Raw genomic sequence first — 143405 nt, 5'->3', positions numbered from 1 at the left:
CCTCCCCAGCCCCCCGGTCCCGCGCGCCTCCCCACACCCCCGGTCCCGCGTGCGCCTCCCCAGCCCCCGGGCCCCGCGCGCGCCCCCCGCCGTCCCGCCCGGAGGGGCGCACACCGAGCCCCCGCAACCCGAGGGCCGCCCAGGCAGTGCTCCCGCCGCCGAAACGCCGCCGGGACGCGGCGCAAAAGTTCACCGCGAGGCCAGGCCCCAGCGCCGCCCCAGGTCCCGGGCCCCGCGCCCCCGCCGCGCCCCCGCCGCGCCCCCGCCGCGCCCCCGCCGCCCAGCGGAGCGACCCCGCCCGCGCCCAGCGCCAAGTTCAAGTCCGGGGGCCGCGGGCTGGGGCGGGGAGCCCCCGACGGGAGCGCGAGCGTCCCCGCGCGCTTACCTGCGCGGCTCACCCGACGGGCGTCGCGGGGCGCCCTGGCCGCGAGGTGGCGGCGGCGCCAGCGCCAGCGGCGGGCGGGGAGGGTGTGCGGCGCGGCGCCTTCCCACGTTCCCACCCCCGCCCTCCCGGGAGAGCCCACGGGCCCGGCCGCGAGCGCGTCAGTGCGCACGCGCCTCGCTGCCTTCCACCGCGGGAGGCGGCGGCGCGGCGGGCGGGGGCCGGGCGGGGCGCACGGAGGTGCCCGCAGGCGGCCCCGCTCTCGGCGCCCTGGGGAGGGACCTCGGGCGCCCCCTGGGCCGGGCGCGGGGCCCCCACGGGAGGCCTTTCGCAGGCGCCAGAGCCCCGCTCCTTCCTGCAGGGCCCCGTGGCTCTGGTGACCTCAGGCCGGGAGCCCAGACACCTGCCCCAAGCGCGCGCGGTCCCAGGCTCTGGGGGCCCGCAGCCGTCGGTGTAGACTCGTGCACTCTCCCAAGCAGAGGATGGCGCGGTCCCCCTGGGCCTTTTTGGTGATGCTGATGAGGGGACAGCTTCCGGGGAGTCTGGGTGCTGGCCATCTAGTGGGAAGCGCTCAACTGCCCGTCGGGTCATAATGACCTGGGGCGAGGAGGCGAGGACTCTCCCACAAGACAGCAGGGCTGGGGTCTTCCCCCTAAAGCCACTGTTCAGGGGATGAGACACCTGGTCCGCAGCTCACTGCTGCGTTCTGGGCAACGTCAGCCTGGGAGAGGATAAGGCCAAGCGGCCGGGACCACCCCTCTCCTGTCTTTGCTGTCACCCAGGAAATGACCACATGTGGGACCTTCACCATTAACATGTGGGGCTGCTGCCCAAGGCAAGGACGGGGTCCCGGGCTGCATGCGCACCGCTGACCTGCTGGCTGGCCCTGTCGGCAGAAGCTGTTACCCAGGGCGGCTGGCTGCAGGTCCTGTCCCCACCCAGTGACTGCTCCTCCTTCCCGCGTCCCGTCCCTTTGCGGAGAACCTAGTACTATCTCCTACTAATTCTTCTCAACCTGCTTCCTCCAGACGGGAGTGCAGGGCGGATACTGGGATAAAGACAACTTTTCATGTAGCCAAGGTTTGTCGTCAAAACAGAAAGCACCAGTGCGTCGGGATTCCACGCTCACCATCAGCCATGTATTGCTTCCTCTCGTCTGTTTCTTGCTCCTAGATTTGTTTTGTGCTCTTTATTTCAACCTTTTGTAGTGAAAGTTGAATGTGCTGAATCATGAAATCTTACTGGAAGGGAAAAGTTATTTTTGGCCATTTATTTAGTAAAAAGCACTCTAGAGAATGCAACCCAGAAATGTACTTTATTATGATAGCTTAATGTAAGAAAAGAACTAAATAAGGAATATTTCCCCTTTGTCATCTTCACTTGGGAATCATTTTTAATGTGAGCCAGCATGAAACCATTTAAGCAATATGCAATATTTTAAGATATAAAATTACCCATGTTTTTAATAGCAGCTCACGTGTATTGAATGTTTGTGCTGGGCACCCAAGACAAGCACAAGCTCAGGAAAGTTAAGGGACATGTCTTGGTCACACTGCCAGGAAGTCGGGACTCCGACCCCAGTGCTGGACTCCAGAACTCTGGCCCTTATGTGGTCCAGCCATATGTGGCTTCAGAGGCAAAGGATGAGGAGCTCTGATGTCTTACAGTCACTTTGCATGCATGGAGCCCTGGGATGGCAGATGACAAGAAAGGCTGAGAGGATGGGTCGGATCCCTCTAACGTGGGGTTGGTGACCCTTCCTTCTCCAGCCCTCCTCCTCTGCAATCTTCCCTGCCCTTTGAAGGTGCCATCCTCAACCCCCTTCCTCCAAATGTACCTGGGGAATGGAGGCCCAGCCTTCCTCTTGGTAGGTCCTTGAGGTTTTATATATATATATAGGCCTCCATATTTTCATTTCTCATCCTATTTACGTAAAACCTTGAAAGTCAACTCTTTTAAACCTATGACATATATATATATATATGACATATATATATGACTGAGAAACGAATGGAGAACATTTAGCCATGTGGGTAATTGTTCCTGATCAGAGACCTGGAAGAGGAGCGACAGCGGTCCCGCAGGTTCATGAAGGAGATGACATAATCAGATGGGACAGTTGGAGGAAATCCATCACTTTCATGGGAAAGAGCTTGACCGTGGACAGGATACCCGTGGCCTCATCTCCATATATAGATAACAGCGCTGAGGTCCCCTTAAGACGGAATGATCGCTGACTCTCCGTGCGTCCCTTACAGGATCCAGTGGTTGCCTGCGCCGCCCTCCTTTGTGGCACAGATATTCACTGGGCTGGACAGGCTGTGCTTGACCTTCAGCCGTGGAGTGGGAGGACTCAGCTCTGTGACGTCGGCAGCGGGAAAGGCCGAATTTGGTTCATGTAACAGGCACTTAAAAGTCAACGTCCATCCCAACCTCTGTCCGCCTGTGTATGCTCTGTCACTGGCCACTGTACCCAGAAACAAATTCACAAACGTCAATATTCAGACCTGTTTCAATATTTACTTTTATCTCTTTGTCCATAAAAAGCAATATGCCTTGTGGTCCCTACTAACCAGCCAACAGTTGGGGTGTGAGACAAGCTGGGGCTTTTACCAGTGTCGAATTAGCACTAGTCCAGGGGTGCGGGGGATCGTGGGGCCCCATCGCAGACGCTCGGCAGAAGCAAAACTCGGCCACCGGACCCAGAAGCCAGACCTAATCCTAGGCATTTTCAGAGCACAGACGATTTCAGCAATTGTTTGCTTTATTTGCTGACCCGTCAGTCTGGTATGAAACACCTCCATACGTGGACTCGCCCTGTGGGAAACTCCTGAACTTGGGATCCACCTGTTCTCCTCATCTGGTTGATGAGTTCTTTGCACGGAGCTGGACGCTGCATGTGGGATCCGCAAACAACTGTTGAATTAATACAGAGGTGATCGGACATTCGAGACTGCACTGTAGATGGTTTCAAACACACACAGGTTGATAGGACAGGAAGACTAAATTGGCTCTTCTGCTCAGGACTCTGTGGTCTGTCCACATCTCTTCCTGCCTATGAGGAAGAAAACATTTTAATTAAAATGGCAGTGGAGGGCAGCCCGGGTGGCTCAGCGGTTTAGCAAGGCTTCGGCCCAGGGCGTGATCCTGGAGACCCGGGATCAAGTCCCACATCGGGCTCCCTGCATGGAGCCTGCTTCTCCCTCTGCCTGTGTCTCTGCCTCTCTCTGTGTGTCTCTCATGAATAAGTAAATAAAATCTTTAAAATAAAATAAAATAAAATAAAATAAAATAAAATAAAATAAAATAAAATAAAATAAAATAAAATGGCAGTGGATTTGGTCAAATATGCTGTGACCTGCTTTGTGGCATTTTTGCCCTTGCATCTCAGAGGAGTAACGTGGGTGAGAGTAGCAAAGAAGACCACCCACCATCCACAGAACATAGCCAGGGAAAGGCCACTTGTGGGAGTCAGGGTGGGAAGTGAGGCCCACCCACCCGCGTGATGAGAAGCCAGACCAGGGGTGATAGGCACCGCTTCCTGGGGCCCTTTCTGTTGTAGGGCCCGGGGACGTTGGTTTCAGGAGGACACCCACTCCTCCAATTTATGGAGACACCTTTCATGTTCAGGGCAGACTGCTTTCCAGAAACTAGATTCAAGACTATTTTCAAGGTGTGAAGGGAGGCACTCAGGGTGACCCCGCAAGACCCCCTGGCCCTCCACGGCCCCCATTGCTGGCGTTCAAGGGAATATGATGGCGGTGCCATTCTACAATCATTCATGAAGGGAAATCCTAGGGTTGGAAGCCCTCGCTGTGTTCTTGGCTCATGAAACATAAAATTTGAGAAAGACTGAGATGCATATGTTGATGGCGAAAAATCCTGTGACCACTGAGGCCTGTTTTCACCCTAACATACGTATATCCAACTCCTTATTTTTTCAGGATAGGCCTCCATATTTTCATTTCTCATCCTATTTACCTAAAACCTTGAAAGTCAACTCTTTTAAACCTATGACATGTGAATTACACATCAATTGAGAAGAACCCTTTAATCTAAATACAACAGTCAGTGCATGAAACCATTGCCTGAGGCAGGGACTGGCATGCAGGTGGTTTGTGGAAGTAGTTGGCCCAGGAAGACTGGGAAGGGAGTGGGGAGGCAGGGAGGCTGTGGAGGCTAAGTTAGGATCCCACAGAGGATGGCCTGACTTTGTGACCCTCCAGACCTTCCCATTACAAGGTGGAGCCAATCCCCTCAACCACCCCTTGCTTTTGAGTTGGGCTGTATGACTTGCCTTGGCCTCTGGATGTTAGCCATCACGTGGGACGTCACCACTTCTGCTTTTTGTGCCTCTGACTTCACTCCAGGAACAGACCGAACCAGCGACTGATATGGAATAGACACATGGCACGGAGCCCAATGGCCCCACCAAGGTTGTCCTGAATCAGCTGACCCAGAAGGGAGAGAGCCCACAAGGGTCAGCAGAGCCTTCCAGCCAAACTACAGCAGGTGGCAGTTATGTGAGAGGCCAACGCCCACCAGAGTCAACTCTTGGCTGCGGTTTGGGGTGGTTTGCTATGCAGCATTACCTGGTCCCTTCAGCCTGGTCCCTTGAGACAGAGTATAAGTTAGCCTCTCAGGTCTCCTGCCCAAGGTGAGGGAGCTGGGCTTTCAGATTCCTGCGGCTAGTGGTCGCCGGCTACAGGGCTCCTGGGTAGATATGACAGCCCTGGCACTTCATGCCGTGCGACCTGTAGCAAAATATTCTTTTACAATTTGGAGTCCATTGCCAAATCTACTTGGTAAAGAAGTTCAGATGCTCAACACCTGGGAAATGAACAAGATTTCTAATATCCAGTGATCATGCAAAGATTGGCGAGGCAGAGGCAAGCAGGGCCTAGCCTTCTCCTCCCATGCCCGTTGAGAAGAGAGAACAAGCCATGCACCCATGACTCAAACAACGTGACATCAGGTGCTCTGGACAGGGACCAGTCAACCCCACCTGGGTGTCTGACCTACAGAACTATGAGCTAGTAGGTGGGTGTTGATTTAAGCCACTAAATTCATGGCAATTTATTACAACAACAGTAGGCAAGGAATGCACCCACCTTTGCCGAGGTCGATGGTCCCCACTCACACTGTGGACCGGTCAGTTTGGCCATGGTGATGCTGCTAACCATCCCCAGTGCAGCAACGTAAACAGCAGCCATGCTTCCTTCCCCGTGCACCTGCCGGTCGGCTGGGACACCCGCTGATCTGGTCCCCCTGGTTGCGTTAGGCTAGGTGTGGCTTCAGACCGCAAGTTCTGTTCAGGTCAGCTCTGCACGTCTCTCTGGGACCAGCCACCCCTGGGAATGTGCTTCCCATGGCGATGGCAAGAGCTCAGGGGGACAAACTCAACTGGACAAGCACATTCAAGACTCTGTGTCCCATGGACCCAAACAAGCCATGTGGTCCAGCTAAAATCCCATGACAGTGGGTGTAGATATGGGAGGGGAGGAATTGGGACAGGAACAGGGAGAAGAACCCTGAGAAGCTTGTGTGGACCCCAAGTCCTTTGGCACCGGAGCCCTGAGAAGGGCAAGCACCTTCTCCTGGGTCCTGGGCTCCTTTGTCCCTCATCCCATACCCTCCAGAAGATATAAAAAGCCAGCTTTGGCCTTCAGAGGGGCCAACCCTCCAAATGTGGTTTGATCTCCAGAGGCGGAGGCCCATGGCTCTGTCCTGTCTGGTCTTCTACTTCCTCTTGCTGCCTGTGACTTCACCCCAGTCTTGATCCCTACACCTTGCCTGGAGAAGTCCCCTTGTGGCTGATAGCCATGCCCCTCGAAAGAGAGAAGGACAAACAAGTGGGCTCGGAACCAAGGCAGTATGCCCCGCAAGGATGGGCACCAGAGTAAGCCTGTAGAGGAAAGAATTTGGTCTCCAAAGGAAGGTCTGGACTTTGTCTTGGTGATGGGACAAAGTGATAGAAGTGTCTTTATTATTCCTGAGCCCCCGGAACCATATCTGAGCATTTATGCTAATGGGATGACTAAGGTAGGGGTTGGCTGTGCCAGAAACAGTAGCCATGTGATTTCAGGGTGCGGGGGGCTATGGGCCACAGGGTATCAGCCCCACCTCTTGGGGCAGGGGAGCTGTAGCTGCAGTTCAATCACATGGGCAAATCAATCAATGGGGCATATCTGGGTATTGAAGCCTCAGTAACAGCTCTGGACCCTGAACTCAATGGACTTCTCCAGTTGGCAATATTCAGCACTTATTGTCACCCATTGTGACCAGCGGGCCAGCACTGTCCAGGCCTCCTGGAGAGAGGAAGATTGAAGCCCTGTGTTTGGATGCCTCCTCGATTCCACTGTGTGCATCTCCCCCTTTGGCTGGTTCCCCTTTGATGCTTCACCTGTAATACCTGTGGGTATTATTGAGGTTACCATGAGGTGAGCAGTATCTCCAACCGTAAGGGGCACCCCTCTCCTGTTCATGATCCAGGTAGGAGCCGTAGACTGTCTCAGCAGAACTGTAGATGGGCCAGATTGTCTTCTGGGGGCTCCGAGGCTCCAGGGTGTCCACAGGCTACAGGAGACCCAGTGGTCTGGAGGTCTGTAGGCCAGTGGGCACTTCTAGGACCTGGGCAAAAGGCGACCCAGCTGAGCCTTGGAGTGGGGAGGAGATGCACATTAGTTCTCTCAGGATGGTATGAAGGATGAAGAGTTTGCAAAGGTCAAGAGGAGAGAGCCCCTGGCACTCACCCTCATCTGTCCCTCCTGCTGGATGGAGAACAGCTCCAGACAGGCCCTGTGTATCCTGTGTTTACTGCCTTCAGCCCCCAGCACCTAGCACAGGGCTGACTGCCTCCAATTCATATGCTTTCAATTTAGCACCTCCTGGCTACCTTAAAAATCCCAAGAAGAGCTCAGATTGTTCTGGGTTGGCCCACATGACCAGTCACGAACTAAGTGTGGTGATGCCAGGAGGATGGGGTCCTTTGCTAGGTCAGTGGACCCAAAGGAAAGGATGCAGGGCAACAAGATGAGTCCACCACAGAAACTCGCAGGCCTTGCCCCCTGATGAGCCTTGAGGTATCTTTCAATAGAGTTCTGTTATTCAGTTCTGGCCGCAGCAGCTGCTGGGGGGCATCTTTAGTCGTATTTCTAGGAGAGACTCTCCCCTTGCATCGTGGTGTGGCCCTGTCTCTCCATGGAGTGTGAGTAGAAGTGATATGTGTGTCCTCTGGATTGAGCTTTTGAGATGACATATGCCTTCTCCTGTCTCTTTGACCTTCCCCTGCCTGGAGTCCAAGGTCTCCATGGCTCAGGGGACAGCAGAGCCACAAGCCAGAAAGATCCTGGGCCCTTGGGTCACCACATGGAGGAAGTTTCCCCACCAAGCAAACTTTCACTGAACTGTCACATGTGTGAGCAGCACGTTGTTTTCAGCTGCCGAAACTTAGGAGCTTATTCACCTACAGCAACTAACTCATGCAGTGTTTGTGGTGCTCAGCTTTAAATGGCCTAGTGGAAAAGGTGCTACCCTGGGCCAGAAAATCATGCTCTGCGAATCATAATGGCTCTCTGTACAATGGGAGTGATCCCGTATGTAACATTACCATGGCCCCAGTCCACAGGACATAAGGAAAGACTCCTTGAGGAATGTGTGACTCAGTGTCCACTGCAGGTGGTAGTGCAAAGCACAGCAACTTATTTTTCAAAGTGGAAAGTTTTATTGTTTACTTAAAATTTCAGATGGTACCTGCTTACAATAAATAATATGGGAATTACAGAAAAGTAGGGAGATTTTAAAAAAATGAGTCACGGGTTAACTTTGGAATGCCTCCATCCTGTCTTTTCAAAAAGATAGTTGGAGATGCACCCTCTTCCTTGACTGGGTGGGCATTTTGTGCACCTAAATTTTTTCTTCTTTTTTTTCTTTTTTTTTTTTAATTTTTTCTTTAAAAGTTGTAACAATAAGAGATTTCTGCTTCTGGGAAGATGGAGTAGATGAACTTTTCTCTTTTCCTTCTGGTGGGTATAACCAAAAATCCTGGACCCAGATCTTATATGTAAAACATACATAAGAACTGCAAATTGTCACAGAGAAGAAAGATCAGCTTGGGAGCTTGAGACCCAGAAAACTACGTAGTGGTGATTTTCCTGGATTTTCTTTTTACCTCATATATCCCAGATTTGGAACTGATGATGTTGGCAGTCCAGAGTGTCAGTGGTAAAGATTTTGAGAAAAAAAAATCCCTGCTCTCTCTAGCCAAAGGACTAGGAAAGGAGCATTCTACTAAAACAGAGAACTTTTAGATTATAATTGCTCTATTCCAACCAAACAGCACAGAAAACATGTGACCCAACCCCACTTGTGCTAGCAAAGATGAAGTGGGGAGCCTAGACCCCTATCCTCAAGAGGCTGTAAGGAGGTGCCACAGGTGATGTCAGAGAAGGTCAAGTGGGGATTAGAGCTCTCACTACCACCCAAGAGTAACGAGGGTATGGCCTGTACCCCATGGTGTCAGTAGAGGCCATGTGGGGAGCAGAATGAAGCACTCCCACTCAGCCAGGGAGGTAGTAGTGGAGGTTTCATGGGCAGCCAGGGCTCCCACCCCAATCCAGCAGTAATGAGGAGTTCCCCCAATAACTGCAAATAGAAACTGAGTGGGAAACAAGGACTTCTACCCCATACCTGGTGGCAATGAGGTGATACCTCCCCTTCCTGCCAGACCAATGCCAGAGAAAGCCAACTAGAACAGAAAGTTTAAATAAGATTCTTAAAACAATAACCAAATATCCACATTTCAACTGAAAGTCATTTGTTATACCAAGAGCCAGGAATTTCTCAAATTGAATGAAAAAAAGACCACCAATAGATCCCAATACTGAGATACAGACATGTTAGAATTATCTGACAGATATTTTAAAGCAGCCATCATATGAATGCTTCAATAAGCAATTACAAATATGCTTTAAACAAATGAAAAGATGGAAAATATCAGGAAATAAAATAGAAGATTTCAGCAAAAAATGAGGCAATATAAAGAAGAGCCAAATGAAAATTTTAAAAGTGAACATATAACAGATATAAAACACTCAATGGATGGGCTCTACTGCAGCGTGGAGGAGTCAGAGGAAGTAATCTAGGGACTTGAAGACAGAACAATAAAAACTACTCAATCTAAACAGAGAAAAAAATTTTAAATGAATAGAGCTTTGGGGACATGTGGAATTATAACAAAATATCTAACATTCATGTTATTGGAGTCCCAAGAGGAAGAGAATGAAGACATGGCTGAAAAAGCACTCAAAAAAATAATGGCTGAAAGCTCCCCAAATTTGGCAAAAGACATAAACCTATATTCAACAAACATAGTGAATCTCAAACAGGATAAACCCAAAGAAATCCACACAAAGGCTCAACACAGTCAAGCCTCTGAAAATTAAAGGATATATATATCCTTTATATATATATATATATCCCTATATATATATATTCTTTAATTATATATATAATATAATATAATTATACATTATTACATATTTAATTATATTATTATTATATATGCATATATATAATACAGTTTTTTTTTAAATTTTTTTTTAATTTATTTATGATAGTCACAGAGAGAAAGAGAGGCAGAGACATAGGCAGAGGGTGAAGCAGGCTCCATGCACCGGGAGCCTGATGTGGGATTCGATCCCGGGTCTCCAGGATCGCGCCCTGGGCCAAAGGCAGGCGCCAAACCGCTGCGCCACCCAGGGATCCCAATACAGTTTAATTATATATATACCTATAGGGGAAAAGTAATTTTAAAGACAGTGGATTTCTCATCAGAAACCACAGAAGTCAGAAGAAAGTGGCAAAAATTACTTCAAGTGCTGAAAGAAAAGAATTGTCAACCCAGAATCCTTCATTCAGTAAAAATGTTCTTCAGGAATAAAAGGAAAATAGAGACATTCCTAGAGGAAAACCAACTAAGAGAATTTGTCACTTGTACACCTACTCCAAAAGTCTATATGGCTAAAAGAAGTTCTCTAAAAGGGACGCCTGGGTGGCTCAGTGGTTGAGCATCTGCCTTTGGCTCAGGTCGTGGTCCTGGGGTCATTGGATCAAGTCCCACATTGCACTCCCCACCGGGAGCCTGCTTTTCCCTCTGCCTGTGTCTCTGCCTGTTTCTGTGTCTCTCATGAATAAACAAAATCTTTTTTTAAAGTTCTCTAAACAAGAAAGAAACAATAAAAGAAGGAAATTTAGAAGGTACAAGGATAAACGTCTAAACACAACAGTTAACTCAAAATGGAATTCTAAAATGTGTTCCAGTAACCCATAGGAAGACAGTGATATAAAAAAGGGAAGTAAAAATCAGAGGGAATAAATTGAAAACAAAACATAAAATGACAGACTCACACCCTAACATATAAAAAAACTACATTAAATGTAAATGCCCTACATACACCAATAAAAAGATACATATTATCAAGGTGGATTAAAAATCATGACTCAATAATACATAGCCTACAAGAAACTCCTTTCAAATGAGTAATGATACAGGCCGGTTGAAAGTAAAAGGATAGAAAAAGTTATATCATGTAGACATGAATCTTAAAAAGCACAATTGCTTTCACTAAAGTCAGATAAAGTAGACCCCAAAGCAAAGAAAATTACCACAGATAGAGGGACATTAGAAAATGATAAAAGAAGACATAGCGATGCCAAATGTGCTTGCACCAAAAACAGCTACAAAAATCAGTGAAGCCAGGAGTGATAGAACTGAGAGGGAAGATAGAAAAAAACCCTACAATTATAGTTAGACTTTCTCAGCAATTGTTGGAACTCTTAGAAAATCAGCAAAAATCCAGAATAACTCAATTACATCATCAACTAACAATCCAATCCGATTAGGATCTTACTGATATTTATTGAACATTCCACACAACAATTATACACACTCTTTCCAAATATCCATGAAATATATGTCAACGTAGACCATATAATCCAGGACATAAAACAGATTTCCACAAATTTAGAAGAATCAAAATCATACAGAGTGTGTTGTCCGACCACAATGGAATCAATCTAATATCCGGTAACAGAAAAATCTTCAAACACTTGGAAATTAAATAAGGCACTTCTAAATAATCCCATGAGTTGAAGAAGTCTTGAGTGAAATAAAAAAAGAAGAAATGAACTGAATGAAGACAAAAAGCCAGCCTATCCAAATCCGGGGATATAGCTAATGCAGTGCTGAGAGGAAAAGGCATAGCATGTAAATGTACAGAGAATAACAGTTTTTCACGGGCAAACAAGTCTCACACCTTATCCAAAAATCAATTCAAAATGGATCATGGACTTCATATAAAATGTAAAACTCCAAAACTTTAAGAGAAAAAAAGGAGAAAATCTCAGGGCTCTATGGCTACTCAAAGAATTCTTAGACTTGACACAAAAGCACAATCCATAAAAGGAAACTTGGATAAATTGGGCTTAATCAAAATATGCTGGGAAAGGCAGTCTCCCACTTGTAGTCTTTTGATCCCTACACTCCGTGGCATACACAGGGGCACTGGGCCCGGAACATTTCCTTGTCATGAGATAAAGAGCCCGTGCTGACTGTACTGGACTCGTCACCTTGTGTGGGGCAGCTTTTTATTTCAGATTCGATGTGTCCTCCTCTGTTCTGCTTAGATGTGTGCACCATACAGCACCCAGCCAACCCTACTGCTGTATCGGTCCCCTGTAGGGAGGGGCCAGAGTCCATCTGATACAGCGCAAAAGGGGTGCACACTCAGGCCGATGGCCCTGCACCAACTGCCACGAGGCACCTGCTGGCCATGAGGGACAGGAGTGATCCTACCACTGAAGCAGATTTTTCTAAGTCTCCAGACTTCCCTTCCTGGTAGTAGGCAGCAGACGTCACCAGCTTGACAAAAAAACAAAAAACACTGTCTAAGCACCTACCTGTTGAAGAACATCTGGGCTGTTTTCTGTTTGGGACCATTATATGAATAAATAGTTGCTACAAACAGTCCTGGGCAGGTTTTTGAATGAACATGAGTTTTTGCTTTGCAAAAGATGCTGGTAAGAAGATGCAAAGATAAGCTACAAGACGAGGAGGAAATGTTTGTAAATTGCATATCTGACAGAGGACTAGTATCCAGACTACATAAAGAACACTCAAAAAAAAAAAAAAAAAAGAGAACTCTCAGAATTCAATAGTAAGAACACAATCTTTTTTTTAAAGATTTTTATTTATTTATTTTTATTCATGAGAGACACGGAGAGAGAGGCAGAGACACAGGCAGAGGGAGGACCAGGTTCCATGCAGGGAGCCCGACTCGGGACTCGATACTGGGACTCCAGGATCACGCCCTGAGCCAAAGGCAAATGCTGAGCCACCCAGGCATCCCAAGAATGCAAATAATATAATTGGGAGATGAACTGATGACATGAAGAAACACCTCAGTAGAGCGTATACAGATGGCAATTAAACACATAAAAGATTAATAAAAAAAAAGCATACTCGTTAAAGACATGCAGATTAAAGTCACCGTGAGATCCCACTACATTCCTATCAAAATGGCTAAAATAAAAAATAGTGCCACCACCAAATGCTGCTGCAGACATGGGGAAACTGGATCCTTGGTGTCCCGCTGGTGGGAATACAAAATGGTGCAACCAACTGAATATGCACCCACCATACATCTGGGCAATTGCACCCCTGGGCATTATCCCAGAGGAACAGAACCTTATATTCATACACAAAAATCTGTCCATAAATGTTTGTAGCAGCTTTATAATAATAGCCCAAAATGGGAAACAAGCCCAGATGTCCCTCAACAGGCAGGTGCTCAGACCAGCTGTAGCCCATCCACACATAGTCGCTGCTTAGCCATGGAAAGGAAGGAACTGTCCATACACGCAACAACCCAGATGGGTCTCCAGAGCATTCTAAGTGAGAACAATCCCCCGGTTGACACACCAGATGATTCCAATTATTCGGCATCGTCGAAAGGACAGAGCTATAGAGAGAGGTACCACGTGAGGGGTCCCCGGGGTGGGGGCGGAGGCGGGAGAGCAGGGTGGCTGTCCAAGGTGACAGGAGGGAGGCTTTTGGTGGTGGAAGTGCTCTGTGCCCAAGCTCCGTCACCGGGGAGCCCCCGACAATGACGCTTGTGTGAGATGCTACCGTTGGGGGAAACTGAGTAAAGGGAGCGTGGGCCCCTCTGTGTTAACTCTTACACCTGCCCGTGCATCTTCGGTAACCTCAGCGTTAGAAATCACGTTGGAAAGCCACAACGATCACGATGGCATGCGCCAGGCATCCCCTTCGAGGTCCCGCCAGAGCCCCGAGGGTGGGCGCCAGTGTCATCCCATTTCACAGATGAGGAAGTGGAGCTCAGCAGGACAACAGACAGCTCCCCCAGGGCGGCCAGCCAGCGGGGTGGGAGCTGGGATTCAGACACGGGACGCCAGCCTGCCTCGCTGCCCCCATCTCCGCAGCCCCTGCCCCTCACCTCCACCTGGCCTTCCCTCCGGGCCCCATGTGGGGGGCGCCCCCTCCCTGGCCCTGCTCCTGGGCCCCCCACAGGATCCCGCTCTCTCTGGGCTCAGTGACCCGCGCCTTCCTCTCACTGAGTCGGGTCAGAGGCTCAGGCCAGGGGCTGAGCTGGCGGAGGAGCTGCTGCGGGTGTGAACGAAAAGCCTCGGACCCCAGCGCCGTCGGCCTGTCCTGCCTGCGGCCCGGGAGCCGTCTGTCCCGGCAGGAGGGATGAGAGCGCCCGGGTCTCTGCCCGCTGGGCCTGAGCGGCGCCCTGCGGCCCGGCCCTGGGGTGCGGGTCAGGGACCTGCGCGGGCCCCGGCCCCTCGCCAGGGTGCAAGCCACGGCTCTGATGGGAGGCCCGGGTGGCCTCGACAGCGGCTGCCCACGGGGTGGGCCTTGGCCCTTCACCCTCTCTGCAAGCCGCTGTCCCCCTCGCCCTCATGCCCGGTGTCCGGGAACCCCGAGGCCACGTTCCTGAGGCCCAAGGCTTGTCCCAAGCCTCTGGGGGGGCTATTGGGATCGGGGTTTGGAAATAGAGTCTGCGTAACAGAAAGTTAACCATTTTAGCCTTTTAAAGCATACGATTCAGTAGCATCTAGTAGAGTCAGTGCGCCCGCTCCCTCTGTCGCTATGGTCACCCCAGAGGGAAACCCTGTGCCCACGGGCAACTGCCCCCCTGTGCCCAGTACAGCAACGGAACAGGAGGGCCGTTAGGCTGGGGTGGCCGATACGCCCCTGCTACCCACACCTGCCAGATTCACGCAGGAACCTGAGAAGACGAGCAATGAAGACCACCAGTCCCAAGAGCCAACGAGGCCTCCTCCCAGAAGGCCGCTGCCGCACCTGCGGCCACCCCGCGAGTCCTTGCTTGCCTTCCCCCCTTCTCTGCCGAAACCCCTTCCCTAGCTCCTGTCCCCCGAGCTCACGACCACTTCCTGGTCGGCGCTACCACATTCAAATTGGTTCCTCGATCTACCCCTTGAGAGACTGTAATGTGCCTCAGTGTACCTTCCCCGCCCCTCCTGGCCGCCCCTCATCACAGCCCACGTGCCTCCCACCTCTGTCCATTCGCCTGTTCCGGAGGTTTCAAACACACGAGATCCTACACTAGGTACCAGTGCCGTCTGGCTTCTTCCCCGGCGTGTCCTCAAAGCTCATCCGCACTGCGGTGTGGGTCGGCGTGGACCTGCGTGGGGCGCGGTGTCATAGCTCAGGTGGCTGCGGAGCGTTCCAGGGCTTAGGCTGCGGCCGTGAGGGCCCACCCCCCTCCCGGGAGACAAGACGCTCAGCTCAGGCCCTGAGCCTGCAGGGAAGGTGCTGCCACCAATGTGACTCCCAGAGGCCCGCGCCCCGGGGAGGGTGCAGGACAAGCTGCTTTCATTGAAACAGAAGCAGCTGACCAATGCTCACGAACACGTGGCCAGCAGGGCACTGCCCCGGCCTATGCAGGAGGGAACGTTACGGCCACTGTCACAGAGACTACAAGCCCAGGGGTTTGTCCCTGGCCTGGGGCTGGCCGCCTCCTGCCATGAGCCCTGCCAGCCTCTCCCTGTGACCCTGATCAGGGACACCGCCTTCACCTGGTTACAGGTGGGGAGAGGACCAGCTTCCCTGCCAGGAGGCGGTGGCCACATGTGTGAGCTGGGATGCCCGGGTCATCGGCCTGTCCAGAAGCTCCATGGATGGCTGAGAGGTGGGCATGTCTGGCCTCTGTGGAGGAGAGGCTGGTATAGGAAGGAGGCCAGCTGCACAGGCTGTCCTGCCGGGCATGCCAGACGCTGCCAGCACCTGGCTCAGACTCTCAGGCCCAGGCTGGGTTCTGAGGCTGGGCTGGCCTCCAGACACCTGTGGTGGGCAGCGCCGAGCCAGTCAGCTTAGCTGCCTGCAGAGACAAGGCCAGGGCATGGCCCTCCACGGAAGTGTGTGGGAATGTCGGCCAGGCGGGCTCGTACCACAAGGCGAGGTGTCCAGCCCACCCCCAGATCCTGGGGTTGACTGGACCTTGCGACATGCTCCTGCAAACATGATCCTGACTTCACGGCTGTACGTGTGATGTCGTGAGCTTGACTTCATGGTCTGAGCTCCTCCTTCATTAATCAACCATAGCTGGCTGGCATGCCTTTAGAACTAGGGTGCCAGACTGCTGACTCCCATTCTGTGGGTGACTGCACTAGGGTGCCAATGGGAGGTGAGGGGTGGCATGAAAGGGGGGGGTCCCTATATAGAAAGGCTCCACATAGATACAAAAAAAAAAAAAAAAAAGAAACAAACAAAAAAAAAAACGAAGCAAGCAAATAGAAAAAACAGTTTCTTTGAACTTTACAACTCTCCTTTTACCACAACAGTACCCCCTTCACACTTCTCCTGAGAACTGACAGCTTATCAGCCACTCACACCTTAGTATGAACTTGTCTACCCTATACACAGCTCCTCTCACAGCATGGCAGTCATAGCAACCTGCACTCATGCTCCAGACCCACTCAACCCTGTTGGTCCTATGAGATCCTGATTCCTCCACCCAAAAAGGAGACTCAATACCAGCCTTGTGGAATTCTAAGATATCAAGGATTAAAGAGAGATCTCTAGAGCATTTAGAGAAGGAAAAGACAAGTTAACCATAGAGAAATGAGGATACGGTTGACAACAAGCTCACCAGTCACAATGAACACCAGAAAACAATGGAGTTTTAGAGTCATGAAGAGAGTATTTGAATTCAGAATCTATGGCCAGACAAGCCAGCAACTATATTTGGGAGTGAGTTTCCAGATATGCACGTTTTGGGGAAATTTACCTCTTGTGTCACCTTTTGTGCTCTTTCTGAGAAAAATTGCTTGAGGATGTACTCCCATATAGCCAACAACAACAATAAAAGAACTTTAAGAAAAAGAAAAACCTAGGATCTGAGAAACAGTTGCATTAACCCAAGAGTTCAGTATGAAAAGAAATTCTAGTCTGAGAGCTTAAAAAGCAGCTGGTACAAATTAACCATTCAGAATAGTGCAATGAAGGAGCTGGATGATCTTCCTAATGCAGTGAGGAAAGTATACTTATACCATCAGTAAGAAAACATAAAGGCAATTAGCAATCCCAGGATAAACAAAGAGTTGTAGAAGAGTGTCGTGGGCCCAGGTAAAACATCACGACATTATTTGAGCAACTGATAGAATGTAAAAAAAAAACATATGCATTTTAACGCTGGTCCTCACCCCTGCTGGCAGCTATACCTAGCAGTATAAAATTTCATTTCCTTCCTGAGTACAGAAAGGAATAATATTTACGAAGTCATACTATATGTTTACTAGCTTTAGAATTATAGACTAAACATATTGGCATTTACAGAGCAGACATGGTTACAGATTTAGAGGAGAGAATAATGTTATAAATTCTTCCCTGGCCATTTATTGAATGCGACTCCTCATCTCCCTTTCCTTTTTACTCATAGCTCTCACCATCTGACACATTGTAGATTTTATTTATTGCCTTTGTTCACTGTCTGTCTCTCCAATAGAAAGTGAGCCCTGTAAGTCCAGGGATTGTCGGTGTTGTGTGCTGCCTACAACGGTGCCTGCCTTTTAGCAGGTGCTCACCTCACTCTGTGGAGAAACAACATCTGAACAATCTAAGTGGAAGAGAATTGTCGACACAGATTGGTGTGAAGGAAATGACCTAGAGCAGAGGAGCCCTCACCTCATCACCCGACATAGAAGGGGGTGGTGAGACCATGTTCAAGGCTGCTCTCAGAAATAGAGGCCTGTGTGCGTGATTCTAAGCCATTAACGGAAAAATGGGAGAGCGAAAAATAATGTAATAAAATTAAAGGGAGGATATAGAAAGTGGAAATGACTTAAACTTCTCTATCATACTGAAAAGTCAAATAGAAATTGTTTAAAATTGACAAATGCAGAAACAGAAGCAGAGGCATTTTATTTAAAATTATGGTGGTAACAACAAGATCTGAAAACATAAACTGTTAAAATGGTTCTCTCCTGAGAGTGGTAATGGTGTGAGAAACTTTTCCTTTTTATTTAATATCAGTCTACACTGCTTTAATATTTTTGGTTTTTGTCTATTACTTTTATAATTTAAAAAAATGTGGGGAAAAAAGCCATGTACACAGACTTCAATGTCCTTGTTTCCTGTAAAAATGTCTTCACTTATTTACGACTTAGTCTCATGCCACTGGACTTTGTAGAGGGTCAACATAAAAAAATGGCCATCTGAAGAGTGTATCTATATTGTTTGAAAACTGCAATAAAAGATATTATGTCTATTATGTCACCTAATGTTCCCAATACAAGGATTCATGCCACAAACTTTTCTCGGAATTTCACACCTGAAAAAAGTTTGTCTCAACCAGGGAAAAGTAGCTACAAAAGATATGAAGGACAAAAGGATTGACATTCTTTATATAGAGAAACTTCTTCAAATTAATTAAAAAAAAAAAAAAAAAGGACACCTGGGTGGCTCAGCAGTTGAGCCTCTACCTTTGGCTCAGGGCATAATCCCAGGATCTGGGATCGAGTCCCACGTGGGGCTCCCTGTGAGGAGCCTGCTTCTCTCTCTGCCTGTGTCTCTGCCTCTCTCTCTCTCTCATGAATGAATAAAATCTTTAAAAAAAAACATATTAAACCAAAAAAACTTCCTAAATACCTCAATAGGGAAAAATGGATAAAGGATACAAAGTATCTTCCCAAAGAAGAATTTAAAATAGTCAAATAAAACAGTGAGTTAATACTTTTACCTCTTAGGCTTGAGAAATTGAAGGAGAAAGAAGAGGAGGAGGAGGAGGAGGAGAAGCAGGAGAGGGGGTAAGAGGAGCAGGAGGAAGGGGAGGAAGGGGAAGGAGAAGGAAGAGGAAGGGAAACAGAAGGGGGGGAAAGGGGAGGGGGAGTAGAGGAACAGGGGCGGAGGAAGGGGAGAAGAGCCACTAATAATGATGCGGGGGGCCATGCACAGGGAGCCTGACCCCCTAGACTCTGCAGGTGGAGGCACAACTTCCTGTGGGCCTGGGTAGCGTGATCAGAAGTCTGGTTGCTTCACTCCTGGAATTTAGGCTAAGGACATAGCTGGGTGGGCCTGCGAAGCTGTATTTTGGACCAACGAGGAGGAGGAGGAGGAGGAGGAGGAGGAGGAGGAGGAGGAGGAGGAGGAGGAGGAGGAGGAGGAGGAGGAGGAGGAGGAGGAGGAGGAGGAGGAGGAGGAGGAGGAGGAGGAGGAGGAGGAGGAGGAGGAGGAGGAGGAGGAGGAGGAGGAGGAGGAGGAGGAGGAGGAGGAGGAGGAGGAGGAGGAGGAGGAGGAGGAGGAGGAGGAGGAGGAGGAGGAGGAGGAGGAGGAGGAGGAGGAGGAGGAGGAGGAGGAGGAGGAGGAGGAGGAGGAGGAGGAGGAGGAGGAGGAGGAGGAGGAGGAGGAGGAGGAGGAGGAGGAGGAGGAGGAGGAGGAGGAGGAGGAGGAGGAGGAGGAGGAGGAGGAGGAGGAGGAGGAGGAGGAGGAGGAGGAGGAGGAGGAGGAGGAGGAGGAGGAGGAGGAGGAGGAGGAGGAGGAGGAGGAGGAGGAGGAGGAGGAGGAGGAGGAGGAGGAGGAGGAGGAGGAGGAGGAGGAGGAGGAGGAGGAGGAGGAGGAGGAGGAGGAGGAGGAGGAGGAGGAGGAGGAGGAGGAGGAGGAGGAGGAGGAGGAGGAGGAGGAGGAGGAGGAGGAGGAGGAGGAGGAGGAGGAGGAGGAGGAGGAGGAGGAGGAGGAGGAGGAGGAGGAGGAGGAGGAGGAGGAGGAGGAGGAGGAGGAGGAGGAGGAGGAGGAGGAGGAGGAGGAGGAGGAGGAGGAGGAGGAGGAGGAGGAGGAGGAGGAGGAGGAGGAGGAGGAGGAGGAGGAGGAGGAGGAGGAGGAGGAGGAGGAGGAGGAGGAGGAGGAGGAGGAGGAGGAGGAGGAGGAGGAGGAGGAGGAGGAGGAGGAGGAGGAGGAGGAGGAGGAGGAGGAGGAGGAGGAGGAGGAGGAGGAGGAGGAGGAGGAGGAGGAGGAGGAGGAGGAGGAGGAGGAGGAGGAGGAGGAGGAGGAGGAGGAGGAGGAGGAGGAGGAGGAGGAGGAGGAGGAGGAGGAGGAGGAGGAGGAGCGTGAGTTACTTTAAGCCACTACGATCTGGGTGGGAGTTGTTATACGTGGCTCAGCCTAACAGGCAACGGGGACGGTTGAGGAGCATCTCAGTCAAGAGGACAGCCCCGTGCATAAGGGGCCCGGTGCACCACACAGGGCAGCGGGCAGGTGACACGGTCAGGAGTGCCACCACCGAGGTGACGGGCAGCGGGCCCTTCAGAGCTGCTGCTTAGTGCCCGGTGCCACGTGGGCAGGCGCCTAGCCCTGGAGCTCTTCCAGAGAAGCCAGGCTGCGGATCCGACGTGCTTGCTGAGCACGGTGCATGCAGAACGACACACGGTGGTGGGCCAGATGTGGCCCAGAGGCCACCAGCTGGAATCTGAGTGCTACGGAAAAGAAGGTGCATGCGTGGGGGGGGGGGTGCTTCGGGGCCAGGAGAGGAACAGGCTTCACCTGCGTGTGCCAGTGCAGCACAATATCCGCAAGTGGCAGGAACGTAGGATCCCATTTAAATAAAGCCTATGCACAGGGGCGCCTGGGGGGCTCCGTCGGAGGAGGAGGAGGAGGAGGAGGAGGAGGAGGAGGAGGAGGAGGAGGAGGAGGAGGAGGAGGAGGAGGAGGAGGAGGAGGAGGAGGAGGAGGAGGAGGAGGAGGAGGAGGAGGAGGAGGAGGAGGAGGAGGAGGAGGAGGAGGAGGAGGAGGAGGAGGAGGAGGAGGAGGAGGAGGAGGAGGAGGAGGAGGAGGAGGAGGAGGAGGAGGAGGAGGAGGAGGAGGAGGAGGAGGAGGAGGAGGAGGAGGAGGAGGAGGAGGAGGAGGAGGAGGAGGAGGAGGAGGAGGAGGAGGAGGAGGAGGAGGAGGAGGAGGAGGAGGAGGAGGAGGAGGAGGAGGAGGAGGAGGAGGAGGAGGAGGAGGAGGAGGAGGAGGAGGAGGAGGAGGAGGAGGAGGAGGAGGAGGAGGAGGAGGAGGAGGAGGAGGAGGAGGAGGAGGAGGAGGAGGAGGAGGAGGAGGAGGAGGAGGAGGAGGAGGAGGAGGAGGAGGAGGAGGAGGAGGCGCTTTCGCTGGTGGCTCGTGCTCCGGCGCGGACCGAGGTGGGAGGAAGAGGGGGAAGGGGGAGTGTTTGCTTTGAACCTGGGACTCTGTTTTATTTCTGTGTTTGCGTGAGTTTCTGCGATAAGCAGTTGTTACTTAGGAGGCTGACGAGGAGGAGGAGGCAGGAGACGCGAAGGACAGGGACGCGGCCCACGTCCGCTAGCCCAGGGCCTGCGGGTCCCGACGCCGTCGCTGCCGTTTAGAGAACTTTGCTGCCGCCGGGAACAACCTCCGTGCCCCACGCCTGGCTGGCCGAGGGCGGGCTGGGAACCACGGCAAACACCGAACACGCCGGGCACGACCGGAAAACACGCGCGCTCTCCTAGGTCGGCAGGGCGGGCTGGTCACCCGCCGGCCCCGGATCGATGCTGTCACTCCGCTGTCACTCCCGCGACCGGCTGGTCGTCCGCCGCGTCCGCCCACAGGATAAGTGAAAGGCGGGTTAGGCGGGGAGGAGCGGCGCTTGCCCCTGCCGCGGAGAACCAGAGGCGGCCCCGACAGCACGACCCGGCCCGTGGATCTTGGCCGCGGCCTTAGCGGGACCAACGTGGCTGGCACGGACGTGAGCAGCACTTCACGTGGATTCGGAGTTGTCCACTTTTGACAAAACAGACTTTTACTTCCAAAGCTGGGCCTGCGTCCCGAGTGGGTGTTGGGTCCTTAGAAGTGAGACCTCGAGGGGCCCCTGGGTGGCTCTGAGCCTTCAGCTTGGGTTGTGATCCCAGGGTCCTGGATGGAGCCCCGCATCGGGCTCCCTGCTTCTCCCTCTCCCCCTGCCTGCAGCTCTACCTACTTGTGCTCTCTCTCTCTCTCTCTGTCAAATACATAAATAAAATATATATTTTTTTAAAGTGAGACTTCAAGGAAAGCATGACAGGTGCCAGCTGGATGGGCCCCGTGGAGTAAGAGCAGGACCCCTGGGATTGGGATGGCCCCACATCCTGTGCGTCCCGCCGCCGGAGGCTGACCAGAGCCGCACAGACGTGCTTGCAGCAGCCCTGGGATCTGGGCCCCCGTCCTGCTTTGTTCTTGCTCCTCCTGTTTTGGAAGAAAACAGCTGGCTGGCGTGTTCAGCCCTAAAGTGCAGCCCAGAGCAGAGGCAGGACAGGTTCAGGAGATCCCTTGCTCCGCAAAGGCTATTAAGAGGCTTTCAGGGTGGCCACGGGGACCCGGAGGGCAGGGCCAGGCCTGGAGGTGCAGGACGGTGCTCGAACCCGTGACATCGCTTTTGGGCAGGGGCTGCTCCTTTCTAGGACCCTGCGCCTGGTCCTCACCATGAGTTGAGGACCATGGGGACCCTCTTGGGACTATGGGGACCGTTACGCTGCTCCAGTGCAAATGCCTTGTCATTGGCCATTTTCCGTGTCTGTCCCCCCAACCGGCCACAGTGAGTGGGATGGCATCCACTGGATAGAATTCCCGGGACATGTAGGCATCTTGACAGGGCTCTTTCGTTGCCAAAAAACAAAAAAACAAAAAAAAACAAAAAACAAACCCTGGAGCACCTGGGTGGCTCGGTTGGTTGAACATCCGACTCTTGATTTTGATTCAGGTCATGATCCCAGGGTCGGGGGATTGAGCCCTGCATCAGGCTCCACACTCAGCGGGGAGCCTGCTTGAGATTCTCTCTCTCTCCCTCTCTGCCCCTCCCTCCACTTGCTCTCCAAATAAATAAATAAAATCTTAAAAAAGATGAATTTACTCAAACTCAAGCGCTAAAGGGATGGTGGTTATCGTACTGCTCCGGGTGGGCTTTGGTCACAAGACACAGATCAGGGCAGGCCATTCGTGGGCAGGATGTCAGGAGCTCACAGGATTGAGGGGCGGGGCAGATCTCACAGATGCTCCAGACATCGGGGGACTGGAGGCAGGTGAGCGTGTGCCGGGGGGACGCTGAGAGCTCACTCGCCCATCGTGCAGGAGACCCGAGACGTGACAGAGAATGGTGGCTTCGGGGACAGAGAGTGGCCCAAACCACACCTCCACCTGGGCCAGGTGCAGCCCGAGGGGGCCGGCTCTGCTGGTGTGCGTGGACACCGGGGAGTGGTGACGCTGGGTCCCACCGAGGGTGTGCGCCAGTTGCTGCCCTGTGGGGACGGAAGGCACGGCGGCCGCGTGAGTACCCCAGGCAGGAGGCATCGAGAAGTGGAGGGGGCAGTGGTGGCACCTTCCTGGCATGACCAGCGCCGCCTAGCAGGCCCCAGGTTCAGGAATGGGGTCTCCCAGCGCAGTGTGGGACGTGGAGTGAGGAGTGATGTCCCCGGGACTTCCTGCCCCAGTTTGGAGGCTCGGCCTTATGTGGGCCGAACGATGACGGCTGTGGTGGCTGAGCAGAAGCCAGCCAGATGACACTGTCCAATCCCACCTCACTCGAGGGGTGGGCAACAGGCCCCCAAAAGTGTGTCCACACCCTAACCTCCAGATGCTCAAGTGTGACCTTACATGGCAAACACACGACTGTTACCTTTACGGCAAAAGGTCATAACTGACCCTAAGTCAAGGCTCTTGAGGCGAGTTTGTCCTGGATTCCCCAGGTGGGCCCTGAACACCACCAGGTGTCCTCGTGGAGGGGCACAAATGCCACAGGAGGCAGCAATTGGAGTGACGTGGCCACAAGCCGTGGAGCCCCGAGGATGGCCAGCAGCCCCTCCAGAGGCTCCAAGAGGCAGGACAGACCCTACCCCAGAGCCCGCAAGGAACACGCCCCGGACACCTCGATGTCACACTTCTGGCCTCCAGAACCGTGAGGGGCAAAGTCTCTGTTGATGTAAAACAGAGGTAAGTGAAGTCAGTTCGCAGAGACTGGTGACGGCAGCCGGGGAAGCGGTGCAGGTGGGCCACCGGGCCCACCGCCGTGAGGACGCCCCGCCCACGCACGCCCATCACCTTGCTGAGGCCGCAGAGCCGGGCGTGTACAACTGGGTCGCTGCCGTCACACCTGGTGGTGGCTTCTGCTCCGTCCTTCCCTCCTGGGAGTCCCCGAACTGTGCTGGTGCAGCAGGGCCAGCGGAGGTCGGGGAGGGGTTGGGGGCGCGGCCTTGGAGCAAGGCAGCCCTAGAGAGCAACCAAGGTTCTCCTGGTTATTTTGTGTTGACCTACTTTTGGTTGGTCTTCTTGAGGTTTCCCTGGGGCGTGTCCTCCGCGAAACCCAGGGCTCTGCAGGTGCCACCACTGCAGCGGTGACCTCGGTCGTGTTTAGTACGTGAAGGGGGCGATGGCGCGTCCAGGGCGAGTGCTGGCAGCGGGGCCTGGGGCAGGGGCTGGCAGGACAGGGCCGCAGGATCGGAGGGGCCGCTGGGCCGGGGGCACTGGCGTGTCTCTGCCCCTGCTGCCAGCTGCCACGTGCTCCGAGCCCTACGAGGAGCAGGGACTCTGGCCCCATCTCCAAGGGACACCACCACCGAGGGGCACCTCCCGCGGCCCGCGGCTAGACCGCACACTGGCACACACACGGCCCAGGGCGGCACTCCCGGGGCCCACGCGCTCAGCCGCATCCTGAGCTGTTGCCCCGAGAATTATTTTCTACCTCCCAGGGAAGGGCTCCCTCCCACGGCCTCTATTGTGTACCCCGTTTCACGTTCCTCCTGTGATGTGCTGTGTCCTCAGGTGTGAACGGGGCGTTGCTTCGGCACGCACGGCACAAGGAAACCTCCGCTTCCTCCGCGAGGGCGTTCGTCGTGCCCAGCCGCCGAATCCGGCGCATGGTCGTGGGTGGGCCCGAGACCAGGGGGCTGCAGGCCAGGTGGTGGGACGCTGTGCCCTGGGGGCTGCTGCTGCCACCCCTCCCTCCGGGCGCTGCCCCCACCTGTGTCCCTCTGCTGTCTTGGGTCACATCACCCCAACATTTCAGAGGCCGGGGAAAACCTGGCCGTGGGCACGGCCACCCCTGTGTGACACTGTGGTGACAACTGGGGGCGGGGGCTGAAGGGGCCGCGGCCTGCAATGCATCCGAGGCTCGCAGGGGCGGACACCGGCGAGGAGCCCAGCCCCAGGCCCCCGGGGCAGCATCATACCCAGGACCGGGGTCGGGGGCGACGTGGCTGGTGGCAGGGCCACCTGGGCTGGGGAGGCGCCCGTTTGAAACCACGTCCCTCCACTCATCTCCCACCTCTTCCGAGGGCGTTCAGGCTGGAACCACGCTGGCGTCTCCGGGACTCGTCCGCGGCTTTCCCGGGGCGCTGCTGAAAACGCGGAACAGGAGAGAATTTAGGAACCAGACAGTTCTCATAAAACAAAATAATGAATTCATCCCAAGTATGAGCTATTGATTTAGCTTCACCTAAGAAGTCATCCTGACGCTCCATGAAGAATATGTTTCTAGTTCTAAAATCTTCTAATGGATATGTCGATTTTAACTGATTTTTTCCCCCGTTAGGTCTAAATCTTTCCTTTGGATCGTGCCATGCGCCTGTCAGGAGGGCCATGCGCCTGTCAGGAGGGCTGCTAGCCTGACGATGGCGGTCGGGACGCACATTTCCATCGTCCAGATGAACCTATCAGCTGAGGCGGCACCTGGCCTGCCTCTTTGTCGGCAGGTGAGTGCGAAGGTGTGGGCGGCGAGCGGAGGGGGCCCCCACTGCAGAAGCCCAGTGTCCCCGGGGGCCAGGTGTCGGCCCCACGACCCAGCATCCTATTTACCTTGTTTATGAGGCTGCTGCTCCTACTGTTGCTGTTAGTCATCGTGCAGATGAGGAATCTGAAGCCAGAGAGAGGAAGTGCGAAGCCGGCAGTGACTTCTCCTGCGGCAGCAACAAGTGCCTCCCTCATGCTTCCTCTATGCCCGGTGCCGTGGGACCACCCGTGGGACCACCCGTGGGACCCTGCACAGGCCTCTGACACATGCCCCAACTGAGGCACAGGGAGGGGCTGGAGAGACTGGCCCGAGGCGCCAGCCTCCAGTGTCCAGAAGTGCAGGCCAGACACCTTCCCGGCAGAGGGCTGTCGGCGGACCCTGCCCTCCACGGGGTTCCCACCCCAACCCTCTGCCTGCCACCCAGGTGGCCGCTCAGCTGGCGAGGCTCCTTCCAGCCTTGCATGGGCCACGCCGAGGCCAGCAGCCACCTCCCCGGGAAGGCGGGGCCCATCCTGCTGCCCAGCTGGGCCCAGGCTGGTTTTGGTCTCCACGGGCACTGGGTAGGGAGCAGCGGCCCCCTGGGAAGGGGCCTGGGGGGCTCAGGGGGCAGGTCTGTGCGCCCCCCACCCCCGAGGAGACTCGGCAACAGCAGGGGAACACTCTTCGTGTTTTCATCACATGTGTCACATGTGGGGGACGCTCACTGGTTTTGTTGACTTGCTCTGGGAGAACTTCACCGTAATGTTTTCTAGTCAGCCCGACGTCTCCCCTAAGAGGCATTAATATTTGAATAAATGATTCTTAAGGTGCATCTACTTATAGAAGAAACCACGACAAGCCACCACCGTGTTCCAGGGAGCACAGTCGACACCATAACACACAGGGGGCCGTTGGAGAGCCCAACTTTGTTTTAACTTCCTGAATCGGTCGGCAAGGGATGGATGCCTTTCTAGAACGATCTGTTGGAGAGGAAAACTCACCCCATGCTTCACCCGAATGAGGTGGCGTGTCGGTGGGAGGGAGGTGGCTTGCCGGTGCTTCGGGGAGCGGCTGGGACAGCACAAGAAGCCAGGGTGCACAGGATGGGGGGCGTCTCCTTCGAGATCTTCATTTCCCCTTGGGCCCATCTGGAGATTTCAGTGCCTAAACCCCAGAACCACTGCTTGAGGAGGACTTCAGCGCATTTGAAGCTTCTCCTTTAATGGTAGGTGTCAAATGCATCGCCGTATCTAAATATTCAATTCATTAAGTATTAAACATCTGTTCTAAATAGCGCTGTGAAATGCAAATGAAAGCAGCTGTGTTATATCTTAATACAAAATTCATTAAATGCATAGCCCCAAACTTTCCAACCTCATTATAAAGCTGTGTGCTCAACCCTCGCTACCAAAGCCGAGTCGTAGCTCTCCGCAGCCCCTTCTTGAAGCTGCAACGTGCAGGCTGTGGGCACGCGCGAGATGCCGGGGGACGGGAGGATTTGCCACGGCCAACCAGGGGGAGGGGGAAATAAAGCTCTGCCGGTGCTGTGCGTCCCCAGGAGAAGCCGTGTGTTCGGTTCAAAGAACGTCGAGGCTTGAGGACCAAAGTTAAGCCGGCTGTGTCCGTGCCTGAGATGACGGTGGCTCCCACAGCCCGCGGCAGGGCACCCGGGGCACCGCTGGCCCAGACCTGTGAGCCTCCCAAGGGGTCAACTCGCCATGTGCGGGGAAAGCCTGCAGGCAGCAGGGGCCCCCCTGCCAGGGCGCGGGGAGATGAGCCCCAGGGTCGTGCGGGGACAAAGGAGAGAGGACCGGGGGCTGGTCAGCCTCACAGCCATCCCTACCGCTGCAGAGGTACCCGAACCCTTGCCATGACCCTCCGCTACTCAGGGGGAGGCGCAGCGGGGCAGGGAGGGGGCGGGCGGGGCACCGGGGCCTCTGAGAGCTCCTGGCGGCTGTCGGGTGGCTGGGTGGTCAGCTGGTCCTAGTACGTCCCCCCCCCCCACCCCGGGCACAGCATTGCTTCCACCCCAGTATCTCTCTGGAAATGACCTCCACTCACTGGTGCCTTCAGCCCTGCGACGCTCTCGATCTCGTTAGTCCATGCCTGGGAGAACCTTCCAGAAACGGCTGCTTCCCTCCCCCATGCCCAGTGCTGCCCTCTTGTCTGGTGCCAGCCCTGCAGGTGGAGATGCTCCGTGGATACCTCCCACCTGCTGAGAGAACAGGTGCGTGGAAGGCGTGCTTCTCGGGCATCGCTTGAGCACGCGGCGCCCGCCTTCCGTCCAGCCACGGTCAGGACGACGTGGGACACAGACGGCCAAGGAGGTGCCGCCGTGAAGTCCACGTGCCCCCCCCCCCACAAGGCTCTGCCCGGCCCGGGCTCGGCACCCCGGGGGCTACCGTCAGCCTGCGCAGCCCCCTGGGTAGCGTGGGCCTGGCTGACCTTGGGGGACGGTGCGTGGGACTCGGCCTCCAGCCCGCGGAGGTCTGGAGCCCCACGTGCGGGAGGGAGCCTGGGGTTCCCCACGGGGAGCGGTCCACAGTTTGGTGCTTCCCGACGCTTTTCACCACGACCCACTACGGGAAAGGCACCGTGCGGCGCACCACCCCTCGCAGACGTGCACGTCGCTCGTGCGTCCTAACACGCACGCTTTCACCTTCCAGCGTCTCTGAAAGTGTTGCCTTGCGGTCAGGGGCTCCCTGAGCCCTCTGTACCTCCTCAGGATCGTCCGCCTTGTAGGGCCCACGTGGGTGGGACTTCACCTTTGTCAGACTGTCTTGCCCGGGAGTCGCCGTGACTCTGCGTCGAAATGAAAGGAGTCTGAGTGTGCAGAGCAATACCAGAGCCGGGCAGCTAACGCGCACCAGGTACCAAAACCCAGATCCAGGATCAGGGGAGCAAAGCCTCGTCACTGGGAGATTGGCCTTGGAGCCACGTGTCGGTTTCTTCCAAAACAAGCAGCACCTGCTTTAGGAGCCTTCCGAAGGGGAGTGTCCCCCAAGGACGGAGGCGCCGCAGCCAGCCACGCAAAGGCAGGAGAACCGGCCACGTCTATCGGGACGGGTGAGGAACTCCAAGTGCCAGGAAGCTGCTGCGGCACACGCGGGGCTTTCCAAGGGCTGCCGGTGAACACCGTGCCTCGTGGCGGGACAGGCTGTGTGTTTTCTTTCTCAATCTCAAGAATCAAAGTACCTCTTACGGATGACGGCCCTTACTAATGAACTAGAGGACGCACGACTGGAACACGCTTTGCAAACCAGTACTCATCTGTGGGTGTGCAAGTCACTGTGAACATTTCCTGTTTTGTGTTCTATTTAATTTTTAAAAACTCTGGCCATGACCTACACCATTGATTTCCCAGCCCATTGAACGGACCGTGACCTGCAGTTTGAGGGGATGAGGCTGGCGGCCGTCTCGCCTGCCACGTGCAGGAAGCCCTCCGGGGAGGCGGAGGGGAGGCCTGACGTCGTGCGCTCGCTACCTCGGCGCCATCGGCCGGGGACAGGGCAGGAGCCGTGCACGCAGCCGACCATCTTCCGGTGGCCACATGCGACGTGCGAGAAGCAGAAGGCAAAATCAATTTTAATGGTTCGTTTTATTTAGTGCAACGTATTAAAAGAAGATCATCTTAAGCCACCAAGACGCAGAAGTCCTTAATGGGCCACTTTACATCCTTCTCTTCACACTAGCCTTGAAATCGTGCAGCGCTTACACAGGCCCATCCTAGTTGGCACCGGACAACGCTTCTCGGGTCTAAAGGACCGGAGCCGCCTGTGGCCGGCGGCCACCACGCTGAGCAGCACAGCTCCAGAGCCCAGGCCAGCAAACCTCTCGTGCAAAGGCCCAGACCATAACCACTGCAGACTCTGCCAGCGCTGGTCTTTGGCGCTCCTCCTCCACTCGGCCCTCGGCGCGCAGGCACAGGTTACGCTTCAACAAATGGCCGCGGTCACGTTTGAATAAAAGTATATTTCCAAGAACACGCAGCAGAACAGATCTGGCCGCGGGCTGGCGTTTGCCGCCCTCCGATGTGGGTCATTCTGTGCTCGGAGCCATCAGTGCCTCTGGACCCTCTGGTTCAAGCCAATAAACCCTCTTCTTCCATTCGCTTCTGATGACTCGGTGAAGACGGCTGCCGTCGGAGGCCCTGCCCCACCGAGGGGTGCGGGGCGGCTCTCAGGGGTCCTGAGTCCCCGTCCACCCAGCTCCCTGTTCGTTCCTCGGGAGCGCGTCTCAGCCTGCGCTGTGCATCCTCTTCTTCCTGAGAGCCTGGTGCCTCCACTCATTCCCCTTTCTCTTCTCTGAGGCGCCGGCTGGGGCCTCCTGCATTTGAAAAGCATGTAGGGGGCAGCCCGGGGGGCTCAGCGGTTTAGCGCCGCCTTCAGCCCAGGGCGTGATCCTGGAGACCCCGGATCGAGTCCCACATCGGGCTCCCTGCGTGGAGCCTGCTTCTCCCTCTGCCTGGGTCTCTGCCTCTCTCTCTCCCTCTCTCTCTGTGGGTCTCTCATGAATAAATAAAATCTTTTTTAAAAAATGAAAAGCATGTAGGGATGGGAGGTTGACCTCCGTGAAAAGCGGGCATCGTTCCTCATGGACTTGGAACCCCCCAATCCAGGGAGTAGGGACAATTGTCAGGCAGGTTCAGAGCAAGCTGGCCGGATAGGCAGAAGGGCCCTCCACGTACATGGGCTTCCAGGGCCTACAGACAAGCTTCCCCTCCCTGCCTCCCCGGTCACCACCTCCTCGGGGAGCCTGGGGCCGTAGCATCTCACCGACTCAGCACGGTGTCAGCCAAATGGCCCCAGCATCCGACTGCGGCTCCAGGCGAGGCACTGGCCCAGCCCTGCACAGGGAACCATTTCCAAATGACAAGCATTAGCCCAGTGGTTTCCAAACGCCATTCTCGGAGCCAAGCAACTGTCATGTAATCAAGGCACGTAGCAGACCTCCGAGGCTGTGCCTGCCCATCCTGCCGTTTCCCCCGGGTGACTCCCTGTCCCTGGTTGGCCTCCAATGACTGGGGGACACCAGACCACTGAGTCATTGCCCTGAGGACCCTGGACTTGGAGAAGGCCAGTCTGCAGTGAGAGTGAAGGAAGCCAGTGGCAGAAATGCCAAGTGAAGCTGGTGGGGACATAGCCAGGGGACCCGTGGGCATGCGCATCCCTGGATCTCACATCCAGATCTGGCCCACTCTTGGTTTTCTAGTGGCTCAGTGGCTCGTGGGGACACGTCCAAGTGTCTCTGGAAGCCCCTTTCTGCTTAAGCAGTGCCCAGTGTGTGCAAGCCATGCAAGCAAATGAGTCCTGCTGAGTCCTACTCGGTAAGCCGGGTCCAACGAGAGGGCTCAGGAGCCACCGTGAATGCACTGACGTGAGAAAGGCCAGGGACGCCGGCGGGCTCAGCCTACCTGAGCCCAGAGGCCTGGCGCTCCCTCATCACCCACGGTCCCATTGTCTGGGGCTTAGTGAAGCCGCAGGGCAGCACCTCCTCGCCCAGGGGAGAAAGCACCTGCTCACCTTGCTGGGTAGGCTGCTCTGCTGGTCCCCTCGGGGGCGCCCGAGGGGGGCTGCCAGCTGCGGGGAGCAGGAGGCTTGCTGACTCACAGGCAGAGAGCGCCTGGGAATCTGAGGGCTGGGTCAGCTGGAACTCTGCCCAGCGAGACGGGCGACCTGGAGAGAAATCCCTTCGCCAGCACCTTCCTCCACAAAACACTTGTGACTCTGAATATCACGTGTGGCTTCGGGCGTTCCAGGCACGACGTGCAGCATGAACGACGAAGTCACAACACTCCGGGACCAGCTTCCTGGAAAGGGTCGAGCAGTCCACCCAGAAGCTTGCGCTGTGATGCTACTTGGACACGCATCTTCGCAGGTGTGTTTAGTTACGATGAGTGATGCCGGAGTGAGTGTGGGCCCCACATCTAGTGACTGGCGTCCCTACAAGGAGAGGACAGGACACAGGGACGAAGGTTGAGGCGCAGGTCAGGGGTGTGCAGCCACAAGCCAGGGAACACCAGCAAACACCATAAACCAGGGAAAGGCTGGGACCCCCCTCCACGGGGCCTGTGGAGCAAGTGCCCTGCCGACACCTTGACCTCCAACTTTCGGCCTCCGATACAGAAAATGTCTGTTGCTTTAAGCCACCCAAATTTGTGCTGATTTGTCACGGCAGCCCCAAGAAAAGGATGCAGAGGGCCACCCAGGGGAAAGAAAGCCCTGAGTTGGGTGGTCATCCTCTGCGGGCTGCAGCGCCCACCTGCACGTTGGCCTGCTCCTTCCTGGGGGCCAGCTGCTCCGTCCCCTCCACCTCATGCTTCAGGGCCCCTCACCCGCCTGCAGACGCCCTCCCATCCCGGGGGACCACAGGCCCGGGGCGCTCCTTCCCGGGGTCCCCTGTCCTTGCAGAAGGCCTCTGCCACAAGGAGCTCAGGGGACGCTGGTGCCTGTGTCTGCCCCCAGCTCCGCTCCCACGGCGAGCTCCTGGTGGCCACCCGGGGCCCTGCTAGCCCCACGCCAGCCCAAGCGGGAATGTTGCAAATGGGTTCCCAGGTACGATCACTTGGTTGAGACCAGCCTTGAACGTGCACGAAGCAGCAACAGCTGGGGCTTGGCAGAGCAGGGACTCGAGAAAGCATCGTTGCTGTTGACCCAGGCTTGACGGTTACCAGTTCCGGCTCCTGCCACCCGGATACTCACGACACCTCGGATACGCTCCAGTCCCGTCGGATGGGTGTGTCCAGGGGCAGCCGCACCCCCGTCCGACCTGCCTCTCCAGGTGCACCCCTGCCCTCCGGGCCGTCTCCCTGGCACACGTGGGACGAGGCCAAGGGGGATTCTCCTCTCTGAAGCACAGCCCCCCCCCCCTCACCGTGGCAGTGGGCAGCGGGCAGCGGCCACTCCCATCCATGATTTCGGGCGTTCTGATGTAAACTCAACTTCCCTAAAGCCGGACAATCAGATACCATATTTCTGGAGTATGCTTAGCTCACAAGAGGACCAAATGGTCGCTTAGGACACTCTAGCTCCTGGTGATGGAGGACACGTGGAAGAGGTGGCTGCAAGTTCACGGACTTTTAGATCCATGTGTAAGGGTTGCCTGCTGTCTTCCACGGGCCAGGGACAAATGCATACTGAGACGCGGGGTGTCCACAGAAGGCATCCAGACACCTCATGCCCCCATCATCGTCACTTAAAGCCACCTCCGGGGCCATGAGAACGTCTCTGATGTCCATCTCCTGCTGACAGGCCAGGGTGGCCTTCAGCCCATCGTCTCCAGCCTGACGCACGCTGGCCGGTGGCCGGGCAAACAGCCTCACCCCCTGGAGCCCCAGCTCCCCACTCTGAAGATCAGAGCACAAGGTGCCCTGAGGATCAGAGATGGGTGAGGAGGGCCTGGCGGTGGGCCGGTGCACAGGCGGCCCTGCGAACAGAGTCCACTCCCTGTTTCAGTCTTGCCTCTCTTCCGGGAACCTGTGAGCAAACCAACGCAAGAAACCGTAACCGTGATTCCAACCAGCGGGAGGAGCGCGTTACGGGTGGACACGCGGTCCCCTTGGATTTCACAGGGTGAAGCCCGCGGCCTCCCGGGGCTGTCTCTGGAGATGGGTGACCAAGGCTGCAGGAGGTCGGCAGGGCGGGCCCCGCTCCCACGGGACAGGAGTCCTCACGGGAGAGACACCAGGGACGCGTGTGCACAGGCCGCGGGAGGACCCGGCAAGCAGACGGCCGCTGCAATACGGAGAGAGGACTCAGAGAGGCGACCCCGCGATCTGGGCGTCTAGCCCCAGCGCCGGGACGAGTGGAAGGGAAGACCCGCGGGGTGCGGGACTCCGGTCCACCGCCCTAGCAGACAAACGCGGCAAGCAGCCCTGGTCTTACTGTCTTCAAAATTCCGTTTCTAAATTCGACTCCCGGACTGGTGCCCTGCCATGTTCCAAGACGGACGCAAGGGTTTCGGAGTCTGTGTCTCCAGGTCAGCGGTCCCCGCCGTGGTCCTGTGAGGACGGGCCTTCACATCACGGTACGTGGCTCTGCAGGCTCCGGGTCCACGGGGCCTGGGACTTGGCGTCGGTCTGCAGCGCCGCTGATGGGGGCCGCTGGGAAGCTGCGGCGACGCTTCGGCGGGTGAACACCAGGCTGTGTCCAGAGCCCCGTCGGGGCTTCCTCGCTTCATGCTGCTTGGATGATGCTACGTAGAGGAAGCCAACACCCGAGCTCCTCCAACCCTTCTCCCAAAGCATCTGGGACTTGTCCACACGCCTCAGCACAGTAGTCTCCACTGGGCAGTTCCAAGGGAGATTCTTTTCCTGACTTTCAAAACGTACCTAGGAATGGCTGTGTTGGTTACCTGGGGATTCCGACTGCTCCCAATTACTGGAATGTTCTCCCTAATTTGAAATGTTTTCCTCTCACGGCTCCCAAAAATTTGCACAAACGATCCCACTGTTCAGGTTTGGACCAGAGCTCCAGCACTGGCGGCTGCAACAAGAGGTGGAGCAGGCAATTTAGACGCCCCATTAAGGTGATAAAAACCTCTCTGCATACTGAAATACACCAAAGGGGGGAGGGCACCGCAGTCAGCGGCCTGACGCACCTGCTCGTGGGACATCGATGGGAGATAGGCCGCTGGCCCGATGGGTGCACCAAAGGGGCCTGGGCGGGTGACCCCAGGGAGCCCGGACCGGGTGTATGATCCTCTGGGGCTCCCACCTCTCAGCCCAACCTCCTGGGTGCTGAGAGCAGTGCCTGGGGCCGTCCACAATTCGGGTGATTGTTAGTCATAAAGCAGGTCCTACGACTCCTGAGACCACTGAGTAGGAACAGGTGCCTGGGGCCAGAAACCCAAGCCCAAGGTGCCCCAGGGAGCAGGGCCCTGTGCAAGCAGCCACCTGGGGGTGTGACATCCACCAACATAGCTCTGCAGACTCGGCCTTAGAGCAGCAGAGGAAATGAGTGGACATTCAGTCATGGCTCACAAGCCCCGAGGGTCCTGAGTCAGGGCACCCCCAAACGGCCCTCCCAGCAGGGTCCTGGTCCCCGAAGGTCCAGAGTCCTGAGAACAACTGATGATGTGGACGATGACAGCTGTCTCCTCCCAGAGCCAGACACTTGAGGCCCTCTGTGTTGCTCACGTGACATCATCTGCCTTCACAAGAAACCGAAACAATGACCCCAGACAGAAGACAGGGACTCCACCTCCCAGCTGACAAGCCAGGGCCAGGCCCCCCGAGCCCCGCCGGGTGCTGAGGCCTCCGCTGCCTGTGCTGTGCGTGTGGCCGCTGCCTGGGGCAGCCGGCTGGTCACCAGCCCAGGGACAGCGCCATAGCCCGCTGGCATCACCCTCTGTCCCTCCCAGACACACGGCCTGGCGGGTGTGAGAGGTGGGTTCTGGGCAAGTCCTTGAAGGCAGAGATGGTCTCTCGGGACCGGTAGGCCCTACCTGGCCCGGGGGAACCAGAGGTGAGGACGCTCCCTGCGGACGGGCGAACCCGGCGTGTGGACCACATGCGTGGGCCCAGAGTCCATGTGACATGTCCTGAGACCTGGGGGACTGCAGGCCGCTGCCGAGCCCCCATAATCACGATATTCCTCACAGCAGGTGCGATGCCCCAGGCAGAGCAGATCTCACCCAGCGGGGGACCGAGGCGGAAGGCAGGCCAGCTCCCACTCGTGCCGCAGCGGTCCCACCGGGGCAGATGGAGTCCGGAGGAGCACAAGGAGGAAATAAGTCTGATTCCTGGTGCCCGGCTCCGCCAGCTGCTCCTTTTGCCAGGGCTCCCTGGAGTCTCTGAGCACCTGCTTCCAGTTTTAATAGGTCAAAGGACCCACACTCTGGGTGTGTTAGTGACCTGGAGCTGCCACAACAAACTACCACCAACTGGGTGACTTAAAACAGCAGAATTGGGTCTGCTTACAGCTCTTGAGGTCAGAAGTCCAAAACCAAGGTGTCGGCAGGGGCGGTTCCTCTGGAGGCTCCGGGGGAGAGTCCACCTTACAACCCCTTCCAGCTCCTGGCGGCTGCCCACAATCCTTGGCGTCCTATATTTACAGATTCTTCCCTCCATTCTCTGCCTCTGTCTTCAGGTGGTCTTCTCTGCCTGAGTCCCTCCTCAGGTCTTGTAACAACCCTCTCACTGGACTCTGAGCCTCCCTTGGTCCAGCAGGATCTCACCTTGATCCTCGAGCACATTGGCAAAGACCTTATTTCCAAATCAGGCTGAATTCTGAGGTCCTGAGTGCAAGTGAATTTTTAGGGGCACACTACTCACCCCCCTGGGGGCAGTATGGGGATTGCTTGTCCAGTCTGCTGTAGCAGTATGGACACTGTGTCCACACCCACCCAGGGCTGGGGAAGGGGGCCCACGAGGACACTGATCCAGCTCTCCTCCAACACAGACTTCCCCTTTGTTTTAGAACCTCCTCAATTTTCATTATAATTAAGTCCAATTATTGCAACAACCCTAGACCGAAATCAAGGATTTCATTAGTTTTCTGTTGCCATTGTAGTAAATGACCACACACCTTGTGGCTTAAAACCACCCAAACTGTTCTATAGTTCTGTAAGTCAGAAGGCCAGTGAGGGTCTCAGTGGACCACAGTGAAAGGGTGTCTGCAGGGCGGGCTCCTTTCAGGAGGCTCTAGGGGAGGATCCCCGTATGTGTCTCCTCTGGCTTCTCCAGGTGGCCCATGATCCTTGGCTGTGGCTCCTTCCTCCTTCCTCAAGGTCAGCAATGGCAGATTGAGTCCTCCTCACATCACACCCCTCTGACTTCCTCTCTGGCCTCCCTTTTCCACTCCACAGGACCTTGATGGGGATGTCAGGCCCGCTCAGACAGTCCAGGATTATCTCCCCATCCTATGGTCAGCAGGTAGCAACCTAATTCCAAATGGAATTTGAATTTCTCTTTTCACATAACCAAACATAATCATGGGTTCTGGGCATTGGGACCTGGACACCTTGGGGTGGTGGGTTTTTAGTCATTCTGTCTACCACTGGGTTTTCCTGCTCTTGACACATAATCTTATTCCATACTTGTCAGTGTCCACCTGTGTTAATTCCTTAAATTTAGTAAAACTTGTTATGTGGCCCAGTGAGCGGTCATCTGTCTTGCAGAACAGACCATGTATTCTGAAGCTGCCCGTATGGTAGAAATATCAGTTAGGTCAAGGTAGTTGGTAATGTTTTTGTATCACCCATTTTACTTTATGAGAGACACAGAGAGAGAGACACAGACACAGGCAGAGGGAGAAGGAGACTCCATGCAGGAAGCTCTATGCGGGACTTGATCCCAGGACCCCAGGATCACGCCCTGAGCTGAAGGCAGACAACCACTGAGTCACTCAGTCGTCCCTCATATCACCCATTTTAACTGAATTTTTTCTCTATTTCTATCAAGTGCTGAGAAATGGTTGTTAAAGTCTCCATGATTAGGGGATCCCTGGATGGCTCAGCCGTTTAGCGCCTGCCTTTGGCCCAGGGCACGATCCTGGGGTCCCAGGATCGAGTCCTGCATTGGGCTCCCGGCATGGAGCCTGCTTCTCCCTCCTCCTGTGTCTCTGCCTCTCTCTCTCTAGGTCTATCATAAATAAATAAATAAATAAATAAATAAATAAATAAATAAATAAATAAATCTTTTAAAAAAAAGTCTCCATGATTATAGAATATCCACTTACCTTACTAGGTGCTTATAGATTTACAATTATTATGTTTTCCTGATGAATCGACCCTTTTATCACTATGAAATATTCCTCTTTATCTCTTTTAATGCTCTCTGTCTGGAGGTCTATTTTGTCTGATGCTAGTGTAGCTATTCCAGAGTTCTTATGCCCTACTGGTTGCATGATATACCTTTTTCCATGTATTTATGCTCATCCTATCTGGGTTTTCATGTTTAAAGTAACTGTTTTAAAGTAATATATTTAAAATAACTACTGCAGTTGGGTCTTGCTATTTTTAATTTTTAATTGTGGTAAAATACACATAACATAAAATTTACCATCTTAAACGTACCATTACTATCTTTAAATGTAATTTGCCATTTTTAAGTGTACAGTTCAGTAGTGCTAAATGCATCCACGTTGTTGTACAACCAATCTCCAGAATGTTTTCATCTTGCAAGAATGAAATTCTATACCCACAATACAACTCTTATTTTTCCACCCCCACCACCACTTCCAGCCCCTTGAAACTAGTATTTTACTTTCATCTCTAGGAGCCTGACTACTCTAGGTACCTCACATAAGTGGAATCATCCAGTATTTTTGTCTTTTTGCAGCTGGATGGTTGATTTTACTCAGCATAATATCTTCGAGGTTTATACATATGGTAGCCTGCTTCAGAATTTCCTTCCTTTTAAGGCTAATATTCCATTGTATGTATTTGCTACATTTCCTTTAACCGTTCATCCACGATGGACATCTGGGCTGCTGCCATCCTTTCACTGCTGTGAACAGTGCTTTAATGAACAGATATGTGTACAATGTCTGTTCATGTCTGTGCTTTCTTTTTGCTTGCTTTTTCTTCTGGGTATGTACTCAAATGGAATTGCTGGATAATATGGTAATTTTATTTTTTAATTTTTGAAGAATTGCCATACGTTTACATTACCAGCTATACCATTTTACATTCCCACTAATAGTGTGCAAAGGGTTCCAATTTCTCCACACCTTTGCCAACACATATTATTTTTTGTTTGTTTGTTTGTTTGTTTTTCTTAATGGTAGCCTCCTAATGAGTATAAGGTGCAGGTCTTGCTTTTCAAGATCCATTCTGACAACCTGTGCCTTGTAAGTGGTATATATAGTTCACCAACATTTAATGTAATTTGTGATATGGTTGGATTTAGGTATGCTAATCTCTTATTTGTTTTCTGTTTCCTCCTTCTGCTTCGTGTTCCTCATTTTCTTCCTTCTTCTGGATTATTTGAATATTGTTTAAAATTCCATTTTAATTAATCTATTGTGTTTTAGCTATATCTCTTTACATGGCACTATTAGTGGTTGCTTAGGGATTAAAATGTCCATGACATACAAATTCAGCATTTCAGTCTACTTAGAGTTGATACTGTTCCATCAGAGTATGTAAAGTGTAGAAAACTTACAACTGTATAGGTCCATATGGTTGTTTGTTTTGGTCCCCAGTCTTTTATGCTATAGTTGTAATGGGTATTATATCTATATACATAATAAATCCTAGAAGACAATGTTATGATTTTTGTTTTAAACAGTTTACGTATTTTAAAGAAATTAAGAGTTTAAAGTCTTTTATATTCACCCACATATTTCCCAGTTTTGATACTCTTCCTTAGTTCTCCAAAATCTGAATTTTCAACTGTCATCACTTCCCTTTGATAACTTCTTTTAGAATTTCTTATGAATAGCAACACATTTTCTATGTGTTCTTTAATCTGACAAATATGTTCCTTTTTGAAGGATACTGTTCCCGATTAAAGAATCCTAGGTAGACAGCACTTTGAAGATGTCATTCCACTGCCTTCTGGCGTCCATAGTTTTGGAAGATAAGTCTGCAGTATTTCCAAATCATCTTCCTCCAGATACATGTATAGTTTGTTTCTGACTACTTAGTTTTTCTCTTTCTTTTGACTTTCAGCAGTTTGATTATGAGGCTTAGATGTGGTTTTACATATATTTATCCTGTTAAGGGTTTGCTGAGCTTTTTGAAACTCAAGTCTACGTGTCACCAAATTTAGAAAATTTCTTGGCCTGTAGATCTTTACATAATTTTAGATACTTTTTCTACCACATTCTCTGTTGCTTCTCTTGGGACTCAAACTGCACATATATTAGACCTTCTGATGTTGTTCCCAACATTTTGTTCATTATTTCTAATCTAGTTTCTCTCTTCTTCAGATTGGACATCATTGATACTTATTTATATTCAAGTCTATGCACTTTTTCATCTATGATCTCCATTTTAGTAATAAGACAATCCACTGAATTTTTAGTTTTAGATATTGTATTGTTTTCAGCTCTAGAATTTACATTTGATTCTTTTTTATAACTTCTAGTTCTTAGCTGAGATTTCTTATCTCTTCTTTCATTGCCAGCATATTTTATCTAATACAATCATAATAACTTCTTTAAAATCCTTGTCTTCTAATTCCAACATCTTAAGATCATCTAGCATTGTTCTCAGTCAATTTACTTTTTTCTTGAGGCTGGATCACATTTTCAAGCAAGTTTGATTGTATCCTGGAATGTCATGTATTGGGAATGTTATGTCATAGAGATTCTGGGCTGTTTTAATCCTCCAGAGAAAGTTGATTTTTTTGTTTGTTTGTTTTTGTTTTTGTGTTGGCTGAACTTAAACCACAAACTTGGTCTCTTTCATGTCAGGTCAAATCATAGTTCAGAACTGCTTTATTTCAGCTGCTCTGAGTTTGCCTAAAAGCATGTGTAGTTCAGGAGTTGACCAGAGACTTGGGTATAGTTGTTTTTTGTTTGGTTGTTTGTTTTGGTCCAAAGTTTGTAGTTTTTATTTACAAGAGGGCTAGGTCCATAGGAGTTCACTTGGCCAAACGCTTATGCTTTTTTCTAACACATCAGTGTTTTGCCCATCTGTCACAAAGCTAGGAGTCCCCTGGGCAGGAACAAAAGGCCAGCTCTCTCCAGGCTGAGGGCAGAGGCAGCTGTGAGCAATCCTGCCTTCATTAGTTTGCTCAGGCTACCATAACAAAATACCACATACTATGTGGCTTAAACAACAGGAATCTATTTTCTCACAGTTCTGGAAGGTAGAAGTCCAAAATCAAGGTGTCAACGTGTTTGGTTTCTTCTGAGGCCCCTCTCCTTGGTATATAGATGGCTATTGTTTCCCTGTGTCTTCACAGTTTTCCCTGTGTCTGTGTCCTGATTTCCTATTCTTATAAGAACAATAGTCATATTGGATTAGGACCACCCTATGATCTCATTTAATCTTAATTACCTTTAAAGACTCTATCTCCAAATACAATCATATTCAGAGGCACTAGAAGTTAGGACTCTTAACATATGAATTGGGATGAAAACCATTAATCCTGTAACACTGCCTGTAAAGGCCAAGGACCACCCTCTCACCATGATTAATTCAGCTGACCTGCCCCCCAATGGCACCCATGTCACTACCATATTCTGATGAGAAACCTGAGGCTCAGGAAGATACATGGAGCCAGTGAGCTGCATGTCTGACACCAACCTTGTACATCAGGCCTGTCTGACCAGGAACCAATTTGGGTATTGGACTCTAGTCTTCCAAGATCAATAGGTCATGGGTACCACTCAGGCTCCAGGACCACCTGTCACAGGACCATAAGCACCAGTAAGAGCAGTTTCCATGTTGGATGCAGGGCACCAGATTGTCTTTGTGGGTCTGATCTGTGGCTCAGTATCAGCTCCTGGCAGCCAAAAGAGCCTGGCCCTGAGGTCAGCAGGCTTGTCTCCAGGCCCCCAACACTTTATCCAGCACTTCACCTGAGGTGTGGCCCCTTGCTCATCATCAGCCTCCTCATGGCTGTGTTACTGCAAATACGCTATATTTCAATGGTCTTTGATTCAACAATCAAAGGGAGAAGCAGATATGGCTTTGTAATTGGTGTTAACCACTATGGAAAGTGTTCTGAGGTCCCGAAGTACAACCTGGATGCACACAGGTATGCAGCTTACCTAAGTGTGTGCTTCCCTGAGTAGCCCTTCTCTACATGGACCTGGACAGGGTTACCAGAGGATGGTGCGCAGCAGAGTCTACAGTCCTGTCCTAGAGCATCCAGCTTCCCACACTTGCCTTTCCCCACTGGGGACTGCCCCAGAAATGAAAACTTCTTCAGAGATGTGTCCCATATGAAAGGTGTGGGCTCTTCTGAGGCACAGCCAGAGGGAGAAAGCAGCACCTGGGATGAGCAGAATTGAACTCTTCTGGAACACTTGGCCTCAATGTCATTTTGAAGTGTGAGATGATATCAGAGCATGGCATGGACCCACCCTGGGGCCACCAGAAAGTCTGGGTGGGAAGGAAGGGGGCAGGTCAGGGTAATGCCCTCTGCACCACGGGAAAGGATGGGTAGTCATAAATGCTGCTGGCTGTTACAATTCTCCACAGCTCTCTGGCTGGTTCAGTGGCATTTTACATGTCAAAGATTTTTCATGTAATTATATTCATGCAGTAGATTCATGTACTTTGCCTCAATTATACCGTCTGGGGAACCATGTGACAACCCATTAATCCCCTGGCAAAGTATTCAACTGGCAAACAAATTCAGAGAAGAAAATCCCGAAAAACTGACAATCCCAAAGGTATCAGAGGGCTCCCCCCCTCCCCCAGGGAGAAGCAGGTGGCTCAGTGGCTCTGTCCTGGGTTCCAAGAGCTCGCCCTTGCCATTGTCCAGGTACTGTGAGTTCATTCCCCCACTCAGGGAGATGCCACCTCACAGTGGGCAAACCCCAGGAAAAAGGGAGCGACATGCATGCAACATGCCACCCAGTGTAGGGTCACAACAGGAAGATGTGCAATTACACAGACAAAAATACCCCGAGGAAATCAACACGGGACTTATTAATATCAGATCCATAGGTGACAACTGTCAGACAATCAGTCAACAAGGCCTCGTGTCTGTGTGATCCCGGCTAACCCGTTACGATCTTTATGAAGTGTCCTTCTGGGGGGTCCGGATCTTCAGATATGAGGGGAAGCCCCTGCCCTTTTATTAGCAGCTAAGCTCTTTATACTCTGACCATATTGCAGCAGGTTAGAAGTCTAAGCTTTATTGTCTTATGTTATTGAAAATCCAGATTCCGGCAGGCTTCTCCCTCAGGTCACGCTTTGTCTGCGAATACATTCTCATTTCTCCATGTACAGAGACCGTCTGGAGAGAGGCAGAAAAAGATTATGACTGTAATATACTTAAATCCAATTTATTTGCCTGGCCAGAAACTTCCACCCTCCACAATAGCTTCCTACCCGAGATGTTGTCTTTAATTCTTTGGTGACAGGGAGAAACGTGCGGCACTGGCTTCCAGCAGGTGCGGGCACGGAGGGACGGCATGGGTCCCCAGATGCCCGGGCCGGTGGGCGGCGGGAGCGCCCCAGGTGGAGGCTCAGCACTGACTCGGGTTTCTAGCTCAGAACTTCTCATTCGTTTATTGGGAATAAATCCTCAGTTGCGTGTTGTCGCAGAAAGAGAAACATGTTCACTGGAGAATAAGGTTAAGAAAGATGCCTGGCCCCCCGACTTTTGCTACAGCCCCCACTTCGGTCCTAAGTCACCCAGGAGCATCCGTGCTGGCTGCCGGCCCCTGCCCAGGCTTCTGCCCCAGCAGGGTGGTCCTTATAATCACAGCCAAGGTCTTCATTAGCCTGCATTCACATTTCCTCCAGACTCTGGTCTCTGGATGCAGGCATGTAGCCTGGCAGGAAAATGATTTTTTTGGGGGGGGGGCGGCGGGGATTCTTTCCTTAATTAGTATTTGTTCGGTTTAAATGATGGGATGCAAAGACCAGCCAGGGCAGAGGAGAGCGTTGGGCAGGGTCCACTGCCCAGAGGGTGACCAGCCATAGCCCCAGCCCCTCCCCGCCCTGCCCTGGCCTCGGGCTGCCCAGTTCATGAGGGTGGCCCTGGGCTGTGTCCTGATTATCATCTGCAGGCCCTGGCTGCCGCCCTTTCAGTGCTTGTCGGGACACAACCATGGAGCATCGACCTTGACAAGGGGGGAGGCGGGTGTGCCAACCCAGGTAGAAGGCGTGAACTATGGGGTGCGGGCTTGGGGCTGGAGAGCAGGGACTGCAGACAGGGTCCTGGCTGGCAGGGGGGTGCCCGGGAGAAGCCTGGGAGAGGCTGCACAGTGAGCAACTGCTGCTAGTTTGCCTGGAATGTCCCATGTGAGCGCTGGAAATCACCTGTCCTGGAAAACCCTTAAATCGGGAGAGCTGGTCACCTAGCAGCCAGGAATGGACGGTGACAGTGCCTAACCCCTGCTGCTCTGTCCCTTCTGGGTGACCCCTCAAGTCAGCTTCCAACGTGGGCCTGTTTGCTCACTCGTAAACCACAGACGACGGGAGGCCTTTTTACCCCTAGGAAACCTCATGGCCTCTCATCCCTCTTTTGTTTGGGTCCAGGCACTCTAGATGACCTGACTTCGCTGTCCCCAGAGATGATCCACGGAGAGACGTGGCATTGACGGCACAGGGCGTGGGATAAGAAACCGGCCCGCCTGGGGAAGGGGCCCCAGAGTCGGCGGTAGGCTGTGAGGGTGCACTCCAGGAGGGAACCTCCATCCTCTGCTCGGTCTCTTCTCCCGGGATGATGAGAGTGGATGTCTCGGTGGGGACACCAGGGGCTGCTGTTGGAGAGTCTGAGCCTGGGTGCCACCAGGAAATGTGGCTGCCAGCAGCACCAGCAGGCCCCAGGCTGGGAGCCCCAGACCCCACCCTGACCCGGCTAAGGGTGCCCCGTGCCAGCCAACGGGTTGCCAGGCCGCCCAGGACAAGCTCCCATAACTGTGTCATAACACCTGCTCGTCTCTGCCGTGCAAGACCAAAACGATTGTAACTCCATTTACAGCTACTGAGAGTGAGTGACTGCCTTTTCCAGCTCTTCCCCAGCACTAAGTATTACACTTTCTAAAACTTCTTGCCAATGTGAGAGTAACTATGTAAATTAGATATGCATATTCTAACATATGAATTTCATTTTTATTTTTAAATATTTTATTTATTTATTCATGAGAGACCCAGAGAGAGAGGCAGAGACACAGGCAGAGGGAGAAGCAGGCTCCATGCAGGGAGCCCGATGCGGGACTCGATCCCCAGACTTGGATCATGCCCTGGGCTGAAGGCAGACACCCAACCGTGAGCCACCAAGGGCCCCTAACATATGAATTGTAGTGTTTTTGTTGTAGGAAAAATTCAAGAGCAACCCAAGTGTCTATCGATAGTATCCTGGCTATGAGAATCATTGATTGTCCTAAAATGATGAGCCAGAGCTATGCTGGTGAGTTGTGTTCACAGGGAAGGCCTCCAGGACAGGGTGAGCGAGGTGAAAGCTCAAGCCTTTGTGTGTAATTTTAACAGGCTTTCCACACACATTCCCATGCATACAGGTGCACGTGTATACCTAAGTGCACACACGTGCACACACCCCCACCAGGCAGGGTGCTGTGGGCATCCGGGAGGGGGCTAAAGGTGGGGAGGAAGACAGGAGAGAAAGCACTGGGTTTCAGGGTCCGACCAGGGTTTGTGCTAAATCAGACACGGCGTAGTCGCCAGGTCAATGGAAAGATCATTCTGCAAGTGTTAGCCCCTCAGGAAGCCTGGACAGAACTACATTAACTGACCAAGGAAATAAATTAGGAAACAAAAACTCTGCTGCTTGAATTGAATTTACATTCTCAGAAGAGTTCGCAAATGGGTAAGTGGGATCTTTAGCTCATTTTTCCAGAAGCAACACTGTGATCCATTTTTAAAAAAGATTTTATTTATTTATTCATGAGACACAGAGAGAGAGAGGCAGAGAGACAGGCAGGGGGAGAAGCAGGCTCCCATGCAGGGAGCCTGATGTGGGACTAGATCCCAGGACCCCGGGATCACGCCCTGGGCCCGAAGGCAGGCGCTCAACCGCTGAGTCACCCAGGTGCCCCCCCCACTGATCCATTTTACTCTCCGTTTTCCACAACAGTCTTGGCCCTGCGTGTCTCAGGGCTGGTGTGTTTCAGGCCGAAGCCACCATAACCCGCCCCTCCATGTGGAGCCTCCGACGCCGGCCCCTCCACTCGCCACCTCGCCCCGAATGCCTGAGATCCACTCCTTGGTCTGTGTCTACTCCTGCCTCCTCATGCCCATAACTACGGGGGGCACAGGCCGGCTCCCAACCAAAGGTAGAAAGCCTACGTCTAGCTGGTGGGACAGGCAGGAAACCAGCAATGGAAGGAGTGGAAGAGGGTCCAGGCAGGAAGGCGGGCGGACCTCGGGCCTGGAGGAAGAGTGAGCCTGAAGGGGCGTCAGATGATATTAGGGAGTCACTGTTTTGTGAGACGTGGGGACGGTAAAAGTGATGCCAAGTCACCCTCACCTGCTAAAGACACACGCTGGACTCTTTAGGATGACATAAAACAGCGCCCTGGTGTTGCTTCCTACATCCCAGGACAGAAGTCCCCCGAGGGGGAAGCAGCAAGACAGGCAGAGTCAGGGCTTGATGCAGTGGCACCACGTACTGGAAGCCTGATCTCCTGCTCTACCTGTGAGCACATCTGAATTTCCCCCACACACAGTTTTTGAGAGCACCTACCAACAGTAAAATATGAATGAATGAATGAATGAATGAATGAACAAATAAATAAGAGAGTCGAAGGGCCAATATACTCAAAACAAAATCAGTTATCATTATAAACTTGCTGGTATTAGAAAATTCAGGAGAATTAATTTGTTAAAATACTAAAAACTAATAAGAAGGCTTATCAGCCGGCCAGATCACACACTCTGTAAAGATCTACAACTCCTCCCAAATGCCAGCCACGGGAAATACCACCGGAAGACAGATTTTTAACAAGATGCCATTTATAATAAGTGCTGGGTCTCGTGTGCATGTGGGAGAAAGCCCCCCCCCACCCGTGTCGCCGACCTCCGCCTTCCAGGTCCCTGAGCAGCTGAGACACGGCTCCCCTGCCGCCCCAGCCCACTCAGTGCTCGTGACCTTCCAGAAGACACCGCACCCCCTTGCCTCTGAACTAGAGGATGCTCGAGCCCTGCGGCTGCATAACCAGGGCATCTGTCTTTTCAGATTTTGCCTCCTTCCTGCAGGGAGGACCTGCTTGCAGCTTGTAGAGGGTGAGCAATTTGTTAGTTTACCCAGGATGGATCTGAAACTCCGAGGGTCGGGCTCGTGGGCACCTGGACCCGTGGGCCCTCACGGTCCCTAGCACCCGACGGCACATCAGCCACATGAGGCGTGGAGCTCCTGGGCCTCCCGTGACCAGCGCCTCTCAGCCTGCAGACCCCAGGCACCCGGCTCTTACCTGCGACGCCCTCCCCTCCGGAGCCTGCAGGAGACATCACACCCGCTGTGATGACGGCTTCCACAGAGCCACGACCAGGGTCCCACGGCGCTGCACCTGTTACCGGCTGCCGCACCTCCGCGAACAGGAAGGGGAATCACCACGCGCCCACTGTTGGCAGTCTGGACCTAGCAGGTAATCAGAGAGGTACGGGCCCCACCTGCGTGCCTCCGACCCAGCCTCGGGGGTCTGCAGACACGTCTGGGCCCAGCACCCTCGCACGTGTGTTTGCCTCGAAGCCACGGCACAGCGGCACGGGCAGCTCTGTTCAGACCTCTGGTCTGGGAATTGTCATCTGGAGCAGAGTTTTCAAAAAATGAATGCAGACGAGAAATTGTGGATTGGCAGCCACGGCATGTCCAGCCACACCCCACATAGCGGAGAGGCAGGGGTGACTCAGAAGGTGGCGCGTGTCCACCAGCCGCCAGGTTCGGGCCACCCCTCGGCCTCTCCAATGTGCTCTCCTACAGTCCAGGCGGGCTGACAAAGCAGCCTGACAAATAAGTTGCAGATTCGACTCTGCAAAGCACATATTCCTGGGCAATCCAACGGCGCCTACTTGGGCTTCTGGGGCGCTATCCGTCACTCGGCGACGTTACTCGAAACATGTGTCGGCTGCTCGAGCAGGAGAAGCAGGTGAGGTCCCGGTGGCCGAGGCGGGCGAGACGAGACTGCAGGGGGCCACAGGGGGAAGGGCCGGGGGGCACCCGCGGGTCCCGTCCTGGCCCGGCAGCCGCACCTGTCCCCTCCGCCCAGGACCTGCTCCAGGAGCGCCAGGCCGCAGTCCACACAGCCGAAGGAGGCGTTTGGTGGTTCTCGCTGCAATTCATTTTAATTATGTGTGTCATAAAGAGACCACCTACGGATGAGACAATGCTGCGGTAGGAGTCTCAAGGTTACTGTGGGGAATACTTCATAACCGAAGTGTGTTTTCCCCGAGGAGTTCTACTACCATTTGATTTAATTTTTAATTTTTACATTTTAATCAAAAATAGATCAAATGGTGGTGGTCTCTCCGGGGAAACATCCTTCAGATAGGAAGCCGGCCACGCTCCTTTTAAATATGTAAAGCTGCCATCTCCGTGCGAGCCACGGGCGGTGCCCACTGCCGGCCGCCCCTGCCGTGGGCCGGGCGTGTTTCCGGGGAGCGAGGCCGCGGGCAGCCCCACCTGCTCCAGCCCCGCTCGGAGCTTCACAGTGGACTCCAGGCGCGTTTGATCGGTGCGCCTCCGCCCCGCGTGGGGCCTCACGTCTCCCTGAGAGGCAGTGACATCTCCCAGGGGGCATCCCCTTCCCTCTGCGGGGGGCGGCGTGGGGGACGCCGCTCAGGTGTTTGTCTGCTTCTTGATTGCAAGGAGAGGCACGCGCGTCCGTCTCCGGGGATGGCCACCTGGCTGGGTGCCACACGACCCTGCAGCGCCCAGAAGTCTGCGGACACCCGGGGGGGCTCTGGGAGCAGCCACTGCGTGACCCCAGGGGGTGCACTGTGTGCGTGCCGCAGCTTCTCTGCCTTGGCGTTCTCCTCTGTAAAGTGGGGACAAGGCCGGGATGTGGCCGCGGTGTCGTCGTGGGGGCCGGGAGCCCATCAGAGCAACGTGCCAGAGAAGGACTGGCTGCGCACAAGTGCTCACGACTGTTACCTTGTGAATCTCATCCCTGTTGTATATGGAATAAAGGCAACCTGCTTCCTCTCATCCGAGTGTCAACTCAGGATGTCTGCGCGTCTGTCAAGGCACGGAGGTCCTGGGTGCTTGATGGGGAAGCAGCCTGGGGCCTCCAGAACCCCGGCCTTCCAGAGGCTGCCTTGATGCCTCGACAGTGCCCACAGCTCCGCAGCCCACAGTCTGAAGAACCTTGATCTCCCTCAGTGAGCAACCCAGGCGTCCAGGCCCTCCCACTGCAAAGCCAGCTCAGACCCCCACAGAGCTGGGGGAAGGGCCGGGGGGAGGGAGAGGGAGGGAGAGGACCACACACTTCCTCTAACTCCTGTCCCTGCCTCCGCTGAGATGGCTGACGCTATGGCCACGTCACCCCGGCCCCAAGACATGCCTTCACGCACCCATATTACAACGCTGTGGCCTTGGCCTCCACCCCCAAGTCAGGGATCTCCCCACCTCGAGGTCATGTACATAGAGACCCACTGGAAGTATTTTTTCTGATTTAGCTCCAGGGGAAAAGGCAGTTTCTCCTAAAGAACAAGCGTGCTTCCTTTCCCCCGGCCGCCGGGACATGCATCAGACTGTCCTTCGGAGGCCAGAGAAGGTCGTACTTGAGTCTGGTGGCCGGCTCTCTGGCCCCGCTGACTCCTCTCCAGGCCAACATAGTTTGTGTCAATGCTGGAGGACAGCGGGGTAGGTACGGGCTGCGATGGCCGTGTCCCTCCCAGGCCCCACCAGCCCTCGGCCAGTGGCGGCAGGAGGCCCAGGGCAGGAGCCCCCTTCTCCCTGCTGTGCTCTGTCTTTGCTGCTTGCTTCATTCCCATGCACGGAGTGTGCTGTCCAGGCCAGTGGTGACTCCCTAAGGGTGGTGGGCGACACAGCAGGCAGGTCCAGGTCTGCCCGCATTGGGCCAGGGGGGCCTGCCCAGGGATCTGCTATTCCCCAGCCGCTGGAAGGAAGGTGCCCAGGGAGCCTGCAGTCGCTGCAGAGGCATCTGGCTCTCATGGTGGCCAAAGACCAACTGACCATCCTTTCCTTCCTTCCTTCCTTCCTTCCTTCCTTCCTTCCTTCCTTCCTTCCACCTTCCCCCTCCCTCCCTCCCTCCCTTAATATGTATCCATTCATTTGAGAGAGACAGAGAGGGAATGAGCACGGGAGGGGCAGAGGGAGCGAGAGGGAGAGGATCTCAGGCAGACTCCCAGCCAAGCGCGAAGCCAATGCCAGGTCCGATTCCATGGCCCCAAGATTGTGAGCGCCCAAAACCCAAACCAAGAGTCGGATGCCCAACGAGCTGAGCCCCCCTGGCACCCCAGAGACAGCTGCTGACTCAGCAGACATCGTTGGGGGGGGGGGGCGGGATTTGGGTTTTCTGCTGCTGGAGTGACGAGTCTTCAGGCGACACACAGTAAGCACCACTTGCAATTCTGGGAGTGAGAGCATTCCTCTGGCTGAGCCGAGTCTGGGATTTTTGAACTTGAGGGCATCTCTAAAATAACATTTAGAGAATCTGGGACACCTGGGTGGCTCAGTGGTTGGCTGTCTGCCTTCGGCTCAGGGTGTGATCCCACGATCTGGGATTGAGTCCCACATCGGGCTCCCTGCATGGAGCCTGCTTCTCCCTCTGCCTGGGTCTCTGCCTCTCTCTCTCTCTCTCTCTGTCTCTCATGAATAAATAAATAAAATCCTTAAAAAAAAAAACCCGAACACTTAGAGAATCTGAAAGTCATAAGAAATGCTTAAAATTTTAAATGAAAAATTCAGGCATTCAATTGTTTACTGCTCAGGGTCAAAGCTGAGAAAGAGGGAAACAGCAACACTTAGAAAGGGATGATCGATGAGTTCCAATCTTGTGGCAGGTGTTCTGTGCTCTTCTCAGCCTGCATGTATGGCTTTCACCCAGGAGAGGGTCATCTAGACACAGGAGACACAGCTCAGGGCGGAGTTCGGGACCAGGGGGCAGGTGGTGAACCCTGACCTGGAAAGACGCCTCCCGGGAAGCTGTGGGCACAGGGCCAAGGAGCAGGAAGGGGACCCTCGGGGCCCCCATCCCCTCAGGATGCTCACGCGCCTCACAGGGCCAAGGAGCAGGAAGGGGACCCTCGGGGGCCCCCACCCTCTCAGACGCTCACACGCCTCACAGGGCCCGGCTGCCCAAGCACACTGCAGGCTTCATGGCAGCAGGAGCTCTCAAAACTCTCAAAGGTCATTAAAATCAGTTCAAACTGACCCTGCAGATGGGCACCAAACCCGTCTGGGTGCCAAAATGCTCCACCCAGCACTGGGTACCACCGAGCAAAGCACCATCCCCGCCGTCCACTCAAGCCCAGTGCAAACCTCGCTCAGCGACACCATTCAGTTTTACGTTCGGCATTTTCTTGCCTCCAAAATGGGTAACAGTACCTGCCTCGGGGCCATGAGGGGTCACGGAGCCACCAGCCTCCCCCAGGGTGTCTGGGAGGAGCACCTGCGTGGACGGGCGTGGGGCAGTGCTAGGCTGAAGACTGAGCCAGTGTGACTGGATACGGCGACAACGGCACGGTGACCTTGACATCATCGTTGAAATACAAAAGTCACTTCAGCCACCAAATAAAGGCAAAATATGGAAAAGAAAAAGGCAACCGTAGTAGTAAAGCTTTACAATGTGTTTTAAAGAAACTTGCAAATCAACACGTGACATTTTCTACCTCAAATAACATAGGGGACATCTGAATTCAGTCCACATAAGCTACCAAAGAAACAGGAGTTAGCACTCAGATTCCCTTTTAATAATTATTCTCAGAGAGTGTCTTCAACATAGGGAGCGTGCGGCAACCACGACGGTGTGAAGGCAGGCGGGAGCTGTGCAGCCCCTCGGCCAGGGGCAAGCCCTGCTCCAGCACCGACCTGCGCCCCGGCCCCAGCCAGGCACCCGCCTCCTTGTCTCCAGAGTGGGTGACCCTACCTGCCTCGGGGGACCATGAGGGGACTCCCCCAGCTGCTGTGTGGAGGCGTCCAGGACGTGCATGGACAGAGCCAGCATGGCCGTAATTACAGACCCTGGGTTGTACTACTAAGCCAGCGTGCTCCTTGTTCTAAGTTAATTTTGAAAGAACATCTTAAGAAATACCTAAAAGCAAAAGAAAAATACAGAGAATCACACCACGCACGTTCTCACCAGAATTAAGTGTTAACGCCGGGTTATATTTGTGTTAGATTTTTAAATTAGTTAATCATGACAGCAGCAGCTGAGGTTCCTTTAATCACGGGAACTCATCCTCTGCTGTCCACCCTCTCTCTGCCTGGCCACCAGCATCCTCCTCACCCTACAGAACTTGCTTTGTCCTGACGTCTGCCAGGTCCAGGGGGAGAGAGACCGAGGTAAGGGCACCTGTGCCAGGGAGAGCGGCCCGGCCCCTTGGGAGGAACCGGTGGGAATAGGGGTCGGGCGGGACGGGAGAAGCTGGTCCCAGGCAGCAGCAGGAGCTGTCGGGGCCGATCCCACAGGGAGCTGGGCGTGCAGCCCTGCAGTCTGAGCACCTACAGGTGAGGGGCAGCAGGAGCCGTAGGGGCCCATCCCACAGGGAGCTGGGCGTGCAGCTCTGGCATCTGAGCACCTGCAGGTGAGGGGCAGCAGGAGCCGTCAGGGCCCAATCCCACGGGGAGCTGGGTGTGCAGCTCTGCAGTCTGAGCACCTGCAGGTGAGGGGCAGCAGGAGCCGTCGGGGCCCATCCCACAGGGAGCTGGGCGTGCAGCTCTGGCATCTGAGCACCAGCAGGTGAGGCACCGGGGCTCTGTGTACCGCACACAGGCCAGTTGGCTCAAGCTCTGGGGGGGGGGAGGCAGGATACCAGCCACAGCCCCCCAACATTCAGGGCTTCCCCAGGACAGGTAGTGGAAGGACATAATGCCCCAGAGGAAGCGACCAGGGGCCGGAGCCCCAGGCCTGGCCTGGCCGCAGGGAAGCCAACAGTGAGTGGCCTCAGGCCTGCAGGGTCTCATCAGGTGCAGGTAAATCCAGACACCACCCGTATTCTCCTATTATGAGCATTCTTATGAGAATACAGGATTAAAGGAGGAGTTCAGACCAGGACGCTGGAGGATCAGAGGAGCCCCAATTGCCTCATGGAGAAATTCAGTATCAGTGGAGTATTTCAAAATTTTTGCAGTAACTTTGAGGAAAAAAATACATATCCTCAGAAGGTTTTCCAATCATGTCTTTTAACACCAGTGGGATGTTGGTGGACATCCTGTGTGTGATAAACAATTACCATCATATCTGAAAACCACATCTGGGGGCAAATTGTGCGAACTTATCATCTATACGAATTGTCCCAAAATGTCACTTTGACCCAGAGGTTCTCAGACTAGTGTGGAGTATGACTGCATGAAACACTGCTCAGCTGCCGCGGGACTTCTGGAGGCTGTGAAGGCCGTGGAGGCCACAGCTGCTGTTCTTGGGGCTTCTGGGGTCACTGAGTCAGATCTTCTGGGTCTGGCCTCCATGTCCAGGATGGTGTTTTCCAGAAGACGACTCAGAACGCATGGGGGCTGCATGGGGGCCACATGGGAGCATTTCCACTTGTGTCAGGACTTCGCTGTGGAACGTGAGACTCAAGGGGACACGGGACGGAGCCAGCCGTGGGGATCTGCGGTCTGCACGGGACAGCAGCCAACGTGGGCTTCTCTGGAGCCTGGACTCTGGGACCACAGGTCTCGAGCGCATCTATCAATTAGCTGGGATGCCAGTGAAACCGCGCTGTAAGTGGAACCATCTGGGGAGACAAAGGGTCCTTGTGAGAAGCCTCCCCCTGCTCTGCTGTCAGGGTGCTGCCCTAACCTCAAGGAGCTGCTGCCCCGGGAGCAGCAGAAAACCCTCCAGCGACCCTCCTAGCGGGGCAGCACTATCTGGACCCAAAGGGAGAAGGAGCAGAGCGGTGCTGTAGCGACAGGTCAACTTTTGGGTTTTTTTTTTGTTTTGTTTTGTTTTCTGTAAATTTTAGTGTGATAAGAACACCTAACATGAGCTCTAGCCTCTCTGAGGCTCAAGTGTGCAATACAGTGTTGTTGGCCGTTGTGCAGCGTGTCGGTTTTGTGCAGCTGGAGCCATACACCGAGCAACAACTCCTCGCATCCGGCCACTTCATCCTTTGCTTCTAGGAGTCTAGTTTAGACCCCTCCCTCAGGCAGAATCGTGCACTACTTGTCCTCTGCGACTGGCTTAGTTCACCCAGCATAGTGTCTTCCAGGGCCTTCCATGCTGTCTGATAACGCAGGGATTCCTTCTTACAGCCGAATAATATTACACTGTGGGTACAGACCACGCTTTCCTTATCCGTGTATCCGTGTGGACATTAAGACCCTTGGACTAATACCGCTATCAACGTGGGAGTGCTAACATCCTTCACAGATCCTGACTTCAAATACCCAGGAGTAGAGTTGCCAAATCACATGGTAACTATATTTCTCATTTTTGGAGAAACCTCCGTACTGTTTTCCACGGCAGCCACACGAGTTCGTGTCCCGGCCAACGGCACAGAGGGGCTGCAAGTGTTCCACGGAACCGCCAACACTCAGTGTCTTGGTTTCTTACTAACGGCCATCCCACAGGTGTGGGGAGATCTCACCGTGGTTTGGGTTTGCACCTCCCTGATGGCGAGTGATCCTGAGCATCTTCTCCTGAGCCTGTTGAAGGCATCACGGTTCTCGACTTCAAACGTACGTGCTGGCACACAGACCAGTGGGACAGGATAGAGAGCCAGACACAGACACATCCGCCATCAAGGGGCGTCGACAGGGGCGCCAAGAGCCCACAACGGGAAAGTCTCTTCACCAAGGGGCGCTGGGAAGACTGGAGCTGCGTGCGGAACAATGAAACGGCTCCCCGTCTCAGCACACACAGCAATCGACCTACAGGTAAGACCTGAAACCCAAACTTCCAGAAGAGAACATGGAGGAAAAGCGTCATGACACCGGTTCCGGCAGTGACGTAGGTCACGGGGGCAGGACACCAAAAGCACAGTGTGGGCACAGGGGGAAGGGACCCTGTGGGACGGCGGAAAAGATGTGTTTCTAATTCAAATTGACCATTAAGAGGCTTGTCAAGAATTTTTTTTTTTTAAGGTTTTATTTGTTCATGAGAGACACAGAGAGAGGCAGAGACACAGGCAGAGGGAGAAGCAGGCTCCACGCAGGGAGCCCGACGCGGGACTCGATCCCGGGCCCCAGGATCATGCCCTGGGCCAAAGGCAGTCGCTCAACCGCTGAGCCCCTCAGACATCCCAAGAATGTTTAAAAAAGAGACTTAGATCATCACTGAACTGGCTTTCCTGCAACACGAGTAAGTGGGTCTCACCAGAACACCAGAAAGACCCCTCTAATTGATGTGTACGATTGCGGTTGATGGTTCCAACTTTTCTTGTCATTTCATTCTTTTTTATGAAGGTCTTGATTAAATGTGATTTAAGTTTGTATTTGTGTAACTATTTTCACGTAAGTAAATTCAGATGCCAGTAAACAAATCTGGTCTGTCCTGAATCTCGGCTAAGGAGTCACCGTGTATTTGCAGATGCACAATTAACCTTCCTGACCCGGGCAAGGCGCGCCGAGCGCCGGGGCTCCTGCTCCGGGAGGCAGGCGCTCCCCACGCCTCCAGAGCCGCCGACTCTCCTGTCTCCCGGGAGGCTGGGAGCGTGGGCGCCGTCCTCGGAGGACGGGGGCGTCTGGAGGCCCACACGGGCTCGGCTCGAAGCCGCAGTGACCCCGCGGCCAGCAGGGACCCCGGGCACGCGGGGCAGCCACCGGAGGCGAAGCACAGCTGTGCCCGTGACTCTGGAGGGAGATGGAGCCCAAATCCACTGGAGGAAAGCGACGGTCAGCCAGAAGGCCCGCTGGGTCCGGGAGCGGCGGGAGGCACAAGCTCACCCTCTGCGTCCCGTCCCCCCGGCCCGTCGGTGGGCCCCGCTACCTGCGGCCTCCACCCAGCAGCCCGTGCCCGGCTGCCCAGAGCGGCTCCGTGAGTCAAGCCTACCTGCCACGGCTGCGCCTGACGCCTCGCTGTCCGTCCACGGGGCTGGGCACTGAGGGGCTCGGCTGGGGACCGGATGCGGCCTCCCCCTTCCCAGGGCTCGGGAGAGGCCATGACCGCTGAGGTCTGGACACAGATGGGCCCCTCTGTGGGACCGAAGCTGCGGGCTCCGAGGGGCCTGAGCTGAAGGAAGTCCGGTGTCTGAGGAAGACTCCCAGCGGAGACGCAGCGTGGGGCCCAGAGCTCCAGACTGGACTCCCTGTCCTCCTTCGTTTGTCAGCTGGGCTGTCCCTGCGGTGATGGACAGACGGGCGACAGAGCCACACACGCTGCTGCTGCTCCCTGAGACCTGCCCCCGCCACACGATTCATTAAATGCAGGTGTCCTGGCCGACACCGGGTCACTGCCCAGCGCTCTGCCGTCCAGCGTCCCCTGAGCTGGCCTGTAACTCGGCGGGAGGCCCGGGAGGGCCACCCCCTGCAGGACGGCTCCGCGTGGCCGGGAGTGGAGCCTGTGCGAACGCCTGCCGGCGCTGTGTGCCCCCAAACGTGGGGATCGAAGACTCATCCCCAGCTCTCTGCGGCCACCTGCCCATGGAACCTAGGGCGGGGGGCGGGTGTCTGAGTCCCCAGATTATCCCCGGGTTTCCAGTGGCTGGAGGAAGAGAAGTGGAGAATGAGTGATGAGCATGTGGACCAGCCCCCGCCGATGATCCTGGGAGGCGAGGGGAAGAACCGCCTCCACTTCGCACAAAGTCCTGGTAAGCCTTGACTGGATGGGTTTCTCACTGTGGCAAAATACACATGACCTAAACCGTGCTCTTTTTAAGCATCCACGTCGGTGGCATTAAGCATGCTCACGCTGTCGCGCAACTCTCACCGCCACACTCCCCAGAGCTGTTTTATCTTCTCAGGCTCTGGAAGTCTGTCCCCATGGAGCCCCCCGCCCCGGTGCCCTGCTGAGCCCCGCCAAGTCTGCGCGCACAGCCCTGCCCTCTGGCCAGGCTGCAGAGCCACGAGCTCACGTGTGCGCGCTGGCTGGAAATCCTCACCAAATTGGCATAAGGATTTGTAAAGAGCCAGGCCACAAGTTTCTAAAGGTGCTTTAAAATGTGTACAGAAATCCCAAGTGCCAGTCCTGCGCAGAGGGCAGCTGGCCCAGGGTGAGGTCTGGCTGGTGCCCTGCACGTGGCCTGCCCTGCTGGGGAGGGGGCCCAGCTGTTAGGCCCCGTCACTGATGTCCTGGGACTCAGGGCAGTGGGCTCTGAGGCCCCGAGCACAGTCGTGCAGTCACGGTCACTACCGCCGGGCCGTCAGAGCATCTCACGTGCATCACTCCACCACTCACTGCTCACAGTGGGTCCTGAAGCATTTTCCAGAAGAGGAAACCGAGGCCCAGGGTCAGTGCTGGGAGAAGCAGAGGAGTCCCAGGCGGGCACCTGCCCCCCACCCTGCAATCCTCCAGATACCACCACCCCCGGTAGTGGGTTTGAGGGCTGCCTCATCTGGCAAAGTTAACTATTCAAATTCTTCCAGAAAACTGGAGATACTTTCCACGTAGAAGCGGGGAGCTTGTCTGCGCCTCCACAGAGGCCCCATGTGCTCACACTCTCAGGGACTCAGCGACGCCCAGGTTCTCAGAACGTGGTGGCCGCATCTCGTGGGAGCTCATGGAAAGGCAGAACTCAAGGACCCGCCCAGAACTAGTGTTTGCATCTTTTTTTTTTTTTTTTTTTATTTATTTATTATAGTCACAGAGAGAGAGAGAGAGAGGCAGAGACATAGGCAGAGGGAGAGAAGCAGGCTCCATGCACCGGGAGCCTGACGTGGGATTCGATCCCGGGTCTCCAGGATCGCGCCCTGAGCCAAAGGCAGGCGCCAAACCGCTGCGCCACCCAGGGATCCCCTAGTGTTTGCGTCTTAATGAGACCCTCCCACCCCCGGGACCCACCTGTGGTTGGAGGAGCACGTTCCCCAGGGGCAGGTGCTGGGGTACGAGAAGTCCGGTTTGCACAAGCCACTGTCTCCATCAGAAGGGTGAGGATAATCATTCCCTCAAAGGGTTTTAAATTGTTAAAAATGATCATTCGGTACACTTATGTAAGACGTCGCTAAGTACAAAGAAGCTTCCTTCTCATGGCATTTGGGGGGAAAAATGCACTATTCAGTTTTAAACAGCAAGATTCCAGGAAATGATCTGGAATCACTTATTTTTTTATTTTTTTATTTTTTTGGAATCACTTATAATCAGAAAATGTAACGGAAAAAAGATAATCTAGGATTGAGCTGCGAGTACTAACAAAACAAAACAAAACAAAAAACAGAAAGAAAAGGAAGCCCTTTTATATATAAGAAGTGTTTATCGTAGCAAAATACTCCGTGTCTCTGAGTGGTTAAGTCTCAGTGCTGGAAAGCTACTGCTTATCCTGCAATTAAACAGTAAATTCAGCAGAAATCCAATTTATATCTCACGTGGCTTTTATTTTTGAAATCTGATAAAATGATTCTGACGTTGGTTTGGATGAATAAGCCTGTGAGAAAAGCCAGGAGCATTCTGACAAACAACCAGGGACGATGGAGAAGTAGCCCGTCCACACGAGAACATGCACTGGGCCTAGACCCCAACTTTCCACTTTTCTGCATGTGTTATATTTTAATAAAAAAGCCACACACATGCATGCATCCCCCACACATACACGTGTGCACACACACACAGGCACACGCAGTGCTACAGCCACCAGATGAGAAAGATCAAAGAACAGAAGAGAAAGCACAGAAGCAATCCCATATATGGTAGACGTGGAATTTACAATCAATCAGTGGAGAAAAATGTGGTTAGAATAACTGGCTAATACTGGTGAAGAAATCAAGCTGAATGTATCATCCTTTGCCCCCCAAAATTTTTAGCTAGAGCAGTTTTTAATTTTTAATTTTTAAGATTTTATTTATTTATTCATGAGAGACACGGAGAAAGAGGCAGAGACCCAGGCAGAGAGAGAAGCAGGGTCCCTGCAGGGAGCCCCACCTGAAACTCAATCCCAGGACCCTGGGATCAGGACCTGACCTGAAGGCAGACGTTCAACCACTGAGCTACCCAGGCGCCCCTAGCTAGAGCAGTTTTAAATGTTAAGAATGAAATAAAAATCTTGCAAAGTTGTAGATGCATAGCGACATATCAATTCAAATAATGTACAGAATTTGGGGGAAAGAGGGCCTTTCTTGAGTGACTCTCAGGCTAGAAACCAGAGAAAAAGAGGCTGACAGACATGACAGGTAATCCTCCATGTGGCTACGGGTACCACAAGCATCGCTGATGGTAAATAAAAATTATAAAGTGGGAAAAATATTTGTAACATATGAGAGAAAAACAGACTTACTAGCCTTCATATATAAAGAAGTCTTATAAATAAATAACAAAAAGATGCAGGCCCCAATAGAAAAGTGGGAAGACGGGAAGTACACAAAAGATATGCACCCAGCCAGTAAATGTATCAGAAATGGGCTGCAGGACACCCAGATTAAAAGAATGAAGTCAGCGGCAAAGATCAGAAAGCCAAGGATCCAAAAAGAACTTTTCCCCAAAAAACAAAATCGAATCTGATCAAGCTTTCAGATCAACTACCAACTTACAGGATATACAGCGGTCAGAAGAGTAGGTAAAACATGAGACACGATCAGCACAGTCTTGACACAAACTCTACCCACAAACCAGTTTCCTGAAAGTACAATCAAGGGGGGGAAACAGAAGGGAGATGCTTGATCAGAAGACACCGAACTCATCAACTCGCCGGATAGGTGGACCTTATTTGATCCCAATTTGTACAAGTCGTAAAAAACCAAACTGAACCAAAACAAACCAATCATTTACGACACTGCGAAAGCATGCAGAGCTTTACCCAGAGCCTAGAGACTAGAGCACACGGAAATAAGCACGGTGACCCGACATTACGTGTGGGACCTGCTCCCGGGGCGTGGAGGGGGTGGGCGGCCGAGCCGGCCCTGGGCTGAGCGCTGCCGGAGACGAGCGATTGGAGTCCCCTGCACTGTTTCTTCTGCTTTCAGACGTGTTCATAATGCTCCAAGTTCAAAAAATGAACAGAGTAGACTCTTCCTAGTGTTAGTGAAAGAGAAGGGACGTGGGCTCTTGGGACCGATGTCCTGGAGGGCAGACAACCAGAATGTACCACTGAAAGTTCTCTTATGGAAATAATTGGAAAACTTTCTGGAAACATGTAAGAATGATTATCCAGCAAGTTTTGTAAAAAGCAAGTAGATAGATGAGCAATAAACGGATGGAGGAATGAGGAGCAGCGACACACGTTCCGTGGGGACCGGACGGGGCGCTGGGGCATTTCTGCTCAAGGGGATGATCTGCAGCCGTTGAAGGAGGGGACCTCGTACACATTCACACCAAGAAAACATGCACATGACGTTCACACCAAAAGTACACGTCTATGGACGTACACGTTTACGGAGCCAGTGTTACAGGGACGGACATGGAACTGCCACCGTCAGTGGCGGGACTGGGATGACAGGGTTCTGGAGATTTCCACATTTGCATTTCATTTTCAGTGATGGATAATTTTTCCTGTACTAAGCATGGATCTGAGGCATAACTTGAAATGTTTCAGAAAGAAATTTGTAAATATATCTTTAAAGGAGGCAAAGCATTTCAAATAATGTTACCATCTCTTCCTTAACCACTTAACCATGCTTTTGAGTTTTCTGATGTGGGCGTTTTAGAATTTCTCGGGGTCGAAGCCACCATAAACCCATTTTGTGAAAGGATAAGAGAGGGACATGCTCATGTTTTGTCCCTGCACCAAATACAAACAACGGCGGATTGTGGGTTAAAGGACAAACCGAAAGGCTGTGTAACGGCAGCACAAACAGGAGCCCGCTTCCTCGGGGTGCGAGGGCAGGTCTTTCCCTCCTCTTTTGACAAGTAAACACTGATGAAGCCCTTTAAAGGGATGAGCACATTTCGTGGGCAGCCTCGAGCCTGCCACGCTGGGTGTCCTGGCCTGGCCTTCACCTTGAAGACGGAAAAGATGTCCCCACACTTACCTACAGACTTTATAAACCACCTTTTCTGGCAAAATGGTAAGACGTGGTGTCGCAGCTGTCAAAACAATGGGCCTGGGCTCCAGGGCGACTACCTGCCACTACCCCACGCGACGTTCTCCTGCAACGAGCGGAGGCCCCTACTGTCACACCGCAGTGGGCCACGCAGGCCCACAGTCGCCACCTGCTTCCCTGTCTCCACTTCCCACGTCTTCTAGAGCGAACAAGCATCATTCATATAGTCATGAAACGGCCAAACAAACAAACAAGAAGTTTTACCTGGACGTTGATTTCCCTCATAGGCTCCAAGCTGCAGGGCCCAGGAGGTGGACTGGGCAGGTGGGAGAGCTGAGGGTGAGGCCAAAGGCTGCCTTGGGGACGCAAGGCAGGGGAGGCCAGGCTAGGATGGGCCCTGGGACGGGGACCCCGTGGTGGCCTAGTCTGTGACCCGGCCTGAGCAGACTCAACATGCTGAGCTAACCCCGGAGCCACACCTTGTGGGCACCCCGCCGACTCGCTCTTCCGTGAGCGCTCCCTCCCAGTCTGGGAACTGGAGGGATTCATGGGAAAGCTGCCGGTCCAGCATCACCCCACCATTGTCATTGTCCCTGCTGCTCTAAGCTTTCGTGTCCTCTGGCTTCCCAGAGGGGTGTCCGCTTTGGGGTTTGAGGGGTCACGCACTGGGACACAGGGGCGACCACTGAGGGTCACCCAGGCCATGTGTGCATGCCTCTCTCTGCTCCCAGCAAACCCTGTGGGCCATCACCCCCTCCCACAGACACCCTGGGGGACATGAGCCTTGCACCCCATCTGGCTGGCTCTGCACGGGGTGCTTCCCACCAGGCAGGAAGGGGCAGGGGGCTTACTCTCCACGGAACAAGCTTTCTTCACCAAGTAGCCATGGCAATGTGTGCGCTTGTTCCCCAGCACAACTAAGTAAACGTGCGGCCTCCTCCTCTCCCCGTGAATCTGGGCGAAACGGACGGGCTCACGCACAAAAAGGAATGCTGTGAATCTAAGAAGCTCTGCGCCCCCATGGTTTCTCTAAGAATTACGACGCGTCTCCTTTAGCAGAGAGGAGCACAAGAAAGCTCCCCGATGGCACCTGTTTCACGGCCACAGACCTCAGGCTCGCCGCTCCGGGCCTGGGCATCCTGGTGAGGACGGCTGGCTCATCCCCGGCAGTTGGTGACCTGACTCTGGGCCACAGGACTTGTGACCTTCCCGGATGCCGGGGGCAGTCTCCTCTTTCCTGCGACACAGCAGTGCCCTGTGATCCCGGATAATCCACAGCACAGCTGGTGTCGTACGGGTTTCCTCCCAACACCCGGTCTGCCCTTCTGCACCACGTGAAGTCCCTCCACGACCACACGCCGTGACCGCTGGCAGGCTGGCCCTGCGGATGTCGGTACTGAGGGGCGGCCGCTGGCAGGGAACAGGCCATGGGCATGAGACGACCAGGCGGGGAGTGCAGGGCCTCTGCCCACCCCCCAGCCTTGGAAGGGTAAAAAGCCTGAGAGCAGAGCTGGAACCCAGTGATTTTGTGAGGACCGTGTCTGGTAAGTACTAAGACATCTCAGGAAGCCTTCAGATCCAGGGAAAGTGACACCCGTCTCCACAGTCAGATGATGCATTGAAAATCCAAGAAAAGTGAGAAATTTCCACTTTAATATAAAAGAGGCCCTGTGCCCGATAACTTCATTTGGGGAATTACACAGAACGGATTGGACACCAGCATTTAGTAAAATTCAGTTTAAGATTATAGAGTATTTTAAATATAAAAATAAATCTTTTAATTAAAAATGAGCATATAAGGAGCCCTGGGTACATCCACAAAACTACTGGAGTCTGAAAGCAGAGCTACATCTGGATATGGTTCCATGAGCCACAGGGTTCTCTAACTTCATAGGAAATTTGACACTGAAATGTTCTTTAACTTTTACATGATGCAAATGATTTCCTTGTCAAGAAAGATACATCTGAAGGGTGCAGCAGGTGCCAACAGTCCGAAGGCTCCTCTGAGGTGATGGGGGTCCTCCTGGCTCTAGCGCAGTAGGCGATGGGATCTCCTGAACCGGCGATTCCAACAGGTGGGTGCCCAGGTCCATCTGTGAGATTGACACTTGTTGGCACATGGACGTCTTGAGACCCAAACTGGAACCTTCCAGCTTGCTCCTTAATGGTTCTCGGTGTGGTTAAGATGTCCCTATGATGACACAAAAATACATCGTGGGAATTAATTTATCGTGGCTGGCTGTTCACCCACATGAATGAAGTACTGCATTTAAGATGACAGGGCTACCACTTGTAAAGGATGTTTTATTTATGAAGTAAATACACATTTACAGACTATATATTAGCATGTAATAAAAGATATTTAAAGCACTTCCTACAGTGCCTGTTACATAGAACGTTCTCAATAAACATCATTTTTCTTCTCCCCTACAGTGCTATGAGAAAAAAAAAGAGTGAAAATATAATTTATATATTCATAAAACAATTAAAAAAGAACACTGTTGTCTAAATATTGAACAGGGATCCATCACAAAGGAGCTGTAGTGGCCCCTCTCAGGGGGACCAGGCTCTGGAAGTGACCCAGGTTTGTAACCGTCCAGGACTGCTGCCCACCTCACCTCATGCCTCCTCACCTTCACCCGCAGAAATAACTGGGAGGACCAGATGGCTAGGGGCGGACAGGTGGCCAGACGCTGTGCCACTGTGAAACGAGGTCTTGTCCAGCATGTAGAAACTGTTGTCCCACTTGGCCACAATCCCGGCAAAGAGCGGTGTGGATCTGTGGCCCAGTGGCAGGAGCCGGCAGGGGAGCCCTGCTCTCCAAGACCACATCATGATGCCAGCGGGTTGGTCCACGATGGTGTCCGTTTCCTAGAAGGCAGTGCTGCCCTGAGCCATGGGGACCCAGCCTGAGAGACCTGGGACTGGTGAGCAGGCGGGAAGGGGGCACCCAGGCTTGTGATCCATCATGCAGGTGGATTGGAAGGGGATGGTCTGGAGGCCGCTGATTCTCCCTGCTGAGGGGTCTGGAAGGCTTCACATAGGAGAGGACCAAGAAGGCAGAACAGAATCTTTCAGGGTTGGGGAGGGCCTCCCAGGTAATAGGAACGGCAGGTCAGAATGTTCCAGAACTAGAGAAGTCATCTGGGATGAGGGAAGCCAGGGTTCACAGCACACACAGGCAGGGATAGGAGATCTGTCTGGAAGCTCAGGCCGTACCCTGATTGTGAATACAGGCAAGTATTCAACAGGCCTGTGTTTCCCAAAACAGTCCCAGAGATGCATGTGTAACAGGCACCTTTACAAAAGGACGTTTTGCAAACACTGGATTGAACAAAATCAAACGAGTGTCTTTACCATGATTCTTGTTCTTTGATCATCTATGCATCAAATCTCCAAAAAGTGGGGAGGGGATGTAGCTTTTCCCAAACGTCTCTGGCCAGGAAGCTCCTGCTGTGAGACTCTAGGCAGAGGCACCCGGTGAGACGCTCTGCTCCAGGCACAGGAAGTAGCAGATGTGAGGTTAGAGCTGGCAAAGCTCCCTGTGAGGTGCTGTGGGACAGGGAATGCAGCAGATGGGCTCAGGGGGCCAGACTCCAGAGGACGGGGCCTCTTTCTGGGGGACAGTGGATGGCCTGGTGGGAAGGGGACCAGACAATGCTCTTCATCGTGTCTTCTCCTCCTCCTCCTCCTTCATCATCATCATCATCATCACTGTTGCCAACAGCACCACCACCATGTGGCTCAAAAACTAAATTTTCTTTTTAAAAAGGTCTTTACTGGGGATCCCTGGGTGGCTCAGCAGTTTAGTGCCTGCCTTTGGCCCAGCGTGCCATCCTGGAGTCCCGGGATCGAGTCCTGCATTGGGCTCCCGGCATGGAGCCTGCTTCTCCCTCTGCCTATGTCTCTGCCTCTCTCTCTCTCGATCTATGTCTATCATGAATAAATAAATAAATAAATTTTTAAAAAATAAAATAAAAAGGTCTTTACTGGGGTGCCTGGGTGGCTCAGCAGTTGAAAGTCTTCCTTTGGCTCAGAGCAGGATCCCAGGGTCCTGGGATTGAGTCCTGCATGGGGCTCTCCGCAGGGAGCCTGCTTCTCTCTCTGGCTGTGTCTCTGCCTCTGTGTCTCTCATGAATAAATAAGTAAAATCTTTAAAAAATGATAAATAAAAAGGTTTTCACTGAGAGGTCTCCGTCTGGCCCCACCCGCCCTCCTGTGGCGCAATGGGGTTATGTGAAGACATGCTGGAGGCAGAACAGACCAGACTGGAAACAGTGAGACAGACAGAGCCACATCACTATGAAAACCCAGACCCAGGATCTTAAGCACAAAAGAACCTGCAGAACCTGCTCCTTTAAGCCTCTCAGCCAGTGGCGGGTCAGGTTCCCACATCGTCCCATTCACTCTTCTTGACGCGTTCTAATTATCAATGTCCCTCTTGCAGCACAGAGCCACGGTGACACCCGAAGAGGGGCCTGTCCTGTCCCTGATCTAGAGGGAGGGTGTGGGGTCCAAGGACTCTGCAGTGTGACAGGCGGGGTCTGGGTGCTGACCGCGTCTCTGACTCAACAGGAGCCTTCCCCCAAGTCTCATGCTCACTGACGATGCCCTATTGCCCCATCAGGCTTGAAAGTCATCTTGTAAGAAACAGTGGGAACACATGGCTTTTGATAAAATACAACTCTGACATTTTTCTACGATGAGAAAGACGTTTGTTAAAGACAGCTTTTCTTCGTTTCTAATACTGTGATACAAGGGCCTCGGGCCCAGGCGGTCCACACAGCAGAATGACAGTGTCAAAGCAGGAATCCTCTCGCCCGCAGAGACAGAAGCATCGTGTCGTATTCGAGGGATCCTGCAGATTACCGGCTGCCTTCCCGTCAAACACAGAAGTCAGAAGGCAGTGAGAGGGCTATTCAAAGTGCTGACCGACAATCCCTGGAGAGTTCTAGATCCAACCAAACTAGCCCCCAGAAACCAAGGCGCTCCTGAAACAGCCCGGGTACACAGACAGGCTGTCAGTAGCGGACCCAGCTTGTGACAAATACCGAAGAGAATCCTGCAGGCTGATCTGAAAGGATACTGGACAGACCTCAGGAAGCCTAAGTCACATTTTTCTGAAAGTGCTAACTTGCCTTGTAATACAGTTCACCCTCTCCTTGGGATGGAACAGATTTTACTCTTCGCGAAGCTTCTGTTCTGTTCTTCTAGTCAGTCGAAGATGCGCTGCTCCTCTCATCCGGAAGAAATAATGTGAATGTGGTTTGTTTCCTAATTATTACCAGTGAGTAAGAGTTCATCTTTCTCTCCCTCCATCCAAGCTACCTTACCAGTGAGCCCACCGCCTGGGGCCTCCTGCATCAGAGGGCCCCCTCTGGCTGCGCCTCTCCATGGGGTAAAGAATCCACAGGGCCAGTGGGATGTTCTGACCCTAAGCCCCTGTCCCCCTTCCAGAGCCTACTTCCTGGGCCCGGGCCAGCCTTTCTCCAGGTACATTCTCCTGAGGACAGACCACCTCACTGCTGCCCTACTCCAAGGGGTAGCTGCTTGTTGGGAGAGGGTTATGTGAGGTGGGAGTGGGGATGACAAGGAGCCCGGACTGTCCTTTTAATGTGCTCAGGGCCCCATGTCATGCAGGACAGAGTTTGGGCTGTGCCCAGGAGCCAGCTTTCCCTCATCCCAGCAGATCCCAGCATGGAACTCCAAGAAATCCAAGAAGTCTGTATTTGAACTGGCCTTCCACCTTGCTATGAAGGCTTACTTGTCAGCCTGAGTCTGAAGGAGCTGTGGGGAGCAGGGCCCATATCAAGGGAAAGGGCACTGCACTGTAAAGATCACTCTTTTTGCCTCTGTTTCAGATTGTCCCATAGCTCGAAGGCTCTGGAACTTGCCCTAGTCTAACCGCCGTAAGACCCTTCCAGGGGGTGGGAGTGGACAACAGGAACAAAGCTCAGTACTGAGCAGTACTCAGCAATAGCTTGGAACGAGGAACTTGGAACAATAATGAGCAAACACTTTATAATGTCTCCCACTGATTATCCTCGAAGGGATCAAGTTTGAGGAACACTCTGTTCAGACTGGGGGGAAAGGCTAAGTGGCTGGGACTGCAGTCAGGGGAGGTGGAGTCAGGCCAGGTGGCATCCCATAACCTTCCCCACTTCTGAGGCTGAGTGGTGCTCGTGCTGGGAAGATCTAGGGCTGCACCAGGCTCGGGCCTGTGCTGGGAGCAGCTCCACCTGCCCCGAGCAGGCCAACCGACAGCGCTCACGCCCCAGATGCACGAGGATCACAGAGGAATACTGTTGAGCTTAAGACGACAAACAGGACATTTTGAAAATAGGGGATACGGAGGAATGTGCGTTCTAGGAAAAGCCTCGAGTTCAAAACTAAAAAACAAACTGCACGCAGAGCTTTCCCGGACTTTAAAAGCAGGCATGGAGGACAGATCCGAAATCCGGTTACCAGGTTGTTCTCTTACATTGCAATATCTCAAACTCCGGATGTGGGCTCTAGTGGAGGGGCACTGGCACTAGGAGCGGATGCTGGGGTCTCACACAGGCTTCCCCGTGAGGAGCCTGAGGACTTTAAAGAACCCACTTACTGGGTGCTGCTGCTGTCTTTTTAAATTTTTGTTTTAGTTTTTTCATTTTATACCTTTTGACCCCTTTCACCCATTTCTCCAATCCTCATTCCCTGCCTTTGGCATCCACCAATCTGCTCTCAGTATCTATGAGCTGCTTTTTCTTTTTTTAAATAAAAGAATTCCACATGTAAGTGGGATCGTATGAGAAGAATCTTTTTCTGAGCGTAATGCCCTCGAGCTTCATCCTTGTTGTTGCAGGATTTCATTCTCTTTATGGCCAAATAACATTCCACTATGTATATATACGACAGTTTCTTTTATCCATCCATCCATCCTATGTTTGCGTGTTCATCTCCTAGCCAGCAAGCGTGGCGAATAGTAGTTCTAGCACTATCTGTAGCTTTTCTTGGATTTTCTATGTAGATAATTATATCATCTGGAAATAAGTTTACTTCTTTCCTTTCCAATTTTTACACCATCGCTTCTTTTTCTTAACATGTCAAAGGTCAGAGCATTATCCCTCCCTGGAGAGTCAGGAACCCAGCACACCCGCACACTCATGCACTAAACAGAGTGGCGACAGCAAGCACACTTGTGTTTCCCTCTTCATCAACAGAAATGCTTCCACTAAATATGACAAACCCTACGCCTCCCCAGGATAAACACTTCTATTTCTGGTTTGCGTAGTTTTCATTGTGAGTGGGATTTGGAGTAACTGGATGTTGTTTCTGCATCTATTTAGACAATCATTTGGTTTTTTCTCCTTTTACCAATGTAGTAGTTTTTCTAATGTTAACTCATCCAGCTTTTTGATAACTTTCCCGATTCATCTGTTACTGGTCTGAGTCCACCTTGGTGGACATCCACATTTCCCGCGGGGGAGGGGGGAGGGCTCCCACTGCACCGGCCATCCTACCCTATGCTTACCACAGCCAGCCCACGTGTTCACACAGGCACTGTCCCCAACCCCCCGACCACATCAAAGATGTCCTGCCACGGTCTTCTGGTGTCTGTTTTCACCAAGAGGTCTGTGGTGAAAGCATCATCCCCCCCCCCCCCAGAACAATCCATTATGTCTCCCCAGCAGCCCCGCAGGACATCCCCTGTATTGTCTTTCCACATCCATGACAGCTGTGCGGAGACATCATGCCCAAGACCCGCCCACCATGATTCCAGGGGTACAAAAAAGCACAAAAATGTACCACACCCTCATGAAGCACCGCATCGCTTGGGAGGGAGAACAGAAGAGACACACCCTGCAGATCCTGAGCCCTCACGCCCTAAGGAGAAATAATCTCATCGTCCTGAACTTGAGGTCTCTCATTCTCAGGAACATTTCTGACTCTTTCAGTTAATACTAATGTTTTCCATGTCTAAAATTGCATCTAAATGGTACCATTCTATACACAGCCTCCTGTCATCTCCTTAATTCATCCATTCTTATTGTGTATATTTTGTTGAATTAATATACCCAAATCCACTTGTCCATTGTCCTACGGGACAGGTGAGTTGTTCTGGCTTTTTGCTAAGCAAGCAATGCTACTATAATTTTTTGTAGACATTTCTTCAGGCATCTGCTAGGGTTCCTTCCCAGGAAGGAATCTTCTGGGTCCCAGGGAGTGCCCGTCACCACCCTTAGCTGGTATCTGATCTCCCAGTCACCATCCCAAGGTACACGGCTTCCAAGGTGGTGGGCAGATCCTTTCGCTCCGCATTCCTGCCCACATTTTCATCATCAGCTTCTAATGAGCGACTCAGCACACTGTTCACCATCAGTCTCCTACCGATCATCTTTAAAGAGTTCAAGTTTGGGAAGCAAGGCTTCAGATGCGGGGAAAGGAGAAGCGGGCAGGACTGAAGCCAGGGGAGGTGGACTAGACAATAGAGGATGTCTCATATCCTCCTCCACACTTCAGAGCTCCGTGACTATTTTTTCTGCTAATTTGATGATTTAAGTTGATACCCTTAATCATTAGCAAGGCTTAATGTCCGTTATGTTTACTGGCTGATTTGGTTTCCTCTTCTCTGAAATGCCAATTCATGGACTTTGTCCATGAACCTGCTGGGTCCATTTGGTATGTCACAAGTGTCTTCCTGCTTTACGGCATCTTCTTGAACAGTGGTAAGGAATTTGGGTATGAAATGTGTCTTATGTACAGTCAAGTGTATCAATCTTTTCTCTGTGGCTTTATGAGATTTTATAATTCTCCGTTTATTTACTTTGCACATTTAGGGTCTTTAACCTTCTCTCCAGCTCTCAGGATTGATCTGTGTGTAGGGCAGAGATCTAATCTGATTTTTCCTCATACAGATGGCCACACGTCTTAGCAGTTAGAGGACCTGGTGGCTCCCACCTGAGTTGCCTTCTCTGCAATGCACTAAGCTGCGTTATACCCAAGTTTAAAGCCCTCAAACTTATTTCACTGGTCTATTTCCCTATCCCTCGGCCAACAGCACATTGTCTGAATTCTTACAAGTTGGTAATGCATCTTGACATCTGACAGGTGGGTGATCTTTGTCACCTTGTTCTTCCACTTCAAAATCATCTGGCTACACATTGTCTTTCCTCAATTCTGGGAAATTCTCAGCCACTGTTTTTTCAAAAGCCACGAGTCTTTTCAAGTCAGGCCTTTTCATTATCTCTTCCTCTCCTGTTCTCTAAATTTGTTCTTCTGGATTTCCTGACAGACCTTCCATTCTTTCCTCTCTCAATCACACTTTCATACTTTCCATCTCTTTATGTCCCAAGCTGTTTGGGATGACTTCCCCAGAAAAACTAGTTCACTAATTCTGTCTTTAACTATGTCTTACTTCAATGATTGTATCACTCACTTTTAGGGTTTGGTTTTTTTTTTTTTCCCGGCCTTCCAATTCTTTTTCCACACTGTGCTCTCCTTTCACTATGCCTCTGTCTTCTTAAGATTTAGTTTTATTTTTAGAGAGAGTCCCTGAGTGGGAGGAGGGGCAGAGGGTGAGTAAGAACTTCAAGAAGACTCCCTGTTGAGTGCAGAGCCCGACACGGGGCTCAATCTCAGGACTCTGAGCCAAAACTGAGAGTCAGTCTTAACTGACTGTACCACCGGGGTACCCCTGGCTGTTTCTTCTTAATCAGTTTTTTTGAAATTTCAAACAATTATCTTTATAGTGAACTTCACATAGTGAGATTCTTTTATATTTCAGAATCTTGGAGGTTTGTATTCTCATTATAATTCCTGAGGTGCTCCCCCACGCTCCACAGTGGTAGACCTGTTTATGTTGTTTATACTCTGAGGCGACATCCTCCACGCACACGGTCTCAGCTCTGAATGCTGTGTGCCTCGGATGGTGGAGGTGCACTCGCAGGATGATTCTGCATTTGCCACTGTCCAAGGCTTAAAGGACTTCAAGAGTCTGTATCTATTTTATGTCCGTGCTTTCCTTTTGGTTCATGTACCAATGGGACAGAACAGATTTGGAGCCCGCACCCATGTATGGCCTGCTATTTTAATGTCTAATCCCCTTAAGGTACAGAGAGATGATCTGGGCTCAAGACTTTATGCAAGGCTCCAAGTCTGGCTCCCATGCCTCCACTGGTCAAAGTCACATCTGCCGCTGGGCATTAGAATTCCAGCCCCCAGCCTCCCTCCCCCCCGCCCATTCCAGGACCAACCCCAAAAAAGGAGGACCTCATAACAGCCACCAGGGATGGGTCCATATGTGATGCTCTTGTCTTCTCTCTGCACTCACCAAAGTGACCATGTACCTGACGCTCTCACCTGGAGCAGAAGGCAGCACACAAGCATCAGCACAGCCTGGTAGGCTCCTAGACCGTCTAAATTACCTTTTCCTTAAAGCACTTTTAATCCATGTCACCATCTCCTCATACTTCCACTTAATTTATAGAGAAAGAAGTGTTCGTTTTGTTTCTCTGGTCATCTAAAAGCTCTGGGATCCTTCAGAGTCTGGAAACATAGTTTAAAAAAAAGAAAACAAAACTATTTTCTTGGTTCCCATACTCTAGAGAAAACATTTATTGCCAGAAGCTAAATCTGAAGATTTTGTAAGCAAGTCTATTCAAGCCCCTCTATTTTGGGATTCACACTTGGCTGTACTGACACAGCCAAACTCTTCTCCTGGCCAGGCCACTCTTCCAGATAATAATAATTCAGTGCCGTGCCTTCGCCAAAGAGCTCTCCTTGCGTCTGGGCATGATGTCTGCGAAGAGCCGGGCCCTCACGGCATGCCTCCCAGTGGGTTAGAGCTGCTCGCTGCACCCAGTGTGGGGCAGGGAGCCTGGCAGTCAACACATGCCCGGGCCAAGAGGAGCAGAGATGGGCAGAGAGGGGCGGGCAGCAAAGGGAGCTGGAGCCCCAGCCTACCCTTCGACCATGGAGAACCCGATTCTCCTTATCTGTAAATGGACGGGGTTCAATGAATCTAGGGTCCCTGACAAACCCGGGGAAAATGGACAAGCATAATTTGATTCTCACAGAATAATCAATGAAATTCCCTTGATCCACCTGATTGTGTTTTCTCCTCTCAGGACATAAGAATAAAAGACTGACAAGAACTAGCTATTGCTGAAACAGGACACAAAGACCAGACCACTGCACATCGATCTTCCTTCATCTGTGTCAGGACATTACATTTTCATCTCAGTCTCATCCGCGGCTTGACACCTGGGCCACTGAGCTTGGCCACAGCCATCGCCCTGCTGCGACGCAGGCACAGGAGAAAGGCAGACGCTCGTGCACACAGGTTCTGGGGCTGTTCCTGTTTTAGTGCTTTGTTTAGAGATGCTACAGACGTAGGGAGAATTATCAATAAGACAGGTAAGTAAAATAAAACAAATATTTTAAAGGTCGACCATTTGGAGATAAAAAAGTACAAAGAAATTGAGTGTATCCACTTAGAATCAAAATAATCACACGTGGGCTGCCCCGCCATCCCTGCAGGGGTGGCAGGCAACAGGCATAGACCAAGGCCCTGATGCCAGCCCCTCGATTTCTGCTCCCGCCCCCTAGTCCCCGCAGTCAGACAGGGCATCTCAGTGTCAAAAAGTGAGTAGAACAGCAGCTCACTGAGACCACTCGCATAGTATTTGCCCTCAACACCAATTAACGGGCTGTAATCCAAAATCAACTTGTTGGGTTGTGTGGGGGGAAGGGTCCCTAAAACAAAAATGTCATGTTTTGCACTTTGGCCTTTATATGACAATTCTCTACAAGTCTGGGTGATAAAATACAGTTAACCCCAGATAACAGAACACACACACACAAGCGAGCAACATTAAGGACCTGACTCTTTCTCAATCTAATGCCCAGGAGCACCATACCACCAGATGACCCCGAGGCGGAGCAGGTTCTGGCCACGCTCCCCAACACAGAGCTTGCTGGGCTAGACCCAGGGACCGGAGAGAGGGCAACAAAGAACCAGAGGCCCATGTTTAAAACAGCAAACCCAAGAGGACTTGTCCACTCATTAGGTAATTAACCCAGGAAGGGTCCAGTCAGAAAGGAACCCAGGTATTCCATGTGGGGAATTTAATGTGGCTTCAAGCACACAAATGGTGGAAGAGCAGAAGAGCCACATGGGGAAGGGCAAGGCCACCAACTATTCCCCAGGTGGGGAGGGCGGAGGGAGGCAGTGGCATGACCAGAGCCCAGTAGCCCATGCCACCCAGCAGGAGCTGGGACCAAGGGGGACACCTTTGCAGGAGCTGGTACCTGGGAAGGAAGGGGCAGAGGGAGAGGTGCTCTGGCTTCCATCTCGCTCTCCTCCCCACTCCAGCGTCCAGGGTCAGAAACCAGAAGCCAAGGAGTCCCCCCAACACCCAGCAGAGCAGAGCAAAGGTGGGGAACAGAGCTGAGAAAAGACAGGCAGGTGACCATCATGCCAACCCGGTAAGATCTGAGGGTGGCCTGCCCCTGAAGGGCTCCTGCGCTGGGGTGCGGTGTCAAGACACCGGACATGGGACACCTTCCCATGTCTCAGCAGTGGCTCAGCGGTGGCTCAGCGGTGGCTCAGCGGTGGAGCGTCTGTCTTCGGCTCAGGGCGTGACCCCGGGGTCCTGGAATCAAGTCCCGCATCAGGCTCCCTGCAGGGAGCTTGCTTCTGTCTCTGCCTCTCTCAGGAATAAACAAATAAAATCTTAAAAAAAAAAAAAAAAAATTTAAAGAGACCAGACATGACTGGGAAAACATGGTGGCGGGAACACAGCATCTCCACTTAGCAAATCTGTTCACTTAGGGAACTCTGTTCTGGCTCTAGTTTTCGGCCGTCTACCGCACCGGCCCCACCGCGTAGCTTCACTGGATTGCCGCAGAGCGCCCGCGAAGCCCCGGCAGGTCTCCCATTAAATGAATCTGCAGAAGACGACGTGGCGTCCGCCTGGCCCTGGGCTACCGTGGCCCCGGGGCCAGCAGGCTGAGTGACCCGGGGACGCAGCGAGCGCCCTGGCGGGCCGGGCCCCGCTGAGCGGCCCCCTGTGAAGGAAGGAGGGTCCCACGGGTGGCCACCGGCCATCAGCACTGCTCTGGGCGGCAGCAGAGAAGGGCAGCCTGGCCCCGGGGACACCGGGAGGATGGAGCGCCACATCCCGCAGCAAGGACGGGGACAGTCTCCCTGCGGTCGTCAGTAACCCGAGCGGGGTGAAGCAGGGCTAAGAGGAGGCGCCCCTACGAGCGGCGAGCGCCACGGCGGGGTCCTCCTGCCAGGCGGAGCAGCGGTCCCTGCGAAGGCAGTCAGCACAGAGGGGACCACACGCCAACCTGGAAACAAGGTGGACGAATTCAACTGAAAAAGTCCCCATGCACCTGAGAAGCCAAGACCCTGCACTGGTGACAAACGATTAATCCATGTTAAAGACGAGGAAACGCTCCGGAGGAGAAAGACAGCAGGTGCCCAGGCATGAGCTGAGACAGCCGTGCGGGGACTCAGAGCAGGACTGGCCAGTCAGCCCAGGTCCTGGCAAGTCAGCAGCACACCGGAAAACCAAGTGCAAGGGAGGTTCTGGGGGAAGCAAGCAGCCAGGGAGTTTCCAGGGGGAGCACCAAGGGAGATTCTGGAGGAAGTACCCAGGGAGGTTCTGGGGGGAGTACCCAGGGAGGTTCTGGGGGAAGCATCCAGAGAGGTTCCTGGGGAAGCAAGCACCCAGGAAGTTTCCGGGGGGAGCACTCAGGGCGGTTATGGGGGGACCTCCCAGGGAGGTTATCGGAGGGAGGACCAAAGAAGGTGAGACTCATACCCAAGTTTCCTTTTAGGGCTCTACAGACCCCTCGATGCAACCTTTGCTTCTCTGACCCCAGGTCTCCACCCTGGGTCCACTCAGGACCAATGGTACAGGACAGGGCACACTCATGCACACAGGTGCATATCTGTGAATGGACCTATGTGTCTAATAAAGTCTTCTGAAATTTGGAATTGCTGCCCATCAGTGATTTACTGTTAAGCACTTCTCCCTGGGATCTTGCATTTCTAAAAATACTGTTTGCTTTTTATTTAACACTGAACCTCCTGATGTTCCAGAATACAAAAATAGTGTCTTATTATTTTAAAAGCTTAGGAGAGAAACTAGCCATATTATTAGAAAAAGAAGATATACGCAGCTATAGTCTGTTCAAATATCAAGAGGTGTGACTTTTCAAATTCACATTTCAATCTTTATTTACATAGGACTTTTAGAAACAGTAGGTGTAAATATTAAATCACCCAAGCCTGGGTGAAATTTTATTGAGAATAACTACAGATAAAGGGAAACTGATTTTTTAAAGTCAGTTTCTGAAATTTAGATAAAAAGAATATCGAGCACTAAGGAAAAAATGATGTATTTACATATCAATATAGGTTCTCTGCTCACAGATTCATTTCCTACGAAACAGAACAGAGGCAAGCTTGGGGAGTTACAAAGGAAGGAAAAATCCTAATCAAATAGAAACTGTTGTTCAAACAGAATATTAGCTAAAATGATCCAATCAGTTGCTTGAGCCAAATTTTTTTTTCTTTAAGCCATTCATGCCAGAACACAACGTCTCAGAGCATTAAGAATCCATATTACGTTCCAAGTGTTTGCCCAACAGATGGGGGGATTTGAAAGATACATTCCATGGAAATGGGATGAGAACCAGGAAGGTTACCAGTTAGTAACCAGCATTAACACAATTTACTCATAATGAGGCCATATTTCTCAAGGTAAACATTATGGATTTGTATTCCAGGGCATGTCTGGCTGTTAAAGGAATCAATCTAAAATACAGTAAGTTCAAATTGCCAATCTTTGACTTCACCATTGTTTAGGGTTGCACCATGGAATGCAGCATAACATGCAGAAATTCTCCAGAAGATAAGCGTAAGAAAAGCATGCCTTCATTGAAGGAGTCAGACACTAAGCTCTGTTTTCATATTTTTCCAGTGACTTCAGATGATCAGAGGTTCACATGGGCAATAACTGGCACAGTGTTAGGTCTTCATTTGAAACAAAATCATTGCCTCTCATTGTAAAACACAGTAGCTTGCAATATGCCCATTCAAAATCTTAGAACTGACCAACTCAACCTTTTGCTCATCAAAAACAGAGCGATACGTTTTTCTAAAATTCTTTAGGGGGAATCTAAGAAATGATCACATACACAGATACACACACACACACACAGACCCACATTCTCCTGGTTTCTATGTAACAGTTAAACGTAATTCTATTTTATTGCAATATTAAGAAACTAAATTTAAAATTAAAGAAACAAACAAGAATTACAGAGGTTATCAAAGACATTAACTTGTTCTTAGAATAAGTCCAAAATTAGTAACACAGGTATTACTTATTAGTATTAATAAATATTAATTACAGGTATTAGTAACTCGTGTATACTTTACAATATCCTGCCCAATATGGAAACTGAGAATCTAACTCTGGCCATGTTAGACCTCCTTTACTTTGAATTAATGGTGTGAACACTGCATTTCTCCTTCTGAAATCTGAGGTTTCTGTGAAGTTTACGGGACACGAAAACTAGCTCAAACAGGGAAATAAGAAAACAATGTCCATCCCTATTCGGATAATTAACTGAGGTCAAGGCTTCTCTCCAAGATGTCCTCAAATGACCTCTATTAACTGTATCCGGTGGCCTGTTCCCTTCCCTGAACCCTGTGTTAAGAAAAAAATTTAAGTGCATTTTCTTTCTTTTTTTTTTTTTTTCCAATCTCAAGCTGGAAACAAATCAGTTTGCACCCCAGCAGAACACCAAGAAAAGCTTAAATCAATCTGCACCTTTTTATTTACATCCCTCAGTCCTTAGAAATGTAATTGCCGTTTTTATTAACTTTGTTTTATGGATCTAATATTTAAGAACAAGTCTGTCTTTTATGTCACAGCAAGAAGGTTAATGCACTTACAGACTCCCCCGCCATACATCTCGGGCAAGGCTGGGCCCAGCTCCTTCCGCCGTTCTGAGGAATCTATTTAACAAATCACAGCCGCAGATGCATCAGAACAGTGATTATTTACACTTTGTATTAAAATATTTAAATGGGTCATAGCTGGCCTGGTGGGAACAGGAACCTACCCCCACACGTGGCAGCCCCTCGCCGCTGCAGGACACTGGGGCACTGAGCTTCACAGGGGCTCGGCCCCACTCTGGCCCGGCTGCTTCTCCTCTCCTGCATGCCCGTTTCTGAAAGACACCAAACATCACTTGAGGAGGCTCCTGGAGCACTCGGCACTAATTGGATTTGCCTTCTGCAAACTTCAGCTGCAAACACAGACCCCTGTGGAGCTGGATGAGTTTATAGGACGTTTGAGGGGTGACTTTAAACATCGTCTTTCAGGAACACGTTCCATCAGTTACATTTAACCTCATTATTTCTAGCAATGTTTGGGGTTTACCTCACTTTATAGATTTAATATAGACATTTTAAACAATTTTGGTCAAAACTCTTAAAATAAACTATTGTGATATTGGAAATATACAAAACCTATCAATTTTGTTCAAGAAACTAGCTCTATGCTTCAACACATTTTGCCTAGTTTCGAGTTACATGCTTTCTTAATACAATATAAACAATTCACATGTAAGTAATTCTTTGTCTTACTGACACTGAAGAGCAAATTAATTTTACTTATTTTCAGGTTGCACACATGCTCCATAACTAATAACCTTTGGGAAAGTTAGCACTTGGTTTCTGCTTCCCTGTGAACCTTCTAAAGAAGATAAATCACAAAAGCAATCCTCTAATGCTAAAGGAAAAAAAATTTTTTTTCACTCTCAAAATACCAAGACTTTGAGCAGTCCCGGTGGCTCAGTGGATTAGCACCGCCTTCGGCCCAGGTTGTGATCCTGGAGACCTGGGATAGAGTCCCGTGACAGGCTCCGTGCGTGGAGCCTACTTCTCCCTATGCCTGTGTCTCTGCATCTGTCTGTCTGTCTGTCTTTCTCTCTGTCTCTCTGTGTGCCTCTCATGAATAAATAGATAAAATCTTAAAAAAAAAAAAAAAAAAAAAAAAAAAAACAAGACTTTGAGCATTGTGTAATAGTGTTTTCAGGGACACAAAGTTGAGAACTAGGAAGACCTCTCCAAGTGGTCGTGAAGTCCATCCGTTGTCCCCAGGCCGGCCTACGGGCCCTGCTGCTGGACAGCTCCCACCAAGTCAGAAAACACAGCCCTTACACGGCAGCTCCCTCTGCTTCTCTGGTCTCCTGCAAACCATCGTCATGGTTTATACCAAATCTGTTTCTTATCTGTACTTATTTGTATTTTCTAAATTGACTTATCTTTTTTCTTTTTTTAATTACTGGATTCACTCAATATATCATGGGTTTAGAGTGCTAGTTTTACTGTCTTCACACACCTTAAAGACTACACGGCATTTTGAGATTAAACTGGAAAATGCTGAACTCCATGCACCCCCAGACCACTGAGAAGAATTTCTCAGGTCAGTGCTTGACCTCCTAGAGGCTGAAGACAAGGCAGGTGAGGCAGTCACTGCCTTTCTTATGGTTACCCCCAAACGAAACTACAAATTCTACCTCAAACCATGTCCCGGTCATAACATGAAGTCAGAGAACGTGAAATACAAAGAAAAAGGTAAGAGAAAAGCCACTAGGTCCTGGCATGTGCCCCTTGTGCCCCCAGCTCACACCTGCCATCATAAACTCTGGAGAGCCAGGCCAAGAGGAAAGTCTGCAGAACAGAGACAGGCACAGTAAAGGGGTGAGAAGTCCATACAAACATGAAGAAACGCCAAAGCGCCTCTCTGTCCAATAAATAAATAAAATCTAAAAAAGAAAGAAAAAAGAATATAAACTCTCAATTTCTATTTTCTGTAATTATTATAAGTAGGATTTAAATTTTGTCAAAGGATTTTTTTCAGTATCTGGGTAGATAATTGTACATTTTTTCCTTAGGTTAAGTAAATATTAATAGCCTTAATTTACCTATTTAAAGAAAAAGGTTCTTGATTGGGCTCACAGAACAAGACCCAACTGTATGCTGTATACAAGAGACATACCTAAAACAGTCATTCTAGAAAAGCTAAAAAAGTAAAAGGCTGGACGAAAGTAAATGAAACAAAAAGAGAGAAGCAGACCAAGTAGAATTCAAGTCCCAAAGTGTAAAACACAAGAGGATGTATTTAATGTTAAAAGCCTCAGTCTGCAATGAAGAGATGATGCTCATGTACACCTAGGCATCAGGAAATACAATTACCACCTTTACGAAGCAGAAGTAACAGGACACCAAAGGAGATGTGTAGAGGCATATGTTAAAAATGGGAGATCGAATACACCATCTCCATACAAGGCAGAGCAAGTGCACAAGAAATAAGTTAGGATCTAAGCAACGCCATCAACCAAGGTAGAGTTTATACATATATAGTGAAGTCTACACTCTGATAATAGAGAACACATATTTTGCTCAAGAATTTATAGCACCTCCCTACAAATCATCATATATTAGGGCACAAAGAAAACATTAACAATTTCCATAAGGTAGAAATACTGCAAATAATATTTTCTGATCACAATGCAATAAAAGTTAACATTATTAACAACGACAACAACAACAAAACAGAAAGACACTTATACTTGGATATTTAAAAATTCTATTACTGACTCTTAGTGAAAGAGGACAAACTAAAAGTATAGAATTTTTAAAAAATAATTACGCAGAAAACACTACATATCAGACTCTATGGAATGCATTTACAAGCAGTAATCAGGGGGACCTGGGTGGCTCACCTGGGTAGTTGGGTCACCACCTGGGTGGTTGAATGTCTGCCTTTGGCTCAGGTTGTGATCCTGGGGTCCTGAAATCAAGTCCTGCATTGGGATCCCTGTAGGGAGCCTGCTTCTCCCTCTGCCTATGTCTTTGCCTCTCTCTCTCTGTGTCTCTCATGAATAAATAAATAAAATATTAAAAAATAAAGCAATAATCATAGAAATATTCATATTAATATTTTTACCAATAAAAAAATGAAAAAATAAAATTACCCTGTCAATAAGCCTTAGCTCATAAACACTAGCAAAAGAAGAACACAGTGACCCAAAAGAAAATTCAAGAAAAAAACAATTGAGGGAACAGCTGACTAAGGACAGTAGGTTTTCCATTAAAAACAGCAGTGCTAACTAGTAATTCTAAGTCTTATGGGTTTTTTGCGGGAGTTGGGGTGGAAATTAGCAGGGTAGACAACCTACCAGCTACCTGATCAAGAAAAAAAGAGGAGAAAGCACAAATATATAAAATAAGAAATGACACAGGGAAGTGACCAATAAAACAAGAAATCTAAAAAATCCTAAGAGACTCCTTATAGACCTCTATGCAAACAGACTTAACATGTCACTGACATGGACAACTTCCAAGGAACTCAGATGGTCATGACCAAGACCGGACCCTCTGTAGTTAGCTGAACCAGACGACAGCCAGAGAAGACAAAGGTTCCTAAGCAGGCACCTTCCCAAGAAGCACCAGGACAGACAGCTTCACAGAGGCTTCTACCAAACCCTCAAGACCAGACAGTTCGGCGCTCTACATAAACTGCTCCAGAGCACTGATGAGGATGGAAAGTCTCCAAGTCCTTTCATGAAGCAAGTGTAATGCTGATAACACCAGATAAAGAAGAACAAAGAAAAAAAACCACGGACCAGTATCCTTCACGAATATCAATGCAGAAATATTAAATAAAACATTAACAAACAGAATCTAGCACCACAGGAAGAAGTCACACACCATGACCAAGTAGGATTTTTTCCAGAAATGAAAGCTGGGTTCAATATTCGAAATCCAGTATCATTCCTCATATTAATTAACCTAAGGAAAAGATGTACAATTATCTACCCAGATACTGAAAAAAATCCTTTGACAAAATTTAAATCCTACTTATAACAATTACAGAAAATAGAAATTGAGAGTTTATATTCTTTTTTCCTTTTTTTTTTTTAGATTTTATTTATTTATTTGACAGAGAGAGAGCACGCACAAGCAGGGGGAGCAGCAAGCAGAGGGAGAAGGATTCCAGCTGAGTGGAGAGCCTGATGGGGGGCTTGATCCCAGGACTGGGATCATGGCCTGAGCTAAAGGCAGACACTTAACTGACAGAGCCACCCAGATGCCCCAAGAGTTATATTCTTAACATGACAAAATATACATACTTTATTCCTAATGCCAGTAGCTTTATTTAATGGGAAAAGACTGGTGGCATTTCCACTAAAATCAAAGCAAGGATGCATGGTCTCCATTTCTGCTTACCACTGCCCTACCCTAGAGGTATTACATTACCCTATATAATTACAAAAGATAAATCAAGCCGAGGCATAAGAATGGGTAAGGAAGTAAAACTATCACTATTTGTAGATGATATCGTAATATATATCTGGAAACCCCCAGAGAATCAATGATAAAACAACCCAAACAATAAAAGAATCAATTGAATAATAGGACACAAAGTTAACATACAAAAATTGCTTTGAAATATAAAATAATAAGATGTTAGAAAAAAACTCATTTTAGATAATTACAACAGGGAAGATTAAATGTTTAGGAATAAATTTAATAGGAATTGCACCCAACCTATACAAGGAGAATTTAAAACATTCTTGCAAGATATGAAAGCAGAAATGAACAAATGAAAAGGCATCTCCTATTGTTGGTTAGGATGACTTAACGTTAAAAAGATGACAGCTGTCCCTAAGTTAATTTATAAAGTCAATGTAATGCCAATAAAAATACCAAGGGACTACGGTACAGACTTACAAAAGTTGATACTAAAGGTCACGTGGAAAAACAAACATGCAAGAATAGCCAAGAAAACCCTGAGGGAATAAATCAGAATCTGCGGAATGCTTTTAAAGCAATAATCAGAAAAAAATTCATTATAAATATTTTAACCAATAAAAATGAAAAAAATAAAATTAAGCCTATTGGACATTATACTATTAAGACTCTATAATTAATAGACAAATAGGCAAATGGGACTGAATAAAAAGTTCAGAAATAAACCTGAATGTATATGGAAATTTGCCATCACAGGTCACTGTGATAAACATGGACCTTTTAATAAATACATGGTGCTGGGACAACTGGGTAGACATTTGGAAAAAGATGAAATCAGACATGTACTTTGTATTGTATATAAGAATAACCTTAAATAGATCAAGGATCTAAGAATGGAAGAAAATGAAACTATAGAATTCCTGGAAGAAAACATGGGTGAGCCATTGGGTGAGCCATTGGTGGTAGAGGGAGACTTTCTCACAATGACTCCACATCCAGAAGCAACGAAACAGAAATTGATAAATTTGACTACATAAAAACAAAAATGTCTGCAGGGCAAAATGAAACAAAACAGTGTCCTAGACAAAATAGAAGATAATTGACAAACTGGAGGATATTATTTGCAGCCTATACCACAGAAAAAAGGCTACCACCCTTAATATATGAAACAAAGGAACAAACTCACAAAAGAAAAGTGGGAAAAAGACATGAACAGACAACAAACAAGTTTACAAGTTCAAGCTCACTCACATTTAGAGAAGATCAAAGGAAAAGACCCCACTTGTCACTTGTCTTCTATAAGCTTGGCAAGATGCTGAAGTGTGATGCAGACTCTACCCACAAAGCTGTAGGGAAATGGGCCTCTCCTGCACTTCAAATTTTGCAGGAAACTTGGTGATACCTAACAAAAGCTACAGAGACTTTTTAACCCAGAAAATACACCTGTAGGAACCTACCCAATAGGCACACCCACAACAATGTGGGGAAAAAAAAGGCTGTACAAGGTTACTCACTGTAGCACTGGTTAGGCTGGAAGATACTGGAAACCACCTAAATGGGCACAGGCAGGAGAATGGCTGGAGAAGCACGGTACGTCCAAGCAATGCGGCTCCAGGCAGCTGAGAAAACCAGAGGAAGTCCTCTGTGGACGGGCTTGCAGCGATTTCCAGGGCATACGGGGAAGTGACCAAGTGCAAAAAACATCTGCAATGCTGCCCTCCATGTAAGAAAGAAGGAGTCTGAGAAAACACAAACCAGTCTGCTCATCTGTACAAAAGAAACACAGGAGGATATGCCAGGAACTAAAGACACTGGTTTCCTGTGGAGAGTGGGTGGGAAAAGGTCAGAGAGAAGGGGGACGACAGGTATAAAGTGGGGGCAGACAGTACAAGTTCTTTGGAAGCTCTAGTCTTAGAACCACAGTAACGTTTCACCTGCCCAAAAGTGAGTACCAAATTTAAATCAACCAGGATGTCAGAGAGAGAAGACCCAAATGGAACACAAAAAATAGCAAATAAAAATATTTTACAAATAACCTAGCTACACTGAAATACAGAACTATCCTCATTCACTCTGAAAAATACTATTTCTAAGACTGGAAATACTGAATCTAGTCAGCAAATCTGTTTCTTGAAGATTAGCAATTTTGAAACTATTTTATTGGCATACCAGGATTAAATAAGTAAGTAAACGTGGTAACTAATGAGAGCCAGGTTTCTCTGTGTTGATAAGGTTAAGTTATAAATAAGGAAGGAGGAGGCTATTAAAGATGGGGTTGAGGGGGACTGGGTGGCTCACCTGATTGAGTATCTGACTCTTGATTTCAGTTTAGGTTGTGATCTCAGGGTCATGAAATGGAGCCCCCACGTTAGGCTCCATGCTGGGCGTGGAGTCTGCATGAGAGTCTCTCTCTCCCCCTCCCCCATCCAATAAATAAATCCTTAAGAAAAAAAAAAAAGAACCCAGTGGGACTGGATCAGGACTGGAAGTATTAGCATGAATGCCCAGTTTTCAATACATATCCAGACAGCAGCACGGAACCACATACAGACGTGTGCATGTGCACATAATAGGAAGTGTAAATGAAAATATACACTAGTGCATATACATACACCAATACGTACACTTCTAGCTGTGTCTACTGAGAGAGATGGTGGCATCCTAGTAGTAGCAAGACTACCCCCAGCACACGGATACTGCTTTCTAGCTACCATCCTCCCGCTGAAGGGATCTAGGCTCCATGGAGAGGGGTTAGTTCAGGCACTGAACGGGGACAGTGTAAGATGAGCCTGAGACATTTTGTGTCACCCCAAATAAGGAAGTTTTTTTTTAAAAAGGATGCGGACACATCAAAAAGACAGAGGCGCCCCATCCTGAAGGAGTACCCCACGGCCAAAGCTGGAACAACATGGGCAATGGAATAAGTAACAACAGCAGTGGATTGCAAGGCAGAGAACAACCTGTGTACCTGTGAGTCTGACCACGGTGTCAACAAATGAATACACAACTGGGGTGGGGGTGGGGGGATAGTGTTCTTTTCAGATGAATTCTAATTAGCAAATGAAAGAGGAATAAGGAAAATACAAAAGCACCATTAAGTAAATGTCATTTCAAACAAGATTTACCCATAGAGGCTAAACTCAGTGAGCAAGTTTAAGGAGAAACAGGATACTGGCACAGCCTCAAAGCATCTCCTCCAAAGTTTTATTAACTAGGAAGAGAAAGACAGGGGCTTTACAGTGGATGAAATCACCTTCATGGAGTGACAAGGTTACCAACGGCAGTCATGACCGGCATGGTGATGCCGTGATGCCCGGATCTGATGCACAGAGAAGGCGGGATGTCACCTCTGCGGCCTGCATGCCAAATGCACGGCCTTCATCTGATCACAGAAAACGTTAGACAACCCTCGATGAGAGACACTCTACGAAACAGCTGACCACTATTCATCGGAAGTGTCAAGGTCACGAGCGACCGAGGAGACCAAGAAGCACTAGGAGTCTGTGCAATGTGGACCCTGGATCCCGTCAGGGTCTGAGAAAGGCTGTTAGTGGGCAAACTGGTGAGATGCGAGTCAGGTGCAGTTTAGTTAACAGGGCCGCACCAGTGCTGATTTCACGGTTTGCTCGCTGTACTATGATTACGCAAGTTGTTTAGCTGAAGGCTACACCTAAATTCTCTCTATATGTCTTTGAAACCTTTCTGTAAATCTATAACTATTTTGAAATAAAGTTTATAAAAATGAAGGGGAAAAAAAATCTCTCATACCCCTGGTGGTACGTATACCACACTTCAAGAAATACTGATTTAAGCAAAATTGCTTTTCCATAATCTCAACCCACTGATTCTAATTTTTCCCTCTTGAGCAACATAAAATAAATAGTCCCTCATGCAGGAGATAAACATCCTTCCAGATGTTTGCAGATCGCACTCAGGTACTTCTGAGGCTTCCTCTCCAACCAACCATTCCTACTGCCTTTCACTATCCCACACTTGAGATGCTTTCCAGACTCTTCCTATCCCAGACACTCTGTGGCAGAGTTTCTAAACTGTCAGCATCCCTCTTAAAATAAACCATAAAAAAATACCTGTAGGGCAGCCCCGGTAGCTCAGCGGTTTAGTGACGCCTTCAGTGTGATTCTGGAGACCTGAGATCATGACCCACGTCGGGCTCAGTGCATGAGCCTGCTTCTCCCTCTGCCTGTGTCTCTGCCTCTCTCTCTCTTTCTCTCTGTGCCTCTCATGAATAAATAAATAAAATCTTGGGCAGCCGGGGTGGCTCAGCGGTTTAGCACTGCCTTCAGCCCAAGGCCTGATCCTGGATACCCAGGATCAAGTTCCACATCGGGCTCCCTGCATGGAGGCCACTTCTCCCTCTGCCTGTGTCTCTGCCCCTCTCTCTGTCTTTCTCTCTCTCTCTCTCTCTCATGAATAAACAAATAAATAAATCTTTTAAAAAATAAATAAATAAATAAAATCTTAAAAAAAAAAAAAAAAAAGACCTGCAAAGCCAAGCAGCCCCCACAGCAGAAGGCTTCCTTCCGTGGCTCAGCCAGCACATCTGCACGGGAAACTGACCCTTGCGGAGCAGGCCCAGTGGCCATGTGGCGTGGCAGGTCCAAGAGAGGCGGGAATCCTCTGCCACCCCCGAGTCTTCTGTGTGTGAAGCAGCTGCCCCAGTCCTGGAGCCTTCTGAGTGTTCTTCTTCACCTGGGAGGGTTCTCCCCGCTCCCTCGTTAACCTCACTTTGACATCTGTGTGGTTTCCTGGTCTATCGGAGAACATCCAATCCTTCTTCTCCTGAACACTGAAGGAATCCTACTCGTCATCTTCAAAATCTTTGCAAAGAATGCAGCCTTCTGTGCCTCTGCCCACACAGATGAACACAGTGAGGAAGATCAAGGACCTAGATCTCCGGTTATTCAGGATGTAACCAATCTTTACACTGTAAACATAAGCACAGTGTGTAAAACTGGTTTACTGCCAACTTCCCACAATCTGGACTAAAGGGAAAAAGCGGAAATATCCAATATGCCCCACGTCATCTTATACACAGGCTTCAACCTCCCCCATCAGTACCACCACAGCTGCCTGAGAGCAATGTTATGTCCCCGCTCCTTTCTGAATAACATCAGACATGCCAAAAGAAAAGCAAAGGGGCTCAGATGGGTGACTCTGAGCTAGAACCCATACTTTCCGGATGAAACCTAAAACACCGTGGAAGTATATTCTATACCGTTTCTGTGTGGGGTCAATAACATTTGGCACAGTAAAGTCAGCAGACTTGTGATCATCTATGGCGACAAGCTGACATTCTTTAAGTGGCTCAGGTGGTTGGGGAATTGGGTCCCCACACCCGATGGCAGGCGAAAGGGGGAGTCATGCTGGTACCTAGGTAGTCAGTAAGAGCTGGGCTCCTCTAGGGGATGTGGGGCTTACCTGCTTGGGAGCTCTGGACCAGCTGAGTGGATTAAATTATTCATGTTGTCTGCTATTTACTGTGGATTATTGAGAGCTGACTGCGTATGCTATTGACCTGTACACTTACTTGGCAAATTGTCCAGTTTTTATGGACTGGCCTGGGCCAAAGGAAAATGAAGCCTGCAGAGGCATTTAACTCTGGGATTGTGTTACATGGTTCACTTTTACTCCCTCCTGGAGAGGACATGTCAGCCTTCATAAAGGCAGATGAAGATTTACCAGCCAACTAAGAAGACACTTGCACTGTATAAACAAAATTAAAATCCTGAGTATACACAAACACCCCATTACTTAACAATAATTGAATATCAATCGAATAGCAACCTCACCAGAGAACAGTTGAAATAGGAACATGGTTGGCTGAGAGAAGACATTTGATAAGATGCATAAATTAAAATATAAAACACATACTGTGTCGGTTCAATGACAGAACAAAAATGTCTGGCAGGTCTCGGAAAGACAAGGTGCCCTCCACTGAGGAGGCACGATCCCACCTTTGTTGCTGTGGACTTTTTCCTTTATTAGAAGTGATGGGCCCCAGTTGGATGAGTGAGTGGGGCGTAGGGGAGGGAGGAGTGTTACAGGCTTCACGAATCAACAGAACTGTAGGAACCAGACTGGGGACATCTTAGGGACGCACGGGGAACACATTGGTAAGCCAGTGAAGAGGAGGAGGAGCGCACAGAGTGCAGGCCCGCTGCCAGCTCAGCCGCTGAGACATGCAGTCACCTCTGGAAACCTGTTCCTGCTCTCTATGCTCCAGAGGAATGTGGAAAAGAAAACAGATGCCAACTTCCTAAACACCTCAACAGAAAAGCACCACGTATTCTTTCCAATCAGCACAGCAAGAAAATGGCATGTTCTTAAAAAAACTAAATACCTTGAATTAAGCATTTTTAATACATACACTAGTACATGAATTAAGCATACATACTCTGGAGAATGCCAACATAAATCATTAGAACTCAGAATGCCATTGATAGTGAGTCTCTACACACACACACACACACACACACACGCACACGCACACGCACCCCTAATCTTTCATTAAGAAGGTATTGTGGAGATTTTTACTGACTAATGGTCTTTTTTTCTAAAGAAATGCATATGCTGGTTAACTGAGTCCCAGTTACCAGGAACAGTTTGCTGAGTAAGGCTGTATAGTTCAGTAAAGGCAGCTTACTTCTGTTGGAGGGGTTGATATGGATGTCCACCAGCCCTAAATACAGAACCATGAAAGCTGGAACAGCAAGATTAATAAGACCCTATAGGCTGTCATTTAGAGAGAGAGCATGGTTTCCATCAAGCACAGATTCTTCTTCAATAACAGTGTCACTTGGAAAATGACCTTGCACTCTTGGGAGGCTCACTTTCTTGGGAGATTCAGGACAATGAAACCTGACACAGTGTCAATGACAGAGACCAGAAGTTAGGACTCGTCTGCACTCCACGCTCTCACAGCACATGGATCTTACAGCTCGATGCTGTGTTTTACTCAGCTGTGACCACCTTTGGAAGACTTATCAAACTACTTTATACGGGCTTCCCAGCCCACACACCCACCTTGCCTGGCTGGGAAACAAGGAGGCTTAGGGGAAGAGGAGTGTTCTGAGACAGCAGTCAGAAGCAAGAGTGACAACTAAATTTCAAGCGGGCTAGCAACCTAGAGGAAGACAACAGAGCAAAGAAACGCCACGCTCATACTTCCAATTAAAAACCATGAAAGAACAAAGTAGACTTAATGAGGATCACGTATAGGCCCACGAGATTCATGATGTCCTCTATAAACTGAAGATACATCCTGATTAAAGCCAAGATCTTCAGAAAAGCAGGTACACAAATTGACTCACCATGGTCAGGTCACAATGATAAAAATGACAGTTTAGGAGTCTTTCCACATTTGTTACTTCATTTGGTCCTTGCAACAACCCCATGATGTAGGAAGAGTAAGAATTTTATTTCTATTTTGTAGATGCAAAAAATGAAATCCCCAAACCTGAACTAACTTGAAGTCGGGTGACCTGAAATGACAGAGCTGGGTCTTCAGTGAGCTTTCAGTCCAGCTGGGGAGACAAAACTGAAAAATACAACGAGGAAGCCCTAAAAACCAAACCATGTATGAAAAAGATTTCAAAACTTAATGTAAACTTAATAAAATCTACACTAATCCAGGTGGTGTGGTAGTGGCATAGGGATAAACCACAGATTGATGGAACAGCACTGAGAATCCAGAAATAAACCCTTAAGTTTATGGTGAACTGACTTTTGACAAAGATGCCAAGACAACTCAATGGAGAAAGCACAGTCTTCATCAGAAATGGCATGGACACGATTCAATGTCTATGCACTAAAAGAGGAACTTTGGGCCCTATCTACATACCACACACAAATACTAACACAAAAGGGATCAGAGAGCCAAATGCAAGCACTAAAAGCATAAAATTTTTAGAGGAGAAACATAGGACAAGACTTCTGTGATCTTAGGCCAAGATTTTGAAGATGTGATACCAAAAGCTTGATCTATAAGGAAACAAATTGAAAAATTGGACTTCATCAATATCCAAAATTTTGGGGCTTTGAAAGGCACCATTAAGAAAGTAAAAAGACAAGCCACATTCTTGGAGAAAATATTTGCACATCATCCCTTTGTTTTGTTTTAAAGATTTTATTTATTTATCCACGAGAGAGAGGGAGAGAGAGAGAGAGAGAGAGAGAGGCAGAAACACAGGCAGAGAGAGAAGCAGGCTCCATGCAGGGAGCCCGACACGGGACTTGATCCTGGGTCTCCAGGATCACACCCTAGACCAAAGGTGGCGCTAAACCGCTGAGCCACACGGGCTGCCCATCATCCCTTTGTTAAAAGACATGTATCCAGGGATCCCTGGGTGGTTCAGAGGTTTGGCACCTGCCTCGGCCCAGGGCATGATCCTGGAGACCCGGGATCAAGTCCCGAGTAGGGCTCCCTGCATGGAGCTTGCTTCTCCCTCTGCCTGTTTCTGCCTCTCTCTCTCTCTCTCTCTCTCTCTCTGTCCCTCATGAATAAATAAAATCCTAAAAAAAAAAAAAAAAAAGACATGTATCCAGAATATACAAAGCAGTCTTTCAATTCAACAAGATGACATAATTTTTTAAGTGGGCAAAGGATTTGAATAGTGTATTCTCCAACAAAGATATATAAAAGGGCAATAAGTACATAAAAAGACATTTACCACCATTTGTCATTAGAAAAATGCAAATCAAAACCACAATGGGATACAGTTCCCAACCACTAGAATGGCTATAATCAAAAAGAGATAGTAACAAGTGTTGACAAGGATGTGGAGAAACTAGAACCTTCATTCAATGCTGGTGGGAATGTAAATAGCACAGCTGCTTTGGAAAACAGTTTGACTCGGGACACCTGGATGGCTCAATGGTTGAGCATCTGCCTTTGGCTCAGGGTGTGATCCTGAGGGGTCACACGAGATTGAGTCCCTCATCCGGTTCCCTGCAAGGAGCCTGCTTCTCCCTCTGCCTATGTCTCTGCCTCTGCGTGTCTCTCATGAATGAATAAAAAATCTTCTGATACAGAAGGTCGATCAGTAGTTGCTAAGAGCTAGGGGAAGGTGAAAGAGAGTGACTGCCCACGGGAATCGGGTTTCTTTTTGGTCATGAAAATGTTCTTTATTTAGATTATGGAGATATTTACACAGCTCTGTAAATACATTAAAGCCACTGACCTGTGTACTTTAAAAGAGTGAACTTTATGGTATGTAAATTATAAACAAAGCTGTTTTTAAATATGAGCAAAAGTTTTGAATAATTCACCAAAAAAGTTATGAGTGATTAAAAACCACATGAAAAGATGTTCAACAGCAAGTCACTAGGGAAATGCAGATTAAAATCACAGTGAGACCCCTAACTTCATACCTACTAGAATGAGGATAATTGGACAACAGAGAAGGAGACTCAGCGGAGCCCTCTGTAGGCTGCCAGTGTGGATGCAGAATGTGCCCCCTCGGAAAACAGCATGGCAGCTTCTCTGGCACTGGGAACCAGCAATCCCAGTCCTCTTGGTCTAAGAGAAATGGAAACGTGCATATACACCAAGATCTGCACATAACTTTTCTGAATTTTCAGCATTATTCATAATAGCCAAAAAGAATAAACAACACAATGTCTATCAACTGAAAAATGGATAAACAACATGTGGTATATTGGTACAATGGAGTATTATTTAGCAATTAAAAGGAACAAGCTACAGATACATGCCTCACCATGGAGGAACCTGAAAAATTAAGATGCTGCCTGAAAGAAGCCAGCTGCAAGAAAAAGCACATTCAATTCTGTTTATATGAAAAGTCCAGAAAAGGCAAATCTAGAAAAATACAAAGTAGAATAGCAGTTGCCTGGAGCTGAGGGAGAGATGGAGTTCCTGCAAAACAGGTACAAACGAGGCAATGGAAATGCTCTAAGACTGGGGGTGACATCTGCACAACTGCAAATTTACAAAAAAAAAAAAAATCACTTCATTGTACACTTGGAAAAATCCAGCTAAACAGCACGGCTTTGCTAATAAACACACAAGAAATTGAGAAGACATGAGCTGTGACCATGAGGGTGATGATGAGGCACACTGCTGGGGCTTTGCCAGCCAAATTATAATTTTCCCTAAATAAATGATAGTTTGAAAGCACCAACATTTCTATGCCTTAGTGTAATCCTCCCTTCATTTCTTTCCAGTTAGACACACACACACACACACACACACACACACACACACACCCTCAACACATTAATCACCCAAAATGTATTTGTTGAACACCTACTACATGCCTTGCTCGACTCTGGGCATATGAAAACTGAAGAAGCAGAAGCCACATCATGATCCTCCAGCCATGGCTACTGAGCCCAACAAACACACCTGAAAAGCCCCCCAAGCATGGTAAAGAACCCCTGACTATTACCTCATTTTGACTTTTCTGTGTCATATATAAGGAAATTTGCCAAAAGCTAGAAATGATCAAGGCCATATGCAGGTGGCGGTGTGAACATGTGTATTAGAGATATAACCAAAAATGAATTACTGGTAAACCTCCCTTTATCTAGATGGGAAGGTGGCTGAATACAATTAAACTGAGTAGAACAGACAAACAGTAAAAGTAGCTCCACAGATTCACCTTAAAACTAAAATTGAGTGAGAATTAAATAACTTGGTTTTTGAGGCATGGGTTGCAATTATCTTGAATGAGAAGAGTGAACAGAGAAAGGCAGAGTGAAGGGTTTTGCTAGGATCGGCACCATGGCCAGTACTCATTAAGTTCTCATAGTTAAGGATCTTGCTTAGCAGATGAGCTATAAAATCTACATCCTACAGGATGAAACAAGCAAATTTTCTTTTTTTAAGATTTTATTTATTTATTCATGAGAGACATACAGAGAGAGGCAGAGACACAAGAGTGAGACGCAGGATCCTTGAAGGGAGCCCGATGTGGGACTTGATCCCCAGACCTGGAATCACACCAAGCCAAAGGCAGACGCTCAACTGTTGAGCCACCCAGGCATCCCAAAGAAGCAAATTTAACTCTGAATTTTCTCTCTTTACAAGTTAGACCCCATAGGGTCACTTGAATGGAGGTAAAGTCATCAACATGTCTCAGTGGTTTTGCTGACAAGGTCTGCTAGCTGAATTTACTAGATAATTTTTCAAGTATTAGTAAAGGCAGGTCTAAAATTTATAAACAGAGCAGAGTGGATAGTAAGATATCGTCACCAAAAAAAAAAAAAAAAAGATATCCTCAGCCCTTGATTTTAGGGGCAACTATTCATAATACCAAGAAATCATTTACTTACATCTAAACAAAGGCCAAGTATCAAAAACATTCAGTAAAGTCTCAGGATACAAAATTAATATATAGAAATCTGTTGTACTTCTATACACTAATAATGAAGTAGCAGAAAGAGAAATTAAGAAAACAATCCCATTTATAATTGCACTAAAAATAATAAAATACCTAGGAATAAACTGAACCAAAGAAGTAAAAGACCTGTATTCTGAAAACTCTAAAACACTGATGAAATAATTTAAAGACAAAAAAATGGAAAGGTATTCCATGCCCATGGATTGGAAGAACCAATATTGTTAAGATGTCCATACTACCCAAAGCAATCTACAAATTTAATGCAATCCTTACCGAAAAAAATTTTCACAGAACGAGAACAAATAATATTAAAATTTGTACGGAACCAAAAAAGACCCCAAAAGGCCAAAACAATCTTAAGAAAGAACAAAGCTGGTATCACAAACTCAGATTTCAAGATATTCTACAAAGCTGTAGTAATCAAAATAGCATGGTGTTAGCACAAAAACAGACATGGAAATCAAAGGAACAGAGCAGATAACCCAGAAATAAAACTATAATTATATGGTCAATTAATCTATGACAAAGGAGGTAAGAGTATACAATGGGGAAAAGCCAGCCTCTTTAATAAATGGTGTCAGGATAACTGGAGAGCTACGTGCAAAATAATGAAATAATGAATTAAAGACCTAAATGTGAGATCTGAAACAATAAAAATTCTAGAAAACACAGGCAGCAACCTCTTTGACATTGACCATAGCAACTTCTTACTATATATGTCTGCTGAGGCAAAGGACACAAAAGCAAAAATAACCTATTGGGTATACATCAAAACAAAAAGCTTTTGCACAGCAAAGGAGATCATCCATAAAACAAAAAGGCAACCTACTGAATGGGAGAAGATATTTGCAGACGATATGCACAATAAAGGGATAACATCCAAACTATATAAAGAACTCCTACAACTCAACACCAAAAAACCCAAATAATCCAATTAAAATGGGCAGGACATGAGTAGACATTTTTTCAAGGAAGACATACAGATGGCCAACAGACACGTGAAATGATGCTCAACATCATTAATCACCACAGAAATGCAAATCAAAAGTATAATGAGCTTCCACCTTGCATCTGTCAGAATGGTTAAAATCAAAAACCCAGGAAATGACAAGTGTTGGTGAGGATATGGAGAAAAAGGAACCCTTGTACACCATTGGTGGGAATGCAAACTGGAGCAGCCACTGTGGAAAATAGTATGGAGGTTCTTCAAAAAATTAAAAATAAAATTTTATGATCCAATAATTCCATGATTGGGTATTTACCCAAAGAAAACAAAAACACTAACACAAAAAGATACATGTATCCCTATGTTTATAGCAGCATCATTTACAACAGCCAAGATAATGCAAGCAGCCCAAGTGTCCATCCACAGATGAATGGCTAAAGATTCCATACACAATGGAGTATTACTCAGCCACAAAAAAGGTCTTGCTCTTTGCAACATGGACTGACCTAAAGAATATAGTCAGTCAGACTATAGGAATAGACTGTTGACCTAAAGGAAATAAGTCAGAAAAAGACAAATGCTATATGCTTTTGCATATGTGCAATTTAAGAAACAGAACAAAGGAACAAACTAAAAGAGAACAAAGGGGGGGAAAAAGCACCCTTTTAAAGAGAACAAACTGGTGGTTGCAACAGGGGAGGTGGGTGGGGAGGATGGGTAAAACAAAGGGGATGAAGAGTACACTTGCCATGATGAACACTGAGTAATGTACAGAATTGATGAAAAATTACACTGTGTACCTGAAACTAATATAACACTGTACATTATGCTTCAACTATAAAGTATATATAAAAAAAAAAAACGCAAAGGTAAAAATGTTTTTAAAAGAATAAACAGAAAAACCTGTCAATACCCAATTAATTAATGCACCCTAATAGGCTATTGCTATAGGATACTGACAAAGAATCAAAGAAAAGTATAATAGAGGAAATCAGAAGCTGGAAAACTTGGATCAACCCAGGGGAAACTGGAAAAGATACCAAATCAATTGTGAGCCCAGACATGGCGGGTGTTGCTTCCCCAAAGAACTTGCTTTTTACAGCGGTCTGGAAGGAGCAACTTCATGGACAGCACAGGGTGAGTATGCATGACTCCAGGTGTTCTGGGCATGCGTCTCTCTTCTGGAACAGGTAGTGTGGTGAGTGTGCCGTGGGCAGGGGGCCTGCAAGAGCCAAGCACTGGATGTCCCCAAGTCTCAGGGTCAATCTAACCAAAGATATCATTTTTTTTTTTTTTTTTTTTTTTTTTTTTTTGCAGAGCCTAGAACAGTGTTTGCTCTACGACGGGTCCTCAAAACGCGTCAACCCAAACCCCACTGATACCTAACTGCAGCACGTGTCACCACATCAGGTACCCTTCCCACAATCAGGACACTCAGGGGATCACAGGAGGTGGCTGCCTCTGGCTCTGAGAATCACTTGCGAAGCTATTGCAGAGATGGGTCCCGACGTTGCGGTTTCTAAAACCCCACAGGAGGTTATAATACACAAGGTGTAGCACCACTAATCTGTGAGCAGAGTACGGAAATGGTTGTACTTCTCTCATAACCAAATTCTGAAAGAGGGCATGTGTGTTTGAGAGAGAGAAAGAGAACGGAAAACTTGGGACAAGGACTTGGATACTTTATTGAACTCAATCTGGATTATTAGAGCAAAGGCCAAAGGCACAACGCAATATATACAAGGACTTTATCAGATTAGGAGGCCATACACAACTTGGCGATTAGACTCTGAACTCACTACTCCTGGATAACAGCCGGGAAGTACTGCAGCCTCAAGCTGGGTACTTAAGTTTCAGGATTGCAATCTGAAGGATCCTTCAAGGTTTCTCCTGTAAGCCTTTCTTTCTCTCTGATCAATAATGAGCTCTGGGGCAGCCCCTGTGGCTCAGTGGTTTAGCGCCTGCCTTCAGCCCAGGGTGTGACCCTGGAGACCTGGATTGAGTCCCATGTTGGGCTCCCTGCATGGAGCCTGCTTCTTCCTCTGCCTGTGTCTCTGCCTCTGTCTCTCTGTCTCTCATGATAAATAAATAAAATCTTAAAAAAAAAAAAAATAATGACCTCTGGTGCCTGGTCCCTGACAGCCTGTGGCATCACACTTTCCATCATTTTATGGCCAATTTAGGACTTTGTTGCAAAGCCCCACATGGGAGGCTACAGAGCCCGGTGGCTAAGAGGACAGGCTCTCGAGGCAGCAGGTGCCGTTTAATGCCGTTTAATCCCTACTTCCCTGCTAGCAGTGTATCCTCAAGCCGCTGATTAACCTCTCTGGATCTCAGCTTCCTCACTTGTAATCTGGGAACAGTAACAGTTTATTGTGAAATTCAGATGATCCACCTGGAACCACTCAACCCGTAACCTCTCTGTTAAACGTCCCAAATATGGAAAACACAGTGTGTCCCGCCGGGAGCTCCTTTTCTCCCCCAGTTCCACAACCATTTTCTCTCAGCACTGTCTGCCCAATTGCTCAAGCCACAGCCCTGGGAGCCAACCCAGACGACTCCGCTTCCCTGACCTCCTGCAACTGCTCCATCGGCAAGGCCTGTCCATTGACCTGTCCATGGTTCCTCCAACATACAGAGCCTTCTGCCCGACATTCACGGTCTTCCTGTCCTTTCTGTCCAAGCCTGTCACCTCTCGTAATCCATACACTCCTTGCCTCCTCGCCTTCACTCTGACCACCATACCCTGCATTTTCCCCAGAGCTTCCAAAATAAGCTCTTAAAATGTCAGTACGATCATGTCACTTTACTATTTACTTCACACTGTATGGAATGTGAGCGATGTACTGGTGACCTAGTGCTGACCTCACATAAGAGGACAACACTGGGGAGTGCAGGACACGGGAGTCTGGGTAGCACCAGCCCCATATCTGTATTTAGGGTCCCCATGCCACTGCCCTGGCCTGCTCCCCTCCACACATTATGAGCAGCAGAATCATGCTTCCACCTTGTCAGAGCCTATGTGGTTTGAAGCTTCCGTTCCAGGGCCGATGTGACACAGGCTTTGTGCCCCGCAGTGCAGGGGGAGGCAGCACATGCAGGGCACGAGACTAGCCCCACTCTTGCTGCGCTGTGCATGACACCTGGGAAAGCAGTGCCTGCATTAGCTGGGGGGTGGAGTCCGGGCTTATCAAGCCTGCAGGTGCAGAAGAAACAGAAGAACTCGGGAGCTGGACCCCAAAGAAAGGCGGTGGGTGACAAGCAGCCAACGGGCCAGCGGAGGTGGGAGTCAGAGAGCGCTGCTCCCCCGCCACAGGACCTCCTGTCTCCCACCTGGTTCCCGCCCAGTCTCACGCCAGCCCTTGACCCCGGGCGCCTGCATCAGCCACCTGGCCTCACCCCCGTGCTCTCCGCTCAAAGCCCTCCACCCACCCGGGCGGGGTCTGCTCACGAGGCAGCCCGACCTCGCCCAGCCCGGCGCCGGCACCTGGAGCAGCCCGGGGCAGCCTGCACCCCGAGCCCGGGCACCCGGCAGGGTCACCGCGAGCGCCTCCCGCACCTCTGCGCAGGCGCGGCCTGGGGGGGCGGGGCAGCGCCGCGACCACGCCCCCTGGGCCCTGGCCACGCCCCCTCCTCCAAGAGGGCGCCGGCGCGACCCGGGCCAGGCCTCCTCCTGGAAGGCTCCCGGGGTGGGGACGAGAGGCCCCGCGGGACACGTCCGGGGCTTCCGCCATCCCGTTCCTCTCGCCCAGGCCCGGGGGGCAGAGGCTCACCGCGTCCCCCGGAACCTGAAGCTCCTCTGCCCTCCGCCGTCGCCAGCAGCCCGGCACCACGGTTGCCATGCGGCCCCAGGCCCGAGTCCGCGGGCCTCTCATCCCCGCCGGCCGCAGGCCGCCCGCCTTAGCCGCGATGGCCACGCCTCCTTCCCCCCACGTGTACCGGGGGAGCCAATGAGAGACGGGGACGGGGCGAAGGCCGCCTGGGCCTGGCGCCGGGGGCAGCAGCCGGCGGAGCGGACTCCGGAGTCTTCTGGGCAAAACGGGGCTTCTACCCCAGGCGTCACTCCGCGGAGGGCCGGCCCGTCAACTCTCCGACCACTGACTCGCCGTAGCTCTCCGAAGAACCGACTCCTTGGGCGTCCCGCCACGCCTGCACTCCAGGCGTCGGACCGGCTGGGGGAGCTCCCGCCCCCTCGCTCTCGTGATTGGCCGTGGCGCGCCGTCAGCAGCCGTCTTCCGGTGGTTGGTGGTTGATGGATGGCGCAGCGAGCCAATCGGCGCCGGCGAGCCGGCTGGGGCGTGGATTTCTGGGAGTTGTAGTCCGGGATCTCCGGGTGGGTGCTGCCCTGGGCGGGGGCTTGTATGCAAGCTGCAGGGCGGTGCAGCAGCTGGGCTGGGCTGGGCTGGGCTGGGCTGGGCTGGGCCGGGCCGGGCGCGCGGTGCAGCGGGGCTGCGGAGGGCTGGGCCCCTGGACGGAGTAGTGGGCAGGAAGGGACGGGAGGCGTGGGCGCGGCGTTCTCCTGCCCGAGCATCAGCATCGCGGAGCTGCTGCAGCTTTCCTGCCGCTAGGAGGGCGGCGGCTCGGAAAGCCCCGAGGCCCTAAGGCCCTGAGCTTCTGAACCAACGCACAGCTGAGTGCCTACCAGCCCGCAGACTTCTGGCTGTGTTTCTGCTGTTTGAGTCGCTGCAAGCGGAGGTGTCTTGTGATGCTCAGCCCTGGTCCCAGCCATTCTGGAGAAAGGGGTGACGCCCCCTCCACTGGGCTACCGGCTGCAGGATCTGCGGAGAGTTCGGCAGCTCATCGACCGCAGTGTGCTCACTTGTGAAAGGTGATGATGAGTCAGGATGTTACGAGGCCGAGGTCCATACACACGGACTACTTAGAACCGCACAAAATACTCAGCAAATGGTGTGTCACTCCTACTAGTCCTCCTTCTCCAAAACTGCTACCAGCTGACAGCCTCACATCAAAACACTGGGGCTTTCCCCTTAGGAAGAAGCTGCCGCAATGGCCCCCCTGGGTAAGTCGGCCTTGGGTAAGCAGGTGCCGTGGATGATTTTTTTTCTTTAACACTGAGCACAGGAATAGATCTAATAGGTTGCAATTTAGTGTAATACACTATGTACCAAACATCAATCATTTGGGTGCCAATTACAAGATGTCTACAAAACTCTGCTATTCCTTGGTGTGTTTATTTAAATTAATATCGTAAATTTTTTTAAAACTAAATACAAAACATCTGTTAAATGATGTTTATGGTGCTCATTATTTTCATATATTAAAACAGACATTAACTATTAGGGGGAAAAAAAAACCAAAATCCTCATGACATCGGAGTCATGCATATGACTAAAAGAATCAACAGCAACAAATATAGACAACTTGGACTAGATCAAATTACACACTTTTGTGCATCAAAGGACACTAACAGCAGCGATAAGGCAACCCACAAAACGGATTAAATATTTGCAGATCGTGTCTCTGATAAGGAGTTAGTAGCTAGAATACAAAAAGAACACCTACAATTAAACATCAGAGAAACACACAACCTGATTAAAAAATGGGCAAAGGGCTTGCATAGATGTCTCTCCAAAGATGATACACAATGGCCAAAAGTCGCATGAAGAGACGCACAACATCAACTATTCCTCAGGTAAATGCAAATCAAGACCACAACGAGATACCACCTCACACCCATTAGGAGGCCTATCCTAAAAACACAAGTGTTGGGCAGCCCAGGTGGCCTAGCAGTTTAGCGCCGCCTTCAGCCCAGGTCGTGATCCTGGAGACCCGGAATCAAGTCCCACGTCCGGCTCCCTGCATGGAGCCTGCTTCTCCCTCTGCTGTGTCTGTGCACCTCTCTCTGTGTGTCTCTCATGAATAAATAAAAAAAATCTTAAAAAAAAAAAAACCACACAAGTGTTGGCTAAAATGTGGAGAAGTTAGAACCTTTGACCATTGCTGCTGAGAATGCAAAATGGTGTGCCTTTATTAAAAGCAGTATGGCGAAGTCAATCAGAGAAAGGCAAATACCATATGATTTCACTCATATGTGGAACTTAAAACAGATGAACATAGGGGAAGAGAAAAAAAGAGGGAAACAAAGCATGAGAGACTCAGCGATAGAGAAGAAAGTGAGGGCTGATAGGGGGAGGAGGGTGATGGCTAGATGTGTCATGGGTGTGAAGGAGGCACTTGTGACGAGCACTGGGTGTTGTATGAAAGTGATAACCGGCTGAATTCTACTCCTGAAACCAATATTGTACTATATGCTAACTAACTAGAATTTAAATTAAAACTTGAAAACTTATGGGACACCCAGAGGCTCGGCGGTTGAGCATCTGCCTTCAGCTCAGGGCGTGATCCTAGGATCTGGGATCGAGTCCCACGTCCGGCTCCCTGCATGGAGCCTGCTTCTCCCTCTGCCTGTGTCTCTGCCGATCTCTCTCTGTCTCTCATGAATAAATAAATAAAATCTTTAAAAATAAATTAAAAAATAAAACTTGAAAACTTAAAAAAAAAACAGTATGGGTTTTTCTCAAAAAAATAAGAATAAAACTATGATCCTGCAGCTCCACTTGTGTATATAACACAAAACAGGGGGCTCGAACACCTGTGATCACAGCAGGACTAGACACAGGAGCCAAAGGTAGGAAGAACCCAGGTGTCCATAGACAGATGAATGGATAAGTAAGATGTGCTCCATCCATACAATGGGATATTATTTAGCCTCTGACACCTGCTCCAACCCTGGAACCTGTTCCGCTCAATGAAATAAGCCAGTCACCAGACAAAGTGTAATTCTACTTAGATGAAGTACTGGAATGATCAAACTCGCAGAGGCAGACGGATGGTGGTTCCCTGGGGCTGGGAGTGGGGAGTTAGGGTATATGCTTGCAGACTTTCCATTTAAGAAGATATGAAGAGTTCCAGACACGGATGGTGGTGATGGTCACTTAATGCCACTGAACTGTACACTTAAAAATGTTTAAAATGATGACTTTTGTTATGTACGTTGAGTTCCAATTCCACCCTGCTCATCTCCCACTGCCAGGCATTCCCTGGGTATAAAATTGAGATGCTAATAGTGGTGCCTACCTCAATGGGGTACTGGGAGTTTTATTTTCTTTTTAAAGATTTTATTTATTGGGACGCCTGGGCGGCTCAGTGGTTGAGTGTCTGCCTTTGGCTCAGGGCGTGACCCCCAGGGTCCTGGGATCGAGTCCCACATTGGGCTCCCTGCATGGAGCCTGCTTCTCACTCTGCCTGTGTCTTTGCCTCTGTGTGTGTGTGTGTGTGTGTGTCTCATAAATAATAAAATCTTTTTTAAAAAGATTTATTTTTTTATTTAAAATCTTTTTTTAAAAGATTTTATTTATTAGAGAGAGAAAGAGAGCATGAGTAGGGGGAGGGGCAGAGGGAGAAGACAACTCCTGGATGAGCAGGGAGCCCAATCTGAGGCTCCATTCCAGGACTTTAGATCGTGACCTGAGCTGAAGGCAGACACTTAACCCATTGAACTGCCTAGGCACAGTGAGTTACTGTGAGGTACTGTCTGCAGAGTGTCAAGCATGATGTGCAGTACATGGTCAGCTCACAATTCACCGCAGCTGCCCGGCCACCTCTAGTCTGTCCCCATCTGAGCACTGGAAGTTTCTGGAGGTTTGGTTTATTTATGGCTGCAAAACCTAACTAGTGATGTGCACCAGGGCAAGTGTTCATTTCTGAGCCTCCATTTCCCCATGTGTAAAGTAGGAATAAAATAGCTTGATCCTATCCATTGCCTTCTAGGAAAGAGGGAGCTTCAAGGAGTGGCTGCAGATTACCTTGAAAAATATGCTCAAGGGGCGCCTAGGTGGCTCAGTAAGTTAGACATCCGACTCTTGGTTTCAGTTCAGGTCATGAACTGAGGGTCACAGGATCGAGCCCTGCATCAGGCTCTGGGCTGGGCATGGAACCTGCTTGAGATTCTCTCTCTCCCTCTGCTCCTCCCCCCACCCCCCACCCCGGACTCACACACTCACTCTCACTCACTCTCAAACTATATAAAGAAAATATATAAAGACAGACAGATAGACATGCCTAGCTTGGCCAAGAAAGGTCTGTGTGTGTGTTGTAGGGAGGGGGTTGAGTAACAGTTTTGTTCCGCTGCTGCAAAGCTGTGCCTGTTTTTCCATGGATTAAATCGTCCCCCCTTTCAAAGTGCCTCCAATGACCTCTTTTAAAAATTACTACCTCTGCTCATCTTGCTGGGAGGTAAAAGAGGCGGTGCACGTAAAGCATCTAGCACAGACACTGGCACATAGTAGGTATTTAATAAATGCCCTCTCTTTTCCATATATCTGTCTTGTTAAAAGAAATACCTGGCACTTTCTTGGGCACTGGTATAGGGTTATATTTTTTCTTTGAAATCCACTGTTTTTAGGTATTATTATAACAATAGTAGTCATCATCTTTGTCTGGAAACACTTCCCCCTAATCCGCAAAGGCTCACTTCTTCTTGTTCAGACAGTGGCTGAACTGTCCCCCCTCAGAGGGACCATGCCACCCCCTAGCCTAAAGCAGCCGCCCTGCCTGCAGGCTGTCCCACCGCCTGCCTACACCTGATGTCCTGCCTCCCCGGGGCTCCCTTTCCACCGGCCAGGGCCGCAGGGCCAGGCCCACAGCTGGGCTCTGAGGCTTGAGCGCTGGGCTGGGGTCCCTGCTGTCGGTGACTCCCCCGGTGATGCTGCAGGGCTGTCTCCACCTTCAGACCAAGGGCCAGGCTCCGAGGCGCTAGTCCACGGTTCCCGGGGGGCCTCGTTCCCCACTGTTCCCAGGCTCCCTGCTGTAGGGTGCAGGACCTCGAGGCCGCCTGGCCCTCACAAGGTGAACCTGTGCTGAACTCGGCACGAGCAGTCTTCACCCTGCACCCTTACCTCTGCTGCAGGTGGCTCGTGCCCCAGACTGTGTGGCCACGGGCCTTCTCCCCGCCAGCACCGGGCAGGTCTCGGCCTCCCTGCTCCCGCCTCCCCTACAGCCTGGGCCGATCCGGTGCCTGCACTGACCCGGGGCCCTGGGCACGTCAGGCCTCTCTCTTTCCTCCTTTCTCTCTCTCTCCTCATTGCTGGAGGTACAGCTGTCGTCATCTGTCCCCTGGGGCCTCCCCTCCGTGGCTCCGGTGTGCCCCTCTGACTGGCCTGGCCTCCACAGAAGCCACCCTCCTTGAGTTGCGCCATCCGTATCTTCCCATCCACGTCTGTCTGGACTGGCCAGGGGACCGTGACTTCCATGTTTCCTGCATAGAGCTGCCATATGGCAGACGTCCTGTTTTGCGGGCCCACACAGGTGTGCTGCCTATGGAAGCCCCGGTATGACGCTTTCCTTTCAGTCCGTGACAAGAAAGCATCTTCTAAGTGAGACCATCTTCGGGCACACCACAAAGCCAGACCTGGAAGGGCGACAGTTCAGTGCTGATGGGGGTGCTGAGGCTCGCTCGCTCTCTCACACATTCAGAAACATTCCATTGCCTAGAAAGTGGAAGGGTCTCTGAGTCGGTCGGTGTAGGGCTGTGGTCCGCTGACCCTCTGTTCGCTGGAGGCCCTATGACTGTGTTCATCTGTGTGTCCCCAGTGCCCAGCACGGACAGGGCCCAGGACGGGTACTCAGAGCCAAGCCAGTGAACGAGTGAGTGCAGCAAAGCTAGCTGTGCGGCATCAAGAGAGGTGCCCCTGCCCTCTTGGCTCCTCTGGGCTGCTATCAGCTAAAGACACTTCTTGTCACCGGGATGTTCAGTGAAATGACAAGCTCTCTCACCTCTAGGCCCTCGTTGTTAGCCTTGGTCTTTAGCCCTTCAGTGTGCAGACACTCGTAAGGCCCTCTCACTGTGGACGGGCTGTTTTGTTCCAAAAGGATCCAAATTTGAGAGATGTACCTCTCTCTAGATCAGCACATGTTTGTTTTCCTGGAGCTCATGGTTTTGTTCTAATGCTATCTTATCTTGAGCTATCTTTTCTTTTACAGCAAGATTTGGTATAGGATTTCTCTAAATGCAGTCTTTTTTTTTTTAAGATTTTATTTATTTATTCATGAAAGACACACACACACACAGAGAGAGAGAGAGAGAGAGAGAGAGAGAGAGAGAGAGGCAGAGACACAGGCAGAGGGAGAAGCAGGCTCCATGCAGGGAGTCGATGTGGGACTCGATCCTGGGTCTCCAGGATCAGGCCCTGGACTGAAGGCGGCTCTAAACCGCTGTGCCACCCGGGCTGCCCTAAATGCAGTCTTTATAATGATCCAAGAAAACTTCATTGAATAAAAAAACAAAAACAAAAACAAAAACAAAACAAAAAACTTCATTGAGGCAAAAAAAAAAATTAACCCACTGAATTTCAACTTTCAAAATAATACCTCTACGTGGAGACCTTTGCGATCTAAGCCAATTCCCTAAATTATATCCTGACATTGCAAATGTGCTCTTCAGGGATAACCAGCAACAGATAATTATTTAATATTTAAAGACTTTATGACCAGTGCAAATTAGAGATTTATATGATGCTATATAGTGTATATGGCCCAACCCATCCCATAATGTAAGTGCAGGCACTTGCTACATACAGAAGACAAGCATTTCATGGTCTGTCGTTTTGCATTTTCTTCTCAGGTGCTGTAAATAAATAAAAATAGTAATAAACCACAACTGTGCCTCCTAAAATCAATAATAACTTTCTGTTTGAATGGAAGTATTAATTGTATCTCATCTCAACTTGTCTCCACTTCTAATCACTTGGTGATGTTTGTCAAGGGCCAGATACCTCTGTACTTTCTGTGCTATGCTATGTTCAACAATAGATTGAAATTTTAGCATGATGTTTTATATTTCATCCTAAATTTTTTTTATTTGCAAGTGTGCGAACTCACATTGGTTATGTCTGATAATCCATTTTTGGCATGTATTTTCATATAAATTATAGGATGTTTTGGCCTCTCGGCTCTCACGACATAGTGAGGAGAACCCCTGCATGTGGAAATATGACTTTGTGTGGGTTGGAAGTAATAAGGGTTATAAATGACTCACTAGGTATAGAAAATAAAGGAGAAGACTTATCGAGGAGAAGTAAAGAAGCTTGCTCTCTTTATGCACCGCGAAAGAAGGCACCACGAGAGATATATTACTGTCCCCTTCTTGTTATTTCTAAGGAGGTTTTTATTAACCCCTTTTTATCAATCAAAATAAATTGATTGCCAGTGAATGCAATATTTCCTGACTATATACAATTTGAAATTACAAAACAAAAGCAGAGGCATGGAAGCTCATATACTACATCTTCTGGTAAATAAGAGACAGACCCCCCCCCCCAAAAAAAAAAGATTGCTAAATAGCATTAAAGGTTTGTACAGCCATCCCTTTGAACATTCCCTTTAAGGACATCATTAGGCCTCGGGATTCTTTTGGAATTCAGCTTCATCCTGCCACGTTAGTGACCAGGTATTCTAGAACAGTGTCATTTCATATTTATGCCCCGTCATAAAAGGACCTATTTCTGTAGGGTAAATATGGTTATGGCCAATAATAACTCGGTCCTGTGTAGCAATGATGATTTAAGGGGTGAAAAAACTGGGCGGCCAGAAACCCACTGTGCATCCTGACAAGGGGTCCAATCACTGCTTGTTGTGATTCAGGGACAAAAAAAAAAAAAAGTGTGGAAAACTAGAAAATTGGGATTTCTTCCAAATGGTAGAAAGCATCTCTCCCGGTCTGCACCAGTCCCGAGAGAAGGCCGGAGAGTCGGGGACAATAGGAATGAAACACCGCAGGATAGAAGGTGGGGCTGGCAGGGCTCCCCCCACGGAGGGGCCGAGGATGCCAGCTAGCTCTGTGCCTCTTCCATCTCAGCCCTTAGGGCGGCTGTGGCTTGGCACCTGGCAAAGCTGTCCTTGGAGTCTGCAGAACCGGCCAGATGTGACCTAGCGCCACCATCTCCCTCAGACCTATGGCATGAAGGGCTACTCTTTCTGGGCCCCCACACCTCTCCTTCTTCTCGTGGGAAGGAGACTTTCCCTTCTACCTCTTGTTACACATTTTGTAGTTCAACACAATCGAGCTGAGAAAAGGATGCATGTCTTGGTTGGAAAGTCGAAAGGGGATGTTGGCATTGAAATTTTTAAATAAGACATTTCCTCTGATTAAAATAAAGCCTATTTCATATGAATGAGTGAATAATAGATACTAACTTCACTGTAGGCTAAGGACGGAGTTACCACCAAAGTTTGCTTTACTCTGATGGAAGGACACACCCCTGGAGCTACAAACTTAGTTGCTCCATCATGAAATACTGACCCGCTTCTGTTGTACACATATCACAGGGCAACAGGGCCCAAGCATCGTGTGAAAATTAGAGGTTTGCTTTTCTTTCCTTTCCTTTTTGCTTGTTTGGTTCTGGAAGAAGAGATTTCAAGTCAGCGGTGATTTCACAGAGAACTGTCCCAGCCATTGAAATCTGACATGGGCAAGCCAGTTTGGAGACCGTCCAAACTGGGACTCCGTTCTAGATTTGAAGCAAATCCAGATTTGTTCTCAGCACCCAGCATTATGTCATTATTTTGCCACCCCCCTGAAGCTGCCCCTGAACTTCCTGGAGAGCAGCTGCTGACAGCAGGTGCGGAGAATCTAGAGCCGGCTGAGTACAGGTGCCTTGAACATCATGCATTTTTGCTCCGCCCGGCCCACTGGACTCTAGTGGGGGGGTGGGGCATTGTGCTGGGCCAACATTCACAGAGCCACTCTGGAAAAGGTTCAAGAATACACATTTCAGATGACTAGAAGCAGAATCCTGGTGTCCCTTTGCCCTGCACCTGGGGATGGGAGGGAATGTCATTGTTCTCTTTCACAGAATAGAGAGAAGGTACAGGAAGCCCTCGTGGGTGTGGCAGATTTTCGAGGAATTTCGGCCAGTGTAAAGACTATTGTGGTCATTGATTTAACCAAAATCAAGCCAATTAGCTTTCCAGGTTGGAATGGCATCTGCTGTGTGTTGAGAAGCAATGAGTCACTGTGAGTTGCGTGTCGCGGAGCTGCGTCTTTAAGGAACACGTGTGTGTTCCCACAGTCTGCCAGACTGCTGTGCCCTGAGTTCCTTCCACGGGTAGGAAGGGCCAGCTCTGCTCACAGTGCCCACTGGACACTCCAGACGTCCGCTCTGTGTGGTGACATCCCCGTGCCAGAGCAGACTGCCAGAGAAGGCCAAGGTCGGCGGGACAGAGGCCTGTGTGTTCCACTGAGACAACGCCGGTGGGGAGCCAGTTCTGGAAGGGTGCTTGTCGAGAGGTGAGCTGTCGGAGCCACACGGCCGGAGGAGCTTGCCTGGCTCAGACTTCTTAGCTTTCTTAAGAATGACTTCTGATTGCCAAGCCATTTTGTTTGTGACTCCATATCAAGTTCATCTGTGTCCTTAGTTTTTCAAAATTGAAGCAAGAATCATAAATAGGAGCAGAGAGTTAACACCAGATGGATGTAAAGGATGCATACACGGACGCACGTGGGTGTGCACGATACGGTTTCCATGTAGAAGGCTGACCCCAGACAATAGGCAGCTGCATAGAAACCTACAGGGTGACTACGAACACTCACTCTCAACCGAGGGTCCCGGACTCTGCACCTGGGGTGATCACAGCAGCACCTGGACCTTCAGGTAAACAAACACGCATGTGGCAGTGTGCGTGCAAGTGACAACGTCGTCCCCACCACCAACTACCCTCTCCCCCCAGCCTATACTGGCATGTCCGCCCACTACCCTACAGACTTGGTAAACGCTTCAGGATGTCAAGTATGTAGCCCATCAAACTGAGAAGGGCAGCAGAAGCTGCTACAAGTTGGCAGGTCAGGGAAAAAGCACGTGTTTGGTGGATGAGCAGAGCGTCTACAGATACAGAATCAGTCTGTGTGAATCCTGAATTGTGGCCTCTGGACATCGCATAAAGAAACCACTCAACAAAGGATGCTCCTTGCCCGGGCTGAGGAGGCCGCTGATGCCACCTACAGCCTGCGAGCTAGTTCTGCAGCCGATCCACCACCTTGCCGGGTCCTCCGTCCCCGTGGAAGAGAGGAGATTAGAATTTATGCTGGGATGGAGAATGGGCAGTCAATTCTCAGGATGAATTTTTTTTCCTGATAAAACGTAAATAATTAAACCTGAGTTTAAAAATTATCCAACTAAAGTGTTTTTGGAGATTGCAGTAATTGGATTACGATTGTGAGCTACATTTCTCATAAATACATGAGAGCACCTTTATAAGATATGCCTGTGTCTTTTTTTTTTTTTCGTGTGTAGCAAGCCCAAAACGTTCAACCCAATTCTAGATTAGGTTAGTGGGTACATGCTTATCCACGTAGTTGTATCTTAGGAGAAACCAGATTGCTGTGGAACCATCAGATAACACACACTTCTAAAAAGAAATGGAATGTATTTTTATTGGCACAGCCAAGATGAAGTATGTCTTGAAATCTGTTTTACAAATAAACTTGCACATAAATTGTCCATTCACTGCTTCGAAATCTTTTTTCACGTTTGAGGAGCTGTCAGAGGTCCCTAATAAACATGAGTCTTATTTAGTTTACTGGATATATAATTCTTCTTTTCTTTGAAAATAATTATTTTTCAAGCAAGTGCAGCAAAAATACAACCAATAAAAATCTAGCTATGACAGCATAAACAACCTTTATAGCCAGCATATACATAGAGTTCTTCCAATAAAAGCAGTTTCTGGTAAGGAAAGGAATACAGAAAATTGGCCGACGGGTGCTGAGATCAAAGTCTTGACTCCTAAGGGTTGACAGACAAACCCTCACACAGCCTGTTCCCACTTTCCCATCTGGGTAGTCCCCGGCTGTCAGGGACGGTTGGAGCATCCCAACTGCCGGCGTATTCCAACACGGTTGGTGAGGCACCCTCCCCAGAGCCCATTCTGGAAGGGGCCAGCAACGCTGATGGGTGGTGGGATGAAGTTCCTGGGAGGGCTCTGGAGGGCAGGGTTCTCTCTATTTGTGGTCTCCCGAGAGGGCGATGCCAGGGTGAGTGGCAGGGCTGGGGCTTGGGGATTTGGGTGGATTTAGCGGAATCTTCCAGGGATTTTGCTCTGGACTTTGGTCACCTCCAGTCCCCACCCGTCAGGGCTCTCTGGAAGGCGCGTTGTTGGGGCCCTTCCCAGCCCTGCGCCCTGCAGTGGGTCACCGTGCCCCTGGTTGGGAGCCCTGGCCACCAGTGCGTATGGACAGAGTGTGAGGCCGCAGGTGGGGGCTCCGGGGCCTCCCCAGCCGGGTGCCGACTCCTCCTGGGGAGCTCCGTGTTAGCAGGTTCTCAGCAGACAAGCGGGTGCTCATTTATGCTTTTTATAGTAGCTCCAGAAGATGTTATCCCAGCTTGAGAACAGAAATTAAAATATGTATCCTTCAGGTGCAAATCTACTGTACTTACAGTTTTACTGTTTCTCTGCAGGGGGGCTCCATTAATCTTGTAACAGTGAAATTCCTAAGGAAATTAATTCCCTCCAGTTGGGGTTATTCTCAACTGGTCTTTGGGGGCGGAGTAATTGGAATTTAAGAGTCTCTCTTAAAAGAAAGGAAACATTGGCCGTTTTACTTGAATAACAACACTTTTTAATGCCATGCTTTGCCCATTAAAAATGCTGGCTCGCTCTCGCCCTCTCAGTGCTCCTGTGTCTCTCAGCTCTGTGGGGTGAGGTTTGCAAAGGTTTAATTCCTCATCCTCCTCTACAGTGACCAGGTACTCCTCTCCACCATGGCTTATTGTTTCCGCCTAGCACTCAGCCCTGTGCCTGCCAGGGAATATCACCTGGCCCTGGGAAGGAATGATGTGTCATTAAAAATGCATGGCTAGGGGCACCTGGGTGGCTCAGTTGGTTAGGCGTCTGCTTTCGGCTCAAGTCATAATCTTAGGGTCCTGAGATTGAACCCTGCATCATCAGGGTCCCTGCTCGCTGGGGAGTGTGCTTCTCCCTCTCCCTCCAATGTTCCCCCTGCTTGTGCTCTCTGGCTCTCTCTGTTAAATACATAAATAATAAGATATTTTTTAAAAATGCATGGCTAAAATATTTCCTTGCCTACTTAGGAGGTAATGTCATTACCTGGGAAAATAATTACACCTCAATCTCTCTATCACACACACTCTTTTTTTTTTTTTTTTTTTAAAAAGATTTATTTATTCATGAGAGAGAGAGAGAGAGAGAGAGAGAGAGAGAGAGAGAGAGGCAGAGACATGGGTGGAGGGAGAAGCAAGCTCCCCGCAGGGAGCCTAATGTGGGACTCGATCCTGGGACTCCAGGATCACAACCTGAGCCAAAGGTAGGCGCCCAACCCCTGAGCCACTCAGGCATCCCCCACACAAACCCTTTAAAACGGGGTCAATTCACAGACGTAGGGTAGAGCTACTTCACTGCCAGGAAGGCCCCTGCAGGTCTGAGCTTTGGCTCTCCCGTCCTGCCAGGACTTCAGCTTCCCGGTCCCCATGTTCCAGGCCCCTGACACATGGCATCCTTGGGGAAACATAACATCCCTTTCGGGGCTGTGCTGCTGTCCTGGGAGAGTTGTTCTTGGTTCCTCACTGAGCAGGAGAGGGAGCCCAGGAGAGGACCCTGCCCAGGGGACACATAAGGTAAATTTTAACTGGGTTCCCAAAGGGGACGTCCCCAGGGAACAGGACACCGCTAAATGATGCTTACATATGGGGTCAGTAGATTAGTGCCTGAAATGAACACACATTGAAGGCATAGGCCAAAATCAGCCCCAATACCTTGCTTTCCTGAGTTTTTGAGCTTTTGTGCACTAACAAGGTGGAGGGGGGGCCCATGGGAGAGCCAAGTCCAGAGTATTCTGTAACAGGCCAAGCCAGTTTAACATGAGGAGGAGTTTTTTCCTTTGTTAAGTGTTCCCTTAACATGCTTAGAGAGAGGACAGGGTTTTAACAGCCCATAGATGAGACGGGGTGCAGTGGTGGGGCTCCAAGTGGGCTTGAGGTGATCAGAGAAAGCCTAGGGGGAGCTTTGGTGCTACCCCTTCCCTGCTGTGGTGGGTCGGGTGTTTCCTTAGCTATAAAGTGTAGGTAGGCGGTGATGTTTTTACATCAGCGGCTGAAGGGAAGCATTGAGTGGTAAATACAGACACGTGCTTGAAGGCCTTGGCAGGCTGAAGAGCACCATGTACATGTACATATACATGCAGACCTGGGAGAGCCAAATGCGACAGCCAAATACTGCTTGGGCTAGGGCCCAGCTCAGAGGTCTCTGTTGCCAAGGTCAGAGCACTTTAAAGCTCAGAGGTCAGCTTCTAACCATTAGGCCTGTTGATGTCAATAGTGAAAGCTGCAGAAAGAGCAGGAGGTAGAAGTGGGAATATGAGGCAGCGTGGGTGGCTCAGCGGTTTAGCGTTGTCTTCAGCCCAGGACCTGATCCTGGAGATCTGGGATCCAGTCCCACATTGGGATCCTTGTATGCTTCTCTCTGCCTGTCTCTAGTAAATAAATTAAAAAAAAAAAAAAGAGTAGAAATGTAATCTTGGAGTTTCCCTGACATGCTTTTTCCTAAAGTGGAGAAGTGCTCTGTGGCTGGTGTGTGCTGCTCTCAGCAAATTCCATTTAAAGGGAAAGTCAGGATTTTTAAAACAGCCACATTAGAGGGGCTGATTACTGCTGCTTTTTGAAAAAGAATCACTATAGCACATTTCCCTAGTGCATTACAATTTCATTATTTTTTAAATTACAAAGCCAGTCCATGTCTTTGAAAAAATGCAAATGACATTAAGAAGTATAAGATGTAAAAGGGAAGGTCCTCCCTTTGACTCCCCTCTTTTCTGGGGGCAAGCTCTCCTCACACTTTGGGGCATATCCTTCTGAAGACTTTTTTTTTTTTAATGCTACTGTTCAGCTATATATAGTTATGCTATTTTATTTGCATATAATTCTGTTTAAAACAGCCGTTGGAGTATGCATCCTCTTTTGCAAGGCCCTGTTCCCCCCACTTCCTATTGCATCTTTGCATTGCAATCTCTGGGTTTTATTTTATTTTTTTTTAAAGATTTATTTATTTATTCATGGGAGAGAGAGAGGCAGGGACACACACAGGCAGAGGGAGAAGCAGGCTCCCTGCAGGGAGCCCCATGTGGGACTCCATTGGGGATCTTGGGATTGGGCCCTGAGCTGAAGGCAGACGCTCAACCGCTGAGCCACCCAGGGCCTCTGGGTTTTATTTATTGAAAAAAAGTTTGTTTCAAATTTTACAATAGTCCACAGAGACATCCTGTGTACCTTCCCCCCTCAAAGATGACATCTCGCACAGCCAGTCTGCAAAACCCCAGCCAGGACGTCCACATTCACACCGTCGGCCCCTCTTCTTCCCGGTGTTAGTTGAATCCGTGTGTCTGCGTGTGTTTTGTCCCGTGCAATGTTCTGTTCGGGTTTGCACTGGTACCACCGCAGTTAGGATACCAACGACCTCGTGGCTCTTCCTGCATCATCTCAAATAATGTGATTTCCCGTTTTCGGTAACAAGTCCGCCTTCCACTTGATTTCATTCGAGGTGGAAACGTGCAGACCTGGCGGCTTTCCCCTCCACCCACTCGCACGCGCGCACCGGCTCCCCCGCAGCTGCAGCGGGAGCTCCCGGGAGGGTGCGGAGCGGGGGGCGGAGCCCGGAGCAGCGCGGCCCCGCCCCCGGAAGCCACGCCCCCTGCCCCGCCTCGGGCCTGCGCCAGCCGCGGGGGCGGGGCTTCCGCGCGCAGACCCCGGAGGCCCCGCCCCCCGGCCGCCCGCGCTCGATTGCTCCTGTCTGGCGGCGGCAGCATGGCGGCGGGGGCGGCCGAGGCGGCGGCCGTGGTGGAGGTCGGCTCAGCCCCGCAGTTTGAGGAGCTGCTGCGCCTCCGAGCCAAGTGAGCCGGGCGGCGGGCGGCGGGCGGCGGCGGCGGCGGCGGGGCCTGGCGGGGGGCGGCCTCTCGGGCGGCGGCGGGCGGCCCGGCTCCTTCGCGTCCGGCCGGCGGGGCCTGGCGGGGCGGCCGGCTCCCGAGCTCGGCCCGTCGGCTCTCCGGGCCCGGGAGGGGGCGGGGGGGAGGCCCGACCCGACCCATGACCCCATGACCCCATGACCCCTCCGGGCCCGGGAGGGGAGCGGAAGGGGGGCCCGACCCGACCCATGACCCCATGACCCGCCGGGCCCGGGAGGGGAGCGCAGGTGGGGGGGCCGCCCTGCCCTGACCCCATGACCCCCCGGGCCCGGCAGGGGAGCGGAGGGGGGGTCCGACCCCGTCCCAATGACCCCCCCCACCCCCGGGAGAGGAGCGGGGCGACCCCGCCCCGACCCCCCGGCCCCGCCCCGCCGCCCGGCCTGGCAGCCCCGGTGCCCCGGCGTCGCGCTGCTCCCCTGGGTCCCCGGTGTGCGGGCCGCTCGGCGGGTCGGCGGTGCCGGGCCGGAAGGGAGCCCCGCGGGCGGCGAGGCCTCGGGCCTGGAGCCCCTGGGCAGGCTTCCTAACCCCGCCTTCCTAACGCCTTAGAGTCGCCGGCGGGGGGGGGGGTGCGGGGCACCTGCAGTGCCCCCTGCGGTGTGGACGCGGCGGCCCGCGAAGGCCGGTGGTGCCCGATGTACCGGCTACAGGCGGGTAGGAGCGTGCCTGGGAGAGCGGGTGAGCGGGGTCGGGGGCGGGGGCGGGGGTGGAGGCGGAGCAGGGCCGGAGCTACTGCCTTGCTTCTGGGGGTCACGCGTGCTGGCCCTGCCTGAGGTAGACGTGTAACCGGATCAGCCCTTCACACATTTCAGGTTTCCTTGGAAAACTGTTTACAGGAAAAAAAGAAAAAGAAAAAAAAAAAAGAGGGAAATGAGCGTTACTCACTTGCGAGAGGTGGGTTGTGACTCATCCCGCACTGACATACCCGACTGTGGACGGCGCCGGAGGTGGGCTCTCGGAAGGGGCAGGACTACTTAGGTGCACCTGCTTTCCTAAATACTTGAGCTCACTCTGCCTCGCGTGTTGCACATTTCGGTTTTCACGTGTCTTTTTTTTTTTTTTTCTTTTCTTTTTTCATTGTAAATATTCTTAAAAGAACACAGCCCACACACGCCATTTGGGTGTTTTCCTGCCAGTGGTCTGTGCTCCAGGTGATGCAGAAAGCAGCACACCTTTCCCCTAGGGATTAGCTTCAGCAGGCACCTGAGAAATGATGGCTGGCATCGGAGAAGGAATACATCTCTCCCCATTTTTTTTTTTTAATTTTTATTTATTTATGATAGTCACACAGGGAGAGAGAGAGAGAGAGGCAGAGACATAGGCAGAGGGAGAAGCAGGCTCCATGCACCAGGAGCCTGAAGTGGGATTCGATCCCGGGTCTCCAGGATCGCGCCCTGGGCCAAAGGCAGGTGCTAAACTGCTGCGCCACCCAGGGATCCCCATTTCTGCCCATTTTTGTGATAATGGAAGCATTCTAAGATGTTATACAGTATTTGTTATGGTAATTTAGAAATCTACATCCTAAACTTGATTCTTCAATTAAAATTTTTTTTTTTTGTATATTTTACTTATTCATTCACAAGAAACAAAGAGACACTGGCAGAGGGAGAAGTAGGCTCCATGCAGGGAGCCCGATGTGGGACTCGTTTCCGGGTCTCCAGGATCACGCCCCGGGCGGGCAAAGGTGGTGCTAAACTGCTGAGCCACCCGGGCTGCCCCCAGTTTTTTTTTTTTTTTTAATTTTTTTTTTAAATTTTTATTTATTTATGATAGTCACACAGAGAGAGAGAGAGAGAGGCAGAGACACAGGCAGAGGGAGAAGCAGGCTCCATGCACCGGGAGCCCGATGTGGGATTCGATCCTGGGTCTCCAGGATCACGCCCTGGGCCAAAGGCAGGCGCCAAACTGCTGCGCCACCCAGAGATCCCTGCCCCCAGTTTTAAAATGTGATGTGAATTGAAATTTTTTCTTTGTTTAACTCACCTCGGGTGTTTGTGTATCACTGAAACCTCAGCTGCTCTGTACAGTGGGGATATCCCCAATTGCAGAGGGATCAAGGTTTTACCCATTTGTAAAATACTTAAGTCCAGTATATGATAGTATTTAATACACGGCAGCTGGTATTATCTGCAGATAAGTAACTGCAGGAGCTGAACATCTAATAATAATAGAGAAACAGCTATGCATTGAGCACCCATTTTGCTGATGCAGAGCCAATGTTCATTACATTGTCTAAAAATATGCTAGTCAGGATTTGAACCTGGTCTTTAAAGTTCTTCAAGCAGTGCACCATGCATGTAGGGTTATTCCATGCAGACAGAGGGTACTCATATGTAACCCAAGAGAGGGTGGCAGCATTTATATTTGTTTCAGGTTTATAGCCTAATGCTCCTAGGTACTATGTCCTTAATTAGGAAGTTGAGCATCTAAATAAGAGATTATTGTAGATGATGTAAAACAACTATTAATATCATGCTTTTATATTTTTAAAGTGTTTCTTTATTTTTGTTTGATCTTCCCAACATCTCAGGGTATTAGTTATTGCTGTTTTACAGTATGGAAGTTAAGATTCACATTTACATTAAGATTGAAATTACTCTTCAGAGTCATGTTAGTAGTCATGGAATTTTAAGTTGTGTGGGTATATCTTTTTTTTTTTAACTATTAGTGTAATTTATACACAATAGTATATTAGTTTCAGGTATATATATATATATATATATATATACACATATATATATATTTTGCATAGGCCAGTTCATACATACTGTTAGAAAATTTGGGAACATTTAAATTTTTAAAAATAATCATATTTTGGGCATTTTTACATGCCATTAGAATTCTTTGAAATATGATTTTTTAACAGCTTGCTAATATTCTGCTATTTGACCATTAACAAAGATATAGTGTTATTGAAAAATTGATTCTTCCAGTTATTTGCTATGTGAGAAAATGGGAAAGTATTATACATAAATATACATAAATCTTTGTTTCTTTAATTACTTCCTTAGGATAGATACTTGACAGTGTGTAAGAATTTTCTGAGTTTAATTTTTACCAGTAAGATACGGAAATGCTTGACTGCTTCTTCTTTTTTTTTTTTTTAACATGGACTATTTTATTTAAAAAAATCTTCTTTCAGTTTAGTAGAAAGTGGTATCCCAGCATTTTAAGAAATGAGGTATTACTTATATACCATAATAAAATGCATGGATCTTAGTAGTTAGGTGTGATGAATTTTGACAGTTGTACATACACGAGTAACCACTATTCAACACAATATAGAGCCCCAGAATGTTCTTTAGCTCCTTCCCATAGTCCCCACCACTGATCCACTGTCTGTTGCTGTAGGTTAGTTCAGCCGGTCTTGGTACTTTATGTAAACGGAGTTACCTGGCTCCTGGTCTTTTATGTCTAGGTTGTTTTCCTCTATGTTTTCAAGATGCGTGTTGTTGCAAGGATCTATAGTTGGTTCCTTTTTATTGCCGAGTAGTATTCTATTGTATAAATGGACAACAGTTTCTCCACTTTGTGGACATTTGGGTTATTTCCAGTTTTTGGCTGTCGTGTCTGTGGCTGCTGTGAACATTCTTGTGCAGGTCCTTTTGTGGGCCTCATTTTTTTCTCCCCATCCTGTAGGCCTTGGGGCATCCCCAGCAGCCTCTCTGCAGAGGCTCATTGGCCAGAGCTCAGCTGCAAGGAAGAGTGAGCATTGTGGTCAGGTTGTGTGCCCAGGAGGAGAGGGGCACTTCATCGTCTCTGCCATAGACCCTGAGGCCCACCTACCCACACACATTGAGCCTTGGAGTTCTGTGGGACACAGATGAGAACCCATTGATTAGGGACCCACAATATATCCTTTCCAGCTTTGGGTGGGTCTTCCTTGAGGACCTCCTGCTTTCCTCCTGCATGCCCCTGGGCAGCTCTCCCTTTTTCCTCAGTACTGACTGTGATCCCAGGCCTTGTTTTCCTTTGTTTCAGGAAATGACCTTGCTTCCTGCCTGGGAAAACGGGACTTCCAATAACTTCTTCCCCACTCTCTTACTCTGCCTTCCCTCAACATCTGACATTGATTTGTAGCTTTACCCACTCTTGATTCCTTCACCCCTGACCTGGAGGAAGCTGTCCCTTCTCTCAAGGTGAATTCTCTGCTCTGGGATTTCCTCTCTCCTGCTGCCCCCGAGACCTTGCACCCTCAACCTGTCTTGTGTCTTCATCCTTTCCCTCTCCACTTGCACTCCCCCTTATGAAACAAACATGATAATTTTCTTCTATTAAAAGCAAATCCCTTGATCCTGTCTGCCCCTCTGCCTAGGACTCTCTCTGTTTATAAGCAGGTCTCTTAAAGTGTAGATTTCTAGCACTCTGCAGCCTCCTCTTAGGTTCATTGCCCTTATGCAGCAGTGTGACTTGCGATTTTGCCCTGCAGCCTTGCTGGGGCCCTTCCAGCTGCGTTGGAGGATTGTCACTCCTTCCTTCTTGACATCCTTCTCTTCTGTGAGGCCCTTTACCCTTGCTGGGCTTTTTAGGCTCCATCTTAGGAAGCAGTGGATCTACTGCCTGGGTTCCATTTCCTCCTAACTAACTGTCGATGAGCCCAGAGGCTCTGACCTTTGTCTTTAATCCTCTAGTGTGGGAGAGCTTGGTGCTAGCTCTGTTTCTTGATTACCGAGTCTATCTGCAGATGAAGCAAAGACTTCTTTCCTGAGCTCCAGACCATCACTAACAGCCCCCCAGACCTCCTTTCCTCTCAGGTTAGCAGCTTCTATACCTGATGTGTGGCTTGTGCCACCGCTAGTCATCCATCAGTCACTGAGCCAGAAACTTGGGAGTCTGCTCCAGACTGTTTCCAAAGTCACCAAATTCTACCCCTCCTACCTCTGAAGTCCTGCAGTGCCTCCCTTTGCTTCTGCTCTCTGACACTGGATGGTGAGGCCATACTCCCAGCTGTACTGTTTCCCTGGTTTTATAGTTGGCCACTCCTTTCCTTGCCCACAGGTTAGCTGTCCTTAGTTCCTTTTTCTATGTAACATATTTTTCAGTCTGTTTTCTTCCTGATTTCTCAGATGTTTTTGGTTGGGGATGGTTATAATTTGTACTTAGAATCCTATAGAATAGTTTTTTAGTTCAATATGAGCATAGACTTAAAAAATATCTTGGGCAAGACCATTTTATATGGAAATAGATGATTAAAAAAAAGGAAATAGTTGATAAATACATACTGACATGCCTGAGAACTTAGTCAATAACTTGTTAATCCGCTGTTCTGTTTATACCATCAATTTTCCTCTTGTTTTCTTTCTGTGTGCCTTCCATTTTCAACATGTTATTCCTGTTCCTATGGTCCCAGTTATACCCTGGCATCACAGTACTGTGGCTGCAGAGTGAACACTGGTACCTATGCATCTGCAGCCGTTTGTCACTGATGCTTGCTGTGGCTGCAGAAATCCAGTTCCCACCTTTCCTGAGGGTCTGAAGACATAATTGATTTATAGGACTATTGGTTGAGAGGGATGAATATTTAAAACCACTTCATATGAGCTAAGTCTTCATTCAAGGAATACCATTAACTTGAAAATTCATCCAAAAGATTATCAAGACCTTGCAAGCCTTATATTTCAGTCGATGTTTAATATGATGGAATTCTAGCAGGACAAAAACAGTTCAGGCAGTTCTTGTGAAAGTTGTTTTGGTAATAGAATTTAATCAACGTCAGTATTCCCTTATGTCTAAAAATACTGTGACTTTAAAACATTGCATTTTGTTGATTTCCAGGTCTCTCCTTGTGGTCCACTTTTGGGCGCCATGGGCTCCACAGTGTGTCCAGATGAACGATGTGATGGCAGAATTAGCCAAGGAACACCCTCAAGTTTCGTTTGTGAAGGTAGTACACCTTGGGTATCACCTCTTTTATGAGGCAGACTGTTTTATTGACGTAAGGGAGGATGGATATGGAATTCCATGTTTATAATTGGTGTTAGTCTTTGTTATTTTTGCAGTAGATTCTTAAAAATCTTACAGTTGTTTTGCATTTCTCAAGTACCAAACACTGTGGAAATTGCCACACTTTCCCTAACGTGTGTGATGGGCGGACAGAATTAGCAAATTTCAGGATGGGCAGTGGGGATATTTGCCAGCAGAAGCACCTAGATCATTCACTCTGGCTCACCGTGATTTTAATATAGTAAGAATATTAACAAAGCCTGCTTCATTGAAGAGCAAGGTGTGACGTGGAAAGTGAGTGAAGGAAGGCTGTGTGAAGGTCGCTGGGAGCCGGGGGCACAGGAGGAAGCTGTTGTCTGGGTTGGGTAAATGAAGACCTACTGGGAAAAACTGAGAGCTTTTCCTGGCCTGTGTGGAAGCAGAGGAGAAGAATCCAGTGTCTCCCTGCCTTGCCTTGTTTCCACCCAGCTTTGCACACTGCACATTCCTAGTTTTCTCTTGGGGGGTGGGTATGAACTAGGAACGTAGTAGTCAAGGCTGTGGATTAGCTTGCTTGGTTTAGCATATTTAATGTTGTCATTCACGACTTAGCCTTGATTGAGGCAACAAAGCCAAAATAGGAGTCAAGAATCTTAGAAATGAATTTTTGGGAAGGGAGGTACACCTGTATTCAAAAGCTTGAATCCTTAGGATTTAAAGAAACAAAAAGGACCAAATCCTTATTAAAACCAGAATTAGTTCAGACAAATATACCCATATATGAGGTTAAAAGTAACATCTTCTGTATTTTCCACTTACATAAACTGAAAATAGAATTTTGACAGGCTAATTCATCTGTATAACAGGCAATGTAATTTTTAGGTAATTTGTGTACAGAGAAGTGTGCTTTGAATAGGTACTGCAGTTAGATGTCTCAAAATCAGAACAGTGTAGAAGGTATACAATGAGGATGCTCTCCCACACCTTCCCTGCCAGCTGTGGCGTCCCACCCTATAAAGAAGGGACTGATTATATTAATTTTGCATGAATCTTTTCAGTGTGTTTTTTTTTATGAAGATAGAAAAATATAGATGTAGTAGTTCGCTTTTTAAAATTTAAGGACTTATTTAAAATTCCAATGAAATGTGTAATGTAACCTTAGAATATAACCCTAAAATGTCCAATATAAATAATAGAAGGAGACATTAAAACTGCATGTATGGTCAGTGATAAAAGATAATGATTACCAGCGAAATGAATGATTAAACATTTCAATCATAAGATTAATCAAGATGATGGTAATTGTTGCAAGTCTGCTTTTATGTGTATAATGTTACTAGTTTAGGTAACACATTGTTCTTAGCTGCCATATGAATGATTTATTTAAAGCAACTGTAGAATTACTTCTCACATTGGTAACATGCTTGGCAGTGAGATTTAAGTTGTTCAAGTGCTTAAGTGTCTCAGTAAGCCAGGGGTTGGGAAGTCCTTATCTCTCGGGGACACCTGAACCTGAGTGTACCTGCTGCTCATGGGAAGGCTGACAGCACTAGATGGGTGGTTCTCCCAGAGGCGTTACTTTCTGGAAATACATTCTGTGGAGTAGTTTGTTCTCTTCTCTTCTTTTCTTTTCTTTGCTTTGCTTTGCTTTGCTTTGCTTTCTTTTCTTTCTTTTTTCTTTTCTTTTCTTTTTTCTTTTCTTTTCATTTTTTCTTTCCTTTCTTTCTTTTTAGATTTTATTTTTTTATTGTAGTGAGAGTGTGAGTGGAGGGGAGTTGCAGTTGGGGAGAGAGAGGGGGAGAGGCAAAGAATCTCAAAATCTCAAAGCAGACTCTGCACTGAGTGCAGAGCCCGCTGTGGGGCTCGGTCTAACGTCTCTGAGATCATGACCTCAGCTGAAGTCAGGAGTCAGATGCTTAAGCGACTCAGTCACCCAGGCGCCCCGGTAGTGTTTCTTTTAAATGGCAAAGATCATTTGCATGGAGTTGGTAAGGTAGGTAATTTAAATGGTGAGCAAATAAGTAAAATATCTGAGAGATCTGTTGGCATGCCCCAGTAGGAGAGGATGCACATCATTTAAAGAGCACTTTATTGTCAGTGAGAGCTTCCCCCTCACCGTCTGCAGTAGGGAACTGGTGCTGTTACCTCTGTGTCTTTTAACTTGATGTCTTTTTTTTTTTTTAAAGATTTTATATACTTGAGAGAGAGAGCTCAAGAGAGAGCATGAACAGGGGAGAGGAGAAGCAGACCCCTGCTGAGCAGGGCGCCTGACGTGGGGCTGATCATGGGACCCTGTGATCACAGCCTGAGCCACCCAGGAGCCCCTGATCTGGCATTTTTGACTTGTGAATTACAGAGATCAGTTGATCCCATAACTTAAATTTACAAAATTATTATGTAGGTGATGTTGTAAATGATGTTTTTAAGAATTTGAGTGTAGACTTTTGTTGCCATAAACAATTGTTTATTTTGTAAATGATGGGAAAGCCATACCTGAGAAAAGCTAGTGTACATTTTGGCTTAAGTAGTTCATGCTCATCGGAGTAGGTTGCTTAACGGCAGGACTCTTACGTTTTGATTGCATCTGGATGAACACCCTTGTGCCTGTACTCACCCTGTAGTGACAATGCGCTCGTATGCTCCTGGGCAAACCACGTCTGTGTTTGTGCCTGCGCTGGCCACCTCATCCAGACCAGCCGGAGACTCTGGGCCCTGAGCACTGGGCACTGAGGTTTGCACGCCTCCCAGGGATTACAGGAGATACTCGAGTTACTCTTAATGCTTAAAGTCTTACTGAAAACTTGATGTTGGTTCAGAATAAAATTAAATGGCTAATTAAAGTGTGACATGCCCTTGCTTTTCAAATTACATACTGTCAGTTTGTTAGCACTTTATCTTTAAAATGGGAATATACATTTGTTTGGGAGATAGAATCTTTCAAGATCTAGTGTCTGATGACGAGGTAGGAAGGAGGAGGAGAAGCACAAAGCTCCTTGTGATGGGAAGTTGGGTACAACCGGTTCTGTTTGAGGTCCAGATCAAATTCATCTTTTATAGGAGCGGCCATTCATTCTTATTTTACATTTGATTTTATTATGATTTACATTCTTGAAATTTTATCCAGTTTTTAAATTATTAAATTTATTGATTTTTCTTCACATGGAAAAATTGTATATTGTTAAGGTACTCAAATCCAAATCCATTTTATATGAAGTATCCTGTGCACCCCTGTGGCTTTTTTTTCCCCCATCTCCAAACTTAGTCTGTGCCATTGGTTCAAATATTAGTTAGAGAATATCTTGTATTTTTATCTGTTCTGTCATTTAATTCCTGTTTTGATTGGCTTCTTTTTTTTTTTTTTTTTTTAGCACAGAGAGCACTTGGTGGGGAGGGGCAAGGGGGGAGAGAATCTCAAGCAGACTCCATGCCCCAGCAGGTAACCCAACATGGGGCTAGACCTCATGACCCTGAGATCATGCCCTGAGCCAGAATCAAGAGTGGGACACCCAACCACCTGTTGGTGGTGCCCCATTATTAGCTCCTTGGCTAGGTGGTGGTATACTTAATATAGGGCCCTTTAACCTTGTTTTCCTTTGTGTAAGTGGTTCCCATCTTCTTGGTCACCTCCCCACCCCTCTTCCAGCTTGATAATTCTGATCCAGTTAGGCCATGGTATTCACATTTTACCATATGATGCACTTTGGTACATAAACCCTCAAAGGCAAGCTTACTGGCCACCTGGTTGGTGAGGTTTGTACTACTGTGTTTCATTTAGTGGTGACCTTGTTTGTACAGTACCTGCTGCACTTGCATTTTATTATGACCATTGTAACTTCAGATATGAAACCAAAGGTATAGGAGGAGTTATATACTTAAGTTTGCATTTTTTGATTCTTAGAAAATAAGAATTGTTTTAATTTGATTTATTCTTGAATGTGCAAGCTTTTTTAAGCTCACCCTATTTAATTTCTGAGGGTCTATAAAATCAGTATAAAAAATTTCTATATAGTTACAGAAATGTTTAATTCTAAATGTCTGTACAATTAGCTTCTGTACACACACAATGCAGGACAATCTCCAGAAGGGCACCAATCAGCTGTATAGCTAGGTACCAGTTAGCTGAATTCCTATATTTCAGTACTAGAGATTACTGACATAATCATTCTCTGTCATCATCATCATCATCATGGCTTCTTTGAGAATATATGTAGGATTACATTTTTGGGGAACTCTCAAAATGCTCAGATAATTCAAGGAGAATTACTAAATCTTAAAAGTATCCTAGTTCTTATTTAGGCTGTCTTGGTAATAAAAGATATACTAACAATTGACAATATTTATTAGTTATTCTTGGGCTAAGTTTGGCAAAGTTCTTTTAAAAAGGTACCAAAAACATTAATTTAAATACTTATTTGGACAAAGAATTTGTTTTTGAAAACTTTTCCTTTTATATTACATCACAGCGTTAGAAGCCTCTTTATGAAGTTTAACAAATGTTTCTGAATGTCAGGTTTAATTGTTCTCTCCTCAGCCTCTGGGTTCAAGGCCACCCTGGCCAGTGGTTGCTCCCATCGTAGGCTTAGCAGTATGACCAACATGTGCTTCGTATCATGTCAGATTTTATTTATCTAACACTTATTATATGCCACCATTATGTTGGTCAGTAAGGCCATTGGTTAGCATATTATTAAGGTAATTTCAGATAGTGGTAAGTTCTAAGAAGAAATAGGCCATGAGGGCCTATTTGGGGGTGGGTAGGTACTTTTTTGGGGTTGGGAAAGCTGGAAAGAGATAAAAGAGTTTTCATTGGGAGAGCCAGGGATTGGGCTGTGGATCAGCAAATGAACACTGTTGGAAGGCTGGCAGAAGGCTAGTGGATCTAGCCGAAGGAGGAGAGGGTATGGCAAGAGGTTGACACTGGAAGAGTTTGGGTTTTATTTTGAGTGCAGCAGAAGTGACACACAATGGGATTTCTGTTGTTGATTCCTTTGACTGTCCTGTGGGTTTGTGGTTTGAAATGGGGGAAGGATGCAGACTAGAAGCAGGTATACCTGTTAGGAGGCTATCTCACAGGCCAGGTAAAAGACTTCACGGACATGAGTGAAGAGAGCATTGAAATGAAGTCATGGTCTGATTTGGCTTATATATTGGAGGGGGAACCGGGAAGACCTGTTGATGGAGTGGATTTCAGATGAGTGAAATGGATTAATCAAAATTGTTTCCTTTTTGATTTGATCATCTGGATGAATTAAAGAGATGGAGATGCCTTGAGGAGGAACAGGTTTAGTGGGAGATATCTAGTAGAGATCTGAGTGAAGATGTCCGAGTGTTTAGCTTGGAGGTGGTGGTGGGGGAGGTCTAGCCTGGATACAACTTGGGCGTTGTTACCATATTGGTGTTACTTAACCCCAGGGTTGGATGAGACCATTCAGGGAGAATGAGCATAAATGAGAGAAGTACACTCAAAACCAAGTCCCTTGGGATGTGCTAGCCATGTAGAGGTTGGCCAGATATGAAGGAAGAAGGCAGAGAGACTGAGTCTCAGAGTTTGGGAAGAAGAAAAAATGGAAAGTCGAATGAGGCTTAGTGAGAAGATGGTATCTGGAGAGGGTGGGTGTGATGATATTGAAAGGTCAGATGAGGAGAAGGGTAACCATTGGATTTGGTGAGACGACAGCAAGGCAGTGGAGGGTGGAGCTTGGCCCTTGAGCCACAGTGTTCTGCTCCACCATTCAACAGTGTTGTAATCTTGCTGATTTACCTAACTTCGTTAAGTTCTAGTTTCTTCTGGAAGTTAGGTGTAATTACAGCATCCATTATCCTGCAGATTAAACAAGTCAGTACACAAAACGCACTTAGATCCATGTCTGACCTGCATTAATCATAGCTGTTAGCCATTACTGTTAAAGTGGTCTTTGGTGGCCCTGTAGAGAGGGAATTCCTATGTCGGATTTACCTTGCTGTGGAAACCCCTCCCTGCCTCTCCTCACCCCACTCCACAGACATACAGCACATTTCAGGGGAAGGGTCTGACTTTGAGAGGCATGGTTCCCACCAAAGACGCTCTGACATTACATTCTGGAAATATTCATGTTTGGTGAATGCTAAGGTCATATATAAATCCTACCTTTGAAATTTAATCTTTTTTTTTTTTTTTTTTGATCAGTAGAAAAAGATTACCGCAGTATAGCATAGGTTTTATAGTCAAACAAACTTGGTTTTGTTTCTCAGCTCTAATTATTAACTGGGTCTTTGGACAAGTTATATCTTCACCTAGCCACCTGTAAGATTAAGTTGATTATGTACTACACACTTCTCCAGGTTTTAAATAGTTTAGGCAATTGTATGCAAAGGGTCTGACATTGTTTGTGGCATAGGGTAGGCTTTCCATGAAAGATCACTGCAGATCATATTTCAATATTTTCTATTTTCATTGATAGAACTGTCATGTTGTTTTATATCCACTAAAAATGTTTCCAAAGAATTTCAGTGCTGCAAAGGTTTTAGGACCTCAGATACCCTTGATGCTCTGAGGAATGGGTTTGCCTTTAGTGGCATTCCTGGTCTGTGCTGGGGGTGGGGGGTGGGATTTTTCTGTCACCACTGCCTTGGTCTTACTAAGATCTCTTCCTGGGAGCTGCTTTGTGAGAGGCACATGTGGCGATCCTCCTGGCTTTAGGAATTTCAAAAGGATTATTTTCTTCCTAGAAGAGTTGTCACTAAGGAGACCATTGGAAACTAGTAGGAACGTGAGAAGCGTTCCAACTTTTAGCCACACGGAGGACTGTATTTCTGGGTCCAGATGCTGCCTGGTTTGGTTTGGTTTGGTTTAAAGCTATATTATCTTTTGAGAGTTTTTGCCTAGTATTTTTGTCTTTTTAAAATTTGTCTCATTTTGCTGTTAGAATCCAGTAGTACCAAAGATAGGGATCGTAGCTGAGCCTAACTCAGTGCCAACATGTGGTGGTCACTTGAAAGATGTTATTTGAGAGAAAATAATGAACTGCCTCAGTCATTGCCTTTTCTGTTCCTCTTTGGTCTGAGTGTGTAATTGTATGAAAGAAAAACACGAAAGTTTAAAAAACCTTTAGAAAGTGTGTTCTAAATAGCTGTCTTCAAATGCTTTTTCTCTTTGTTCATTTTTTTCAGTTTTATTGGATAGTTGTTGATTTAAAATGTATGTAATTTTCACCTTAATACGTTTTGAAAAATGAATGTAATTGAAAATATTGTTTCAAAAGGATGTTTTAAAGAAAAAAGTAGTAGTAAAAGAGCACCCAAGAATATATGAGATGGAAGATACAAACCAAAGACAAATGATGCTGCCTCCTATTTACCGTCAAGGTTCATTTGGATAGATATGTACTGGATCGGGGAAAGTGATGGATAAAAATAGTGCTTCAAGCCCAGTGGAAATCTTTCATTCCTGGAAAAATACAGGATATATTTTTTAAAATCTTTTAACAATATAATTTATCAATAAATTTTATTTCCTACAGGTATAATGTGAATACAGGTTTTTATTGGTTTTAAAAAGTTTATATTAAATTGACAGTCCTATGAGGGAAGGATATAATATTATGTCTTGGTTTTTCTCAAAGTGTATGGTTTACAGAGTCTTACAGTATAAGTAGCTTACAGGAATTGTGTTCTAATTATTAAGAAATTGAGTCACTAAATACATTTAAAATTTGTATGTTAGCTAGCCATCATATCTTGTTGAGGGGCCTTAAGGAAATGATCAAGCAGAATGCAGTCATCTTATTTAAAATGCATTTAAATGTATGAATAGACCCAGAAGCAAATAACCTAGCAAGATATCTGCTTAGTGTCCAGCAGCCTTGCAGGAGTTAACGGTAAAATTTATCAGACATCAATAGTTTATTGAAGAAATACTCCTTTTTGCTTCATAATTTGCAGAAGGCTACAACTGTCACTCATGATGTACTGCCTCTTGGAATTAGTCAATAGAGCAAACAGCAAGAATTGCTGTGGGCAGAAAATAAGCACTGTAATCATGACATAACTGGGGTCAGTGATTTATGGATTTCAATATAGTAGTAGCTGCATATGATTGAAAATTTACTAGGTCACTAGTGCACCAAAAATTTTATTCACAGCCTCCAGGCATCTTTTGAAATGTGCAACAAAATAAAAACCTCTGAACCTGTTTTGACACTGCAGACTCAGTGGATGACACGCCAGCCCAGTGAGTCTCATTTAAATGTAAATGTGTCATAAACTTTTGTACCATACTCTTTAAAAACATCAGCTACTTGAAGGGATGATGTATGTGAAGCTGATTTACATGTTGAAGTAGTAAAATAGGACCTTTTTATAATCAAGCTTTAAATTCTTTTATTTTAAAGTTGGAAGCTGAAGCCGTTCCTGAAGTATCTGAAAAATATGAAATTAGTTCTGTTCCCACCTTTCTGTTGTTCAAGGTAAGGATAAAGATGGCACAAGAGATCCTGCATCTGTCATGGGCCATGGGGCTCTGTCTTGGTTCCTTTACCCTCTCCCCTGATCCCTAAACATTTGGCACTTGGTTGTTCCTGGCCTTGCGCTGCCTTCATGTAGTCTCCTTGTTTGCACTGATGCCAAAGGTTGGTCTGGGGATCCTGCAGAAGTGATGTGTGCTCTGGAGGTCCAGCAATCAGAGTTGAAACTTGTAAAGAACAGTCTAGATATTTGTCTGTAGACCCAAAATGTTCCCTGAGTTGGGTAAAAGTTGGTTGCTTATGGCCAGTGCCTGGACATAATGGAACATGTGGCTGGTCCTGCTTTGATTAATGACTCTCTTAGGAAGCAGGTGCAAATCTGTGCTTCAGGGCACCCCAGAGTGTTACCACGGTTCCCCCCCAGTACCGCATTTATACTTAGTAATAGATTCATCCCTGTGAGGGTAGGGAAATCTTTTCTGTTTTAGGTTAGACTCTGATTTGGTTTGAGTTTGAGGTATAGTGATGTTTTCCTTGTATGTTTCCCAAACGGGGGGAAAAAAGACAATTATGTATTTAAAATTGAGATGCATCTGGCAATTGGTAATCAGGTTTTTAAAAACATATCTAATAATAACATTGACCCCTTTAAAAACTGGCTTGTGCTATGAGTTCATATTTGTTATAATTTGGGAGCTTAAAAGAGATGATGAAAAGCTGCTACACATATTATAAATGACTTTTTTAACTTCAGAATTCTCAGAAAATTGACCGATTAGATGGTGCACATGCCCCAGAGTTGACCAAAAAAGTTCAGCGACATGCATCTAGCGGCTCCTTCCCACCCAGTACTAACGAGCATCCTAAGGAAGATCTCCACGTTCGCCTGAAGAAATTAACTCATGCTGCCCCTTGCATGTTGTTTATGAAAGGAACTCCTCAGGAGCCGCGCTGCGGTAAGAAGCTGCTTTCACAAAGACACACAAAATGGGTGCTTCACCAGCGCAGGGTGTGGCCCAGTGCCCGTCTGTTCCCGCTGTACTGTTCATCTTATGCTTGTGTTGAGATAACTAGAAAATCAGGAAGGTCGTAATTCCCACTGGCATTCTGTAGTGAGGTGATGAGAATTAGTTTGCACCACAGACACAGAGAAGGTTGGAACCCAGAGGCTTCATAGAAATACGTGATTGGAGGTTTTTGCTTTATATACATAAGTACCCAAAGATGGGGAGGCTGCTCAGGTCACCTCGAAGCGGAGTTGGGTTTAGATTCCAGCCACCATGTGTTGTCACCCGAATGGGCTTTTGTTTCCTCAGTTCCCTTTGCTGTTAACAGTTTCCTGTCTGTCTTGGCAGTCTCTGTTTGTTCATGTAGTCCAGATTCAGCAGTTTAAAAATTGACAGACGTTTGGTGGCATTCCTGTGTCTCCCCTGCACTTTTGCCTTCCATTTTGTTCTATTGTTTATTGGTGCTAATAATTGAAAGATTCTGAATTCTGTGGCTTTATAGTCACTCTTATTTTCTATACATATATGCTTGTAATTTTGTCCTTAAGTGAGTTTTAGAGTTTATTTGACCCCTCTGGTATTGGGTTTATGGTTATTTTCTTTTTACTATGCCTAGTACAACATTATTATGCTTCATAATTGAGCATTTAAATGCCTTTTGATGATGCTGTTGAGAATCTGAGAGTATTTGTTTCAACTGTACAGTAGGGAGTTTATTAAGATAGGTGGCAGTAAAATTCAGTGTGCTATTGATATGATTACTGCATGTCCAGTGTGACTTTATAAAAATAACTTAGCTTCCAGTGTAGATTTAATTGTAAATTCTTCCGTGTGTGGTTAGCAAATTACATATTAGATTATGAAAGTCTAGTTTTAAAAATAGTTTTGGGTGCCTGGGTGGCTTAGGCAGTTAAGCATCTGCCTTCGGCTCAGGCCATGATCCTAGGGTCCTGGGATGGAGCCCCCTGTTGGTGGGGCTCCTTGCTCCAAGCCTGCTTCTCCCTCTCTCTCTCTCTCTCTCTCTCTCCCTGTCCCCCTGCTCATGCACACACACGTGCTCTCTCTCTCTCTCAGTCGAATAAATAAAATCTTTAAAAAATTGTATAATTTCATGTTGAGTCCTATCTTAAAAAGATTAAGAAATGGTTCCTTTTTTCCCTCAGTTCTACTTGAAAAATGTCCTTGCTAGTATTTGTGTATCAGATAATGCCTGCTATTTATAGGTCAAAAACCTAACTTAGTCTCTACTAGAGTTGACTCCAGATAGCAACAGTGGTCTCTGTGGTGGTTGTTTTTAATAGGAGTTGCAACTGGTTTACTTTCTCCTATCAGGCAGGAAAATAATTTCTGGTACTTTATGTGGTGACCTGATAACAGGGACTGACGCCATGAATCTGATGGGTTTTATTCAGTGTCTTCCTTGACATCTGAAATGCAGCTGACCTACTGTCACGTGGATGAACCTGTATGATGGGTTATACACAGTAAACCTATGGTAAAACCAACAGAATATTCTCTCTTTGGAATTGAACAGGAGCAGTCTCTTACTCCTTCCTGAATGATAACCTAACAATAGACTGGCAGGTGACAAAAGTATAGTTTTGGAAAATGTGCTAAGGCAGAAGGGTAGGCAGCGCACTGGGAAGCAGGGTGGCCAGATGTCACGGCCGGTGAGTCAGATCCTGACACCACCTTATGCTACCTGCCCCAGTGGCTTAGATCCAGGTCAGGAGCCCTCCCTGTACCTGCAGTCCTCCCTTCGGTGGTGGTGTGGTTGGAGCCAGTCTTGAAAATCCTTTTCAGATCAGATGTATGATTATTCAAATAAGTTAGAATTGCACTTAGAAAATAGTCATTTTTCTGCTTACCTTTTATTTCATTAGACTTAATTTGTGGTGTATTTCTAGCAGTTTGTATGTTAACTATCTGCCATTTAGAAGACTATAAACAACAAGGTAGAATAAAAAAAAAAGCTTTACAATATGTCAGAACAATCTGAAAAACAGAGTATTATAGACTTTTAGATAAAAGACATAATTAGGGAATTCAAAAGAGATTTTTAGATATATATTATTTAAGTTATAGTTTCATTCCAAACAAGTACTTGCTTTATAGTTTTTTTTTTTTTTTTAAAGATTTTATCTATTAAAGAGATTGTGTGTGTGTGGGGGGCGGTGGGCAGGGCTAATATCAAGCAGACTCCCCTACTAAGCACATAGCCCAACGTAGGACCTGATCCCAGGAGCTTCAGATCATGACCAGAGCCGAAATCATAAGTTGGACACTAAACTGACTGAGCCACACAGGCTGCCCCCATTCTTCATAATTTTTATGACTACATTTTTAACAGGCTTTTCTGTTTTCCTGATACCTTGTTTTCTGTAACAACATGTCTTTCTGTCAAATACAGTAAATATGTGACATTTGGTAAATAGATCATTTTAGAATGTAAGTATTCTTTAAAAAAATATCTACTTAAGGATCAAGTAGGAGATATTTTTGTTGTGATTATACCCTGCCACTTCCTTCAGAGCACCCCCGGCTCTGTTTTCCCCCTTCTCTGTGCCCTGCTACACACTCTTTTCATCTCTAAACTGTTCTCTTATATAGGAACATACTTGACTTTCACCCTTGTCCTTTCTGAGCCTGCTTATTGGAAAAAAGGTTTTGTTCTTGTGTTGGCACATTAGAGACGAGATGTAGGCAAATAAAAGAATAAAAGAAAGCAGCGACCATCGGTGCTCATGAACACGGCTGGCCGGTGTTTCCATATTTTGTGCAGAATTCCTTTGGAAGGCCCTTCCGTTAGGAGCACCCAGTACCCCTGCTGGGCTACCATTGTGGAGTAGGACTATGGTGATTTTTGGTTAGCTGGCCCCACCTTGTTTTCAGTTAATCAAAAACCATGAATGAATGACATTTAAATTTTCCCTTAAGGAAATCTTGAAAGCCATATCAGGATCTGCTGTGGAGCTGGCTGGGTCTCAGCCTGACTCTCCGTGCCTCACACCCCGTCCGTCTTCATTGCTATTACTTTTGGGTTCTACCAGCAGAAATGTGTCGTGTATTATGAGCCTGACACGTTGATATGGTGTTAATCGTCAAAGAATTAGATTATTCTTATTCTATGTTCCTCAGGAGGACAGGAAAGAGAGGGCTCTCATGTTTTAGGCAGATTTTCAAGAAGGACCGAAATGTACATCTTTTTAAACAGAATGTTAAATCCTTGAACATGCAGGTTAATTAAGTTATTTGGGAATTCTTGTATCCACTTCAGTTAACAAAGCTTTTAGCAAAGCAAAGGGTATTTGAACCATGGGACAGACCTTTCTTCTGCAGTAAAAGTCATCTGAATGGGGTTTTCTTTTTTAGATCAGACACAAGCATTGTAGGTTCAAAAGTGGGCTTCAGGGTTTTATCGTGACTAGATAGTAATGAAATGGCCCAGTTAGGTGTACTATTCACGCCTCCTGTCATGAATACAGACAACTGCAGACTGAAGTACTGGTTCTCTGGCAGCTAAACATGGTTTTTCCACTTGTAAATATTTTTATTGCATGCATGCATTTTTCTTTAAAAAAGTGTATAAATACTGTGTTATTGGAAGGAAGCCTTTTCACTCTTTTATCCTTAAGCATAACATTTCCAGTCTGCCACTTTAACCCTTAAAAACGAAACATTACCCATCAATCTTTCTAGTCTGCATGTAATTGCCTAAAGCTAAGAGAAAGCTTTTCCTCAGCCAGTTACAGTAGAAATGAGTTAATATATTGGCAACAGAATAACCATCAGCAATCAGCCGTTAGCTGTTTACTAATGAACTCCCAGATGAATGAAAAAAATTTCAGAATCAGTGTTTTACTTCAGGCTGTACATGAACTTAACACTTGAGTTGTAGGAAAAGCAACTTATATGCTGTACAAATAAATACCAGTGCTTCATCTCAATAAACTGTGGATCTGAAAAATGTCTGCAGCTCAGTAATACATCCAGGTTTTAATAGTAAAAGTGCTTTTGCATGACATCAAAGTGAAGACTATTCTTGCAATTAATCTTATACTAAATTTTATGATTTGATTTTATTTTAAAATACCTGCTGATGCTGTGAAATCCTACAGGAATTTTGCACCTAAAGAATACGTAATTTTCCAGTGAATTATTGACTACCTTTAAAAAGAAGGATGGAACGTGAACGAGTGGATTGGTACAAAGTATTGAAAAACAATTGGGAAGAATTAGCTTATGGAAAGAAAAATATCCTCTTTTCAGACAAGACTAATAGACTTATAAAAGACTGATACACTTATTCTTCAGTACTAATGTGATAATAAGAAAACGATGTCAAAAAAGTACAGGACAAAAATGTGTCACAAAAGTATAATAAAATCATGGAACATAAGAGTGTCACTAGAGTACAGTAAAAAAAAAAATCACATTACATACTTTGGGGAATGTAAATAGTTTTTAAGAAGAGACTGTCAAGTTATGGTACCAGATGAGGTCTGTTGACAGTGCCTATATAACAACAGACAAGACAGCTTTGAAATTCAATGTACCAGTTTCAACTGCAAGAACACACACCTCCTTGACTTTTAACGTATTCTATTAAAGATGGTAAAAGACTGGGAAGTACTGAAACAGGCACACAGGACTTAGTAGTACAAGGGCAACAGAAACCAAACAGTCGGGTTTCCAGTGTGTGCAAGGAGTGGTTATTGACAACTGGTGTGGTGATGCTTAGAGAGTCACAGCATAACTGGGGAGGGGCTCTCTGGGGCATCCAGGTCAGTCCCCTGATGGATGGGGAAGTGCAGGGAGGGGATGTGGCAGTTCAGGGCTCAGCTCTTGGTCTCCCTGGTGGGTGGAGTAGGTGCCAGGGTTTTTGGGCCAGCATTATTGCTCCTACGATAAAAAGTATGCCTGAATATTAAGAAGTACATTGATAAATATACATAGACTTTTAAAAACTCACAAGTGGGTTAAACACTAAGCCATACTTGAACACATGGTATAGTTCAAGGTCACATAAGGGGTTCTTGGAATTTTTTCTCTTTACATACTGTGTCGGCGTGCAAATTAACGGGTGAAACAAAGGCAAACCCTGTGGTCAGCAGCTAGTGTGCGCTGTGTAGGAATTTGAAATCATGGGTATGAGAGAGAGAAGCTAAATTCTTGATTTTCTTTTTCTTACGCAGGTTTCAGCAAGCAGATGGTGGAAATCCTTAACAAACATAATATTCAGTTTAGCAGTTTTGATATCTTCTCAGATGAAGAAGTTCGCCAGGGCCTCAAAACCTATTCCAACTGGCCCACCTATCCCCAGCTCTACGTTTCTGGAGAGCTTATAGGAGGACTTGATATAATTAAGGTTAGAACTGAGAAGTCTGTATCTGGTAAAGCATTTTCATTTACAGCACACTTTTCTAAGTGCAGTAATGAATCTAGAGTGTAAATTCCTTAAGAATATTTGTATTTATGAATATGAACCTGGAATAGATCTAATTATTTCTGATGAGGTTGTTGATATTCTGTATTACTGTATGATTCCGGAGATTTCTGTTGTGAATGTTTTCTTAAACTTACACATGTGTTTATTTCAGGAGCTGGAAGCATCTGACGAACTAGATACAATTTGCCCTAAAGCTCCCAAATTAGAGGAAAGGTAAGTGTATTCAAAGTTTCAAATAGTCTGCCATTTATTACTTTAAGTATATCTCTTAATTCTTGGTTTTTGCATTGCTTTTTCCATATAGAAGTCGGGGATTTGTTTTTGTATGTCAAGGTCATAAATAGGTTGTTTGCAGTCAGACTAGCCATGAAAACTTGGGAAGGTCTCATTTGCACTGGAGAAATTTTTACACCAAATTAAAGATTAGGTGGAGGATATTCTTCGTTATTTATAGAAATGTCATTGTGTCAGTGGAACAACTCAAGTTTACTTCTTTCTCTGTGTTTCGGAGCCGGGATCCAGTGGTCCTGGTCCTCAGGTTTCAGAAGCAGTCGCTGTTCGTGGCATCATCAGAGTACGGAGTGTGAGGGGTGCCTAGTGTGAGGAGTGCAGGCTATGTGTGTGTTACATGTGTAAACACTTCAGGGTTTCACGCTGTCTTTTTAACCATGATAACTTAGAATTCAAGGAGATTTTGGAGCTGTGAAATTGGTCTTTGTTTTATGAAGGATCTCAATCAGCTTTTAAAGATTTTGTCTTATGGAAATTTTGGACTTTGGCCTGTAGGGAGGCTTAAAGGGATTTTTATTGTAATAAATTTGAATTAATGTAGAGGTTTAAAGAATTTATTTTGAAATACATCAGCATATCAGCCATTCATAGTTGGGGCTTGAGTCTGTGAGGTGAAATTTCCTCTTGTAATTTTATCACCATTCAGCATTTTGAGAATCACTTGAAGTGTTTAATAATAAATAGCTCATTTATTTATCCTTGATTAGTAAATAGTATCCCATATATGTCATACTGACTTGTAAGTTCCACATTTTCTCAAAAGATTTATATCCTTTCCTGCCTTTTTGATAGGACAGTGATGCTTCTAGTCTCTTTGTTGACTCTAGGTCCCCAGTTGTGTTTTTTTAGGGTTGGGGGAGGGGTAGAGGGGAGAGGATCTCAAGCCCACTCCACGCCCAGTGCAGAGCCTGATGCGGGGCTTGATTTTGTGACCCTGAGATCATGACCTGAGTGAGACCAAGAGTTGGATGCTCACCGACTGAGCCACCCAGGTGTGCCCCCAGTTGCATTCTTTGCTGTATAACCTGAGTGGCTTGTGGAGGTTGTACAGCCTCAGGAGTTCGCTGGGCTTTGTGTGTGCTTACATCTGCTTTCAATCCAGTTTTCTGTCTTGACTGCACTTGCTGTTGTTTGTGTCTCTGTCTTCATCAGATCTCTCTCTTTTCCTAATGTGCTGTGTCTATTGCCTTGTGGCCTCAGACACCAAAGATAACTGGCTAGAGTTACAGAGAGATCTTGTAGAGGGATATATCATTGTGTTTTGTGTAATCATTTAAAGTGCTGCCAGAGTGCATAGAGCCAGCTGGAGTTCCTGGGTCTGGCCTCTGGGTGGGACAGAGGGACTTGTTTTGGTTTTCTGGGTCCAGATTGTTGGGTTACTTTAGGTGACTGATGACAATTAGCACCATATTCTTTTCTTTTTCTGAGAATCAACCCAGCGTACTCTCTCCAAAGTGGATGTGACATAGCTGTGAGCGTGAGTTGTGGGTTTCATTTGTGATAACTTTGTTCTCTGAGGAGGTGTTGAGCAGTGAGAGTGACCCACAGCACCAGTGGGAGGAAGGTGGGGTGACTGACCACTATGGGGCTCAGAGGGTCTTGGGTAGCCCGTGTCCCGATGGGGACTGTCCTGAGATGGGTGACTGAACTTCAGGCTATATGCAGACGCTCCTAACAGCAAGTTAGAGCACGGGGTTTGAAGGCTTGTAGAAAATGGGAAGCACAGAGTTAGGATGGGAGCAATTGATTTGAATAGCTGGTGTTGGTTGGTGTTCCAGCACTTGACAGTTCCCCTCCCCGCATGACCTCATGGATATCAGGGAGTGTGGAGCTGTGTGCGACCTCATGGTAAAGAAGGCAGCACACAGGATCTGGTTTTGGAAGTTGTGGGTGGGCTCTGTATACAGGCCCCTTCTTGAACAATTCCTTATTGAGTTGGTTATTATTATTTTTTTAGTGCTGTGAGTTGATGGGCTTGAATTGCAACTCGAAGGAACATTCGTTGCCTTAAAAGCCATATTGTGTTTTATGGTGGCTCAGGGAGAGAATGAAATAAAGGAAAATGTCAATGCATTTGCTTGTTTAATGCCACTCAGAGCTGTGAACTATCATCCTGCTATCCCTCAAATATGCATGTTACTCCTGAAGCGGAGCAAAAGTGGTGTTTAATAATTGAGCTGAGCCATTTTATATCAATTTTCTCTCTTTAGGCTCAAAGTACTGACAAATAAAGCTTCTGTGATGCTCTTTATGAAAGGAAACAAACAGGTAAAGAACTCAAAAATGGTTTTATTTGTAATTTCTTTTGATGTTAACATCTTCAACAAGGGGACACTTAAATCTTTCTTCCTAGCTGTGGCTAATGAAGCTGTGGTGGCATCAGGAAGTTATCCAGGCCTTAATTGGTGCTTATGGAGATCAAACAAAGTAATCTACATTTTGCTTGACTTTATCATCAACATCTCAGTGGGGTGCATTTCTTTCTGCTGCCAAACTTGGTCAACACTGTTCACTCTGTCCTGGTTCTGTTAGTTGCTATCCTGTCACCATCCGACTGAGGCCGCGGGCTCATGTAATGGGCAGTTTGGTCCCAATACTTCCTGAGTAGGGGGAGCCCCAGAGCTCTCAGGGTGCACAGCCTTAGATCATCCTTTAAGAAGTCAGCGATGGAGAAGTAAACCCCATGGCATCGTGTGTGTTCAGCATGAGTTTGAGGAATGAGTGAAACAGTTTGGCAGTTCTTATTTATAATGAGATGGTTCCTGTAGCTTTTTGGATGATGGTACATATTGGTTGTGCATCATTTTGAGTAGCAGGTTTGATAAATCACTCCTACCAACAGTTTGAGCAAAACTGATGATCGTTTGTATTTGGACTGGAACGGAGATCTCCAGACACCAGGTTCTGTTACCTGCCTTTATTCTCATCCAGCTGTGGAGGTGGGCAAGGTGGGACAGCATGGCCTGTTTTGGAAGAGCAGAGGCTACAGCCCTGAGAGGCGAGGCTGAGGGGGCAGAGAGACTCGCGTTTACATTCCCTGTTGCCCTGGCGCTGTGCAGGCATTTGGGCCCCCTGCGTAACCTCCCCAGGCTTCACTGGCCCATGTATGAATGGATGGGGTGCTTCACAGAGTCACCTTGAGAATGAGGTTGAGAATAACTAACTAGTGTGAGAGTTAATATAAGTGATATGCTGAAACTAACTAGTTAACATAACTGGTCAGTGTAACTGTTATGGTGAAGGTAATGACTAGGAAACTAGTAGGTAATAAAGGTATCTGCATGCTGGGATCACTAGGTTAGGACCTAAATTGCTTGACTAGTTCACCAGTTTTATTAAAATAGAGGAAATGAATACTTCCCAGTTGTGATATAGTTTCTGTTTATATTTTGTTGGTGATTATTTAAAACAGATTTTTATTTTTAAAACACACATTTTTCTAGGAGCCCAGCCAGTTTATATATGTCTTGGGAGCAGAATCATTTGTGCTGTTAAGTTTGTGTGGTACCTAGTCTTTTCCACTGGATTGCTGGGATTTGGGGCCTGATAGAAACGTCTAACAGTGTCATCGCCTCAGAAAAATTAAAAAAAAGTCTGGTACTCTGTAATGTAAAGATAAATTTTTTAAAATGGGAGTGACCGCCTAGTTGGCAACAGGAAGATGATGATCCTAATCACTGCAAAAAGGTTAAGTGAGGTGAGGTCGTCTGTAGGAGTGAAATGGAAATCAAGGCCCGAACTCTGTAAAGCATCAGGGTTCCACTCAGCGGAACCTCTGACCAGAGACTAAGGTACCAGGACTCATGCCCTCTCTGGTGGTTAGAGCCTAAAGTGTGCTGTCCCCGTGACAAACATTCCATGGGACCATGCCAGTAGGCGGAGTGGAAAATATAATACTCATTACTATATCTTCACTCTTCACTCATTACTGTATTTTTTCCCCTAAATTTAGGAAGCAAAATGTGGATTCAGCAAACAAATTCTGGAAATACTCAATAGTACCGGGTACGTAAATCTTGTTTTCAAATAGTGTAAGAAATTTGACTTTTCAGTATTGTCATTGATGCCTCTCAGTTGTTACCACTGTATCCATGTTTTTATTTACTTTTGCTACAGGTTTTTTGTGAATGCTTTAACTTTGATGGTAATAGGATTTTCTGGCCAGTGTCAACGGATTGGTAACATAAAGAAGCTTCTTAAAAGGGGATCATTGAAATAACTATTTGTCTACTTTCCCAGAGGAAAGTCCTTAACACACACAAAGATATTTTAGGGAAAGTATATCACAGGTTTTTAATTTTCCTTAAACATTTTTTTTGATTCTAAATAGTTTATGAGATGGATAGAGCACATGTGAAGGGCGTTATGTGCATCTGAGAAGTGGGGTGAATTAAATTGCTGTGTTCATGGTTTTAATCTTGTCAGTGATGATGCTGCCAGCTAAGAAAATTGTGTTGATTTTTCTGAGTAAAAACAAAAACTTTTTTTTCCCTCAGAACTCCATATTGTATAGAATTTATCAAATGTTTTGGCTTTTTTCCCCTTATTATCTCATGATAGCTTTTTTTTTTTAATATTGTAAGTATTTTAGCCATAGTTTGAAATAGATTAACTAAACCTATGAAGTTATGGGAAAGGTAATGTTTTGAAATATTTAGATATTCATAGGCAGGGTTGAAAGTACTCAGTTGAGTAGTACATGTTAAATATCACTCTAGGGACATAAAAAGCAAAATGATTGATTTCTTCAAAAGAAGCTTGTGACATTTCACAGAGAGAGAGTCTAGAGAGTCTTTTGTCGTTTGGCCTCTAGGCTGCCCCTTCCTCACTGTGCCCGAGGACATATGGGAGATGGCTGGTTTCTGGCCGTCAGTTATTACAGCCCCCTTTCTCCGTCATCCCTCTGTGACAGCTCCCCGGCATGATACACGTAGTTCACCTGTCCCTAGTGACAGTGTGTCCCCTTGGCGTGTCCCTCCACAAGGTTGTGATGGTATGACGGCATCGGGCCATTTCATTTCAGCTCATGTGTTTGGTGGAAAGTCTCCGTAACTTTGCATCTACCCCGTATCTGTCTGATGCTGTTTGGATTTGCAAGTCCTGGTTATCCCAGAGCAGAGAGGCGGCTTTGGGGACAGATGGAGTGCTCCTGGCTGCAGGATTCCTTCACAGTCGGCTCTGCCACGAGCAGGGCCGTGGGAACCTCTGTGCCTCTTTAGCTTGAACAGAACGTCATCTTGCTAAGAGCTATCAGTCTGTGGAGAAGAAGCTCCTGGCTTTTTATTCCTGCCCCCTGCACTCTTACACTTACTTCTCCTTCCTGGCCCTGTGACTCGTGCCTGCAGGGGCTGTGTATGGATTGTACATTGAGGTTTGAAGGAACCTTTTTTACAAGGAACTCTTAGGAGATGCCTTGGCGATCATGATGACATTCACACATCTATGGGCGTGTGGGCCTGGGCCCCCTTTGGAGCCCCCTCGGAGGTAGTTCTGTAACTCATTATTTTCATCACACTGTTCAGTTTGGGATCTGCCTCCTTTACTTCAGGCTGAAGGGAGAGTTCCATTGGATCTTTTTGTTTTAATCTTCTTTTGCTCTTTCAGATATTCCTGTTTTGGTACTTGGTGCTGAATTATCCTGTCATTTTTTTTTTTTTTTTTTTGACTGTTTTCTGTAGCATGGACAGTTTTCTTTGGAAACTTGTCTACTAAGTGAAGATTTCCCTACGACAGTGGTTTTGGTTTTATAGAAACCAAAATTTATTTTTTATATGTGGCATTCTCTTTGGCCAGTTTTTAGGACCGCACATACACCCAGTGTCCCTGTGGGAGTCCTACATTCATACTCCTTCCTTGACCACCTGATAGTGGCATCCTTCCCAGCAGATATGGTTGGGTTTCTGTGCAGCAGTGAATGATTTTGCATTCATTATACAAGTGGTATTGATTATTCAGCATCAGGCCGTACCACTCTCCCTGTGTACGCATATCGACAACAGCATGTGTGTTCTGAAATAAGTTTGTTTTCATGTGAGAAAGCACACCTCCATAAGGTAGCATTTGTTGGCAGTGCAGTTGTCCTGGCTGGTGAGCCTCTGGGCCAGCCATGGGTGTCCATGGGCATCAGAGCTGTTCCCTTCTGCTCCCTGAGCAGCTTCCACTAGGTCAGAAGCAGCAGCCCCAGGGATGAGGGCTGGAAATGCCGTGTTAAGTAAGGATAGACTTGTGTAAACTTTGGGTACAAGTCTAACCTGGGGGTTGGCACACTGCAGCTGCTACCTACTTCTGTCAGTAAAGTTTTACTGGCACATGGCCTCACCCACTGTCTTCCTTGTCAGGCTGCTGCTGTGCTATGTAGCCCAGTAGAGCAGCTGCAGCAGACTGTGGCCTACAGAGTCTACATGTTTACTGTCTTGCCTGTTCAGAAGAAGTTTGCTAGTCCCTGTCTAACCCAGTGTTGTAGAGAAAAATCCAGATATATTTGTGTCTTGGGCTGAATTGTTCTGTGTGGTACCAGCAGATTGAGAAGTAAAGTCATGTCTATTTTCCACAGTAAATGTCAGTAGCAACCAGTTTATTTTTCTTGACAATTTTTAAAACACCAAGTAGGTTTTAAAATTTTTGTTTAATAAAACCATTTCCTATTAAAATGTTTTCTCCTTTTTATAGTGTCGAATATGAGACATTTGATATATTGGAGGATGAAGAAGTAAGTTCTGTGTTTTATGTTTCTTGTCCTTTGTCTTTAGTTTACTCATTAGGGTCCAATAGTAAGGTTTCAGAGTTCCTCTTGTTTCCATAGGTCCGGCAGGGATTAAAAACCTACTCCAATTGGCCCACGTACCCTCAGCTGTATGTGAAAGGGGAGCTTGTTGGAGGTCTGGATATTGTTAAGGTAAGGTTGGAGTTTATCGGGTACCTTAAAGATGGAAAATATTGGTATGTTCAAAAATTATAATTTTAGGGGAACCTGGGGCTCAGTTGGTGAAGTGTCTGCCTTTGGCTCAGGTCATGACCTCAGGGTCCTGGGATCGAGTTCTGTGTCGGGCTCCCTGCTCTGAGGGGATTCTGCTTCTCTCTCTCCCTCCGTACTCCTACCCCTGCTTATGTGCTTTCTCTCTCTGTCAGGTAAATAAAATCTTAAAAAAAAAAATTTATAATTTTGTATTGAACAGTGACTGTGGGGCTTCCTTGATTCTTTTCCTTCCTGGCCTCCTATCACTTCTGACCCTGTGCTACCATTTCTGTGTCTGTAGTACTGGTTAGAGAACTTTCTCTGAGGTCAGATGTCTGACGTTATAAGTGGAAAATAAGTAGTAGGTAACTGCTTCTAGTTCTGTTTTAAAAGAAGTTTTAACTCCTGTTTTTGTAATGAGAGAGGACTCCAGCCCAAGGGTGAGTGACATCGGCCCTGTGTGCCAGGACGCTTTGTCAGCACAGGCTGCGCAGCCTGTGGTTGTAACTCCTGCTGCCTGTGTTCCCCACTTGACATCACACTTTGTAACACAGTGAGTGAGGCATTTTTCCTAGTAAACTCACCTCATTCTTGGAGGAGAAAAAAAGGTTTAACATAGTAGCTCTCGAATAGCCCTGAAGCAACAGAAACACGTCTGCATTTGTTATGTTATATATACTTTTTATTTGTTTAAGACACAGACAATCTTCAAACCCCAGATACTCCCGAGCCTGTTGTTGTCTGAGTATTTTATCGCCTGTACCTTAGCCATTGCTAACTCTTGGGAAGATAACGATCAATAAATCTCATTTAATTCTAAAGCTGAGCTTCATGGGCCACTTCTTTAGGTCTGTAACAGGATGTTATAGGACTCTTGCCGTTCACCTGCTAAACACACATGTGGAAATTTGCGATACTGGTAACATCTTCCCCTGAGAGGATAGCTGGGGACAGTTCTTCGGTTTTGCCCCTTTGGGCTGTTTCTTACAGAACTGAGCTCTTCATCTTTCGTCCCCTGGAAACATCAGTGATGTTCTACTTGAATGAGTTCTGGCTGGCCTTTAGGAGCATTGAGGGTATTTTTTGTTGAATGGTTGAATAAAGGAGTCACCCAGTATTCAACGACTCGGCCAATCTAGTGTCGTGAGAAAAAGCGGCTGATGAATAGTACTCCGTGCCCAGTTCACTGGTGTAGAGTATTTGTGCAGAGTGAGGATGTTTGGATCAGGTGAGCTCTCATTAGCTGCAGTGCCGGTTAGGAGGGTCCCACGGCGTTCCCGCCGTGTGCCTTCGTGCTTAGGCTATCCGCCCAGCCCTGAGATGAGGGGACCCCGAGCTAGAGAAGTGGTGTCACAGCTGTGGCGTCCAGGTTCTGCCTGCGGGCGGCGGGCCTCTCCTGGCCGCCTGCGCTCCGGGTCATGGGCTCAGAAACACCTTGTCTGCTCCTTTAGTGCAGTAGGATGTCTGCTTGCTAATGGGTGATGGTAGGAGAGCTCTAGACCTCGCCGGGTGTTGTCTGGATTTGTGTGACAGAATCACACCTGTTAGGGTTTAACCAGAGAGGAGCCAAATGGATTTTAGTGGCTTTATTATAAAGATTGATATTCATGCTGCTTACTAATGACCTGAAAATTTGCATCAAATGAAATGTTTATCTCAAGCTAGAAAGTCTCATTTTCCATTTATTGTCACATTTTAAATTGGATAGCTGTGTTCCAAATTCTGAATCTGAAAGATAGCAGAAAATATTTCTGGATTTTTATATCTTTTTTTAAGTGGTTTTTGGCCTTTTCACATACACTTTGTACTAGTACTGTAGCCTTTCCAGCTTGGGTTGGCATCGTGATGTCTGTGTGCCACCCTTGGGCCTGTAGGTGTCCTGTGTATTGCACTTGAGTGGACTTGAACATCCCATTGCTGCTTTCTTCCACATTTGTGTTTGCACACCACTCACCATTGTCCCTCCTGTTTACTGCTGGTGTTTAAATAGAAGGCGTCATTGGGTTGCTCGGATTGCCTTGTGCGTTAATGCTGAAATACCTGTTGGTTTTTGAGTGCCTTCTACCTTCAATTTTGTAATCTGATGGCACACTCAGTTTTTATGGTGTGGTATTTGGTTTCCGTGTGTTGGTAGACTGGAGTTTCAATCCAACACACAGGCTCTCGGATTTGGATGCAATCTGAGATGGTTTGGACGCTTCCATTTTTTTGACTTTACCTATACGTGTTATTTTTGCTTTCTGTTTTTGTTGTTAGGAACTGAAAGACAATGGTGAGCTGCTGCCCGTGCTGAAAGGGGAGAACTAGGGACTGTTATGCTCGGTGCCCAACTGTTACAGGAAACACTTCGTCATGGTGGGGACGCTCACGACTCTGTTCTCAGAGACTGCTGCTCACCCAGTTAGAGTCGGTGTATTCCACAAGCTCGTGCTAAATTCATGTATGTTTTGTTTGTTTTTCACCGAACACAATGCAATAAACATCTTCAAATCCGATTAAAAATACTTGTGTAAAAAAGCTGCATTTTTTTACAGTGATGTTAAATATATAGTAATCTACTTTAAATTTCTTTTCATAATATGTGGGAATGAAGCAGCTGAGAAATAGACAGGCTTCAGAAGATGCAGAAGGAGGGTGATGGCTTCTGAAATGCATAATCGTAGTTAGAACAGCTCATAGACCAAACCAGTGGCTCCCCTCAATGGCCAAAGATCTCCTTACAGCTTGGAAAAATTCATCTGAAAATTTGTTTCTGAAAGCATCCCTGCACATGGCCCTGGTGAGATTGCAGAAGCGACATAGGGCTCTGCAGATTCGGAGACTCATTTCAGAAGGTAGCAGGGGCATGGTGGCAAGCGGCAGCTCAGAGGAAGATGGGTTCTCATGAGTGTTTTCCTACCCTCATGTGCTTCACGACAGGGAGAAGATCTGGAGGCTGGGGCAGTAGGGGGGCTGGGGCAGAGGCATGAGAGGCTCTCAGTTTGGGTTAAGCACCACAATTTATTTTAATCATTATATTGAAAGCACTGATTTAGCCCTTAAATAGGCTGAGAGCATCCTGAGGTCCATGAAAATTTCAGTAGGAGTTTTGATCCTGAATCTCACATATTTACAGAATAGTTGCTCATTAGACCTTTGGGCATGAATTAAGGTGGTGGCTGGATTTGCCTCCACGGCTCTTAGACGTTTTTCAGTGCTCATGACACATGTTCCCTTTATTAGATTTCCCCAGTCTGCCAGTTTGGGTGGTCGAGGCTCCACAGAAATGTCTG

At 48.6% G+C, this 143405-nt stretch overlaps 2 protein-coding genes across 7 annotated transcripts; one reads left to right on the top strand and one right to left on the bottom strand.

Moving 5' to 3' along the window:
• Nucleotides 1–41336: 41336 nt before the first annotated feature.
• LOC121484769 (translation initiation factor IF-2-like) lies at nucleotides 41337–98915 on the bottom strand. Of its 6 annotated transcripts, XR_005986109.1 has the most exons (5): nucleotides 96857–98266; nucleotides 76556–76663; nucleotides 76386–76448; nucleotides 50750–50922; nucleotides 50246–50260 (listed from the first exon to the last, which is right to left on the bottom strand). XR_005986109.1 is itself a non-coding variant. In XM_041744438.1 (2 exons), the coding sequence occupies exon 1, from the start codon at nucleotides 97618–97620 to the stop codon at nucleotides 96955–96957; it is 666 nt and encodes a 221-aa protein (XP_041600372.1). In that variant the 5' UTR covers nucleotides 97621–98915; the 3' UTR covers nucleotides 62067–62621; nucleotides 96857–96954. The 6 variants fall into 6 exon arrangements, 2 of the variants coding, with proteins under 2 accessions (XP_041600372.1, XP_041600373.1); XR_005986107.1 differs by lacking the exons at nucleotides 50246–50260; nucleotides 50750–50922 and adding an exon at nucleotides 41337–42508 and having other exon boundaries at nucleotides 96857–97425; XR_005986108.1 differs by having other exon boundaries at nucleotides 50017–50922; nucleotides 96857–97427.
• Nucleotides 98916–111856: 12941 nt separating this feature from the next.
• Nucleotides 111857–142635, top strand: GLRX3 (glutaredoxin 3). Its single transcript, XM_041745634.1, has 11 exons — nucleotides 111857–111999; nucleotides 117844–117952; nucleotides 126360–126434; nucleotides 127186–127387; nucleotides 132634–132806; nucleotides 133039–133100; nucleotides 135389–135446; nucleotides 137131–137183; nucleotides 139848–139887; nucleotides 139981–140073; nucleotides 142390–142635. Exons 1-11 carry the CDS (start codon nucleotides 111914–111916, stop codon nucleotides 142438–142440), a joined length of 1002 nt encoding a protein of 333 aa, XP_041601568.1. The 5' UTR covers nucleotides 111857–111913; the 3' UTR covers nucleotides 142441–142635.
• Nucleotides 142636–143405: the final 770 nt, after the last annotated feature.

Source organism: Vulpes lagopus, chromosome 2, assembly GCF_018345385.1.
Source record: "Vulpes lagopus strain Blue_001 chromosome 2, ASM1834538v1, whole genome shotgun sequence".
Classification (NCBI taxonomy): domain Eukaryota; kingdom Metazoa; phylum Chordata; class Mammalia; order Carnivora; family Canidae; genus Vulpes; species Vulpes lagopus.
This window is presented reverse-complemented; position numbering and strand designations above follow the sequence as displayed.

Excerpts from the sequence above, each read along its gene's own strand:
- LOC121484769 (XM_041744438.1), bottom strand. The coding sequence starts at position 97,620 with ATGCTGATGCTCGGGCAGGAGAACGCCGCGCCCACGCCTCCCGTCCCT.
- GLRX3 (XM_041745634.1), top strand. The coding sequence starts at position 111,914 with ATGGCGGCGGGGGCGGCCGAGGCGGCGGCCGTGGTGGAGGTCGGCTCA. Across the intron at positions 112,000-117,843 it reads CTGCTGCGCCTCCGAGCCAA|GTCTCTCCTTGTGGTCCACT; the intron begins GTGAGCCGGGCG and ends GTTGATTTCCAG. Across the intron at positions 140,074-142,389 it reads GAGGTCTGGATATTGTTAAG|GAACTGAAAGACAATGGTGA; the intron begins GTAAGGTTGGAG and ends TTTTGTTGTTAG.